The sequence below is a fragment of the Nicotiana tabacum genome, chromosome 15 (genome assembly GCF_000715075.1).
Source record: "Nicotiana tabacum cultivar K326 chromosome 15, ASM71507v2, whole genome shotgun sequence".
Lineage (NCBI taxonomy): Eukaryota > Viridiplantae > Streptophyta > Magnoliopsida > Solanales > Solanaceae > Nicotiana > Nicotiana tabacum.
Window position 1 is genome coordinate 128,065,952 of NC_134094.1, and position 144,179 is coordinate 128,210,130.

Consider the following 144,179-nt stretch of genomic DNA (forward strand, 5'->3'; position numbering starts at 1 on the left):
CGAATTCGGTCGGAAATGGCATGGTCAAACGGTCAAATGTCACTTAATATTTTCGACCGAATTTTCCGACCGATTTTAGTCGAAAATTTCCAATTTAGATCTGCCAGGGACGGGCTTCTTCCCTATTTCCCCATTTTCTCTATTTCTCTTCCATTTCTCATCTTCTCCTCTCAAAACCACATCCAAAATCAATTCTTGTCTCCCTCCTCACCCAAAATCAAAGCCTCCATTGCTTCCTCCGTCGGGCACCACTGCTTCCTCCGTCGGCTGCCACCACTGCTTCCTCCGCCGGCCACCATCACCCACTGCTTCCTCCGTCGGCCACCATCACCCACTGCTTTTACCACCCAAAATCAAACCCCTTCTTTTCTATTTCAAGGTTAGTTATCTACATTTTTTAATTTAAGTAATTTATATTCTTCTATTGTATAAACTAGGGTTTAGTTAATGATTAATTAGATTTAGGGTTTATCCGAAACAATGGTACTGTTTTTAGTTTTATTTTCCATTAGATTTGTGGAATGGTTGGTGTTTCTCTGCAAGACTCTTTGTTTCAGAGAATTGATGGTTCATGTAAATGAAGAGCACTTAATAAAAGGGTTATCATAGGTTGCAATTGTTTTTCTGTTACTCTGCAAAGTTCAATTCTTTTAATGGTGGTAATTACTAGCTAGATTAACTAGAGACAGACTTTGGTTATTCTGCTTGTTACTTGCACTCTCTGCGTATCAAAATTTTGATAGATTTAACTATGATCTTTTATGATTTTCATTCCAATATAATAAACCACTCAATTGTTTGCCTAAGTGAGTGCTCTCATATCTCTGGTTGGGTTCTTGTTTTTCCTTAACTATTATGTTGTAAATTGAGATAATAACGATCCAATTAACAAGATTCAAGGTTCAAAGTAATTGCTAATTATTGGATTTAGATAGTTGGCATTTGTGGATTAAGCATTTGTGGATTATTCCTGTTTTGGTTATCAAGTCTTGGGAAAAATTATTGCAAAGTGACAATACAGATGAAGATTCCTTTTCTGCTTGGGAAAAATTAACAAGACTCAAGTTTTGGTTTTATCTGAAACAGTGGTACTGTTTTTAGTTTTATTTTCCATTGGAAATTGATTACTGCTGATTTTATTTTACACATTGGTTGAGAATGTTTGTGCAGCTAACTCGCATGTGAATATACATACTTGTAAATATACTTGCTCACTTGTGATTTATTTACCCCTACATGTAGGTTAATAATTCAAACAACGGTGTTAATCAATTTTTGAAAGACATATCTTAGGGACCTGCACCTACGGTTACGACTATGTCTAAGTATTATGTGAATGGTTATAAATTTCACACCGAGGAATGATCCAAGTATAAAAAAAGCAATAACAGTGGGGTGTGTGTCAAAAGTGGTGAAGGCAACCAGGATAGGAAAAATAATTATTATGGTGTGATCAAAGAGATTCTAGAATTGTCATATTCAGGTTGGCCAAATAAGAAGATCATACTTTTTCGATGCAAGTGGTTTGACCCAACACCTAGAAGAGGTACAAATGTACACTCGCAGTACAACATAATTGAGGTTAATAAAAAGAGGGAGTATGATCGCTATGATCCTTTTATAATTACATAAAGAGTTAGGCAAGTGTACTATGCTCCATATCCATTGCAAAGGGATAAGGCTGATTGGTTAGTTGTAATCAAAATGAAGCAAGTTGGTAGGGTGGAAGTTGAGAATGTGCTAGATGTTGTTTACCAAAATGATACCTCAAGTGTTAACCAAATGGTGGATGATCAGTTAAAAAATTACTTGGAGCATCCTCAACGCATATTAGAAGAAGTTGATATGGAGGAAATAACAATCATAGAAAATGAGGATGAAGAATCACCTAATGAAAATGAAATAAGTGAAGAGGAAGGATTTTCAGACGAGGAAGGATACGTCGACGAAGACGGCTAGCATGTTAGTTTTTTCAAGCGCTCTCAACTTATATAGATTTATATTCTCAATTCTAACATTTTCGTTAATTTATGCAGATGGTCGGTAGGGGTCGAGGTAGGTCTAGGAAGGATAAAAGGCCTATTGATCATGATGATGGTGCTACACCCACGCTTCCTTCCACACCACACTTGCATCCCTCTGCTGCTGATGGCCGGCAGCAATCTTCTAGGCACAGATCTATTCTACCATATCCATCTACTCATCATACTACCCACCATTCGCCCGCCCAGCAGTATTATCACCATTTTCCGCCATAGGGATATACCCCGCTTCCTCCTCATGATCCTACCAGTACTAACATGGGTGCATCGGGTGACCAGTCACAGAGCTATGTGGTACGCTCGTCATCTGCTCCATTTTCTTCATCTCCAGCTGGATCGCATCCATCTAGATTTTAGCCGGCCGAATCGCAGCAGTGATCTGGATCGCAGCAGGGGTCTAGATCGATGCAGGGATGTGGAATGCAGCCATCTTCATCAGGGACCCCGTCTCTCTCTCCACCGAGTTCGTCTCCTAGCATTTCTAGACTTCGTCTTCGGGATAGTAGCACTGAGCCAGATGCGCCCCCCCTTTCTGCGCACGCTTCAGATTCATCAGAGGATAATGATCCAGATGATGTGCGTTATGATCGTTATCATAGGATCATCATCAGGCCCGAGGGTAATGGGTAAGATTTATTTATTACTTCTTTATTTTTGCTGAATTATCATAGCTACTCTTGTTTATTTAATGTAATTGTTATGTTGCTGGTTCATTCCTAATCATCAGGTTACAAAGATAATCACTGATATTCTTGGAGGGTTGTATAATGCACCCTATCTGACTTGGAGTGACTTTCCAGAGGATCTCGTGCAACAGATTTTCAACCAATTTAAGGTTTTAACATAATTCTTATATATTTAAGTATTATATTAACAATATTTTCATCTAACGTTACATAGTTTATTTGCAAACTAAGTGTGCCTGGGAGGACCGGTATAACCGTAAAATTTGTAAAAATTGGGAGTACAAATGCCGTAAGAGACTCTCTGATTCCTTCAGCTCTACTCGAAAGGTTAAAAAGAAGCCTTCATGGGTTCTACCGGATGTATGGGTGGATCTGCAGAGGTATTGGGCCACCGAGAAATTTGAGAAGCATAGTGAACTGGGAAAGAAGGCCCGAGCATCTGAGAATGGTGGCTCCTTGCACTATCTGGGTTCAAGGAGCATGGGGGATACGAGGAGACAACTGGTAATTCCTTAAAATATTTCGGTCTATTTTTATCGAACTATATTTATATATGTTAATTTCGTTAACACATTTTATTATATTTGTGGGAAAAAAAATATGGGAGGAAGATGAGTCATGATGAGTTCTTCATGGAGACTCACGTCCGGAAGAAGAAGGCACCGACAGATCCAACTAGATGTGTCACGACCCAAAATTTCACTAGTCGTGATGGCACCTAACCCAACCCGTTAGGTAAGCCAATTTTCAACTATCCAATTCCAATAAAATTAATTAAAAGAAAATATCTAAAATTAATACATCTCCCCAAGAACTGGTAGTACAAATTATGAGCTTCTAAGAATAGAGCGTACAAAGCGGAAATAAAATAAATACATAGTCTGTTTGAATAATACATAAATAGAGCTTTTATAAATTTAAGTCTACCCTGAACAAGAGGCAGCTACAACATGAAAGCGGGTACATCTTCAGATCCCGCAACCATCGAGCATAGCAACAATAGCAGTCAACATCTACACAAAATGTGCAGATGTGTAGTATCAGTACAACCGACCCCATGTACTGAGTAAGTAACAAACCTATCCGTAGGTTGAAAGTAGTGACGAGCTTCCACCAAGGTCGGGTCCAACTTCCATAACCAACAATACTTCATAACAATATTAAACAAGTAATACCAGAAGTAACTCAAGAATAAATGCTCAGCTAAATCATGACTTCTGAAAATAGTTCTGCCTTTCAAGTACATCAATGAAAACCTGAATCGTATACCGAAGTTACCAAAAATATGAATAAGTTTGAAAACAGTAATTATTCCAAAATCCTTTCAATAAAAAATAAGATATCTCATTTTCTTTCCCAGATAACCAGTGTAAAACAAATGCACCACTATGCACATCTGTCAATATGTGAGAGAAATCATGAATAATGTGATACTGTACAGCATGAGCAAAACACATCTCTATGCATACATGTCATGTGTGCATGTCAATGCAATGTATCTCACAGATTGCACTCATGTACTCGCACTCTCAGAGTACTCAATCTCATTATCTCACATTCTCTCTCACTGTGCTCAACACACTCAATCACTCAGCGCTATACAATACCTACTGCGGCGTGCAGCCCGATCCCTGTTTATAGTCGACTGCGCTCACTGGGGGTGTACAGACTCATGAGGGGCTCCTACAGCCCAAGCGCTATAAGCACGGACAAATTACGTGCTGCACGGACAACTCACGTTCCATAATATAAATATCTGGATCCGCACGGCCAGCTCATGTGCAATAATAATATCTGGATCTTCACGTAAGGATCTGCACTGCCAACTCACGTGCTGCACGGCCAACTCACATGCAATAGTAATATAAGGATCCGCATGGCCAACTCACGTGCAATAATAATATAATATAATATATATAAAGCCAACATGGCCTGCTGCGGCGTGCAGCCCGATCCCAAAAAAATCCTCACAATCAGGCCCTCGACCTCCCTCAGTCATCAATCTCTCCAGTCTCTCTTTCATGGGCTCACAATGTCATGAGAATAGCCCAAAATGATGATATGATGTATCAATAAATAACAACAGAGACTGAGATATGATATGCAATGAAATAAATATGACTGAGTATGAATTTTTAATTTAAACAAATAATCCACAGCAATATGACCTCTGTGGGTCCCAATAATACTGACACATAGCCTCAACATGATTTTTAATATGCTTTGCAGCTCAATTTCTTTAACTCATAAAATCGCATGAAAAATGCCAAGATCATTTAACTACAAAATTCCACAGAAACAATTATGTCACAATTTCTATAGTGCACGCCCACACGCACGTCACCTAGTATGTGCGTCACCTCCCAAAAATTTATGAAATACATATATTCAGGTTTCATACCCTCAACTCCAAGATTAGAAGAGTTACTTACCTCGAACAAGTCAAATCCAATGTCGAGCAAGCTAAGCAATGCTCCAAAAATTCTATTATGCGGTATCAACTTCCAAATGGCTCGAATTTAGTCACAATAATTTGACTCAGTCCACAAAATTTATAAGAATTAATTCCATATCAAAACGCTAAAATTTTCCATAAAATCCGAAATTATGCCCCAAATATCACCTGTGGGGCCCATATCTCGAAATCCGATGAAACTAACAAAATACGATAACCCATCCAATTACAAGTTCAACCATACTAATTTCACTCAAATCCGACTCCAAGTCGGTATTCAAACTTGAAAAATTCGTTTTGTGACATGATAGAAATTTTCTTCTATTTCTCTTGAAGATTCAATAATCTTACACCAAAAATGAAGATTAATTCATAGAATATAATCACAAGGGAGTTAAGAACACTTACCCCAAGTTGTGTGGAAAATTTTCTCTCGAAAATCGCCCAACCCGAGATCCAAAATCCGAAAATGGGAAAAAATCTTGAAACCCTCGTTTTAATCACTGCCCAGGCATTTCCGCACCTGCGGTGCCTGGGCTCGCACCTGCGCATCCGCATTTGCGGATAAAAATACGCGCCTATAAAAAACAGTCGGCCCTCTGAAATCTCGCATCTGCGGCGCTATTCTCGCATCTGCAGGCTTTGCAGATGCGCATTCCCCTTCGCACCCGCGGTCGCCTCACGCCAGCCCCAATCCGCATCTGCGCCAATGCCTTCGCACCTGCGGCAAATTCCTTGCACCTACGAGCACTGCCTAGTCCCACTCTTGACCGCTTCTGCGTCTTATTTCACGCACATGCGGCTTCGCACGTGCGATCAAAATCTTCGCAGGTGCGATCACACCAGCAGGCAGCAGTTCCAGCATTTCCTTAAGTCCAAATTTGATCTATTAACCGTCCGAAACTCACCCGAGGTCCCCGGGACCTCAACCAATTGTATCAACAAGTCCCATAGCATAACACGGACCTACTCGAGGCCTCAAATCATACCTAACAACCTCAAAAATATGAACTACACACGGATTCAAGCCTAATAAATTTCAAAATTTTTGAATTCTACAAACGACGCTGAAACCTATCAAATCACGTCTGATTGACCTCACATTTTGCATACAAGTAACATTTCACATTACAGGCCTATTCAAATTTCCAGAATCGGATTCCGACCCCGATATCAAAAAGTCAAACCCCCGGTCAAACTTCTCAAAAAATTTAACTTTCGGCAATTCAAGCCAAATTCCACTACGGACCTCCAAATAATTTTTCGTACACGCTCCTAAGTCCAAAATCAACATACGGAGCTATTGGAATCATAAAAATTTGAATTCGAGGTCATTTACACATAAGTCCGCATCCGTTCACTATTTTAACTTAAGCTTTAAACTTTGGAACTAAGTGTTCCAATTCATTCCAAAGCCTCACTGAACCCGAACCAATTACTCCGGCAATTCACACAACAACTGTAAAGTATAATTTGAGAAGTAAATGGGAAATGGGGTTGTAATACTCAAAACGACTGGTCGGGTCGTTACAAGATGGGTCGAGGACCGGGCGGAGACTACACATGTAAATTTCATAACTACTATAAATATTTATAATATTATATAGTTAGTAATTTTCTATCTTTTAAATAAAGGGTCGCTACAAGATTAATTTGGAAAAGTACACTCAGAGCTTGCCACCGAATGAGCAAGGCGAGTGACCGCCCATTTTAGACGAAGAAGTGCAGAGGATATGGTTGGATGTTGTCGATGGTCCTAAAAAGGGGATAGCATACGGCCTTCCAGATAAATCATTTCGGCGCTACAGGGCTGGATTGCAAGGTATAGGGACTTCCGCCCAAGGCGAGGCGATTGATAGGTCGACTATATCGTCTATGGAACAGAAGATCGCAAAGCTGACAGCAGAGCTTGAAGAGACAAAGGCTAGGAAAAAAAAAAGCGAGATGAACAATTTGGTAACCTTCAAGTTCAGCTAGAAAGGAGGGACGGACAATTTAATCTTCTTCAAAGTCAGCTGGCCAATCTTCTTGCTAGTGGTGCTTTTCCCATTATCCGGTCTCGTGAGCCTTCCCCATGTGCCGACGATGAAGGTTCTAGGAGTGAAAATGGAGATGATGCTAGATAAAAAACTCATTGAATGGTGGGTATTGCTAAACAAAGTATTGAACTTGTCAATATTTAGTTGAGACTAGTTTTGAATGATGATTATATTGTTATTTTGTTATTGAATATTTTAGTAGTTGTTGTTGTGGTTGTTATTAGTTGTTGTTGTTGTTAGATAATGGTTGTTAGTGTTAGTTAATAGTTTTTGTTAGTTAATTATTGTTGTTGTTGTTAGTATATTCATTGTTGTTGATTAATTATGGTTGAATGGCAGCAATGTAATGCTGCCATTATAGGATGGATATTGGTTATAATTAGCAGGTGGTGTAGCTCAAAAATAGGCATTTTCTGCCCAATTTTTACCCAGATTTCCGACCGAATTCGGTCGGAAATTATGAATTTATATTTATTTTTAAAAATAAATTAACAATTTATTACAATTTATAACTAATTATTTAATTAAATAAAATTATTTTTAAAAAAAAATTTCGACTGAATTCGACCGGAAAATGAAAATTTAAAAAATAATTAATAGTTTCCGACCGATTTCGGTCGGAAATTTGAAAATTAAAAAAATATATATTTATTTATTTCCTACCGATTTCGGTCGGAAATTAAAGTTTGACAGTCAGTGAACGCTTTGAAGTTTTCGACCGATTTCGGTCGGTATACGTTTGCGATCATCCTTTTCCCGACCAATTAAAATCGGTCGGAAATTATCAATTTTTGACCGATTTCGGTCGGAAATAGTGGACGGAATTATATTATTTTTTAATAGTGGGACTAAAAAGAAAATAGGTTCACATAAATCGAAATAGAGGGAGTAGTAAAAATAAGAAAATTCAAACTTACTTTAATAATTCTAGTGAGGATATGACATGAAGACAACTTTGAATAATGGAATAGCAACTTTGGATCGATGTTTTACTTTTCAAGTGCTTGTACTAAAACCAAAACTTGTTTAATTGATGATGTGATATAAATTTCGGAAAGGGAGATTTACATGTGCAGTACCCACACCTAAAAGAAAATTTTAGAGAAAGATATAAGACGGAGGGGAAAATTGAAACGACATCACGTACGTGTGATTTTGTTCCTCCACATATACGATAATAATCTTATGTAACGAAACAAAAAATAGAGAAAAGTCCACTGATTCAGGCGACATATATATTCTTGTAGTAATAATTATGAGGGTTATAATAATGTCTAGACAAATGCAAATTATTAGATGAATAAAAGAATTCAAATGAAAGACTTCCGGTTAAATATTTGCTGGGATTAACGTTTGGTAATGGAGGGAAGAAATGAGGGGGAAGTGAGCACTCTTATGCTTTGGAAAGAGCAATTGCCCTTCATCGGTGGTGGAAAGAAAATGGAATGTGTTTATATTTAGAAAACATTTTCCTTGGTGTTAAATGGTTGGAAAGAAGGTAAGTCTCGCGCCGACGTCATCGCTCGCTTGACTTTGACTTCGGTCAAAGATTGATTGATTAATCTTTTTGGATAAAAATTCTTTCAATTATTTAATTAACTAGTGCAATTGACCGCGCTTCGCGCGATCTAATAATGAATGTGGAATGATCTTTTATAAATTAAGGAGAGATAGAAAGATGATTTTTTCTTCGCTTAGTGAATCGTACAACTAAAAAAAAGAAGTCCCTGAAAAGAACCAATTAAACTCAAGTATAGGTTATAGCATAAGATGTCACTCATCCATGAAAATAAGCTCATTATTATTCAAAAATTAATTGGAGAACTGAATAAATGATATGAAAGTATTCATGGATTTTAATTAAATTCCATATATATGTAATTACAAATAATGTAACTCTGATACCCATATTATACAAAAAATTTATAGTCAAAAACTATAACTCTTAGGAGGAAGATCATAGTTTTCCAAGAGTATCCATAATAATTCTTGAGTAACTTTACTTCTTATAATTTCAAGTGGCTACCATTGTCATCGGAAAAAATAAATTTATTTGTGGTGGTCTTCCAACTCTATTAAAGCTTGATCCTTTATCGGAAAAAAATGAGAAGGGAAAAGAAACAAAAACGCAAGAGAAAGAAGTTACTCTTCTTAGAAGGTAATGATCACTGCAACAATTACCACAAAACTGCAAAAATGAAAGGAAGCCAACCTGCAGAAAACAACAGACCTAAAATCAATAAAATATGGAAAATTATAAACAAATAAAAAGGTAGAAAGAAACACCACGAACTAACTGAAAGCCTCAAATAAAGATCAAAAGCACAATATTTCCAACTAACATCAATAAAAATAGGACGAAGGGAGTAATAACAATTGACACTCCAATTTTAAGCAATTGTAATTGAAAAACACGAGCAACAAAGAAGAAGCTTTTAGAAGATCTCTTCCTGGAGAGGATATGTAACCGCTACATAGATATGGAAAGGTCATAATGCTTAAGAATTTAAAGTGCCGTTTCAGTTTTTTTTAAATGTAACAGATAACTGGTAGGGAAAAAGCCAAAATTCTGAGAAAAAAGAGAAATATAAATCCTAGACTATAAGAGTTGCCATGTCACTTCCTTGTTTCCCTCATTTATATATATAGATGATTAACGTAAAGTCATGTAACGACCCGGCCGGTCGTTTTGAGAGTAGTAGGCCTGATCCCTTGTTTACAGTTTTCCCCGTATTTTTTTCTGATTATGTGACCTATCGGGAGGTTTTGATCGTGGTTTTAGAGTGTTGTGAGATACTTAGTCCCTAAACGGAAGCCTAAGTCTTAGGATTTTGACCGTAATTGGAACAGTGTGAAGACGACTCCGGAATGGAGTTTCGTCGGTTCTTTAGCTCCGTTGGGTGATTTTGGACTTAGGAGCGTGTCCGGATGGTGTTTTGGAGGCTTGAAGCTAAATTAGGCGTGAAATGGCGAAAGTTGAATTTTTAGGAAGTTTGCCTGGAAGTGGACTTTTTAATATCGGGGTTGGATTCCGATTCCGGAAGTTGGAGTAGGTCCGTAATATTAAATATAACTTTTGTGCAAAATTTGAGGTCAATCAGACGTGATTTGATAGGTTTCGGCATCAGTTGTAGAAATTTAAAATTTCTAGTTCATTAAGTTTGAATCGGAGAGTGGTTTGTATTTTTAGCATTGTTGATGTGATTCGAGGGCTCGACTAAGTTAGTATGGTATTTTAGGACTGGTTGTTATGTTTGGTTGAGGTCCCGGGGGCTTCGGGTGTGTTTCGGATGCTTAACGGATTGATTTTGGACTTAGGCTAGTTGCTAAAGACTTTTTGGTTTTGGTGTAATCGCATCTGCGCAAGGTTAACCGCAGGTGTGAGCAATATGGCGCAGAAGCGGAATTGGGAGGCTTGTTCAGGGGTCGCAGGTGCGTGGAAAATGCCGCATCTGCTATGTCCGCAGATGCGCTAGAGGAAATGCATGCGCGGAGGGAGACCGCAAAAGCGGACCATTGTCCGCAGGTGCGACCACCTGATCGCAGAAGCGGTCCCAGTCACCTTAAGTCATTTTCGCACCTGCGATGGAATTTTCGCAGGTGCGGCATCACAAGTGCGACTAGAGGTCAGCAAGTGCAAAATTGCTGGGTAGAAAAGGCCAAGTTCGAGGGTTTTATCCCATTTTCAATTTTGGGTCTTTACGAGTTCGGATTGAGGCGATAATTCAAGGATTTTTCAGAGAGAACTTTGGGGTAATGATTCTTAACTCGTTTATGATTATATTCCACTAATCTATAGTTGTTTTCATCATTTAATTAAGGAATTTAGTTGAGAAATTTGGGAAAAAAGGTTGGAAGTTCTTCAACTAAGTTTTGAGTTTTGATTCGGATTTTGATATCAGATTTAGAAATTTTTGGTACGAGTGAACTCGTGGTTGATTGGGTGTTCATATTTTGTGACTTTTACCCGATTCTGAGACGTGGGTCCGGATCGACTTTTTAGGATGGATTTCGGAATTTTTGTTAAAATCTTGATTTCATTAATTAGATTAGTCTATTATAGTTGTATTTATGATATGTAATTGTTTTTGGCTAGATTTGGGCCATTCGGAGTCGGAAATTCGAGGAAAGGGCATTCTTACTAATTGATTGATCTTGGTTCGAGGTAAGTGGCTTGCGTAACCTTGTGTGGGGGAAATCCCCTTAGGACTTGGTACTGTTGTGATGTGTGAGCGTCGTGTACTCGAGGTGACGAGTACGTGCATGTCACGACCCGAAATTCCTACCTTCGGAACGTGATGGCGCCTAACATTTCACTTGCTAGGCATTCCAACGTTAGAATAATATTAACCAAATTTTAAACAATCTTTAAACTTGTTAATAACAAAGAACAAATGCGGAAGTAAAGTCTAAAATATAGTGAATAATCCATAAAAATAACGGTATCTAAAAACCATCTCAGAATTGGTGTCACAAGTGTACGAGCTTCTAGAATAAATATAAATAAAGGTCTGAATAAAATAAAGTTGTCTGAAAATAAACACACAGCCAAAGTAAAGTTGATGGGGACTTCAGAACTGTGAACGCCGTGCAGTTATACCTCAAGTCTCCTCTGAGTAGCTGAAATCCGAGCAAGTCTATGGTACGCTGATGGGACCAACTCCAAAATTTGCACAAGAATTGCAGAGTATAATATCAGTACAACCGACCCTATGTACTGGTAAGTGTTGAGCCTAACCTCGACGAAGTAGTGACGAGGCTAAGGCGGGTCACTTACATTACCTGTACGCAATATTAGTAACAATAATAATAGTAGAAATAAATCAGGTAACTCGTTTATAATAATTGAAGCCAACTCATCAGTCATAACCAATTATCATTTCTATCAATTCTGTTGCAGCGTGCAACCCGCTCTCACAATATATTCACATTCAGTTCTGTTGCAGCGTGCAACCCGCTCCCACAATATATTCACATTCAGTTCTGTTGCAGCGTGCAACCCGCTCCTCCAATATATTCATTTTAATCAAGTCTGTTGCGGCGTGCAATCTGATTTCCCAATATATATATATATATATGTATGTCGACTTTTAAATAAGTCTATTGCGGCGTGCAATCCGATCCTCCAATATGGACTTTTAATAAGTCTGTTGCGGCGTGCAACCCGATCCTTCAATATGGACTGTTAATAAATTTGTTGCGGCGTGCAACCCGATCCTCAAATATATTCATTATAATTAATTTTGTTGTGGCGTGCCACCCGCTCCTCCAACATATTCATTTACCAATTCTTATAGAAGAATTTCATCAAAAAATGCAACAATTAATATAAAATTATAAGACAACAAGCATACAATAATTATGATTGAATTACGAAACAAACAAAGGCAAATAGCAAATTATTATAGAAATCAGAGAGAAAATATGCAGTTTAATATTTAATATGCCAAATGTCAAATAACAATTAAGGCACATAATTCAAATAGCATGTAACAATTAATGCAGGAATTCAAGAATTAATATTTGACGAAGAATAGGAGAGAAACAATTATTATAACAATTAATTCATAATTTAAAACAATTTATGATTTTTCAAGTAAATACGCAAAAAAATTAATTTGACGACGTATAGACACTCGTCACCTCACCTATACGTCGTTCACATGCATTTCACATAACAAATAATTTAAGGGTTCTATTCCCTCAAGTCAAGGTTAACCACGACACTTACCTCGCTTTGCAAATTCCAATCAATTACTCAACCACAGCTTTTCCTTTTAAATTTGTCTCTAAAAGCTTCAAATCTATTCACAAATAATTCAATATACTCAATACGAATCATAGGAATTAATTCCACATGAATTTACTAATTTTCCGGATAAAATCCAAAATTCATTAAAATATTTGATAATGGGACCCATGTCTCAAATCTCAAAAAATATTACGAAATCCGAACACCCATTCTGAGACGAGTCCAACCATACAAAAATTATCCAATTCCGATATCAAATGGACCTTCAAATCTTAAATTTTCGTTTTTGGAAGAATTTATAAAAATCTGATTTTTCTTCCATAAATTCACGGATTCATGATATAAATGAGTATGAAATCATGAAATATAATCAATATAGGATAAGGAACACTTACCCCAATATTTTCCCGTGAAAATCGCCCAAAAATCGCCTCTTGAGGTTTAGGGTTCGAAAAATTGAAGAATGAATGAAAAATCCCGTCTAAGCCCCCTTTTACTCAGCTGTAGGTGTCGCAATTGCGACCTGAGCTTCGAAAATGCGAAGCTCGCAATTGTGATGCCCTTCACAATCCTGTTGCCTTCGCAAATGCGAGGAAAGTGTCACATTTGCGACCACTGAACCTCGCAAATGCGAGTAGATGTTCGCATTTGTGAACCTGCCCTTCCCAGACTCCCATCGCAATTGCGAAGAAATTCTCACAATTGCGAGAACATGCTGGCCCAGGCCTTCTTCGCAATTGCGATAGATACCTCGCAATTGCCAGGCCTGCTTATTTCGCATTTGTGTAGCCTGATCGTGCAATTGCGAGATCAGAGGCCTGCAACAGGTTCAGTTATACCAGCAAAATTTTCTAAGTTCAAAACATCCCGTGGCCTATCTGAAACTCACCCGAGCCCTCGGGGGCCCAAACCGAACATGCCCACAAGTCTAAAAATATCATACGGACTTGCTCACGCGATCAAATTGCCAAAATAATACCTAGAACTACGAATTTAGCACCAAATCAAATGAAATTCTCAAGAATACTTAAAATTCATATCTTATCAACTAGACGTCCGAATCACGTCAAATCAACTCTGTTTCTCACCAAATTTTAGAGACAAGTCTTATATATTATATTAAACCTGTACCGGGCTCCGGAACCAAAATACGGGCCTGATACCAACGAGATCAAACATTACTCAATTTCTTTAAATCCATAGAATTTCAGTTTTACAATTTTTATCAAAAATTCATTTCTCGAGCTAGGGACCTTGGAATTTGATTCCGGGCATACGCCCAAGTCCCATATTTTACTACGGACCTTCCGGGAACGTCGGAACACGGATCCGGGTCCTTTTACTCAAAACGTTGACCAAAGTCAACTAAATATTAATTTTAAATCCCAAAAATTAGTACTTCATAAATTTCCACATAAAGGCTTTCCGGATTTACGCCCGGACAGCGCACGCAAATCGAGATGAGTGAAAATAAGGTATTTAAGGCTAACGGGCCCGGAATAGAGTCTTAATTCACAAGATGACCCTTTGGATCATCACAATCTCCACCTCTAAAACAAACGTTCGTCCTCGAACGGACATAGAAAAGTACCTGAACTGGCGAACAAGTGGAGATATTTACTCCGCATTGTCCGACTCGGACTCCCAAGTAGCTACCTCAACAGGCTGACCTCTCTACTGCACTCGAACTGAAGGGTAACTCTTTGACCTCAACTGACGAACCTGCCGGTTTAGAATAGATACCTGCTCCTCCTCATAAGTCAAATCCTTGTCCAATTGGACAGAGGTGAAATCTAACACGTGGGACAGGTCACCATGATATTTTCGGAGCATAGACACATGGAATACAGGATGAACTGAGGATAACCCTGGAGGCAACGCATGTCTATAAGCTACCTCTCTCACTCTCTCGAGGATCTCAAATGGCCCGATATACCTAGGGCTCAACTTGCCCTTGTTCCCAAATCTCATAACACCCTTCATGGGCGATACCTAAAGTAATACCCTCTCTCCGACCATGAATGCCACATCACGAACTCTACAGTCGGCATAACTCTTTTGCTTGGACTGAGATGTACGAAGTCGATCCTGTATAATCTTGACCTTGTCCAAGGCCTCCTGAACTAAATTTGTACCCAATAACCGAGCCTCCCCCGGCTCAAACCACCCAACTGGCAACCTACACTGCCTACCATATAATGCCTCATAGGGAGCCATCTGAATGCTCGATTGGTAGCTGTTATTGTAGGCAAACTCCGCTAACGGCAAAAACTGATCCCAAGAACCTCCAAAGTCAATAACACAAGCGCAGAGCATATCCTCCAAGATCTGAATAGTGCGCTCTGACTGTCCGTCTGTCTGTGGATGAAATATTGTACTCAACTCCACCCGCATGCCTAACTCACGCTGTACAGCCCTCCAGAAATATAAGGTAAACTGCGTACCTCGATCTGAAATAATATACACGGGCACCCCGTAAAAGCGGACAATCTCACGAATGTAAATTTCAGCTAACCTCTCTGAAGAATAGGTAACTGCCACTAGAATGAAATGTGGTGACTTGGTCAACCTGTCCACAATGACCCAAACTGCGTCAAATTTTCTCTGAGTCCGTGGGAGCCCAACAACAAAATCCATAGTGATACGCTCCCACTTCCACTCAGGAATTTTAACTTCTGAAGCAAACCACCAGGTCTCTGATGCTCGTACTTAACTTACTGACAATTCAGACACCAAGCTACATATGAAACTATATCCTTTTTCATTCTCCTCCACCAATAATGTTGCCGCAAATCTTGATACATTTTGGCGGTACCTGGATGAATAGAATACCCGGAACTGTGTGCTTCTTCAAGAATTAATTCACGAAGCCCATCCACATTAGGCACACAAATACGACCCTACATTAGCAGAACCTCATCTTCCCCCACAGCAACCTGTTTGGCATCACCGTGCTACAAAGTGTCCTTAAGGACAAGTAAATGAGGATTATCATACTGCCTCTCTCTGATGCGCTCATATAAAGAAGATCGAGCGACTGTGTAAGCTAGAACCCGACTGGATTCTAAAACATCTAACCTCACGAACTGATTAGCCAAAGTATGAACATCTGAAGCTAATGGCCTTTCACCAACCGGAATATACGCAAGACTGCCCATACTCACAGCCTTTCTACTCAAAGCATCGGCCACCACATTGGCCTTTCCGGGGTGATACAAAATGGTGATATAGTAGTCTTTCAACAACTCCAACCATCTTCTCTGCCTCAAATTAAGATCCTTTTGTTTGAACAGATACTGAAGGCTACGATGATCAGTAAATACCTCACACGAGACACCATAAAGGTAATGCCTCCAAATCTTTAGCGCATGAACAATGGCTGCGAATTCTAAGTCATGAACAGGATAATTCTTCTCGTGAACTTTCAACTATCGTGACGCATATGCAATTACCTTGCCCTCTTGCATTAATACTGCACCAAGCCCAAAGTGAGATGCGTCACAATATACCGTATACGATCCTGAACCTGTGGGTAATACCAACACTGGCGTCATAGTCAAAGCGATTTTGAGCTTCTGAAATCTCAACTCACACTCGTCTGACCATCTGAATGGGATACCTTTCTAGGTCAATCTGGTCAATGGGCTTGCTATAGATGAAAACCCTTTCACGAACCGACGATAATAACCTGCTAAACCCAGGAAACTCGATCTCTATAACTGAAGTAGGTCTAGGCCAATTCTGAACAGCCTCAATCTTCTTAGGATCCAGCTTTATGCCTTCTGCCGATACAACATGCCCCAAAAAGGCAACTGAGTCTAACCAAAACTCACATTTTGAAAACTTGGCATATAATTGATTATTCTTCAAGGTGTGAAGCACACTTCGAAGATGCTGCTTATGTTCCTCTCGACTGCTGGAGTAAATCAAGATATCATCAATGAATACAACCACAAAAGAATCCAAATAAGGCTTGAACACCTGATTCATCAAATCCATAAATGTTGCTGGGGCATTTGTCAACCCAAATGACATCACTAGGAATTTGTAATGCCCATACCAAGTTCGAAAGGCTGTTTTAGGGACATCAGATGCCCTAATCTTCAACTGATGGTAACCAGACCTCAAATCGATCTTCCAAAATACCTTGGCACCCTGAAGCTGATCAAATAAGTCATCAATTCTTGGCAGCGGATATTTGTTTTTGATAGTGGCTTTGTTCAACTGCCGATAATCTATACACATCCGCATAGAGCCATCTTTCTTCTTTACAAATAATACTTGTTGCACCCCAGGGCGAGACACTGGTCTAATGAATCCCTAATCAAGCAAGTCTTGTAATTGCTCTTTCAATTCTTTCAAATCCAATGGGGCCATACGGTATGGTGGAATAGAAATAGGCTTAGTGACCGGAGCCAAATCAATACAGAAGTCAATATCTCTGTCGGGTGGCATCCCCGGCAAATCTACAGGAAATACTTCATGAAATTCACGAACAACTGGTACTGAGTCCATAGAAGGAGCATCCGCACTGGGATCACGAATATAAGCCAAATAGGCTAGACACCCTTTCTCTACCATACGTCGAACTTTCATATAAGAAATAACCATGCTGGCAGAATGGCCAGGAGTTCCTTTCCACTCTAACTGAGGCAACCCCGGCATAGCTAGGGTCACTGTCTTGGCATGAAAATCCAATGTAGCATGATAAGGGGACAGCCAATCCATACCCAAGATGATATCAAAATCTACCATATCAAGAAGTAGAAGATCCACACTAGTCTCAAGATTACCAATAGTAACCACACACGAACGATAGATATGATCTACTACAACAGAGTCTCCCACCGGTGTAGATACACACACAGAAGCACTCAGAGAATCACAAGAAACAACCAAATATGAAGCAAAATAGGAGGACACATAGGAATAAGTAGATCCTGGATCAAATAGAATAAAAGCATCTCTATGGCAAACTGGAATAATACATTTGATCACAGCATCAGATGAATCGGACTCAAGCCTAGCTGGAAAAGCATAAAATCAGGGCTGCGCCCCACCACTCTGAACTGCGTCTCTGGGATGGCCTCTAACTAACTGGCCTCCACCTCTAACGGTCTGACCTCCACCTCTAATGGCCTAACCTCCACCTTTAGTTGCCCGACCCCTACCTCTAGATGGCTGAGCATGCGGTGAAGCAATCGGTGCCGGTATGATGGCACGAGAATCTTGCCGAGATCTATTACTCACCAATCTAGGGCAATACCTCCTAATGTGACCAATGTTTCCACACTCATAACACCCATCTTGATGTCGTGGCTGCTGAAGCTGAAGCTGACCCAAATGGGCCGGATAACCACTATAGTAACTCTGGAGTGGTGATGCACTGATAGGAGCTGAATGTGCACTTAATACTGGCTGCCCAGAGTAAGGAATAATAGGACCGTGACTCCTTGAAGCACCGAGAGATACATGAAGTGCTGAAAGAAACGGTCTGGGAGGATGACCCCTACCAAAATTATCCCTGCCTCCAGACGAGGCACAACTGAAAGCACTAAACTGACGAGGCCTCTTATCAGACCTCTACCCTCTCTCCTGTGCAAGAACCATATCGATCCTCCTTGCGACATTAGCAGCCGCCTGAAAAGAAATCTCACTTTCGGTCTCCTTGGCCATCTGAAGTCTGATAGCGTGAGTGAGTCCCTCAATAAACCTCCTTACTCTCTCTCCCTCCGTAGGTAGTAAAAGGAGAGCATGACATGCCAAATCCACAAAACGGGACTCATACTGAGTAACAGTCATACTGCCCTGCTGTAGACGCTCAAATTGCTTGCGTAATTCCTCTCTCAGTGTGATAGGGAGGAACTTTTCCAAAAATAGCTGAGAGAACTGCTCCCATGTAAGTGCAGGATATCCGACTAGTCAGGTCAATCTATAATCTCTCCACCACATCTTGGCGGAACCCGTTATCTGAAATACAGCAAAATCAACCCCATTGGTCTCAACTATACACATGTTCCGCAGCACCTCATGGCAGCGTTCAAGATAATCATGTGGGTCCTCAGAAGATGTACCACTGAAGTGAACTGGAAAGATCTAGGTAAACTTATCCAGTCTCAATAAGGCCTCAAAAGACATGGCGAGCCAATCACCGATCTGTGCCGCAACCACTGGCTGAACTACCCCAACTGGCGAGGCCGTTGGAGCCTGATTTTGGGGAGCCATCTGCTCCGGAGTGAGAGTAATGGGAGTTTGTGCTCCTCTCCCAGCCTGTGAGGCAGCTGATGCCACTGGAAATGTACCATTCTAGGCCACGCCCTCCATAAGACTTACCAAACGGACTAGAGCGTCCTGAAGTACTATACTGGCTATGAATCCTTCTGGGACCTGAACTGATCCAACTGGTACATTCTGAACTGGAACCTCCTCCTGAAGGTCCACCTGAGGTTCTACAACAAGTGCAGCTGCTCGAGCTCCGGACTAAGCTCTACCTCGGCCTCTAGCACGACCTCGACCTCTACCCCTGGCCATAGTTGCCATCGGGGGTTCTGGTCCCTGTCCATCGGTAGAGGTATTACGTGTTCTCACCATCTGCGAGATAATAAGAGTAGAATGGTTCAATCATCGATGATAGAATAAAATCGCACGACAAAATAAGAAAGAAGTGATATTGTTCCAAAACTTCATAGCCTATGAGAGATAATTACAAACGTCTCCGGACCGATCCTTCAGACTCTACTAAGCTTGCTCGTGACTCGTGAGATCTATGTAACCTAATGCTCTGATACCAACTGTCACGACCCGAAATTCCCACCTTCGGACCGTGATGGCGCATAACATTTCACTTGCTAAGCAAGCCAACGTTAGAATAATATTAACCAAATTTTAAACAATCTTTAAATTTGTTAATAACAAAGAACAAATGCGGAAGTAAAGTCTAAAATATAGTGAATAATCCATAAAAATAACGGTGTCTAAATACCATCCCAGAATTGGTGTCACAAGTGCACGAGCTTCTAGAATAAATATAAATAAAGGTCTGAATAAAATAAAGCTGTCTGGAAACAAACACACAGCTAAAGTAAAGTTGATGGGGACTTCAGAACTGCGAACGTCGTGCAGTTATACCTCAAGTCTTCTCTGAGTAGCTGAAATCCGAGCAAGTCTATGGTACGTCGCTCGGACCAACTCCAAAATCTGCACAATTTGTGCAGAATGTAGTATCAGTACAACCGACCCCATATACTGGTAAGTGCTAAGCCTAACCTCGACGAAGTAGTGACGAGGCTAAGGCGTGTCACTTACATTACCTGTACGCAATATTAGTAACAACAATAATAGTAGAAATAAATCAGGTAACTCGTTTATAATAATTGAAGCCAACTCAGTAGTCATAACCAATTATCATTTCTATCAATTCTGTTGCAGCGTGCAACCCGCTCTCACAATATATTCACATTCAGTTCTGTTGCAGCGTGCAACCCGCTCTCACAATATATTCATTTTAATCAAGTCTGTTGCGGCGTGCAACCCGATCCCCCAATATATATATATGTATGTCGACTTTTAAATAAGTCTGTTGCGGCATGCAACCCAGTCTATTGCGGCGTGCAATCCGATCCTCCAATATGGACTTTTAATAAGTCTGTTGCGGCGTGCAACCCGATCCTCCAATATGGACTTTTAATAAGTTTGTTGCGGCGTGCAACCCGATCCTCAAATATATTCATTATAATTAATTCTGTTGCGGCGTGCAACCCGCTCCTCCAACCTATTCATTTATCAATTCTTATAGAAGAATTTCCCCAAAAAATGTAACAATTAATATAAAATTATAAGACAACAAGCATACAATAATTATGATTTAATTATGAAACAAACAAAGGCAAATAGCAAATTATTATAGAAATCAGAGAGAAATTATGCAGTTTAATATTTAATATGCCAAATGTCAAATAACAATTAAGGCACATAATTCAAATAGCATGTAACAATTAATGCAGAAATTCAAGAATTAATATTTGACAAAGAATAGGAGAGAAACAATTATTATAATAATTAATTCATAATTTAAAATAATTTATGATTTTTCAAGTAAATACGCAAAAACTTAATTTGACGACGTATAGACACTCGTCACCTCGCATATACGTCGTTCACATGCATTTCACATAACAAATAATTTAAGGGTTCTATTCCCTCAAGTCAAGGTTAACCACGACACTTACCTCGCTTTGCAAATTCCAATCAATTACTCAATCATAGCTTTTCCTTTTAAATTTGTAATCACGTCAAATCAACTCTGTTTCTCACCAAATTTTACAGACAAGTCTTATATATTATATTAAACCTATACCGGGCTCCGAAACCAAAATACGGGTCTGATACCAATGAGATCAAACATTAATCAATTTCCTTAAATCCATAGAATTTCAGTCTTACAATATTTATCAAAAATTCATTTCTCGAGCTAGGGACCTCGGAATTCGATTCTGGGCATACGCCTAAGTCCCATATTTTACTACGGACCTTCCGGGAATGTCGGAGCATGGATCCGGGTCCGTTTACTTAAAACATTGACCAATGTCAACTAAACATTAATTTTAAATCCCAAAAATTATTACTTCATAAATTTCCACATAAAGGCTTTTCGGATTTATGCCGGACTGCGCACGTAAATCGAGGTGAGTGAAAATAAGGTTTTTAAGGCTAACGGGCCCGGAATAGAGTCTTAATTCACAAGATGAGCCTTTGGGTCATCACAGTACACGGGCTATTTGTTGTAAAACCCGATTTTACTGAGTAGCAACCTATTTTCCTTATAATTTGGATTATACCATTTTTTCTAAGTAGTAATCTATTTTTCATTCTTAATTGTGTTATACCAACCTGTGTAGTTATCCTGTTTAGTCTAATATCGCATGTCTACGTGCTTTAACTGCTTATTTGAACTCTATGAAGTATGCCTTGTTGATTTCCTATTTTTCCTTGTTCTGTATCAGTATCAACTGTAGAAATCTTGCTGTTAACTGTTGTATTTATCGGTTTGAGCCGTGTGTTTACTTTTGAGACTACGAGGTGGTACCTCGGGTGTTCTCCATGTACATTTATTTTTGAGACTACGAGGCGGTTCCTCGGAAGTTCTCCCTGTATATTTACTTTTGAGACTACGAGGTGGTTCCTCGGGAGTTCTTCCTGCACATTTACTTTTGAGACTAATAGGTGGTACCTCGGGAGTTCTCCCTGTATATTTACTTTTGAGACTTCGAGGTGGTACCTCGGTAGTTCTCCCTGCATATTTATTTTGGGACTGTGAGACGGTATCTCGGGAGATCCCCTGTTGTTTACCCATGTGTGTTGTACTGTTGCTTTGATGTGTTTCCTTTTTGCTAAATTCTAGTCTTTTATTATACTGTATATTCTTCTGCCTTATTTATTATTTACCAATGGGCCTGACTTGACCTCGTCACTACTCGACCGAGGTTAGGCTTGGCACTTACTAGGTACCGTTGTGGTGTACTCACGCTACTCTTCTGCATATGTTTTGTGTGCAGATCCAGGTACTTCTTATCAGTCCCACTATTAGATGAGAGTGCTTGTTGTTGTACGGAGACTTCAAGGTACATTTGCCGCGTCTACAGACCTCGAAGTCCCCTTCTATTCTCTCATGTGTCATTTACCTTCCATACTCTTTTTATTAGACTCTGGTGTATAGAGATACTAGTTTCCTTCTGTAGCTTGTGACTTATGTTGTTCCGGGTTTTGGGAATACTGTGTATTACTAGAGTGTTGGTTATTTTAAATGTCGAGCTGCATTGTTACCAGTTATTTTGTTATCTGTTGTAGTTAGTTGATAAGTTTTGCTTTCATTTTTGTTATTTTCGTTTTTGTTAGTCTTACCTAGTCGTAGAGACTAGGTGCCGTCACGACATCTTACGGAGGGAGAATTGGGTCGTGACAAATTAGTATCAGAGCTCTAGGTTCATATGTGTCATGAGTCACAAGCCGATTTATTAGAGTGTCGCGGATCGGTACGGAGACGCCTGTACTTATCTTCAGGAGGCTATGGAACTGTTAGAAAAGAATTCCACTACTTCGATTCCTTATAGTGCGAAAATTGTTGACTTCAAAAAAAATCTAAACTTCTGTATTTTATTCTCTCACAGATGGTGAGGGCACGTACAGGAGGATTTGATGGCAGGCACCCGAGCCCCCTGCTAGATCCACGAGAGGCCGGGGCAGGGATAGAGGCTGAGGACGTCCACGCGGTGCAGCCAAAGCATCCGCACGAGCTGCCACAGAGAAGCTCCCAGTAGCTCCAGCTGGAGGGCAGACACCTGAGATACTTGTTGCTGCACCAGCCCTCCAAGAGACTCTAGCCCAGTTTCTGAGCATGTTCAACACCTTAGCTCAGGCAGGATTGATTCCACTTGCTCCTGCCACATCTCAGGTCGGGGGAGGAGCACAGACTCCCGTCGCCGGTACTCCAGAGCAGTGGGTTTAGGTCGACCAGGTTCTAGAGATTTTACCGATGCAGCGATAGCTCCATCTCAGCTCGAGGTTAGGGCAGCAGTTTTTGAGGCGGAGCAGCACAGACTTGAGAGGTACAATAAGTACCACCCTCCTACCTTCAGTGGAATGGCGTCAGAGGATGCCTAGGTTTTCTAGAGGATTGTCACCGTATTCTTCGTACTACATTCCAGCTTAGAGGAGCACCATATCAGTGGTTGCGTGTTTATGAGTTGAGTAGTCCGGCAGAGGTAGCTTCACTTACATGGACTCAGATCTCGGACATGTTTTTTAGAGAGTATGTCCCTCAAAGCCTTAGGGACTCATGGCGCACGGAGTTGGAGCAGTTACGCCAGGATGCTATAACTGTATCAGAGTATGCAGTTCGCTTCAGTGATTTGGCCCGACATGCACCAACCTTGGTTGCCACAGTTCGAGAGAGGGTTCGTCAGTTTATTGAGGTACTCCACCCCAGTATCAGGCTTAGCATGGCCCGGGAGTTGGAGATGGACATCTAGCGTAGTTTGAGAGAATACGTCTAGTAAATTCTGGTATTTGCTCGAGAGAGAGAGAGAGAGAGAGAGAGAGAGAGAGAGAGAGAGAGAGAGAGAGAGAGAGAGAGAGAGAGAGAGAGAGAGAGAGAGAGAGAGAGAGAGAGAGGAGAGGGAGGCCAAGAGGCCTCGAGATTCTGGCACATATAGCGGTACCCATACCCCAGCTGCAGTTCGCCATGGTAGGTTCTTTGGGAGTTGCCCCGTTTATTCAGCTCTTCCATTCGCCAGTGGTATTCTGGTCCCTTCTAGGCCCCAGGAGCCTTATTATGCATCGCTAGTATCTAACGAGCCTCCTGTATGGGGTGCTTTTAGCGGCCAGTCCAACAGACTTGGCCCGAACCAGTCACTGTAGCCACGCCCTCCGAGAGCTTGTTTGGTGAGAGATTACCCTAGAGTTAGGAGGGGTGCACCTCCACAGACTTCTCAGCCACCGCGTTCTCCACCGGGTCCTCAGGCTATGATTCCAGCACCAGCTACTGCCCTACCTACTCAGCGAGCTTAAGTTGGAGGTCGGGAAGGTCGAGGTCGCCCTAGAGGGGGAGGCTAGGCTAGATATTATGCTCTTCCAGCTCGTATAGAGGCAGTTGTTTCTGACTCTATCATTGTAGGTATTGTTCTGGTCTATCATAGAGATGCATCGGTCTTATTTTATCCAGGCTCTACTTATTCCTATGTGTCCTCTTATTTTGCCCCGTACTTGGGCGTATCTCGGGATTCTTTGAGTTCCTTGTTGTGGATCACATGTATCGGTCGTGTTGGGTTGCTCTTAGTAGTTTTGAGACAAGAGCCGATTTACTATTGCTCAGTATGGTAGACTTTGATGTTATCTTGGGCATGGACTGGTTGTCGCCCCATTATGTTATTCTTGATTGTCATGCTAAGACCGTGATGCTGGCTATGCTAGGATTACCGCGATTAGAGTGGAGAGGTACCTTAGAGTATACTCCCAGTAGAGTTATTTCATTTCTTAAAGCTCAACGAATGGTTGAGAAGGGGTGTGACGTGTATCTAGCTTATGTGAGAGATGTCGGTATTGATACCCCTATAGTTGAGTCAGTCCCAGTAGTGAGGGACTTTCCAGATGTGTTTCCAGCTGATCTATAGGGCATGCCACCCGACAGAGATATTGACATTGGCATTGATTTGTTGCCAGGCACTCAGCCCATCTTTATTCCTATATATTATATGGCTCCTCCTGAGTTGAAGGAGTTGAAGGAGAAGTTACAAGAGTTTCTTGATAAGGACTTCATTCGGCTCAGTGTGTCACCTTGGGGTGCTTCTATCTTCTTTGTGAAGAAAAAGGATGGTTCTATGCGTATGTGCATTGATTATCACCAGCTGAACAAAGTTACAGTGAATAACATGTATCCATTGCCTCGTATTGATGACTTATATGATCAGTTACAGGGTGCCAGAGTGTTTTCCAAGATTGACTTACGTTCAGGCTATCATCAGTTGAAGATTCGGGAGCCAGATATCCCAAACACTGTTTTCAGGACTCGGTACGGTCACTACGAATTCCTTGTGATGTCATTTTGGCTAACCAACACCCCAACAACATTTATGCACTTGATGCACAGTGTGTTCCGACCCTATCTTGACTCATTCGTCATTATGTTTATGGACGATATTCCGGTGTACTCCCGGACTCGGGAGGATCATAACCAGTACCTGATGACTGTGCTTCAGACCTTGAGAGAAAAGAAGTTATACGCAAAATTTTCAAAGTGCGACTTTTGGCTAGACTCAGTGGCATTTTTGGGTCATGTAGTATCGAGTGATGGGATGCAGGTGGATCCAAAGAAGGTTGAAGTAGTGCAGAGTTGGCCCAAACTGTCCTCAGCTATGGAGATCCGGAGTTTTCTTGGTTTGGCAGGGTATTACCGTCGATTTGTAGAGGTTGTCTCATCTATTACAGCACCTATGACCAGGATGACCCAGAACGGTGCTCCATTCAGGTGGACAAAGGAGCGTGAGGAGAGCTTTCAGAAGCTCAAGACAGCTTTGACTATAGCCCCAGTATTGGTATTGCCTACAGGTTTGGGATCTTATACAGTATATTGTGATGCGTCGCGGATAGGTCTCGACACGTTTTTGATGCAGGACCATAGAGTGATTGCCTATGCATCTAGACAGCTTAAAGTTCATGAAAAGAACTATCCTGTCCACGACCTTGAGTTAGCAGCTATTGTCCATGCCTTGAAGATTTGGCGGCACTATTTGTATGGTGTCCCTTGTGAGATTTACACCGATCATTGGAGTTTGCAGCATCTGTTCAAACAGAAGGATCTTAACTTGCGTCAGCGGAGGTGGTCGGAGCTGCTTAAGGATTATGATATTACTATTTTGTACCATCCCGAGAAGGCCAATTGTAACCATCCGGTCGTTTCGGGAGTTATAGCCCCATTTTTCCCATTGTTGTTTCAATTATGCTCTTAAGCTATATAATGATATACCGGGTTAGTTGATTCGGGCCCGGAGTAGTTTCGGAGTGGAATGAGGCACTTAATCTCTTAAGTAGAAACTTAACTTGGAAAAGTCAACCGAATGTTTATCTATGTGTAAACGATCTCGGATTTGAATTCTGATGGTTCTGTTAGCTCTGTTAGGTGATTTTGGACTTAGGAGTGCGTCCGGAATATAATTTGGAGGTCCGTGGTAAAATTAGGCTTGAATTGGCGAAATTGAAAATTTGGCGATTTCAGTCGGCAGTGGAAAATTTGATATCAGGGTTGGAATGGAATTCCGAAAGTTGGAGTAGGTTCGTAGTGTCATTTGTGATGTGTGTGCAAAATTTAAGGTCATTCGGACGTGGTTTGGTTAGTTTCGGCATCGGTTGCCGAATTAGAAAATTTAGAAGTTCTTAGGCTTGAATCTGAGGGTAATTTGATGATTTGATGTTGTTTTGAGTGATTCGAAGGTTCGAATAAGTTGGTATGTTGATATATGACTTGTTGGTATTTTTGGTTGAGGTCCCGAGGGCCTCGGGGTGATTCCAGGTGGTTAACGAATTTGTCAAAGTTGGAAAATGCAGCTGAAGCCGCTGCTACTGCTATTTCCGCACCTGCGGAAGAAAGAGTTGCAGATGCGAGGCCGCTGGTGCGCATGGGGAGTCCGCAGGTGCGGGCAATGCTAGGCTAGGCAAAATGCACAGGTGCGAGAAGGATATCGCATCTGCAAACCTGCAGGTGCGAAACCTAGGGCGCAGATGCGGAAAAGGGAATGCTAGGCAGGCTTCGTAGAAGCGGAGGAAACGCGCAGGTGCGCTTTCGCAGGCGTGAGAATTTGCTGCACAGAAGCGAAAAAATGTGAGGCCAAGGCTGGCATGCAGGCGCGAAGGATTTGGCCGCACCTGCGAGCCCGCATGTGCGAGGCCTAGAGCGCAGGTGCGGAAGCTGGGGAATTAATTGATAAGTTTTGCTTTCATTTTTGTTATTTCTGTTTTTGTTAGGCTTACCTAGTCGTAGAGACTAGGTGCCGTCACGACGTCTTACGGAGGGAGAATTGGGTCGTGACAAGTCAACCCAGAATAACCCACGATCCGCGACCGACCTAGTTCGTTTCTTTCTCGGATTATTTTAAATTATTTTTTCGTAATATTTTGAACGTTCCAGCATGTTCCAACAACCATGGTTGTTTCTGAAAGGTTGCAAATATTTCATAAACTGTAATGACTCGGCCGGTCGTTCTGAGTATTACAATCCCGTTCCCCTATTTACTGCTTAATCTATGCCTTACATTTGTTATGTGACTTGCCGGGGGTAATTGGTTCGAGTCCTGTGAGGTTTTGGAATAATTTTGAACACTTAGTTCCAAGGTTTAGAATTTAAGTTAAAAAGGTTGACTAGATGTTTACTTATGTGTAATGACCCCGGAGAATTTTTGCTAAGGAAATTAAGGTTTTGTGATGCCGAGGTAGATCAATTAGTACATTTTGTGACAATGCACTGGGGAGTAAAGGAAAATTTGTGACAGAGAAATGTGTTTCTGCGGTCCATATGCGACCGCAGAGTCACTCTGCGGACCGCATAATGACCGCAAAGTGAGGCAGGTAAGGGGCCATTTTGGATGACATTCTGCGGTCGACTATGCGACCGAAGAACTATTCTACGGTTCATTATGCGATCGCAGAACAGGTCTGCGGGCCGCATAGTGACCGCAAACCCAGGAAGGTTTTTCCCAGTTCTGGAGGCCAATTTTGCGGCCGATATGCGGACAGCATATCCTGTCCGGAGCTTCATTTTTTGGGTTTTTATAATCCGACCCAACTTCGATTTATAGCCCTTGAAGCTCATTTTAGAGCAAAAATCTGACATTTTTAGAGAGAAAGGAGAATGTTCTAGAGAGAGCAAGTAGCTCAAGTGCTTTGTTTATCAAGATCTTGTTCAAGCTTTGAAATCCAACAAGGGAAATATCACAAGATCTTCACCCAAGAGGTAAGGTTCTAACCTCTACTCTTCAATTTCGAGTTTGACTAAAGATGGGTGATTAAGAGTATGATTTTTGGGTGTAAGAGTATTATTTATACGAATCAATAAGGTTTATGGAAAGATTGTTGAGTTCAAATGGGTAAGATTGGGTTGAAAATGGTAGAAATCTTCAAAGAATTTAATTGAAGATTTGAGGGTCGAGTTGATGTCAGAATTTGGTGAGATTTGAATGGTTGGACTCGTGGTTGGATGAGCATTCATATTTTATAACTTTTATCGGATTCCGAGACGTGGACCCCACGAGCGATTTTTGAGTTAATTTTTGATTTTTATTAGAAAATTAGTATTTCATTATGAAATTAATTACAATAATTGGTATTGACTGAATCAAATTAATTGTGGCTAGATACGAGGCTTTCGGAGACCAATTCTCGTGGCAAGGGCATAGCGGAATAAAGAATTACACGGTTTGAGGTAAGTAATAGTTCTAAATTTGATCCTGAGGGTATGAAACCCTGAATTATGTGTTATGTGATTTGTTTTGAGGTGACGCACATGCTAGGTGACGGGCGTGTGGGTGTGCACCGTAGGAATTGTGACTTGGTCAAATTCCATAGAACTATGTAGTTGAATTATCTGTTGATATTCGTACATTCTCTACGTATTAGAGAAAATTGAGTTGAGGCTCGTATTAAAAATCATGCTTAGACATATGATGTTATTATTGGTACCCACTGGGGTCATTTCTGTGGTTGAATTATATGTTCAAATTGTAATTTCATACTCAGTCATGTTCATTCATTTTATATTATATTTCAGTCTCTGTTGCTATTTATTGATACATCATATTATAATTTTGGGGCTGATTTTCATGACATCTTGAGCCCGAGAGACTGGAGAGGTTGATGATTGAGTGAGGCCGAGGGCCTAATTGTGACGATATTTATGGATTGGGCTGCATGCCGCAGCATGTTTCATTGATTTATGCCATGATTGGCTTGATATAGCACTTGGGCTGAAGGAGCCCCTCCGGAGTCTGTACACACCCCTAGTGAGTGCATGTACCTCCTGAGTGCGAGTGCGAGTGCCGAGTGACTGTGAGGAATGAGTGACTGTGAGGAATGATTGACTGTGAGGAAAGAGTTACTGTGAGGTTGGAGTGAATGGGAGGACTGAGTGACTTTTACTCTGAGAGGATGCATTAATTTCATTATTTGCTACATTTCAACTGTCATATATCACTATTTTTGGAAATTTCGAAAAAATATTATTTTATGTTTCAGTCAAATTTGATATGAAACTACTGTGAACTTCTAAATGTTGAACTTGAGAGCATGCCTACCCTTTTATATGGAAAAGTACTGTATTTGGACTTAGCTGTGAAGCTCGTCACTACCTTCAATTCTTATTTATTATTGTTACTTACTGAGTTGGCTGTACTCATACTATACCCTGCACTTCGTTGCAGATCGAGGTGATCCCGAAGATAGTGGGTGTTGATTCTTTCACACAGTTGATTTTTCGGAGATTCAGAGGTAGCTGTCATATTTCGTAGACCTTGTCTCTCTTTCCCTATCTCCTTGTTTACTGTATTTGGTCTTAGACTATTATAGACCACGTTTTCCAGACTTGTAATGTATAGATGCTCATATACTCAGTGACACCAGGTTTTGAGAGTGTTTGTATCGATATTTACGAGATTTTTGGATTGTGTTTAAATATTATATTTTCAAACTTAAAAGAAATTGTGGTTTATCGAGGTTGTCGGCTTGCCTAGTATCGAGATATGCGTCATCACGACAGGTTGAGATTTTGGGTCGTGACATAAACAGTGTCGGAAAATGGCTATAAATATGCCTTGATCCCAGAATCTTTCCTTACGAAACTTTCTGAACTTCTTCTCCTTTCTTCTGCATAAGTAAATTCCAGTGTAATTTATAGTCATTAAGTAGTTCACCGTTCACCGGCGTTTTTTGTACCAATACTCTGGTGAGTTAAATCTTTCTATCATGAGAGGATAATATTCCAACACCTCAGATACTTGAGGAGATTAATTTCTTAACGACATATCGTGCATTCAATGAGCTAGATTTTCATTCCGAAATTTATTTTCAGATTATATTTGATTATTTCGAGATCTCATTATATTATAGCGTTATAGTTTGACTAACAATATTAACTTTTGTTAGGTGCACAGGAAAATATTCACGTGATAATTCGAGGAAATAGAATTCACTAGATTTTCAAACATTTCAAATCCCTTTTAGTCTATGTTCATTATTCTTCTTTTTCGAATTGACCGCTACCAGCAGTTCCCACATCTTTTTCTAATAACATTCACATCATTGAATTTCAAAAGCATATATTCATGAATGATTAATTGCATACTTTTAAGCTATTAAGTAATTAATTAAGTCGACATCTCTACTAAACATATTGGATCTGAGAAATTGTTAAGCGTGCCAATAAAGTCTCGAATTAAAGTAGATTCAAAAAACAATTACATATTAGATTATAAGATGTAGAAATACGGAAACCTTTTAGGAAAAAAGAAACTATAAGAGTTTGACTCAAAGCTCAGAACATTGTACAATATTAAAAGACACATCATCTTTTTCTATTTGTTACTAGATGAGCTGACGCCCGTGCTGAGCACGGCCCAACGTTGTAACTTAGATGTCTCTGTTCATGTGAACTAAATCAAATCTAAATCTCCGACAATTTTGAGAGAAAATGACAAGAATCAAATAGTTTTTTACAATAATGTCAAACTTATGGTCATATTGGAAAATCGATAGCAACAGACACGAAGCATAAGGAAACATAACTAATACTATAAACCAATGATAGCCAATTCAATGTAAGGATGAAAAACACCTAAATCGAGTCTCTAAAATCCAGGTTACCAACAAATAGGAAAATCCAGGTTACCAACATATAGGATACGTCAATTGATTTTGCAGATTATTTTTCTAGTATTTTTCTCTATTGTTTTCCTAGCATTTTCCCCTTTTTTCTTCTTCAAAAGACAACCTTATTGTTGTTTTGACAAATATACAATGGCATGCACATCTATTGCTCTTCAATGTGTATTTTTTTCCCATCTTCAACTGTCCAACATACAATATTCAAATAGAAGAAGCTAATATAAAAAGATTCAGCTATGAGATATTTTAACTCATGGAAACACTTTAATTTTATTCATATAACACATGTGCAGAATCCCACAAGGGAACACTCACCTGTAGAAGAAAAGTTGAGAGCTTTAACTTTCAAAACAAGCGTTAAGAGTAGAAGAAAGAATCAGTTCCATGATAATTGTCACTCTTGAAGAATAAAATAACTTACTAAAATAATTCGCAGAGATTTTCTTTATTGAGAGAATTCAATTCCATATTACTCTAACAAATAGTCACTTAAGTAGGCAGCAATATGGATGAATACATATAAAAGCTCTAATGCAACTTAGGATGAATGAAAAAGATTTTGGACAATGCACAACTTTTAGTCAATATTGCAGAGTAAGTTTTTGAGCCGTCCCATGCTTTGACATCCCCTTCCAACCTTCGCTCATCCTATATGTGCTCCAGCCCGCTGCAAGACATCAATTTCTGGTTTCACGACATTAAAAAATGACGCTGAACTACTTCTTCGAGCTGCAAAATTCGAAGCCTTCCACCTACATATATCAGAAGAGGACCACTTCAATAAACTGGATAACATAATAGAGACAATAAATGAAGATTCAACTCAAATAGTAAGACCAGAAGCAATAGCTTTTCAACCACAAAGCACAATCTACAAGGTTTATTTTGGTCCTATAGCTTTTGTATTGAAAAGAGAAACTACATTCAATCAAAGAATTTAAGAGCATGTCACTTGCATAAGAAACTTTAGATATATTTCCTCGTTTTCCTACAAAAAGTAAAAACTTTAAATGGACCAAAATTAGGATTTAAAATATCTTAGTAATCTTTCAACGCATTAGCGCGCTCAAAGGTAAGACATAAGAGGGAAAAAGACATAAATCAGCAATACGACTCACATATACACATTAAGATGACCCGATAACTCAAAATAACTGCATACTCCTACCACTTTTTACAATAACACTAAACTACAATACACTTCATCAATTTCTAAAGTAGTTCTCAATAACATAGAGTTGTACTACATCTTTATTAACTTCTAGTGCAATTAGAATTAATCAATCAATAGAGAATTCAAATCTTCCATTCTGGAAACTGATAATCAAAGTCAGTTAAAAATGTCCCATACATGCAACTTTGGTTCATATATAACTGCATTTGTAAGAAAAAACATGCCAACTCATACAAATTAAACCTCATTGAATTCATTTTTTCTCAAGCACATTTTTGTTGCGTTTGCAGCTATGGGATGTCAAAGAATGGAATAAAGTACCAACTGCCTTCAATCTTAATAAGAAGGCTATTAAATTCATCTTTCGCAAATTCTTGTTTCCTCGACTGTCACGAACCAAAATTCCAATCTATCGTGATGGCGCTTATCTCGATACTAGGCAAGCTGAGAATCTTAATAAATCAAAACTTCTCTTTAAGGTTGAAAATATAATATTTAAATACCATATAAACACTCCCCAAAACTTGGTGTCACTGAATACATGAGCATCTAATACGAATACAAGTATGAAAAATATAGTCTATAATAGTTTGAGACCAAATACAGTGAACAAAGAGATAGAGAAGGAGAGACAAGGTCTGCGGAATACGGCAGCTACCTCAAAATCTCCTGAAAATCAACCGTGCGAAAGGATCAACACCCGATATGTCTGGGAATACCTGGATATGCACACGAAGTGCAGGGTATAGTATGAGTACAACCAACTCAGCAAGTAACAATAATAAATAAGGAACTGAAGATAGTAACGAGCTACACAGTTATGGTTCATTTCCAGTAATTCCAGCAAAGAATATACATGCTATCAAATCTAAGCAGTTTAATGTCAAATCAATTTTTATACAGTTCCTGTTCATGTAATCCGTACATCAACAATCTTTTAGAGATTTCACAACAATGATAGATAGCAACTAAGTGCAACAATAAATGGAAATCAAGTACAACTTTTTAGGACAACAATCATTCCCTGGGCTCCCAGCCCTCATCACTCACTCTCAATGGGTACCCGCGCTTACTGGGGTTGTACAGACTCCGGAGGGGCTCCTATATCCCAAGCACTATAATCTGCACGGACAACTCACGTGCCATAATATAAATATCTGGATCTGCACGGCCAACTCACGTGCTGCACGACCAACTCACGTGCTATAGTATAATATAAGTATCCGCACGGCCAACTCACGTGCTGTACGGACAACTCACGTGCTGTACGGACAACTCACGTGCTATGATATCAATATCTCACAATCAGGCCCTCAGTCTCTCTCAGTCATAAATCTCTCCAGTCTCTTAGGCTCTCATTAATCATGAAATCAGCCCAAACAATAATGATATGATGTATCAAAAATAATAACAGAGACTGAGATAAAATGTGCAAGTAAAAACTGAGACTGAGTACATATAGCATTTAGCAGGCAATTCAACAAGTACGCGACCTCTATGGGTCCCAACAGTACTATCACATAGCCTAAGCATAATTTCTAACATGATTTACAGTCAAATTTTTATCAACACATGGAGAGCATATAACTAACAACAAATTATTCAACTTTACAGTTTTTCGGGACGGACCAAGTCATAATCCTCTCGGTGCACACCCACACGCCCGTCACCTAGCATGTGCGTCACCTCCAAAATAATCACATGATACCAAAATCCGAGGTTTAATACCCTCAGGACCAGATTTAAAACTGTTACTTACCTCAAAACGTGAACCTCTTTACTTTGATATGCCTTTGCCTCGCAAATCGGCCTCTGAATGCCTCGAATCTAGTCATATATAATTCATTTCAGACAATAAAATTTATTAGAATTAATTCCATAAGAAAATACTAATTTTTCATAAAAATCCGAAATTTAGCTCAAAAATCGTCTGTGGGGACCACGTCTCGGAACCCGACAGAAGTTATAAAATCCGAAAGCCTATTCAACCACGAGTCTAACCATACAAATTTTACCAAAATTCGACCTCAACTCGACCCCCAAAGCTTCAAATCTTATTTTCAAATCCCTAAGTTCCAACCCCCGATTTACACCTCAAAAACATGTAATCTAGTCGGATTATTCGATGATAATTCAATATTAGGGAGTAGAAATGATCACAAGGGACTTACCTCAAGTTTTCCCGTGAAAACCTTGCTCAAAATTGCCCAACCCGAGCTTGAAATGCCCAAAAATGGCAAAAGCTCGGAATCCCTCTCGTTTTGTACTGTCTAGGGATTTTCGCATCTACGGCAACTTGGCCGCTTCTGGGCCAACGGCATGTGCGAAAAGGTCCCGCATATGCGCCTTTGCCCGTATCTGCGCGCTTGTTTGCGCTCCTGTGCAGGCCGCTACTGCGCGCGTCCCTCCGCACTGCACTCACGCAGGTGCGGAATTTTTCTCGCACCTGCGACCACTGTCCCATAGTCCATTTGCGCATCTGTGCTTGCTAGGCTCGCTTCTGCGAGCTCGCACCTGCGATAGAATTTCCGCAGGTGCGATTGCAGCAGAGGGCGGAAACTTCAGTTATTTCTTCTAAGTTTGAATTTGGTCCGTTAACCATTCGAAACTCACCCGAGGCCCCCGGGACCTCAACCAAATGTTTCAACAAGTCCTAAAATATTATACGAACTTAGTCGAGCCTTCAAATCACATCTAACAACAGTAAAACACGAATCACACATAGATTCAAGCCTAATGAACTTTGAAATTTCTAATTTCTACAAATGACTCCGGAACCTATCAAATCACGTCCGATTGACCATAAATTTTGCACACAAGTCATAAATGACATAACGGAGGTATTCAAATTTTTAGAATCGGATTTCGACCCCGATATCAAAAAGTCAACCCCCGGGTCAAACTTTTCAAAAATTCAACTTTCGGTATTTCAAGCCTAATTCTACTACGGACCTCCAAATAATATTTCGGACATTGTCCTAAGACCAAAATCACCATACGGAGCTATTGGAATCATCAAAATTCAAATCCGAGGTCATTTACACATAGGTCCATATCAGGCCCATTTTTCTAACTTAAATTTTTAATTATGAGACTAAGTGTCTCATTTCATTCCGAATTCCTTCCGGACCCGAACCAACTAACCCGGTAAGTCATAAAATAACTATATAGCATAAATTGAGAAGTAAATAGGGGAACGGGGTTATAACACTCAAAACGACTGATCGGGTCATTACATCGGCTCCTGCACAACTGTCTAGTGCAACCTCACTTAATTTACTTATTGTTCATGGATCCTCTATTCTTTCTTTCTTACTCTCTTTGCTTGTTTAGTTGTTGACACAAATTCAACAGTGATTATACAGGTCATCCGCGAACTCTATTTGACACGATTCAGTTAGTTGTATTACTCAATTATTTAATAGAACATTTTATACTCATTAACAGTAAAAACTATTTCTTTAATTTCTTACTATAATGAATTATCTTGTGGTCCGACCCTTCACCGAACCCCGCATATAGAGAGAGTTTAATGCATCGAGCTGTCTTTTTTTACAATGAATTATCTATATTAATTTTTTGTGAATAAGTCATCAACAAATATTAATTAGAAAGAAAAGAAATTACTGATTGCGCAGATTGAGCCATGCCAATTCTGAGAGTAAGGAAAAAGCAATACTATATTAGCTCATGATCTTATGAAACTTCAACCCATCCCTCAAATAAAATTCTTTGTCAACATCTTAGTACTATCTGCAGTTGTTGCAAAAAATAAGCGCCACGTTATGTAAAGGGAAAAAAAAGAATAAAAAGCTTAAACTGAGAAATAAAGAAAACAATTAGACACTTTTTATCCCTCTACTATATATTTAGATTTCTATCTTAAAAATCAGTTTTGTTCAACTAATAGGAAAAGGTAGTTGAGAAAACTAACCTTGGAAATTTTGTCACAACCGAAAATATTTAACAAATAAATGATCTAACCATTTACCAGACTCGATCTTAATGGATGAGATTTCTTGAGATTAAACAAAAGAAGAGGCAGCTCCGATATATCTGCGGCTTTGATACATCCGCAAGCTCCGGCGTACACTCAATCTGTATTGAAGGGGTAGAACGATGGTAGAGTAATAGGTGGCTTTGGGTTGCCTTTGAATTTACACATAAGACATTTCTTTAGGAAGCACAATAAGCAACATCAAGGACAAATAAGTGATTCAGACAAGCAAAAATGGGAGAAGATTAAAGCAAAAATTAAGTGAAAAAGTTACCAGAAATAGAGAGACCTGTCTAGAAGATAAATGTAACTCATTGAGGAGGAGTAGTTCAAAGTGTGGAGGTGAAAATAGGTTTATGAAAGCAGATGAGAGTTCTAGAATTATGACAGAGTGCTTTGGCAGCACTTATACGTGTAGATAGAAAATTAAATTAAATGGCAGAGTAAAATAGCAATTTTGCTCTTGGTCGACCATTCTTGCCTCTTCTATATAATAGAAACTTCATCACCTTCATCCTTTGGATACACTTTCAAAAATAGATCATCTTGTGGGCGGCCTAGTGTTATGTAAGTGATTTTCTTTTGGATTTGAGGGGTTAATCTCAGTAATGGTCATTGAACTATCTTTCAATTTCACTAAAGTCATATAACTATTTTTATCACTTAAAAGTAACTAAACTTTATCATTATCACTTAAAAGTCATTTTGCCTCAAACCCCTACCATAAATATGACATGGCATTATATTTTATGATAAAAATCCAAAAATAAATACCACATAAGCTAATATGGGTCATACCCATTTTAGATCCATTTATTCTTTAATGTGATTTGATCCATAATCCAAATGAGTTTCGATAAAAAAATATATTAATTCCACATTAATTTAAAATGATTATCCTATACTACAAAGTTTTGCCTTTTCTGTCACAACACATTCATAATTATTCTATATTAAAATAATCTATGCTAGAAATTTTTTATCTTATTTGTATGCCTCATCTGAGTCATTTTATAACTCTACTGAAGCTAAAATATTATTGTATACAATAGTATTTTAAAATGACTCGGATGGGGCATACAAACAAAATAAGAATTTTCTTGCATAGACTATTTTCGTATAAAATAATTATGAATGACTCGGATAGGGCATACAAACAAGATAAAAAATTTCTAGTATAGATTATTTTAGTATAGAATAATTATGAATGTGTTGTGACAGAAAAGATAAAACTTTGTAGTATAGGATAATTATTTTAAACTTCTGTTTTAAAAAGCGTTTCTGGAGCGATCCCCGGGGCGAGCCTGTGATGACCCAAAATGTTATCTTTAAATTTAATAAGTAATTCTGTATTCTAAGACCTCGAAAAGCACTATTTATCATTCCTCGACTTGCGTGCGCAGTCCGTAAAATTTTTCGGAAAGTTTTCATGTGAAAATAGATTAAAATGGGAAATAGAGCTTTAAAACTCAACTAAGTTGACTTTGGTCAATGTTTTGAGCAAACGGATCCAGACCAGTATTTTGAAAATTCGGGTAGCTCCGTATCGTGATTTGGGGCTTGGGCGTATGTCCGGAATTTAATTTGGAGGTCCCTAACTCAAGTTATGACCATTTAACGGAACTAGCAATTTAAAGTTTAAATATTTTAAGTTTGACCACGGGGTTGACTTTTTGATATCGGAGCCGGAATCCAATTCTAAAAATTTGAACAGCTCTGTTATGTCATTTATGACTTGTGTGCGAAATTTGAAGTCATTCCGGATTCATTTAATATGTTTTGGCACGAGATTTGCAAATTAAAAGTTTAAAACTCAAAGTTCGAATCGGGGTGTGAATTATAATTTCAGTGTTGTTTGATGTGATTTTAGACCTCGAGTCAGTCCGTATTATGTTACGGGACTTGTTGGTATATTCGAGCGGGGTCCCGAGTACCCCGAGAGTGAAACGGATTGAAATCGGAATAAGAATTGGACTTAAGTAAAAATCTGAAATTTGGGTTCTGGTATAATCGCACCTGCGGAATTTTGACCGCAGGTGCGAGCTCGCAGAAGCGAGACTTCATTCGCAAATGCGGCCTTCGCAGGTGCGGCCCTTTTGCGCAGAAGCGGACGTCACAGGTGCGACATTTTGTCCGCAGATGCGGAACCTCGCCTGGCAGCCCCTTTTCGCAGATGCAATATATTTCTCGCAGATGCGAGCTCGCATGTGCGAGCCCAGGCACCGCAGATGCGAAAATGCTAGGCAGAATACATAAAATCGGGTCTTAGCCATTTTTACTTATTTTTTAGTTTGAGTCTCGGATTTGGGCGATTTCAAGGGGGATTTTCACGACTTTGAACTGGGTAAGTGTTTTTTATCATAAAGTGATTATATTTCACAAATCCATGTCTAAATTCATCATTTATTTCGGATTTAGTTGGAAGAAATTGAAATTTTTGTAAAACTTTCCAAAAACGAAAAATTTAAATTTGAAGGTCTATTTGATATCGGAATCGGACAAATTTGGTATGGTTGAACTCGTATCGGAACGTTTGTTCGGATTTCATGAGTTTTTTCGGGATTTGAGACGTGGGTCCCACTACCGAATATTTTAATAAATTTCGGATTTTTATCCGAAAAATTTATAAATTCATATGGAATTAATTCCTATGATTAGTATTGAATATATTGAATTGTTTGTGAATAGATTTGAAGCTTTCGGAGGCAAATTTAAAAGGAAAAGCTATGGTTGAATAATTGATTGGAATTTGCAAAGCGAGGTAAGTGTCGGGGTTAACCTTGACTTGAGGGAATAGAACCCTTAAATTATTTGTTATGTGAATTGCATGTAAACGACGTATAGGTGAGGTGACGAGTGTCTATACGTCGTCAAATTAATTATTTGCCTACTTACTTAAAAAAATCATAAATTGTTTTAAATCATGAATTAATTATTATAATAATTATTTCTCTCCTATTCTTTGTCAAATATTAATTCTTGAATTCTTGCATTAATTGTAACATGCTATGTGAATTATATGTCTTAATTGTTATTTGACATTTAGCATATTATACATTAAACTGTCTATTTTCTCTCTGATTGCCATAATAACTTGCTATTTGTCATTGTTTGTTTCATAATTAAATCATAATTATTGTATGCTTGTTGTCTTATAATTTTATATTAATTGTTGCATTTATTGGAGAAATTTCTTTTAGAAGAATTAGTAAATGAATAAATTAGAGGATCGGGTTGCACGCCGCAACATACTTATTAAAAAATCTATATTGGAGGATCGGGTTGCACGCCGCAACAGACTTACTAAAAGTCAATATTTGGGGGATCAGATTGCAGGCCGCAATAGACTTATTGAAAAGTCAATATTGGGGGATCGGATTGCACGCCGCAATAGACTTATTGAAAAGTCAATATTGGGGATCGGATTGCACGCCGCAACAGACTTATTTAAAAGTCTATATATATATACTTGATTGAAATAAATATATGACAGACTTGATTAAAGAAAAATATTGGGAGAGCGGGTTGCACGCTGCAACAAAATTGAATGTGAATATATTGTGAGAGCGAGTTGCACGCTGCAACAGAATTGTTTGAAATAATAATAGATTATGACTGTTGAGTTGGCTTCAATTCTTATAAATGAGTTACCTGATTTATTTCTATTATTTGTTGTTGTTATTAATATTGCATACAGGTTAATATAAGTGAACCGCCTTAGCCTCGTCACTACTTCGTCGAGGTTAGGCTCAGCACTTACCAGTACATGGGGTCGGTTGTACTAATACTACACTCTGCACTTCTTGTGCAGATTTTGGAGTTGGTCCCAGCGGCGTACCATAGTTTTGCTCGGATTTCAGCTACTCGGAGGAGACTTGAGGTATAACTGCATGGCGTCCGCAGTTCTGAAGTCCCTGTCTATTGTACTTTAGCTGTGTGTTTATTTTCAGACAGGTTTATATTATTCAGACCTTTATTTGTATTTATTCTAGAAGCTCATGCACTTGTGACACCAATTCTGGGATGGTATTTAGACACCGTTGTTTTTATGGATTATTCACTATATTTCAAACTTTGTTTCCGCATTTGCTTCCTTGTTATTCATAAACTTAAAATTGTTTTAAAAATGGATAATGTTATTATAACGTTGGCTTGCCTAGCAAGTGAAATGTTAGGTGCCATCACGGTCTGAAGGTGGAAATTTCGGGTCATGACAGTTGGTGTTAAAGAACTAGGTTACATAGGTCTCACGAGCAAGCTTAGTAGAGTTTGAAGGATCGGTACGGAGACGTCTGTACTTATCTCTCAGAGGCTACAAAGTTTAGGAACAATATCATTTCTTTCTTATTCTGTCGTGCGATTTTATTCTATCATCGATGATTGAACCATTCTACTCTTATTCTCTCGCATATGGTGAGAACACGTAATACCTCTACTGATGGACAGGGACCAGAACCCCCGGTGGCAACTATGGCCAGGGGTAGAGGTCGAGGCCGAGGTCGTGCCAGAGGCCGAGGTAGAGCTCAGTCTAGAGCTCGAGTAGCTGCACCTATTGTAGAACCTCGGGTAGACCTTCAGGATGAGGTCCCAGTTAAGAATGTATCAGTTGGACCAGTTCAGGTCCCGGAAGGATTCATAGCCACTCCAGTACTTTAGGACGCTCTAGTTCGTTTGGTAAGTCTTATGAAGGGCGTGGCTCAGAATGGTACATTTCCAGTGGCACCAGCCGTATCACAGGCTGGGGGGAGCACAAACTCCCACTACTCCTACTCCGGAGCAGATGGCTCCCCAGAATCAGGCTCCACCAGCCCCGCCAGTTGGGGTAGTTCAGCTAGTTGTTGCAGCACAGACCGGTGATAGGCCCGCCATGTCTTTTGAGGCCTTATTGAGACTGGATAAGTTCACTAAGCTCTTTCTAGTTCACTTCAGTGGTACACCTTCTGAGGACCCACAGGATTATCTTGAACGCTGCCATGAGGTGCTGCGGGACATGGGTATAGTTAAGACCAATGGGGTTGATTTTGCTGTATTCCAGATGACGGGTTTCGCCAAGAGGTGGTGGAGGGATTACACATTGACCCGACCAGTCGGATCACCTGCTCTTACCTAGGAGCAGTTCTCTCAGCTATTTCTGGAGAAGTTCCTCCCTATCTTACTGAGAGAGGAATTTCGCAAGCAATTTGAGCGTCTACAACAGGGCAGTATGACTGTTACTCAGTATGAGTCCCGTTTTGTGGATTTATCCCGTCATGATATCCTTTTACTACCTACGGAGGGAGAGAGAGTGATGAGGTTCATTGAGGGACTCACTCACCCTATCAGACTTCAGATGGCCAAGGAGACCGGAAGTGAGATTTCTTTTCAGGCGGCTGCTAATGTCGCAAGGAGGATCGAGATGGTTCTTGCACAGGAAAGAGGGCAGAGGTCCGATAAGAGGCCTCGTCAGTTCGGTGGTTACAGTGGTGCCTCGTCTGGAGTCAGGGGTAATTTTGGTAGGGGTCATCCTGCCAGACCGTTTCATTCAGCACTTTATGTATCTCCCGGTGCTTCAGGGATTCACGATCCTATTATGCCTTACTCTGGGCAGCCAGTATTCAGTGCACATTCAGCTCCTATCAATGCACCACCACTCCAGAGTTACTACAGTGGTTATCCGGATCACCTGGGTCAGCTTCAGCTTCAGCAGCCACGGCATCAGGATGGGTGTTATAAGTGTGGGAACATTGGTCACATCAGGAGGTATTGCCCTAGATTGGCGAGTAACAGATCTCGGCAAGATTCTCGTGCCATCATACCGGCACCGGTTGCTTCACCGCCTGTTCATCCAGCTAGAGGTAGGGGTCAGGCAGTTAGAGGTGGAGGTTAGTCCATTAGAGGTAGAGGTCAGACCGTTAGAGGTGGAGGCCAGCCAGTTAGAGGCCGTCCCAGAGATGCAGTTCAGAGTGGTGTGGCCCAGCCCTGATTTTATACTTTTTCAGATAGGCCTGAGGCCGAGTCATCTGATGCTGTGATCACAGGTATTATTCCAGTTTGCCATAGAGATGCTTCAGTTCTATTTGATCCAGGATCTACTTATTCCTATGTGTCTTCCTATTTTGCTTCATATTTGGTTGTGCCTTGTGATTCTCTGAGTGCTTCTGTGTGTGTATCTACATCGGTGGGAGACTCTGTTGTAGTAGATCATGTCTATCATTCGTGTGTGGTTACTATTGGTAATCTTGAGACCAGTGTGGATCTTCTACTTCTTGATATGGTAGATTTTGATGTCATCTTGGGTATGGATTGGCTGTCTCCTTACCATGCTATATTGGACTGTCATGCCAAGATAGTGACCCTAGCTATGCCGGGGTTACCTCGGTTAGAGTGGAAAGGAACTTTTGGCCATTCTGCCAGTAGGGTTATTTCTTATATGAAAGCTCCGTGTATGGTAGAGAAAGGGTGTCTAGACTATTTGGCTTATATTCGCGATCCCAGTGCGGATGTCCCTTCTATGGACTTAGTACCAGTTGTTCGTGAATTTTCAGAAGTATTTCCTGCAGATTTGCCGGGGATGCCACCCGACAGAGATATTGACTGCTGTATTGATTTGGCTCCGGGCACTCAGCCCATTTCTATTCCACCATACCGTATGGCCCCGCCAGAGTTGAAAGAATTGAAAGAGCAGATACAAGACTTGCTTGATAAGGGATTCATTAGATCCAGTGTCTCGCCCTGGGGTGCACCAGTATTATTTGTAAAGAAGAAAGATGGCTCTATGCGGTTGTGTATAGATTATCGGCAGTTGAACAAGGTCACTATCAAAAATAAATATCTGCTGCCAAGAATTGATGACTTATTTGATCAGCTTCAAGGTGCCAAGGTATTTTCAAAAATTGATTTGAGATCTGGTTACCATCAGTTGAAGATTAGGGCATCTGATGTCCCTAAGACAGCTTTTCGGACTCGGTATGGGCATTACGAGTTCCTAGTGATGTCATTTGGGTTGATAAATGCTCCAGCAGCATTTATGAATTTGATGAATCGGGTGTTCAAGCCTTATTTGGATTCTTTTGTGGTTGTATTCATTGATGATATCTTGATTTACTCCAGCAGTCGAGAGGAGCATGAGCAGCATCTTCAAAGTGTGCTTCACATCTTGATGAATAATCAGTTATATGCCAAATTTTCAAAATGTGAGTTTTGGTTAGACTCATTGCCTTTTTGGGACATGTTGTATCGGCAGAAGGCATAAAGGTGGATTCTAAGAAGATTGAGGCTGTTTAGAATTGGCCTACACCTACTTCAGTTACAGAGATCCGGAGTTTCCTTGGTTTGGCAGGTTATTATCGTCAGTTCGTGGAAGGATTTTCATCTATAGCAAGCACATTGACCAGACTAACCCAGAAGGGATTCCATTCAGATGGTCAGACGAGTGTGAGTTGAGCTTTCAGAAGCTCAAGATCGCTTTGACTACGGCGCAAGTATTGGTATTACCCACAGGTTCAGGATCGTATACGGTATATTGTGACGCATCTCACATTGGGCTTGGTGCAGTATTAATGCAAAATGGAAAGGTAATTGCATATGCGTCGCGGCAGTTGAAAGTTCACGAGAAGAATTATCCTGTTCATGAATTAGAATTGGAAGCCATTGTTCATGCGCTGAAGATTTGGAGGTATTACCTATATGGTGTCTCGTATGAGGTATTTACTGATCATCGTAGCCTTCAGTATCTGTTCAAACAAAAAGATCTTAATTTGAGGCAGAGAAGATGGTTGGAGTTGTTGAAAGACTATGATATCACCATTTTGTATCACCCCAGAAAGACCAATGTGGTGGCCGATATTTTGAGTAGAAAGGCTGTGAGTATGGGCAGTCTTGTGTATATTCCGGTTGGTGAGAGGCCATTAGTTACAGATGTTCATACTTTGGCTAATCAGTTCGTGAGGTTAGATATTTCAGAACCCAGTCGGGTTCTAGCTTGTACAGTTGCTCGGTCTTCTTTATATGAGCGCATCAGAGAGAGGCAGTATGATGATCCTCATTTACTTGTCCTTAAGGACACGGTGCGGCACGGTGATGCTAAACAGGTTGCTGTGGGGGAAGCTGGAGTTTTGCCAATGCAGGGCCGTATTTGTGTGCCTAATGTGGATGGGCTTCGTGAATTAATTCTCGAAGAGGCACACAGTTTTAGGTATTCTATTCATCCAGGTACCACTAAAATGTATCAAGATTTACGGCAACATTATTAGTGGAGGAGATTGAAAAAGATATAGTTGCATATGTAGCTCGGTGTCTGAACTGTCAGCAAGTTAAGTACGAGCATCAGATACCTGGTGGTTTGCTTCAGAAGTTAGAAATTCTTGAGTGGAAGTGGGAGCGTATCACTATGGATTTTGTTGTTGGGCTCCCATGGACTCAGAGAAAATTTGACGCAGTTTGGGTCATTGTGACAGGTTGACCAAGTCAGCCCATTTCATTCCAGTGGCAGTTACCTATTCTTCAGAAAGGTTAGCTGAAATTTATATTCGTGAGATTGTCCGCCTTCACGGTGTGCCCGTGTCTATTATTTTAGATCGAGGTACGCAGTTTACCTCACATTTCTGGAGGGATGTACAGCGTAAGTTAGGCACGCAGGTGGAGTTGAGTACAACATTTCATCCACAGACAGATGGACAGTTAGAGCGCCCTATTCAGATATTGGAAGATATGCTCCGCGCTTGTGTTATAGACTTTGGAGGTTCTTGGGATCAATTCTTGCCACTTGCGGAGTTTGCTTATAATAATAGCTATCAGTCGAGTATTCAGATGGCTCCATATGAGGCATTATACGGAAGGCGATGCAGATCACCAGTTGGTTGGTTTGAACCGGGAGAGGCTCGGTTGTTGCGTACCGATTTGGTACAGGATGCCTTGGATAAGGTCAAGATTATTCAGGATCGACTTCGCACAGCTCAGTCTAGGCAAAAGAGTTATGCCGACCGTAAAGTTCGTGATATTGCATTCATGGTTGGAGAACGAATATTGCTTTGGGTTTCACCTATGAAAGGTGTAATGAGGTTCGGAAAGAAGGGCAAGTTGAGCCCTAGGTATATCGGACCCTTTGAAATTCTTGAAAGGGTGGGTGAAGTAGCCTACGGGCTTGCATTACCACCTAGTTTATCAGTGGTTCATCCGGTGTTCTATGTGTCTATGCTTCGCAAATATCATGGTGATCCGCCCCATGTGTTAGATTTCAGCTCAATCCAATTGGACAAAGATTTGACTTACGAGGAGGAGCCGGTGGCTATTCTAGCCCAGCGGGTCCGGTAGTTGAGGTCAAAGAGTTATCCTTCAGTTCGGGTGCAATGGAGAGGTCAGCCGGTAGAAGCATCTACCTGGGAGTCCGAGTCAGACATGCGGAGTAAATATCCACACCTTTTCTCCAGCTCATGTACTTTTTCTAACTCCGTTCGAGGACGAACGTTTGTTTTAGAGGTGGAGAATGTGATGACCCAAAATGTCATCTTTAAATTAAATAAGTAATTCTGTATTCGAAGACCTCGAAAAGTACCATTTATCATTCCTCGACTTGCGTGAGCAGTCCGTAAAATTGTCCGAAAAGTTTTCATGTGAAAAATGGATTAAAATGGGAAATAGAGCTTTAAAACTCAACTAAGTTGACTTTGGTCAACATTTTGAGCAAACGGATCCAGATCAGTATTTTGAAAATTCGGGTAGCTCCGTATCGTGATTTGGGGCTTGGGCGTATGTCCGGAATTTAATTTGGAGGTCCCTAACTCAAGTTATGACCATTTAACGGAATTAGCAATTTAAAGTTTAAATATTTTAAGTTTGACCACGGGGTTGACTTTTTGATATCAGAGCCGGAATCCAATTCTAAAAATTTGAACAGCTCTGTTATGTCATTTATGACTTGTGTGCGAAATTTGAAGTCATTCCGGATTCATTTAATATGTTTTGGCACGAGATTTGCAAATTAAAAGTTTAAAACTCAAAGTTCGAATCGGGGTGTGAATTGTAATTTCAGTGTTGTTTGATGTGATTTTAGACCCCGAGTCAGTCCGTATTATGTTACGGGACTTGTTGGTATATTCGAGCGGGGTCCCGAGTACCCCGAGAGTGAAACAGATTGAAATCGGAACAAGAATTGGACTTAAGTAAAAATCTGAAATTTGGGTTCTGGTATAATCGCACCTGCAGAAATTTGACCGCAGGTGCGAGCTCGCAGAAGCGAGACTTCATTCGCAAATGCGGCCATCGCAGGTGCGGCCATTTTGCGCAGAAGCGGACGTCACAGGTGCGACATTTTGTCTGCAGATGCGGAACCTCGCCTGGCAGCCCCTTTTCGCAGATGCAATATATTTCTCGCAGATGCGAGCTCGCATGTGCGAGCCCAGGCACCGCAGATGCGAAAATGCTAGGCAGAATACATAAAATCGGGTCTTAGCCATTTTTACTCATTTTTTAGTTTGAGTCTCGGATTTGGGCGATTTCAAGGGGGATTTTCACGACTTTGAACTGGGTAAGTGTTCTTTATCATAAAGTGATTATATTTCACAAATCTATGTCTAAATTCATCATTTATTTCGGATTTAGTTGGAAGAAATTGGAATTTTTGTAAAACTTTCCAAAAATGAAAAATTTAAATTTGAAGGTCTATTTGATATCGGAATTGGACAAATTTGGTATGGTTGAACTCGTATCGGAACGATTGTTCGGATTTCATGAGTTTTTCCGGGATTTGAGAGGTGGGTCCCACTGCCGAATATTTTAATAAATTTTGGATTTTTATCCGAAAAATTTATAAATTCATATGGAATTAATTCCTATGATTAGTATTGAATATATTGAATTGTTTGTGAATAGATTTGAAACTTTCGGAGGCAAATTTAAAAGGAAAAGTTGTGGTTGAATAATTGATTGGAATTTGCAAAGCGAGGTAAGTGTCGGGGTTAACCTTGACTTGAGGAAATAGAACCCTTAAATTATTTGTTATGTGAATTGCATGTAAACGACGTATAGGTGAGGTGACGAGTGTCTATACGTCGTCAAATTAATTGTTTGCCTACTTACTTAAAAAAATCATAAATTATTTTAAATCATGAATTAATTGTTATAATAATTGTTTCTCTCCTATTCTTTGTCAAATATTAATTCTTGAATTCTTGCATTAATTGTTACATGCTATGTGAATTATATGTCTTAATTGTTATTTGACATTTAGTATATTATACATTAAACTGTCTATTTTCTCTCTGATTGCCATAATAACTTGCTATTTGTCATTGTTTGTTTCATAATTATTGTATGCTTGTTGTCTTATAATTTTATATTAATTGTTGCATTTATTGGGGAAATTTCTTCTAGAAGAATTAGTAAATGAATAAATTGGAGGATCGGGTTGCACGCCGCAACAGACTTATTAAAAAATTCATATTGGAGGATCGGGTTGCACGTCGCAACAGATTTATTAAAAATCGGGTTGTACGCCGCAACAGACTTACTAAAAGTCAATATTTGGGGGATCGGATTGCACGCCGCAATAGACTTATTGAAAAGTCAATATTGGGGGATCGGATTGCATGCCGCAATAGACTTATTGAAAAGTCAATCTTGGGGGATCGGATTGCACGCCGCAATAGACTTATTGAAAAGTCAATATTGGGGATCGGATTGCACGCCGCAACAGACTTATTTAAAAGTCTAAATATATACTTGATTGAAATAAATATATGACAGACTTGATTAAAAGGAAAATATTGGGAGAGCGGGTTGCACGCTGCAACATAATTGAATGTGAATATATTGTGAGAGCGAGTTGCACGCTGCAACAGAATTGGTTGAAATAATAATAGATTATGACTGTTGAGTTGGCTTGAATTATTATAAATAAGTTATCTGATTTATTTCTATTATTTGTTGTTGTTATTAATATTGCGTACAGGTTAATGTAAGTGAACCGCCTTAGCCTCGTCACTACTTTGTCGAGGTTAGGCTCAGCACTTACCAGTACATGGGGTCGGTTGTACTGATACTACACTCTACACTTCTTGTGCAGATTTTGGAGTTGGTCCTAGCGGCGTACCATAGTTTTGCTCGGATTTCAGCTACTCGGAGGAGACTTGAGGTATAACTACATGGCGTCCGCAGTTCTGAAGTCCCCGTCTATTATACTTTAGCTGTGTGTTTATTTCCAGACAGCTTTATATTATTCAGACCTTTATTTGTATTTATTCTAGAAGCTCGTGCACTTGTAATACTAATTCTGGGATGGTATTTAGACACCGTTATTTTTATGAATTATTCACTATAATTCAAACTTTGCTTCCGTATTTGCTTCCTTGTTATTAATAAACTTAAAATTATTTTTAAAATGGATAATGTTATTCTAACGTTGGCTTGCCTAGCAAGTGAAATGTTAGGCTCCATCACGGTCCGAATGTGGGAATTTCGGGTCGTGACAGAGCCCCGGTGCGAGGCGTACCAAAAATGCCTCGGGGCGGTGGTGTGGGGCGAAAGTCTCAAGAGATGTACGCCCCGCAATTTGGGGCGTATGCCCGGGCGTTCGGGGCGCGTTTGTTTTAGTAAGGATTAAGCCCTAGAGACTTTTTCAAATTAAAATAAAATTTGTTGAATTAGTCCTTCATATAATACCCAAATTCTCAAAAGTCGGTTTGGTAATTACTCAAAAGGTTTAAAAAGGAACTCAAAAGTATTAAATTTAAAAGTAAAGAGCTTTTTTATTGATTTAAGCCATAATTCATGATTTTCTCAATTTTTTATCTTGTCCGCTAGTGTGCTAATATCTCCCAAAAGCAACGAATATTTAATTTTTATTACAAATACAAAGAGAACTACATTTTTCTTCATAGCAGCAAATTCAAAGTTCAAATTGCAGGTTAACCATCCTTTTTGTTCCTCCATGTAGAAAACTTTATTCTTTTAGACTCAAATTAATTGTGCTTGTAAGTAACGTATGATAGATTATTTTGATTAGTTTTTTGTGGGGATGGAGCACACATATATATAGTTTTCTTCAATTTGTATGCAATTTTACCTGTTTATAAATATTAACTGTCATTATATTATTTTATAAAATATTAAAAATTAAATACCTATGGGGCTTACGCCCCGCTGAGGCATATGTAAAATGCCCCACCTTACGCCCACGCCTTTTAAAATACTGTTTTAAACTAATGTGGAATTAATATTTTTTTTATCGAAACTCATTTGGATTATGGATCAAATCACATTAAAGAATAAATGGATCTAAAATGGGTATGACCCATATTAGCTTGTGTGGTATTTATTTTTGGATTTTTATCATAAAATTTAATTCCATGTCATATTTATGGTAGGGGTTTGAGGCAAAATGACTTTTAAGTGACCATGATAAAGTTTAGTTACTTTTAAGTGACAAAAAGTAGTTATATGACTTTAGTGAAATTGAAAGATAGTTCAATGACCATCAGTGAAATTAACCCTGAATTTGAGTCATATAAATTAGAAATTTAATATCTTTTACACGGTAAATGCAATTATAATCGTGATGAAAGATAACAATTATTTATTATTATCAATTACAAGTAACCTGATTCGGTAAATAGTATAACTTCGAGCTGTCAGTATTGCTTAGAACTTATTAAACTCTTTATTTAAAGATTGCATTCGAAAACATTATAAAAATATTGGAAAAGGATTATTTTTATTTTTATTTTTAAAAAAAGAAAGAGAAAAGAGCTCTCTCAATTGATCACTCATACCAACCGATATGCCTTTATCATAAAAATACTCCTAGGTGCTTAGAACATAGAAAGTTTTTCTCCCTTTTTTTTTTTTTTTTTGTTTTCTATGTTTTCTTTTTCGACTTCTCTTTTACTATATTAAGTTATTATATACACGTGCAACCAATGCCCAAATGACTAGATTTTATTTGTGAAAATTTCACATGTGAAAAGATTTTCGTCTATAACTAAAGGTCCACGATTATTGACTAGAAGAAAACATTTAGAGAATTACAAATCATCCAAATGTGTTGATAGCCTTACGGTCAAAAAAAGACTTTGAATTTCAATTACTTCTTTTGTATTAGTTTTTTTCTTTAATGTTCTCTCGAGAGATCACCTTCCTCTCCTTCTCCAATTTCCCTACTCGGGGTCTCCTTCCACGTTAATGCAAAACTTTTCCCTCGTCGTCCCATCAACGACGGGCGACGAGCGGAAATTCTTTATTTCATTATTAACCACCACTACCACCATCAGTATTCAAAATGCCTCCCAAAATGGGAGTTTTGAAACCATTTCAATTATTGGAAGTAAACATTATTTCTGCCCAAGATTTGGAACCTGTGTCCAAAAAAATGAAAACCTACGCTACCGCGTGGGTCCACCCTACCCGAAAACTTACCACCGGGGTTGATACCGAAGGAAGTAACAACCCCACGTGGAACGACAAGTTTGTTTTTCGGGTAGATGAGGAATTTCTTCGGCAGGACACATCTGCCGTTCAGATTGACATTTATTCCGTCCATTGGTTTCGGGATTCGCTCGTCGGCTCCGTTCGTGTCCTCGTCGGAAATCTCATCCCTCCTCCTACTAGGCTTCAACACCAACACCATATTGGTATGCGTTTTGTTGCACTTCAGGTTTGTTTCTTTCTATTTAATCTCTTTTGATTTAGTCTTTTTTTGTTTACGTCCACGTAGAAAGTTGCATGCATGTATATATTTGATTTTCCTCTTTTTAATCTCCTTTCTCAGTTTCTAAATATAATTTTATAGAGAGGAAATTATGAAATGTAAATTGTCCTCTATTTTTCCTTTTCTGCTATTTGATGTTGCTTATTTCATAGACGAATTCAGAATTTAAAGCTTATGGGTTATGACGACCATTATTTGTCACCGAATTCATAACCCATTTATACTGGGTTCGTAGTTTATTATATGTACATATTTAGTATATTTCTCAACGCATTTCTGCAAACCCGATTTAATAAGTGTGCAATTAGATCTAAAGGTGGATTTTTTTTGGTATAGATACGTCGTCCATCAGGTCGTCCTCAAGGAATATTAAACATTGGTGTGACATTATTGGGTGGCACTATGAGAAGCATGCCATTGTATAGACAATTGAGTATGTCAGCAGTTGGATATCGCGATTTGATGGAAGAAGATGCACATCTTCCCAACTATAACGAAAAAATAGAAACTCAAAATAACAAGGTCGATAACAACAACAACAACAACAATGCCACCACGATAAAACCTATACTACGTCGTACAAAGAGTGAACGTAGCGAACGTGTCACGTTCGATAGTGCCTCAATGGCTAACAGTTCATTAGTTGCAGTTCCTCCAAAAAAGAAGGCTGTGGCTGTAGAAAAAGAGAGTTCAATACTTAGCATTTCCTTTGAACCTCCAAAGCATATGATGAAGAAGAAAGGGAAAGCAAGTTCTGTAATAAGTGGTGCTGAGCTAAGGGAAAAACCAAAAACAAAAGATAAGAAAGGTAAGTCTGGCTCAGTCCTAAGTGATTCAATTGTGAGTAAAGAGTCATCTAGTCTTATAAACAGGCCCAAAGATGATAAGCCCAAGCCCAAAGATAACAATAGGCCCAAAGATGACAAGCCCAAACTCAAACTTATAGAGTTAGAACTTGGGGACAAAGACAAGCCCATAAATGAAAAGAAGACTGGAACTGACTCACCAACAACTAAAGCAGTTGATGAAAAATCTGTTACAAAGTCTAAAGGCTTAGGAGTTGGTGAAATGCCCAAAGAGAAACAAACCACAGTAATAGGAAAACTCATGCCAAGGAATGGTGGATATGATTATGGAGGCCCAAAAGGGTTAGGCCCAGGGAAAAATGGGAAGTTTGTATTTGGAGGCCCATATAAGGCCCATTCAATGTGGTCTGATTCAGAAGTTGGGCCTTCACCCTCTGAAGTGGCTGCAATTATGGCTGAAAAGAAATACCCATTGGAAGAGGAAAAGAGCTCAGTTTTGGATGGTTGGAGTTTGGATGAGAGTGTCGAAGGACTCAGGTCGAAGCTCGAGAGGTGGCGAACCGAGCTACCGCCACTCTACGACCGTGGGATGGCTTCGAGTAGCTACCATTCGACCGGTCGTCACACGAGAAGGCATACTGATGGTGGAAGTGGCTTGTTTTCTTGCTTTGGTAACTTTTATGGTTATGAATGTCAATGCATTTGTGGTAAGCCCAAAAGGAAAAGTTTGAACCCAAAGTTTCAAAGCCCATCAGTTGGAAGCCGGTCATGGGTGTGAAAAGCCCAAGCCCAAGTAAGCGTTCAAGGCCCAACTGCAATAAGGGAAAGGAAAATGAAGGAAAACACATTCAACTTTGCAATTGTATTTTGAAGGAGAACATCCATATACTACAAGATGCTATTAGGGGATTTATGTTGGTTAGGCCACTTTTCCAAAGAAAATATTAATTATTATTGTTTATAAGATGTTGTATTAATTTTTTTTAATTTTGGTTTCTGAAGATAAACTTATCCAGACTATAAATCATTTATTGTCTTATGCATGGTTGATTGCTAATCTTCTTTTCTTATTGTTTCGCAAAAAAGCACTTCGCTCAAACGCTTATAACTATATATATTGGGATCTTTAAGCAAATAATCGATTAATTTCACTGTTTATTTTCTCACACAAATATACATGATTATACAATAATTATACATGATTATATTTATATTATATATATATATATATATATATATATATATATATATATATATATTCGCCTGCTATTTTCTAAAGAATTGTTGTTTAGAAAATTCTAAAGAACACACAAGGAACGTACATTATATTTGGAGGATGTCAGATGCTAGAAAAAATAAGTCAAATAATTTAATCTTAGGGGTCGTTTGGTTCGCGGACAGAATTATCTTGGGATTAATAATCCCTTGGGTTACTTAGTGCTATTACTTTGTTTGGTTCATTGGATTAAAAATGGGATATACCATATATAATCCAAAACATGTATTTGATTTAAAGTTGGATAAACTTGGATAAAATTTTATTTCCTATTTTAACCTTAGATATTTCATGACTTATACAAACGATATTTTTCTTAATAGAAAACTCCACCCAACAATATTTTCTTATTATACTAAATTCAAATACTCAAAGACATTACTTCATTCATCCAAGATGCATGACAATTATATTGTTGCTGCACTGTTGCAAAAGAAGTACACAAACTGAAGCTAAAATAGTGTAGATTTAATGAAAAGAGTGCAGAATCAATGCAGAAAACTGCTGAAACTATGCAAAAAAAGTGCAGAAATAATGTAAAAACATAGCAGAAAAACGCAGGAATCATGCAGAAACTGTGCACCAAGAATGCAGAAAGTGCAGGAACTATGCAAAAATTACTCAAATACAGTGCAAAAAATACAAGAATTGTGCAAAAACTCCAGCAAAAAGAGTACAGAAGCTTATGCAGAAACTGAAACTAAAATCTGCTAAACTGAAACTTAAAAACTACAAACTGAAATTAAAATATGCAGAAATCGAAACTAAAATAAGTGCAGATACCTACAATAAGAAAAAGTGTAGAAACTGCAGTCAAAATCTGCAGAAATTGAAACTAAAAAAGTGCAGCGGCAAACATACACATTGCTCTGGAATACCAATAGTGCCATAAAATCACCGCGAAATTGTTCAAGCATGTCGCAAATATTAAAACAATATCACACAATCATAAAAAGCTATAAATAGACAAAAGGTATGATCCCCATACCAATTAGCATTCATGCATTACATTTACATATGCATCCTCATGCTCATACTAGTCACATATCAAGTTTATGGAGCTAAGGCATCAAAAATATAATACATCTATTAAACATTTTGAAGGTCGTCAATTTAGCAAAAACCATCAAACTCATGCCCAACCTTTACAATTATATCTTATATACTTGGAAATGTATCATTGATAATCATCCAGACCATATTCTGACGTTCAAGTTCACCCATCCGTAAGAACATATCCATTCTTCTAACCTCAGAAGTAAGCCCCATTGCTGCCTTGATTTGTTGTTCTGAAGTGTACAACTAAAAAGCAGGGGACGAGAGGATATCTAGAACTTTTCCACGAATTTCAGACTCATCACGCCCCCCAAACCTTTCAACTAAAGCACCCATCCTTTTGTCATGGTTTTCCATAAATTGCTTCATAACATCGACTAAACTCTTTAAAATCGTCTCGTCATCATTTGTCTATAGATCTTTTTTCTTTTTCTGCTTTTCTCCTTATCATTGATATTAGAAGAGGAGCTTCTAGTATTTTTAGCTTGTTGTTGACTTTGACGGTGTCCATGATCTGCACTATAAGAAGCTCCACTATGTCCATGAGTATTTTATAAATTAGTTACAAAAGAACATAATTAATAAATTAAAAATAAATTCTAAGGAACTAACATATTCGATTACTTGAAAATAAAACTTTCATTACCTTAACAAACTCATCCCATTTTGTTAGATCATCAACTATAATTCTTCCTTCACCATATTGAAAGCCCAATCCACTTAGACTTTTTAATGAAACTATAGTACTATAGTCCCTCTTCCATGCTTTCAATTTAGAATTAATATGTGGTGCAGATTTTAATCCACAGTTAGGAAGAACTTTCTATAAATGATGCTATAATTCCATCAAGTATCCATTCTTAAATGGTTCCATTATCAGCTTTCCAACCTATAGTACTTAAATCTTTTAAACCAACAACAAGAGTGCGTTCTTCTTCTAGTGTCCATGTCCTTCGACACTGAGGTGTTGATCTCCTTGACCTTTTCGACGCTTGATTAGGAGGTGCTGCGTGATTACTCATTTATGATCTTGTGGGAAAGCTAATCAAGTAAAGAAATAGAAAGGGATGAACTTTATTTTTCACAATCCATTTAGGAAGCTAGCAAAACAGAGAAAATAAAATTTTATAATAATAAACTCCATCATATAAATCTCATAAAAGCACACAATGAAGATGCAATCAACTCCTTTTTGTACTGGTAACTACCACATTTCTTTTTGTATTCTTACATTCACAAATTCAATCCACTCCAACTTCAACTTTAATCTAGAAAGACTTGCGGGAGACAAAATATCTCAAAGTAGAGATGCTGAGCCTTGTTTTTACATATTGATTTGTTTTTAAATCTGGAAGGAATTAAAATGCTAATCTACTGCGATATTTTCACCTGACATCACTTGTTTTATTCACTTATATTAGTGCAGCATAGGGCGACTTGGGCGCAATGAGGTTGAGAATGGTAAAAATCATTAATATTTCACTAAAACTACATTTACTATGTAAAATAATGCTGAAAATTTCTGGGTTTCAGCAAACAAAACAAGTACAAACCAACATCAAAACCCCAACAGTTGTTACTCAACAAACAGAAAATAGATACCTTGGACAAAGAGAAGTAACAAAAAAGGGAAGGAAAAAAAGAAAAAAAAAAGTTTTTTAGAGAAAGACTTTCGTGTAATAATAGAGAATGAGGTTAATAAGGGGAAGTAACAAGATAAGGGAAGAAAAGAAATAAAAACTTACTGAGAAGGAGAAGTAGATTTTCCCTCGTGATATCAGGGAGCCATGGTTGAGATGTGAAGCTCGGTTTGTGGAGAACTGACAAAACAAACGTAGAGATGCAGTGAAAAGGACTTTTGGAGGGGTAATCCGGTTTTCACGAAATCTTTATCCAAGGGATTATAATATCGGTATTGTTATTTCACCTCTGTGGGTTAAGTTTATACCAATATTTGTTATAAAATTATACCAGTATTATTTAATATGACTAATCAAATATGGAATAAATGTAATCTCAATTTTTATACTGGGATATCCCACTTAATACCTGTAACCAAATGACTCCTTAACATATAAAAATTAAAGTGAAAAATTAGTTGAACTTCTCTAATATTTTGACTAGTTGTTATTAAATATATATATATATATATATATATATATATATATATATATATATATATATATATATATATATATGTCTTTATTTGTTGCAAAAATATTTGTCTTGCCAAAAAGTCTTTTTGTTATCCTGAAGCAATTAGTCGTATTTTGGAAGAATTGGTTCTGAATTTAACTATATTAAATACAAAAAGAAAAAAGAATTAAAGTGAAAATATACTTCCCTGGTCAGCCGCTTGACCTGTCGGATTACCTGGCATTTGACATTCTACGAATTACGTGAATTGTGTCTGCTTGTTTCTTTGATGCGACATGCTTTTATCTTCTCGTCTCGAGCTTTTAGCGGTCGTTCGATAATATTTGAGTGGAATTTATTAAATAAAATACTTAAAATTGAAGTTTGGAAACACATCGTGAAAGTTGTTTTAACAATTAATTTTTATACAATTAATTGTTAATATATTTATTCTGCTAATTATACAAGTTAGTTTTTTGGTAAATTTTGTGTTTTTTTGAGTTATGCTTTTCGAGTGATTATAGTATTTCTTACCGTGTGGATGCACAGAGGTCTCGAATTCGGGAATAGAGAAATTCCTCATAGGAATAGCTTACCTTTTATGGGCCTAAGGTGACACAAATTTAGATTAATCGAACCAGTGAAAATACCAGTAATAAAGTGATTATTTTCTTACTCTAATGTTCTTTATCTTATTACTTATCTCTTTGTATAAATTTCGGCACATACAAAAAGTTGAGGATGTAACTTGTCAGCCTTAAACAGGTTACTTTTATTATAAAAGTATATCATTAAATGTTAGAGAAAAATTCAATCAAAATTAAGGAGTTTTCAAATACTCCTACAGAAAAGTATCAATTGCCTTTAGAACAGAATAAAATGAAACAGGATTTATGGCAAGAACAAGAAGATACTCGTAAAAGATAGTGTGTGCTGAAAATTACAGACTTTGGCGGGATATCTCTTTCTTTAATCTTATACTATCTGCTAAAGAATCTCTTTTGTTAGTTATTCTAATATAAAGATAATCTACCGTTATATTTCCTCCATGCCATAATACTTGGGGGAATTTTACAAAAATAGGCCAAAAGTTTTGTACTTTATGCATAGTTTCATTTCTGTCACTTTGCAATTATTTTTATTGGTCCATTCTTCCTTTAAGGCTAGCTGCCTACTCTATATTCACCTTCTACTTTCATATTTTTATTTTTAATTATTTTTCTCCTTTTCTTGATTTGATGTGTGGGTGGTGGGGAATATTGTGGTTGCTAGGGACATTTTTAGGTTGTTTAAGTAGATTTAGACTAAGGTTTGTTGAGCTTCTGTCACCTCTTGACAAAGTAAGTTGATAGGCCAACTTGAAGTCCACACTTTGACACCTAGAATTCCCATATATAACGAGTAAATATACTTCCGTAACAATATATTTTATTTTTTGATTAAACACATTACGAGATATTTTTTATATATAAATTAATTTGGTAAATAAGTTGAATATCTTGTCTCTCTTTCCCCTTTTTTGACATGTTACGTTGCAATTAACACCCTCGTCAAAAAATTATACGGCATAGATAGATTAAATTATTATTTTTATGTATATATATTATATGTTGATTCCTCTTGATTTCTTTGCATGCTTATTTATTTATATTTTGATTCTCCTTACTAAAAATTTTGGGTCCGCCGCTATGGATTATAATTGACACATTTGCATTTCTAAAGCAGTCAGGTTGTGGGATGGCCACCAATAAGGACTTACAGGATGAACAGTTTGGTTAACCAATCAAAGGTTACAAAAGTTGAACTAGAAAAGTTAGTTGGGGGGAACGAAAAGGAGGAGAATTCCAAGAAGAAAATAAATCATGAAAATACCAAGAATGATGTTGCTACTATCAAAGAAAAAGGGCAACTAGGGTTTGTGAAGGTGAATATGAATGGATTGCCAATTACAAGAATGGTGGATTTGAATGCTCATTCTTGCTATGAAACCTTAACCAAAACCTTGGAGGAAATGTTCTTCAAATCAACGATGAGTATGAATTCTACTTAGTAAATTATGTTTCCACTAGTTAAAATACTATATTTAAATGGGAGACTTAGAACAATGGTAAAGTTGTCTACGTCACTACGTGTCCTATAGATTACGGCTTCGAGCCGCGGAAACAGCCACTATTGCTTGCATTAGGGTAGGCTATATATCTACATCGTACCCCTTGGGGTGCGGCCCTTCTCCAGATTTTGCCTGAACGAGGGATGCTTTGTGCACCGGACTGCCCTTTGTTAAATTAATATATTCGCTTTAAAATCATGTTGCATTAATTAGTTTGGGATTACGAGGGTTTGTATTACAAAATTATTATACACTATAAGCTCATCTAAAATATAATTAAAATATATTACTTGAAGGTGGATATAATTATTAGGTGCTCTTTAGTTGTATTTTTAAACTGTTAATATTAAGTTATTAACAAAAAAATCTATTACTTGATAGATAGTGCGAGTGCATGTATATAATTAATTAGTTAAATCCCTATCGACAAGTTGATTGTATGTTAGAGTGTGATTGTTCTTGTTAGTGATTGTATAATGCTCAATTGCATTGTGCTATTTGAAATAGGTCATGAAAAAAAGGAAGAATTGACAAAGTCCTATAAGCTCTTGATGGATCATCAGAGTTTGTTCTAACATACTAGGATAAAGATGGAGATTCGATGCTTGTGGGAGATGTTCCATGGGGGTAAGAAATTCTTTATAGTACTCTCGAGGGGAGTTTTGGAATAACGATAAAATTATTTTTGTGTAACCTAATCACTAATGTTTATATTAGTGTAGGCTGCCTATATTACAGTCTTAAGAGTTCGGTCTTTTTTTCTAGTCCCTGTGTAAACGTAGGATGGTTTGTGAGCATAGCTGTCCTTAGTGCTCTATAGTTAGCTAAAACCTTGGCATACAAAAGCATGGAAGTATTCATAATCAAAGTACTTACAAAATGGAGAAGAAATATATAGGAGTAATTGAAATTTCATTCTCCTCATTGGTTCTTACATATTTTTCTGCATTATCTTCTATAGGATGTTTCTCAGCACTGTGGAAAGGCTAAAAATCATGAGGACTTCTGAGGCCAGTGGAGTTGGTATGTAGAAGAAGAATCGCATAAAACAATGGAGAGACACAAAACAAAAGCAATCTATTCATTGTCTAGTCATTTTTTATACTTTTCTATGGTTGCAAATTTTGTTTTGTACCAATTCTTCTGTCTAAATTAGCTCTACTTCTTCTTTTTCTTCTTTTTTTTCCAATGTAAGTCTCGTTTAGGGTAACGTCAGACCCCTATATAACAGCATAGTTATATAATAACCATTTAATGTCTGGTTTCTTTGGAATCAATTTTCATGCTACTAGTTTTAGTGCACATGGACATTGCGTCAATTAATAAAAAATAGAAAAATATATAAATAACGAACAAATGTTTGAAAAATAACAATTTTGGTTAAAATAAATACAAATAATTATTTAAATGATAAAAAAAAACTATTTTATTAACATATGTAGCAGGCTAGCAGCTAAACTCAATATATATCTTCTGAACATGATGATGAATTAAATTAAATTAGTTGTATTAGTAATATGACATATAAAATCTTTTGAAATTACCGTAAAAGAAATCAATAGATAACTTTCAACTTAATTCTAATTTATGAAGATAAGGTTTCCATTTTTTTAGAATAAAAATAGATAAGATATTAATATGTCATGATTCTGAACTATATGTTTTATTTTTAAAAAATGAAGTTAAGATATTTTTCACAAGTTATTTGATTTTTTCAAGTATTACAAAAGAGATTGATAAAAATTAGAAACATGCTCTACTTTTTTAATCCTTCTTTTTTCAATTGTGATTCTTAGTTTTTCTTTAATTTTTGGTATTTATAGATCTTTTTTCTATATGGTGATGCATATTTCTTTTTGGTAACTTAAGAACATAAAAATCTTATATGCCATCCCTAGTTTATCAAAATTATAGGTAAGCTAAATGAACCTATTCTTGTGTAAAACAATTAATAGATTTATTTTCGCGGAGTATATATTGTCTTATTATTACTTGCTATCGGTACCTCTTTCATAATTCTCTATTGCTATCTTCGATTTAGTTTTCGAATTATATTGTCTTGCTATTACTTGCTATCAGGGCTTCTTCCATCTTCTTTAGCCGAGAGTCTGTCGAAAACAGTCTTTCTGCCCTTCCAGGGTAGGGATAAGGCTGCGTACATCCTACCCTCCCTAGACCACCCTTGTAATATTACACTGGGTTGTTGTTGTTGTTGTTGTTGTTGTTGTTGTTGTTATAGTATTATCACGGAGTCTAAAACTTCTTCTTTACTATGTTTGTCCAAAGGTCAAATAAAATTAATGACTATTCTAAATTCATTTCAGTCCTTGATGGAACTACCAATTAGCTTTAAAATTTCAAGATTTTACAATGATGAGGATAACTTTCAAGATTTTGACAAGAGTGAGTTGCTCTAGTGGTGAGTACCCTCCACTTCCAACTAAGAGGTTGTGAGTTCGAGTCACCCCAAGAGCAAGGTGTGGAGTTCTTGGAATGAGGGAGCCGAGAGTCTATCGGAAACAACCTTTCTACCCCAAGGTAGGGGTAAGGTCTCCGTACACACTACCCTCCCCAGACTTCATTAATGGGATTATACTGGGTTATTGTTGTTGTTGAGGATAACGTTTCAAAATTATAGGGGAAAAAATTATAACTTATCATTATTTTAAAGATTCAACTATATTGATTTAGCAACAATTTAAAATATTATTGTAGTCACAAGTTTAAGATGCTTCTAGCTTATTTTATTTTTTAAAGTAATATAAATCAAATATAATATCAACAATCAAGCCTTGTATTATGTAAATTAAGGCCTTGTATTTATGTAAACTAAGTACCTTAAAATTGTTGACAAATGACATGGTTGAATAAAAAATGAGATGTTTATATGTCATCATTATTATCTTCATAGTTTCTAATAAACGTCAAATTTTTAATATTAGAGAGTTTAAAAAAAATTATTAAAAACAATTCAATCAACTAATGAAGTGTTAATTCTCAATTAGCAGATGTTGATTATATAAATCATGTGTATAGTCAAATGTTGACTATATAAATCATGTGTATAGTAATTTTTTAATTAGACTATTTTTCTAATTGACATAGTTTTCCACAAGATTTTTAATAAAATAAATAGTCGTGAAAATTTTGAAAACAAATGTTATATCAAATTAACTTTTGTATCTCTTATTGAACTTAGATGATGAAAACCGTCCATAAATCTAAACACAAGATTTGTTTATATGTAAGTAGAGGCGTTAATCTTGCTTAAATAGTTACTTGGCTTAAATTATTCGAAAAAAGATAAATAATAGATTCCTAAATATTTGAACTTCCTACCTAGTTCAATAAGGAAAGATTTAACGGCAAAGAGCCAAATATACCCCTCTACTTTCGAAAATGGTCTAAAAATACCCCCTCGTTATACTATTAGGTTATCTATACCCCTACAGTCATACTTTGGATTCAAATATACCCCTCATTTAAACGGAGGAACACGTATCCTCGTCATGTTGGTCAATTCTAAATACCTTCTAATTAATTAAAAAGACCCATTAATCATACCCGAAAAGTAATTTTTTGTAAAAACTGGAAAAAACTGAAATTATTTTTTACTAAAAACTGAAAAAAATGAAAATATTTTTTTTTCAGTTTTTACAAAAAAACTACTTTAGAAAAAAGTGAAAAATATTTTCTAAAACAATGTTTTTGAAAAAACTGAAAAATAAAAAGCTAAAAATCAATTTTCTAAAGAAATGCTTTTTGTAAAAACTGAATTTATTTTTACTAAAAACTGGAAAAAAAAACGAAAATATTTTCTTTTCCAGTTTTTACAAAAAAGAATGCTTTAAAAAAAGCTGAAAATTATTTTCTAAAATAATATTTTTGTAAATACTGGAAAGAAAAAACTAAAAAGCAAATTTCTAAAGCAGTGTTTTTGTAAAAACTGAAAAAATAAATATATTTTTTTTTCAGTTTTTAGTTAAAAATATTTCAGTTTTTTTTAGTTTTTAATTGCTTTAGAAAATTGCTTTTCAGTTTTTTTTTTCAGGTTTTACAAAAATATTGTTTTAGAAAATATTTTTCAGTTTTATAAAGCAATTTTTTGTAAAAATTGGAAAAACAAATATTTTCGTTTTTTTCAGTTTTTAGTAAAAATGTTTTTTGTTTAGTTTTTTCCAGTTTTTAGAAAAAAAATATTATTTTTCGGGTATGGATAATGAGTCTTTTTAATTAATTAGGAGATATTTAGAATTGACCAACAGGACGATGATACGTGTTCCTCCGTTTAAATGAGGGGTATATTTGAACTCAAAGTATGACTGCAGGGGTATAGATAACCCAATAGTATAACGAGGAGTATTCTTAGACCATTTTCAAAAGTAGAGGGGTATATTTGGCCCTTTGCCGAAGATTTAATAACCAATATTTTAGTTGATTTTTAAGTCCTAAATATTAGGAAAATAATTTAATCACAATTACAATTACAATTTTGTCCAATAAAACATTTATTTTTAAGGGCCAAAAAAGCGAACGACATTTCGTTAAGGGCTTTCGTGCTTTTAATATAGTATAGATGCTATAATATATGTTCTTTATAACATTACTTTGCTATAACAAAAAATAAATTTGGAACAGATGAGGCTATTACAGTGAGGTTTGACTGTAGATCTTAAAACCCCTCTTATAGTAATATAGTTGATACACAAATCCGTTCTTATTTGACCTTTTTGTCTCATAATGTAAATATGGAAATGCTCTTTTATCTTTTATACAGGTTGATTCAGAATTTAAATTTGATGAGTTCAATCTTTATGTTGTTACTCTTGACACATCGCACTTTTATCTCTATGAGTTCAAAATTTAAAATTTATTCAAATTTTAATGATTTTTCTTTTAAACAAAAAATTATTTGGATCTATATGACATAAGAATGGTTGAAGAAGGCGCAATTGGTTGTTAATTGATAAAATAATAATTGTAATCTCAATTCCACATAAGGTAGAAAAAACTCAAAGAGGATATACGTACTTTTTCGCTACACATATAGCGCAGAATAAGTGTGTCACTGAAACTTGATGCAATCTACTACGTAGTCCAATTAAACAAAGAATAAATGAAGTCCATTTGTTCCTTGCCCACTATTTCTCCTGGTGTCCCTTATAAATGTATAAATCTTGATAAGACTTATAAATGTTCGCGAATCGTGATAACTTCATTGAATGAGTTACTCTTGATTTTTCTCCTACGAGAGAATTAGATTCGAACTTCAATAACTTTTTCGAATTTTATCTGTAACTCACTAGAGGTTTGGGAAACAAAGAAAAGATATAACGAACGAGATATCTAGCAACAATAAGGAAAAGGATTGAATAGAAGAACTCTTGTACACTGAAGGTTAACAATGCAAAGATTGGGAACCCAAATCAACAAATACATATTTTGAGAATTTAACAACTTGAAAGTATATTCTAGCAGATTGCATTGAAGTACAGAATATCATTAGCAAAATATATATAATAAGAAATAACCTCTGTTATCACCAAGTGGTCGTGCCGGAGTGGTTATCGGGCATGACTAGAAATCATGTGGGCTTTGCCCGCGCAGGTTCGAATCCTGCCGACCACGTTTGGCTGCTTTATTACATATTTTTTTTACTTGGTATATTGGGGAAGTTTTAATTAGTACATTTTTCTATTTCAAACATTTTTGGTTAATATATTTTCCAAAATTTTTAGCACATAATTTATGCTACATCTAAGTATATTAACAGAACTTTTGTAAGCTTATTTGGGGAGTTAACAGTTTATTGAATATTTGGTTAATGATCTTATGCCATTTGGACTTGCTGAACAAAATAAGTTGAAAGATATGTGATATAGGATTTTAAGACTAGTAGTTGGTTTTGCCGGACAATTTAAAACATGTTTCTTTTTGTGTTTGTGTGTCAGAAAATCAAAAAGTATTTTTTATTTAGATTGGTGAAATAATGATGGAATATTTTCACAATCTGTTAATATTGTACTTAAGACAACTTATCCAATAGAAGCAAATTTACAGATATAAAAAGAGTAAACATCATTCCAATTATTAACTTGCCCTTCTCCTGTTAACTAAAATATGATATCCAATGCATCAGATAAGAATATGTTTCTTGTATAATCAAAAAATTTGAAAATTGACACCATCTTGGTAGTAAGTTTGTTCAGTGTACTTCCAATCTGATAAAACAATGAAAATGAAACTCTGGTATCAAATACTCATCCATTGTTATCTCTTACAATTTGTCATATTCAGAAGGGAAAAACTGAATATACAATCCTCAAATTTGGTTTCTCTTCAATCCTTGCAAATCCATGCACTCCAATTTGACACCATCTAGTTCTACTTTCTCTATTATCTAGAAGAAGAAAAAGCATTTGATCTGGATTACAACTATCCATGACACAGGATCGATACAAATTTCTTTACATAATCATATGAAGTCCGGTCTTCATATCTACAAGCTACTACCTTTTCTTGAATGAAAGACACAAACAAGAAGTAGCTAATACTATAACCCAAAAATTCTTACAATAGCGAACAATATTACTCCCACCCCACTTGTGTAATTTTACTAGGTTCTGTTGTTGTTGTTGTTGCGAACAATATTACTACCAGGTTAGTTTTACTAATGAGATACATTGGTGAAAGAGGTTCCTACTCCTGCAAGAAGCTTTCTTCTATCTTCTCAGCTAGTCATTAACCACACCTTGATATCTACAAGATAGGGTCTGCGAACTGATGCTAGAACAAAACCATGAGCGACATGTTCTTCGTTAAGTGGACTACTACTAGATTCTATCATCAAGACTGCAAGTATTGTAGAGCAAAGGGAACAGGGAAACAGTTTGCCCTTCATCTGCATGAGAAATAATCTAATATCAGTAGACATTTAAACAAAAGGCTGTTATAAGTGACAACCACAACCCAACCGCTTCCTGCAGAATCACATGCTAGGTGTTCTCCAACAAATAATCGTATCATCGACGCTACTGATGTCAAAAACCAGGATTGTAGAAGTTGTAATAAAGGTTAAACAAGATCCTATGAAGTTCACTTTACTCTGATAAAAAGAAAATTATTAAAATTGCTCGCACCATATTTGCAAGAGAATAAAATCAACAAAGAAGAGAACAAGGTATAGGACAAGTGGCATTAAACAAGATTCATAACATCAGGAAAGCATACATTAGCCAGGTGAGTATACAATTATCAAAAAAAGGTGACTCGCTTTTTGACTTGCGATATAGAACACATAAAGGGCTTCAGAGACGGGTCTCAGTCTTTAAGGTGCTTCAACTGAAACACTGGAGCAGTCTTCAGATGAGAACATAGATAGTCTTCAAAGCAAGCAAGTACTCCATAATGTGTGGCAGATAATGCTTATAGGTGCTAAAGCAGAAATAAACTAATAAAAGATGACATTGGCCACAATCTTCTTTTGTCCAGTTGGTGCAGTTAATATTTCAAAAGTTTTAACTCTTTTACTGTATTTAATTCTTCAAGAATAAATTGGAAGCTTCTTAGACATAGAAAGCAAAGAGTACAATGTACTTCTTAGAGCACAGGCAGCTTCAGTAAGATGACCAATTTACAGAATCTAATTGAAAAATTAGCAATTCAGGAAAATGTTATGATGACTTCCATAAATTTAAATTCTCAGGATTTATTGACTGTTAATGTTTGCTTACCTCAGTATGTGTCAAAAATGGCTATGCTGTATCCCATTCAAAACTGCATCAATTTCTACGAGGTAGTGACTAATTGCAGATGGCAAGCTTCCCTGTCGAATCATCAGCCACTCCATAATCAATGCTGAGCTCCCTTAGAGGAGGGATATTCTCCATTGCAAAGAGCATAAGGTGAGGGAAAGATACACTATTATGATCATACAGCACAGGTTGTACTAGAACATTGGGGCTTGAACTGTGACTCATGTAACAGGCTAAATTCCTCATCTTAGATACATCCGTTGCAAAATCCAAAGGAGGAATGGAGGGATATGCCGGTCGGACATAATTAGAATCTATTTGGGACAAATCTCCCCGTTCTGCCCATCTCTCGGCAAATCGACTTGGATAGATTAAACTATCACCATTCATTGTAAAGATTTGAGCTTGCTCTTGTGTGAGTACAACACCAGTATATTCACAAATAAAAGACCCTGCTTGGATGAGGTCCAAAGACCTAACCCCCCAACCAGTCTCCCTAGACCGAAACACTTCAAACCGGTTCCTCACACCTTTCTGACTAACTCGATTCCGACAAGTTGAAGGACATGGACAATGTGGTCCACATTCAAAAACAACCGGCTTTCCTCTCAACAAGATCCCATTTATATCATATGCAAAATGTCCACCATTTTTCATCATGCAAAAGCAATTATTCCCACACCCGTCTGTGCACTCACAACCTGAACCATTTCCCACATGCTGATAGACATATGGAGGAAATACAGTCTTCAACAGATAATCATAACAAACTGGATCACGTTCATTATCAATATCATTGAACAAAAATACGGGCACATTTTCCTTTTTCCTTGATATATCAAGAGTAATGTATCCCATGGGCCTTACCTCCAGCGGTCTGATCCTAAGACTCTCTGCAAATCTAAGAACAGCACTTCCCATATCTGGTTGATTCTCAATCCTAACAAGCTTATACTTGTACACTCCAAATCCAGACTTACCCACATCAAACCAGGATTCCAAGATTCTATACAATCCATCATACACATACACTTTACCACTAGAACTACCTGCATATTTAAAACCACGAATTACCCTCACCTCAATTCCATAGTGCATGCTCCTCTCCAATGCCAAATTCCCACCTTCCAATTTTTGATGCACAACTTGCCGCGAGTTCTTATCTTGTCCACCTTGCCCTGTATATATAATCACATCCCCCGCATCTTCGTCATCCTCGTAACCCCCCGAAGCAATTACACTTGTGGCAATTGGCTCCCCGTTTGAGCTCTGATTAGCAGGAAGATAATCAATCCCAGCTTGAGGCGTCCCATGTAATCCTACCACACAAAGCTCCATTCGATACAAGAACAAGTCACCGACGATAATTCCGGGGATTGCACCAACAGTGCGCTTATCCCGACTCAGCCAAAGTCCATGCTCTCTCATAATTTGTGACGCCTTCAAGTCCCCTCTTGATCTGGTCTGTCTAGGACCCAAATGTTGGTTGTTTTCATCCTCTAAAATTGCAAGAACTCGTAGAGAATCATAAAGCATTCGTGTTTTGCGAACCAAATCCCGAAAATATCGTTGATCCTCCGGCTTAAGATCTGTCACTCTGACCAACTCCGATGACCGCTTCTCATACTTCCTTCTTGCAACGACGATATCAGAAACCTGAGAATAAGCATGTCAAATGGGCGGGGGTTGAATCAAAGTTGACGGGTTAAAATGGGTTGATCCACGCCACCCAAAACATAGCTTGGGGCAAGATGCATTAGATTAATTTTGGCTAAACAATTGATCCACCTCACCAAACTATGATGAGCACTTCTCATAAATGATTTTGCAAGAACTCAACTCAAAATCATTGCTTTTCAGCTAATAATTTATATCCTTTGAAGCAAAAAAAAACAAAAAAAACACCGCTTTTCTTCATTTATTTTTATTTTATATGTACCGGCAATGTCCGGCCAACTTGAACACACCTTGACTATTCCACAGGGTACCTACATCCTCCCACCAACATAGAAACTGGATAACTCTAAGCTTAGATGAGAAGGAATCACTTAACTTTTCCTGGTAGCACCCGAACCTTGTCCTTTAATTCCAATTTCATTAACCGCTAGGTCACACCATTGGGTGCCAACCAAAAAAGAAAAACACTGCCTTTCAATGATCTATTTAGTTACCACACCTAATTAGAAACAACATTTTTTCAATAGAGAAACTAGATGAACAACAACTAAACTAACAAACAAATTCCTTTTTATTTTTTAACAAAATTTCATGCAAGTTAATTTATATTGACCCAAACTTTTCCATGAGTTAATTTAGATTAGGAGTTTAAGTTATAAGCACAGATTTACACAATCATGTCAATCAAAAGGTAATTGTTGGTAACTCTATTTAATAGGTAACCTAAAATAAATGGTAAGTAACTTGTAACAAGTTAAATTACATGGATGGTGTGAAAAAAGCATTTTACTATCAATGTATATAACTTAAATCCTTTAGATTATGACCAAATATTTTTTCAAATTTTTTAGATGGACCCAAACTTTTTCATGAGTTAATTTAGATTAGAGATTAAGTTATGTGCACTATCAATGTAAAAATTATTTACAGTCAAGTCAAATAAAAGAGAATTGCAAATAACTTTATTTCATAGCATCAATTTTGGTATCCTAAAATAAATAGTAAGTCACCTCCTATAACAATTAAATTACATTGATGGTGTAAAAGATGTATTACACTTTTAGTGTATATAACTTTAATCCTTTAGCCCCCAAATAAAAGAGAATTGCAAATAACTTTATTTCATAGCATCAATTTTGGTATCCTAAAATAAATAGTAAGTCACCTCCTATAACAATTAAATTACATTGATGGTGTAAAAGATGTATTACACTTTTAGTGTATATAACTTTAATCCTTTAGCCCCCAAATAAAAGAGAATTGCAAATAACTTTATTTCATAGCATCAAATTGTATAGTCGCTCTCAAAATAATATCCGAAAATGTGTCTATATATATATATACACACACATTTTGTATGTGATATACAAATTTTATACACTTTTTCTTCTGAGGCGGGCTAAAAGTGTAAAAAGCCCTACTTTTTTCACATGGACAAATACACTTAAATGGACTAAATTTGAAAACCCAACCTGGGAATCATTGCTGACGGGAACAATTGCTCGACAATTCGGGTCCGGGTTCGGGTCCTGCAAAACTTCAACATCTCCATTACGCTGTGCAAAAGCAGCTCGAAACAGCTCAGATATTCGATTATATTCAGAGTACACACCTCCCTCGTCACACCCACGTGCATTTTGAGAACTAGTAGCATTAAACTGTGGATTAATGTTGTTGAAATTTGGACTAGGGTTTGTAAATTGAGGGGTGAATTCATCAAGCGGTTCAGGTTTTGGCTCAATTTTAGGGAAAATCTTGGAAGTTGTAGGGATTTCAGGTTGTAAATTAAGGTCTTGAAATGGGACAATTGAACCCATTTCTATACAGGGAAAGGAAAAAAAAACAAATTTTGGAGAATAAATTTTACCCAAAAATTCAGTAGTTTAGGGTTTTGAAGAACAAAGTGATGACTGGAAATGATAAAAGGACAGAGGATTTGTTGTCTTAAAGACAGAGAAAATACAATCTATAGAAAATGAAGGAATCTTTATTGTGTTTTGTACTAGTATCATTCTAAATTTTAAATGAAAAATAGGTGTCGTTTTAAAAAAAATAAAAAAGACATTAATTTCTTATTCAAATATACTCTTGCTCTAATAGATAATTTAAAATCTTCGGATAGATATAAAAGTTAAATTAGTCAAATAATATTTTTAATTTAATGCAATTAAATAATTTTCTTAATATGGGTGTGAGATCTTAAACGACATTTAAAATGGATCGGAGGCAATAATAACTGATAAATTACAAGACAAATATTTTAGTTGACAAAAATGCACTTATGATTTTGCCTTTTTACCTGTTCATTTTTTTAAATCTTTTTTGTTATATATGATTTCAAAGGTACCGTTTTTTATATTCTATTATTGAAAAATAACGATCTTTTATAAATAATAAGTTTTGATGATTGATGAAGCTAAATTAAACTTGTATATAAATGAAATAGTCAAGAAATTAATAAAGGGATGTAAAGGAACTTGCAAATAAATTAAAAAAATTGTGAATTGAAAGGACATAATCAAATTGATACCAAGAGATACCATACATTAGATGTGTACGATGACAGACTATATATAAGTTTATAATTTAGTATATATATGTAAAAGTTCCTAGTTATTGGAGGGTTCGTTTAGTTGGAACAACTAATTTAATTAGCCCAAAAGTTTAATAAGTTGATTTTGATGATAAAAATCAACGTAGTCAGTGATTCATTAGTCATTTAATAAATATTTAATTAAAGAAAAAATTACACGTTCGTGATGATGTGAAAAATCACACATTCCTTGTAATGGAGCAAAACAAGAGGGAACTTGATATAGATTATAGGTTTCGTAAAATTAAACTTATTTTTTAAAATCTATTTAACTAAAATATATATATTTAAAATGAACCGAAGATAGTAATTAACTTTTAAATAAAAAATACTCGAATTTGACACTCGTAATTTCATGCTATCCACCCCTAAAGATTGTAGTGAGATGGATATAAGTCACATACCTTTTGCTATAGATCTCGACTTCAAGCTTCACAAATAATTAAAATCTGATAGGAAAAACCTTATGCAACATAAATCTAAATTAATCGGAAACATTGAATAAGAAATCAACAAACAAAATTTGTGCCACCCACTATGCACATATAACAAGCAAGCAACCTCAAAGCATAATTCTAGCTGTTGATTCTCATTGTGACATGTGCATAGTAAGCCAAAACAAAATTGTTTTGCTTATATATCGTGCCAATTGATTTGAATCAAATATATATATATATATATATATATATATATATATATATATATATATATATATATATATATTATATTTGTTAATTAGAAAACAATCTTTTGGATTATCAAGTATGATGGTATAGTTGCAATTCCTTCGCCTCCAAATAAAAGGAACAAATTCAAGTCTTAAAAATAAAGGTTGGAGATGAGTAAACCAACAATAAGAAGAAATAGAAAACAATCTACCTCCTAGTTGTAAGGATAAAAACAATATAATGGAGTATATACTTTTTATAAGAAAAGAACAACAAAAATATACAATGGTTTTGGAAAGAAAAGAACAACACAAGGACGCGGCAAGGGACCAACTGCCGCCGAAGCCGGGAACTTCAAAAGTTACTATACTATTTTAGGAAATTTTAGTTGTCATCCAATTGGATTTGAATTTCAGCTTTTTGGCGCTACATTTTGAATATATTTTCAAAAATTTAACAAAATTTAAATTAACTAATTGGAGTATTCATTTTTTTAACTTTCATTCACTTTTACTTGTTCACTATAATAAAAATATATTTTTATTTTACTTGTCTATTTTAGCAAATTAAAAAAAAATCATTTGTTTTTCATGTTTTACTCTTATCATTAACTACTCAATACTCATTTCATTTCCCAACACTTCTTAAAATGTTATTACCATTATCAGTATTATAGTAAAAATATTTTATTTATTTATTATTTCTTAATGGGCGTGCAAAATTTATTGTGGGACAAGTAAAATTGAATGGAAGAAGTAATTTATTTCTTTTACTTTTCGTCTATTTTTTTTTAATTCCACCAAAAATTGACAATGGAAAAGAGTAGAGTCAATAAAGTTCTTATGAAATTTGAAACTAAACTCATCCTTCACCTTAAAGAAAAACGAGACAATGAAATTTCATAAACCAATTTAGTATTCATGCATTACACATGCACTTTCTTCTTCTTATGTCGTTCTTTTCCTCTTGTCAAGCAAATGAAAATATAAAACCAATATCTATGGTGCACCACTCAGAGTTTTTTTGAACCATTAATATGTACTAAAACCAAAAGTAAAAAAATCTGGAAAAAATTGTTGTATGCTTGGTTAAAAAAATCCGATCTTCAAATTCGCACACATATTGAACAGAAGCAATATAATCACAATCTCATAACCATTGGCAAGTCCAGATTCCACCTTAGTGAATTAGAGAATCAAAGGCTTGAGCAATCTGGAAAAGAGGGGGAAAAAATCAAACCATAAAAATCAGAGTGAAAATAAGTTCCCTACCAAAGCTTCAAAAAAAAAAAAAAATTCATTCTTGCTAAAACCTGAATGGACAATTGACATTAAGTGTTCATGTTTTTTGAAGATTGTATGATTTTGTGAAGTCTTGATATATATGACACCTTTTTGACTGATCCAAAGTCCATACTCAATTTCTTTTAATAAGAACAAATTAAATAGTGGTCTGGCCGTTCTCAGGATCCCGCACATAGCGAGAACTTAATGTACCGGACTGTCCTTTTTAAAAACAAATTAATGACTGGACAGCTGCAAGCACAACAACTGTTGGTTCTACCTAAATCTTGTTTTATTAACATAATGGACCGATAAATCTGTTTAGAGTGCATAGAAGTGTTATTAGTTTAATTTGCTCAAATATGGAAGGAGAATGTGGAAAGAGTATTACAGTATCAGCTGTCAATGTAACATAAACAGGAAAATAAACTAGGACATGACTAACCAGAAGTAAACCTCAACCAGTTGGCAAGAATGCACGCCCCAGTCTTTGTTCACGCTCAATCAGTATCACCAGCATTTTAGGAACATGCAGGGGCGGCCCGACGTATTTTGGGACTTAAAGCCAAATTTTAATAAGGGGCCTTAATGTTTTAATTTTTTTATTATTATTTGAAGTCAATTTTTCTAGTTTTTTTAGATGCAAAGTTACTAATAATTTTCTTATAATCAATTTCTCCTAATAAGTCTTTCTCAATTGACAATATAGCTAACTCATTTAATCTGTCTTGAGACATTATTGATCTTAGATAAGATTTTATCAATTTTAATTTTGAAAAGTTTCTTTCCGTTGAAGCAACGGTAACTAGAATTGTTAACATTATTCTATAAGCAATATAAACATTTGGAAAAGAATCAAGTCTCTTTATTTGATTGAGTATATCGATTAAACTATTATCTTCTACTTGTACTATTTACCTTAATACTTTCAACTCAGAAAATAAATCGAAACCATCAATATCGGATTGATTATTATGCTTTAAGAAAAATTCAAGATTAAGGCAATGTGTTTTTAAATTTCCATCATTTAGTGATCTTAGTTTTTTTACCACTAAATAGAAAACCAAAAATATTTTCACATGCTTCAAATTGTTCAAATCTACTTTGAAGTGAAAAAATAGCCTTGTCTACTATGTATAAAAAGTAATCAACTCTAAAGGACTCTTCAAGAGACTTTGAGATTTCATTATCAACATTCTCATCAAATTTTTTCTTCCTAGATATCACACGTTTCTTATGAAATTCAGGTTCGATATTTATTTCAAATACAATTTCCTTGGCAGAAATCATAGCAGTTACAAATCTTTCTTCTCTATATTTGTTAAAAAAAAGAAATCAAACCTTTTAATTGATCTATGGCAACATCAATATGCATGTCTTTTGACTGCATACTTTTGCTAACTGAATTAACAACAAATAATATATCATACCAAATAGTCATACCTAATAAAAATTCAAAATTTTCGAGTTCATATGTTACTAAGGAATTAACTTCACTTTTAGTTTTTGGATCATCACTAATTTCTACTAATTTCAATAAAGCATCTCTTATTTGTGGAGTTTGAAATCTTATTGCTTTAATACTTTCAATACGACTTTCCCAACGAGTTTGTGACAATGATTTAAGAGTTAGACTAGGTACACTATCCTTTAATACTTTCCATCGCTTAGTAGAAGATGAAAATAGTGAATATATATGTTGTACCACTCCAAAAAATGATATAGCTTTTGTACAAGAATTAGCCATATCACAAAGTAACAAATTTAGATTATGACAACCACATGGTCTATAAAATGATCTAGGATTTATATCAAGAAGTCTTTTTTGCACTCCTTGATATTTTCCCTTCATATTTGACCCATTATCATATCCTTGCCCTCTTAAATTATCAATATCAAGTCCAATATTTTTTATTTCATCTATAATAACTTCAAAAAGACCTTTTCCGCTTGTATCATCTACTTTTAAAAATTCTAAAAAATATTCATTAATTTTTATTGGAGTTGCCGAAATATCTACACTCCGCAGTATAAAAGATATTTGTTCTTGATAATTTGTATCTGGAGTGCAATCAATTATGATAGAGAAATATTTTGCTTCTATAAATTTATTCTTAATTTCACTTGTCAATAAGTTTATCAATTCATTTTGTATTCTATGCCCAAGGTAATGACTATGAATTTCATCATGCTTAATTCGTCGAATATGTTCTTGCATGACGGGGTCAAATTCTGCAATCATTTCAATTAAGCTTAAAAAAATTCCATTATTCTCTTGATATATCTTTTTATTTTTTTCTCTAAATGTTAAATTATTTTTTCCAAGAGTTTTGATCACGGCAATAATTCTTGACAATACATTTTTCCAATGCTCTCTATCTCTATTGATTTGTTCTTAAACATCTTTATCGATTGTTTTATCTTTTTGCAGTCTTATTTCTAAATCAATCCATGCAGCCATGTTATTAATATGTTCATTTGTTGTTTCATGAGTTTTGAGCTTAGTACTAATATTTCTCCAATCATTACTACTTTCACTAGTTAGTTTACTAATACAAGTTCCGGAACTCAAACTAAATAACTTACAACAAAAACAAAATACTTTATCTAAGTCTTTAGAATAAACTAACCATCTTCTATCATGTCTTTCACCATTCGCCAATTTTTGAATATAATGTGTAGTAGAAAAATGTCTTGAAAATGTATCATTCGGAAAATTTGTGTCAGTTATTCTAATCGGCCCCTTTTCTACTAATAGATCTCTCAACTTTGTATCTACGTTAGTCCATTGACTAGGATCATATATATTTATAGGAGTTGAATTATTTATTTCATTCATAAGCATCAATGTATTATTTTGAGGATCTATTTTCGACTTGTCACTTACTTGTTCTTTTTCTACTTGAATATTATTAATTTTAGAATTATCTAACTTAACCGAATTACTAACTTGCTCATCTAGAGAACACTCTCCCAAATTTTCTGATTCAAGATTTTTATTATTCAATAAAAATTTGTCAAGAGCACCTTTTTGAGATTGTATTAGATTTTGAATTCTTCTTCTTTTCTTGAGTTTTTCATAACCAGATTCACACTTTCTATTTGACATACTTATCTTCTAATAAGTAATAAATAATCTAAAAATGCACTAAATAGCAAAATATTAAATTTTAAATGAGAAAATAATAAAAAGATAGAATAAATAGCAAAATATTAAATTTTAGATGAGAAAATAATAAAAAGATAGAATGATAGAACCTGATTCAAGAACGGATAGCTTGATATGAAATTAAATTTTCTGTTCGGGTATGCTTGTTGTAAGACTTGAATTATGAAAATAGAACAAACAAAAACACTCCACTATTTCTTGAATCAATACACTGAACTCTGAAGATCCACAATAAAGCTTTGATCTTTGGCTATTGAAGAATGAAGTGGGCTATTGAAGAATGAGGTGTGATTAATTGAAGAACAAAGTATAAAATATAATATAGTGGTATAGTGTTCTTCACTTTGCTCGACAAAGTCAGTTAGTCACGTTGTCCTCACTTCAGCAGCTCCACGATAATGTTGGCTATTGAAGTTGAACTGTTGAAGAATGGAGTAAGAACAAAGTATAAAATATAATATAGTGGCATAGCTATTAGTGCACAACGCACACGTTGTCTACTTGTCTTCACTTTGCTCAACAAAGTTTTGTTTGAGAAAGTTGTGGACTTGTGGTCCACTATCTCAAATTTGTGTTCAAACTTCCCGTTTCATTTTGTAATATTTTTTAAATTATATATATATATATATATATATATATATATATATAATTTAGATATAATCAAAAAATGGGGTCCTCATAAATGTGGGGTCTAAAGCAATTGCTTTACCCGCTTTATGGACGGGCCGCCCCTGAAAACATGAATCCCTTTATAAGGCAGAACACGAGTTGGAAACTATGGAACCTGGCGTGAACAAGATCCCTTCTAGTCAATGGAAAAGCTGGTTGTCGTCCAACAGATAATGTCTGCAAATACATGAAAAAATCATTAAAGAAGGAATCGAAAAAAATTAAAATACTTCTATCAAGGTGGACTATATTCACAAGTTGCACTTGAATCGTTTTTTTGTTCATCAAAGAAACGCAAAAGAGAAGTCTGACTTCATCCACTTCCCTTCAAAACATCCCATCTTTTTTAGGTATTCACGTGAAGGCATCCGTTCACTCGATAAAATTTACCAATTAAATAAGTATTGTCTCTGTTTTCGTTGGGTATATATGAAGCATCCATGAATGCCAGATCTTGAGGAAAATGTAAAGTTCTTTGTAGCGCTTCTTTTAACACACAATATCAAGAATCTGATCAGTATCTTAATTACAAGAAGCAATAAGCATAACAAAACACGACCAACCACAATACACCATACAGCTATGATCCATGAGGAAGGATTAGAAGGAACAAATCGAATTCTATTTTGGAGAAACGACAAGGATCAGGCCACTGCAATATACCAGAAAATATCTCGTTTTTTTTGTGATCATCAATTGATATATGCATGAGTCCATCCTGATAGATAAAGAAGTATATAGATAACAAATTTACAACAAAATGACTTGTATTCCAAAATGTGTAAGATGCTCTGGTTCCTCCGTCCACCTTGAATCCCAACTTCTCTCAGATACCTTCTTTATTGCTTTATCCACTTATTCCAATCAGCCAAACCATCAATTATCTTTTTCCATTCAAAACTAGAGAGACTGAGGCATAGTTGTTGCTGTTGTAATTGAAACTAGAGGGATTGAAGAGGAAGGGAGCAAAGAGCTATGTCCCTACATGAACCATATTGACACAATGATCAACATATATGCAACTTTGGAAGTCATCTAACATAAAGCAATTTTGCAGCATATCAATTTTGGATGACACAGTTCTCATGTCTAGAGCTTTATACAATAGTGGAGTGACTGAAACAAGATCTTACCAGAGCGCTTGCCAACAGTCTCTAATCAATTATTACAAAACTTATGTACTGATTCAACGTAAACCATGTAAGAGAAGAAACACTGCATCAAACAAGTAGTATTCCAATAAAGTAATAATATAGATAAAACATCTTGAAAGCATATCAATCTCGAGAGTAAAATACATACGACAAGTTTCTACAACTCTTGAAGCAAACTCATCATTTTAAAGCTTCCATTACGTAGTTACCCTTGAAATGGATATTAACATAAAAGGTAGAGAGAATGAATCCAATATCATTTATATTGTAATGATTTACCTGATTCTCTCTAAATGATATAATAGTATCTGGAGTGTAAGTTCAGCAGCGTGACAGGGGAAACAGACATGGTGGTGAGGCTCGATTCACAAGTCATCCCCAAGAGAGAAAGTTTCAAGTACCTAAGGTCAATTATCTAGGGAGATGGGGGATCGACGAGGATGTATGTAACGACCCAATCAATCGTTTTGCCTTCTAGAACCTTGTTCCCCTAAATAAGACTTCCCGTATGTGCTTTTACTGTTTTATAACTTGCGGGGATAGTTAGTTCAGGAATTGTAAGGGTTTGGGTTAAAATCGGAACACTTGGTTCGTTAGTTGGCTTTAAAAAAGCTAAGTTTGACTTCGGCCAACATTTTTAGAAAACGACCTCGGAATTGGGATTTGACGGTTTCAATAGGTTCGTATGATGATTTTGGATTTGGGCGTATATTCGAATCAGGTTTCGGACAAACCGGGAATGTTTCAGCGCTTAATAGTGAAAGTTATCTATTTGAAGATTTTAAGGCTCTTTAAATTTGGTTTGGAGTAGATTTTTGTGTAAACGAGGTCCGTTTGGAATTCCGAGCCTGCGAGTAGTTCCGTATGATGATTTAAGACTTGCACGCAAAATTTGGTGTCATTCTAAGTAGTTTAAGTATGTTTGAAGAATTTAAAATTTCTAAGTTGAATAAATTTGGTTTGAGATGTGATTCTTAGTTTTGATGTTGTTTTACGCGTTCCGAGGGTTCGAGCGAGTCCCTTTTATGATTTCAAACTTGTTGGTATATTCGGACGGGGCCCCGGGGGCCTCAACCGGATGAGGCTTAAACCAAGTTTGGACTTAGAGCAATGACTGAAGCTTCTGGTATAACCACACCTGCGCATGGACAGCCGCAGGTGCGAGCTCGCAGAAGCGAACCCTTCGGAGCGGGCAAGTGGTCTGCAGGTGCGGATTTTGGCTCAACTAGAGGAGACCGCATATGCGAGGATTTTCCCATAGATGCGGGACCGCAAAACGACCGTACCTCCGCAGGTGCGAAAATTGCAGAAGGCATAACCTTCATTTAAGTCGGATTTTGAGTATTTTTAGCCTAATTTTCTTCATTCTTGGGCGATTTTAGAGCTTCTTGAGAGGGGTATTCACCTAGCAATTTGGAGGTAAGTTAATTCTACCTATTATGAGTTAAATACATAGATTATGGGTAGATTATAATATATAAATTGTGAAAATCAAGGGTTTAGATGAAAAACCTAGGTTTTTATAAAAATGAGATTTTAACCACGAAAATGGTTATGGAGTGGGATGCAAATTGTGTATTTGAGTTCTTAAGGTTATGGGTAACGATTTCTTCCGAATATTTTTGGAATCTGGGCACCTGGGCCCGGTGTGAATTTTAAGAATTTTATCAATTTGGGTTGGTTAATTAATCTAATGATTTAATTTCGAATTATTGAGCATGTATTGATTAAATTATATAACATTTGGCTAGTTTCGGATTTTTCGACACCAAATTGAGGCTTTAACATGAAATTGTAATCGGGAAGTGAGCTTTGAGACGAGGTAAGTCTCTTGTCTAAATTTGTAAGAGGGAATTTACCCCATAAGTATTTTAAATAAATATTTGTTCCTAATTGTGGGGGCTACGCACGTATGAGGTGACGCGAGTCCGTGCGTAACTACTATTATACAATTGTTCGGGTAGTTTTAGGACCCAATTCATGAACTACTTGGAATTTTGCACTATACTTGTTAAATTAAAATACCTAAATTATATTAGAACTTGTTAGAGAAATTTTGAAAGGTAGTTAATGAGATTTGTATTACCTTGGATATAAATCATTAATAATGATTAAGTCAAATGCTTAAAATATCCTTCTCTTCCTGTGGAGTGGGCCGAACGCCTCGGCAGTAGATAGATGCATCTATGAAATCGTGTTGCACGTCCCTCGGCAGTGGACATGACACTCTGGATCGGACCGTACAACCTCGGTATAAATCGTGCTTAATAATAACAATTACACGATGCTTTGACATTTTATTGCAGCTTGTGAAGATAAATAATTTATTGGGAATTATTAAATTATGAAAGAATTATTTATTTCTGCTTGTTAAGGAGATTATTGTTAATCACACAAACCATGTTTATTTAAATATATTTATCTTTATATTATTGACCCATAGTGAGTGTCGAAGTCGACCTCTCATCACTACTTCTTCGAGATTAGACTAGATACTTACTGGGTACACGTTGTTTACGTACTCATGCTACGCTTGCTGCACTTTTTGTGCAGGGTCTGAGATAGGTGCATCAGTCGGTCCTACCGGTGCGCATCCCTGATATCCCGAGGCCTAGTGGTGAGCTGCTTCCTGAGTCGTTCTGCAGCCCTAGAATCTCTCTCTTTTGTATTTCATATTCTGTCTATTTCATATTCAGATAGTGGTTAGAAGTTTGTATAATCTACTAGATGCTCATACACTTGTGACACCAGGTCTTGGCACATACACTAGTAGAATTGTGGTCTTGAAATTATTATTTTGGTTTTTTTAATTTATGTAGAATTTCTATTTTTCTTAAATCTTGCAAGTAAGGAAAGTTTAATTACTCGAAAACTTATTAAAAGAGAAAATATATGTTTAATTCACTAGTTGGCTTGCCTAGCGGTGATGTTGGACGCCATCACGACCTATAGGTAAAATTAGGTTGTGACAATGTAACATATCGTATTGGGGTGGGGTGGATGAAATGACGGTTAGCGTCTGGAGTCTTGTGTGACAAGAAGGTGCCACCGAAACTCAAAGGTAAGTTCTACAGAGTGGTGGTTAGACCGGCTATATTGTATGGGGTTGAGTGTTGACCAATAAAGAATTCACATATCTAGAAGAGGAAAGTAGCCGAGATGTGGATATTTAGATCGATGTGCGAGCATACTAAACTGGATAAGATAAGTAATGGAGATATTCGGGAGAGGGTGGACGTTGCTCCCGTGGACGACAAGATGCGGGAAGCGAGACTTATATGGTTCGGGCACATGCGGAGGAGAATCATAAATGCCCCGGTTAGGAGGTGTAAGCGGCTGGTTTTGGAAGGTACGAGAAGAGGTAGAGGGCGGCCTGAGATATGCATTTAGATTACAACTCTGTTGTATTATTCATGAGTTCATATTCACATATATTTTTCTGCAAGTGCAACTTCCTTATGCTTCTAAGACCATGCCCGAATATGTCATTAGCAAGTATGACTCCCTTAGGCCTCTGAGCTGAAGCTCAACCATTTTGAACAAGTAAGACTGCTTTACGATAAAAATCCATATGTCATAACTTTAAGTAGTTTTTCATAATAAACCTTGTTTTTTTTCTCTCTTTTCTTTTTTGATCATACCCTTACTACCCATGAATTTTAACAAGTGTTTAAACAATGAGAATCTCCATATCTAATATGATATCCTTAGCCTTATTTCCGCGCAACATCTTTAGGATACACAAGACATTAATACATATCTTTGAAACACTTATAATTCGTTGACTTTCAAAATGTAATATTACTGTTCTCCAGCCTTTTAGCCTTAATTCGTTCATGTAATATTTTACAACTCCTCAAAAGTATTACCTAGCCCCGTACTTCATTCAACACGTTCAACCCCTTTACAATGTAAGCGTTTTAATCAATCCACACTCAGTTGCTCTATTGGCATAAAGCTTTTTGGAGTATAATCTCGAAACTTCTCCTTTCACAAATTTATCATCACCAAATAAGACATACCCCGTCTATACAAGTTTAATATCGTCCTTTCATGACGACTTGCCTTATAAACAATTTATGTTACCCCTTTAACCTCTGAGGTCATGCCTTTTGTACACTTCGTACCTTGGCATGTCTTCTACTTATCCATTCCAGTGTCTTTATATTTAAGCCATGTATATCCTCATTTGTTATTAGCTATTAATGCCATTCATATTGCCTTGATCACTCAGAAAAGTGCTTTGATACTCTAGACATGTGGTTGTTAGCTCATGTGACATGATAATGACTACAACCTGTCATACTAAGTGTCCATCTGGCCCACATCAACTTTCAATATCCATCTATAAAATCTCGGGATACGAACTCCTTTAGTCGATTCACTCGACTAAACTTTACCTATTCTTGTTCTACTTGCCTTTCACAACTGCTAGTTGACATATTATATTCATGTCCTTTTTCCCGAGAAATCCCAATCATATACTAGGGCACTAGGGTCATGTCCTCTCAAGATGCGATTATAATTTTTGGTAGCACAAACTTCCTATAATTCGTGATGTATCATGACAACCGTCAACGAAATTCCCATCTTATCTTCCTTCAAGCAGTCATTAGCTCTTGGCAAAAAATATGATTCGTTATTGTATCATTCGATTTGAATCCATTTTATTTTATTTCTTATCTTTGCCCACATATTCATATGCAAAGGCACCGACTCTTTCTTGCCAACTCATTTACATATTCATATGCAGAGGCACCGACTCTTTCTTGCCAGCTCATTTAGTAGCTAGTATCGTTACTTATGCTCAGCACTCTCCTTCATAAACCCCGTCTGGATGTCAATACATACAGACAATTTTCTCCTCACTTCAAGCTTTAACGCACGATCTAGAGTGAGAAGAAAGGAATGAGACAATCCTACAATGTCCATGTAGCCTTCCCGTTATGGGTGTGGTGCACAACACACCAATAAGGAGAACTCTACTAGACACGATTCCATACACTTCCTAGAACTCGAATTAAAACTTAGTGCTCTGATACCAAGTTTGTCACGACCCAAAATCACGTGACCGGCACCCGACACACTATCCAACTTGGGCGAACCAAACCGTACAAGAATGCTATCTATATGCAAAGTAAATACATACGGAAACCTTTTTGAAAACACAATCATTTTAAATGATTAAAACCATATATGAAACAAGATGTTTAAATCCATTGATTTTCAATAATTGAAAAATACAAAAGAATAACAATATTTCTTTCATGTATGACTTACGAATAACTCTCAATTACAACTCCAAAGAATAATAATTGTCTATGGAATCTCTAAGGCACAATGATGAAGTGAATACTTGGGACAAACCCAACCAAACGTAAGTAAGATCAACATGAAGACTACCACGGAATAGAAGTGGTGCCTTGCTATATGCTCAGGAAAGAGAGTCATCCTATTGCCCTATCAGCTCATCATGTACCACGTTTTATCCTGAAAACATGTAAAGTAAGTGAGACCCTGGAGAGGGGCCCTGAGGGCTGAGTACACCACGTCTTATTTCTCTAACTCAAGTTCCTGGGACAAGGCTTTACAAAAATAATGCAACCAACATTGATATAAAACGATAATAATTATATCAATTCATGCTCTTTATCATTTTAAATGAAAAGACTAGAAAAATGTAAATCGTGATACAAACTTTTAAAATATTTATACCAACCCATGATTCTAATAAAAATCATGTAAAATCATTTCAACTTCATTAAGTCATTGAAATCACTTCCGGCTCCTTAGGCCTAAACATAACAAAATTAGCTTTTACCTTTTCACAAGGATTACTATACCGACACCGACATAAACAACTACTAGGTGATCGACCTAGCAACAAGTATTTGACCGTACTTGTCTGGGCGGCTTCCCGTAGTGTCGTACGAGTCGACTTAACCTCATTACTTTAAGTAATAATCATTTGCCCTCTCAATGGGGGACTTTATCCGACAAACCTCGGCTTAGCCTTGGAATGTTTCCCTACACCGGCACGTGTATTTCCATGGTAACGAACTCAACATTTGAACCAATCTCGGTGGTCTCCACTAGTAACTCCCAAAATATTTGATATTTCAAAAATAGATTCATAGCATATTAGCCTCAAAGGATCTATTTTTATCAAATCATTGCTCATGGCCAAACTAAACCATTTGAATAAAACAATCAAACATATGATATTTTTCATGTTAAAGCCTTTAGCAAATTAACATCCATATTTCAAAGATACAACGAGTGCTATCCATTAATCAAGTTTCAGAAGGAAATACTTTTCATAAAAATAAATCTTTAGCACTCAAATATTTTATATTCTTTCCAATACTCAAGTTTGAATAAAACTTATAACATTTTCCTCAAGCATCATTTGACATAAAATCTTTAGCAACAAGATTTTCCAATTGTAAAACAACAAAACTTTCTTTATGCAATACAACTCAAAATACATGGTGACATCCTTTCCCGCTTGTCCCCACAAGTATGGATGCACATTTACAAACAAACTCACGTAATAACTCAAATATGATTTTAGAGAAAATCCCTCAAGAAGAGTAAGTATTAATCAACTTACCTCAAGTCCAAGCTTCAAAATAATAGTACGATGCTCCAATTCATTTAGAATTACGCTCCTCCAGCCGTGTGGAAGGAATTTTCTGAGGCCTTTCTTCGTCACTACTTGCCAGTTGAGATACAATGAGCTAGAGCTGATAAGTTCTTGAACCTTCGACAGGGTAATATGAGTGTACGAGAGTATAGTATACAGTTTGATTCTTTAGCAAGGTATGCTCCCCATATGGTGTCCGAGATGAGTGATAGGGTGCATCTGTTCGTGAACGGGTTGGGACCACATCTGATAAATGAGTGCACAACAGCCTCCTTGGTAGAGGGCATGGATATTTCTCGTATTCAGGCTTATGCCCAGAGCCTTCAGGATCATAAGTTATATTCTAAGCTCTCTAAATATGAATTCTTGCTGAACTCAGTAGCATTCCTTGGCCATGTGATATCTGATGAGGGTATTAGTGTCGACACTCAGAAGATCGATGCAGTGAAGAATTGGCCGAGACCTACAACACCGTCAGAAGTCCGCAGCTTCCTGGGGCTAGCAGGATATTATATGAGGTTTGTAGAAGGGTTTTCCTCTATATCAGCACCATTGACTAAGTTAACACAGAAAACTACCAAGTTCCAGTGGTCTGATGCTTGTGAACATAGTTTTCAGGAGCTAAAGAATCGATTAACATCCGCGCCAGTGCTCACTCTCCCAGAAGGAACAAAAGGTTATGTGGTATATTGTGATGCCTCAGGTATAGGTTTGGGGTGCGTATTGATGCAACGTGGGAAGGTGATTGCTTATGCATCAAGACAATTAAAGAAGCATGAAAAGAATTACCCGACTCATGATTTGGAATTGGCTGCAGTAATATATGCTTTGAAGATATGGCGACACTACTTATACGACGTCCATGTTGACATCTACACAGATCACAAGAGTTTACAATACATCTTCAAGCAGAAGGAGTTGAATTTGAGGCAGCGTAGGTGTCTTGAATTACTGAAAAACTACGACGTCGAGATATTGTACCATCCCGGTAAAGCCAATGTTGTGGCAGACGCTCTTAGCCGAAAGTCAATGGGAAGCTTAATACATATTGAGGCAGGTAGACAAGGGTTGACCAAAGAGCTTTACCAGCTGGCCAATATGAGAATCAGATTGTTGGACTCTGATGACAGAGGTGTTACTGTACAAAATACAGCAGAATCATCTTTGGTAGCCGAGGTAAAAGAACGGCAATATGAAGATCCTACCTTAGTAAGATTGAGAGAGGGAATTCAGCAGTGTAAGATTACAGCTTTCAAGATCGGAGGAGATGGGACACTGAGATACCAGGGCCGATTATGTGTGCCTAGTGTGGTAGGGTTGCGAGAGAAGATTATGATTGAGATTCATCAGTCCCGATATTCTATCCATCCTGGCTCAACAAAGATGTATCATGACGTTAAGGAGCAGTATTGGTGGGATAACATGAAGAAGTCTATTGCAGAATTTGTAGCCCAGTGTCCTAATTGTCAACAAGTAAAGATCGAGCATCAGAAACCCAGTGGATTGATTCAGAATATAGAGATTCCGACCTGGAAATGGGAGGTGATTAATATGGACTTCATTATTGGATTACCTCGCTCTTATCATAAGTTTGACTCCATCTAGGTGATAGTTGATCGACTTACAAAATCTGCCCATTTTATACCAGTTAAGGCAACTTACACGGCTGAAGATTATGCGAAGTTGTATATCAAGGAGATTGTTAGGCTTCATGGTGTGCCGGTATCTATTATATCAGACCGAGAAGCTCAATTTACGGCTAACTTTTGGAGGTCTTTTCAGAAGGGTTTAGGCACACAAGTAAATCTCAGCACTGCATTTCATCCGCAGACTGACAGACAGGCTGAACGTACCATCCAGACGCTTGAAGATATGCTACGAGCATGTGTTCTAGATTTCAAGGGGAATTGGGATGACCATCTGGCACTTATAGAATTTGCCTACAATAATAGCTACCATTCCAGTATTAAAATGGCCCCGTATGAGGCACTGTATGGGAGGAGATGTAGATCACCAGTTGGATGGTTCGAAGTCGGTGAGACAGAATTATATGGGCCAGATTTGATTCACCAAGCCATTGAGAAGGTGAAAGTGATACAAGAGCGACTGAGGACGGCACAAAGAAGGCAAAAGTCTTATTCCGATGTCCGACGTCATGATCTGGAATTTGAGGTTGGTGATTGGGTTTTCCTGAAGATCTCGCCGATGAAGGGTGTTATGCGTTTTGGGAAGAAGGATAAGTTGAGTCTGCGGTATATTGGACCGTACAAAATTCTTCGACGAATTGGACAGGTTGCTTACGAGTTAGAATTGCCATCTGAATTGGAATTTGTCCACCGGGTATTCCATGTATCTATGTTGAGGAAATGTATTGGAGACCCTTCTCGGGTCGTCCCTATCAAAGATGTACAAGTTACAAAGGATCTATCATATGATGAAGTGCCAGTGGCTATATTAGATCGACAAGTCCGCAAGCTGAGAACAAAGGATGTAGCTTCCGTGAAAGTATTATGGAGGAACAAGAATATAGAAGAAATGACATGGGAAGCAGAAGAGGAGATGAAGTCTAAATACCCTTACCTATTCTAGAGTGAAGATAACGAGGATGCCGGGGGAAAGAAGGACGCATTATAAGGTGAAACGGCTCTATGAGGTAAGCAATAGCTTGTGAATACTCTTTTTTTAATACAAAATGGTGATATGCAGATAATGTACATATCCATAATGCTTTGTATAGTCTTGTAAGGCCATAGGTTGGGTTTAACTACTTGCAAGTTTGGCTAGTGTCCATTTTATAGGGGAAACTCAGCCAGAAATCTCCGTCGGAATCCACGATGAGTCAGACACCCCATAAACCCTTACATTCAAGGACGAATGTTCCTAAGGGGGAGAGGGTGTTACAACCCAAATTCGCATACCATAGATCACGCCGTAAGTTAGTCGACATAAATCCAAGAAGATATTATCTTTGAGATGATAAGAAGTTAATCCTATTGGTCTTAAACGATACAAGGGTGTATAAGAGTGGTTAACAAGTATTAGAAGTTAAACGAATCAAGGATGTTGTAACCCGTATTTTCGGGTAACACTAGAGGTGATTAACTGTCCCAAGAGGTCTTGTTTTAATGTATTTGAATCATATAATATCCGTATCATAAGTCTTGAAGTCAAGCGAGTTTAACTTAGGTTTATAATTTTACTTAAACTTTAGGTCAAATGTTACTGCATTTTTCTCCCAATGTGCTTAGAATTATGGGGTGATCTACCTATCAAATTGAAGATCTATGAGTCTAGTTTCCAACGCAATAAACCGTTCATCGATACGATCTCGAAATATAGAGATATTCACGTGTTTGCAAGAGTGCGCCAAGCTGCTCTCTATGGGGCCCACAAAGGCGGTTTAAGACATATGGACATATATAAGATACCTCAACCCCATTTTAAGTCATTATTTTTCAGTATATTCAGACCTTATAACCCTAAAAACGGTCTCTCAAGGTTCTCTCATGATCCAAAACCCAAACAAAGGGCAAACAACACAAATCAAATGTCGGGAATCCCGTGGCGCTAGTAAGTTTCTTGTTCTTCTTGTTGTTGCGGATTTTTGTGTTGTTCCAGCTCGTGTGGGAGGTTGTTTTAAGTGTTTTATGTTCTGTAAATACTCCATCAAGTTTTTAATATCAACCCTAGGTGATTTCAAGTCTTCTAAAGTAATTCTAGTGCCAAAAAACCCGAATTGATTGCTAGTTTCGCTTCCTTGTTCTTGTGGCAGAATTGGAGAGATATTTCGGGGAAAATTAAGGTCAAATTGGATTTGTTATTTCTGTTTAAAGGTAAGGAACCTCTTACTCTCTATATATATATTTAAGATTATCCAAGTTGCGGCTAAGTCGTTGAAGCTAGAACTTATGAAATATATATCGAAAGGCTTGGTAGTAATATTGTTGGTTGGTGGACTGTTTTGGGAAGCTCAATATGATTATTAATGATGTTGTTTGGGCTGTTTGGTGATTTTATTGACTTGTGTGAAGTCATATAAATAGGGGAGGTGCTGTCCGTTTTATCGTAAAATAGGTTGCGGTCGATACATAATAGTTACGACGCTTAAACGATAATGATAGTGTCATTTCTCTTATTGTAGACTAAGGAGTCGTGACATTTGCATAGCTTGAGGTTGGGCAGTATATACAAGGTATGTGAGGATATCCCCTTCATTCTTTTGCACGACTCCGATTGTACATAATGTAATGAACGAGCTCCCAAAGATACTCTACTCTTAGAAGCTAGCAGTACTTACATTGCTGCCCTTCTTATGAAACGATTGATATTGATGTTACTTCTCTTATTCTTATATTATCAATGTTGTTGGTAGTTCATGATTCTTATAAGATTCTTGATGAAGAGTTAATCCTAATAACGTGTACGAAGGATACTGACCTTACGTCACTCCGAAAGGTTCAAAATGTGATTCCAATGAGTCCAGCATGCATCATATATATGTATCTATTTTACTCTACCGAGCCGCGCTATAGTCGGCCGGGTATGGCACCTATTGTTCAACCACTGATCAGTTGGGTTTTACCGAGCTCCACGTGGCTGGGTATGATTCTACCGAGCCCTATGATGGCCGAGTACGTTTTACCGAGCCTATTACGGTCGGGTACGATATGATGATGGTGATGCCCACAAAGGCATATGTTTTAAAATTTTATGTATATATATGTATGTATCATGTGTTTCATGTCAGTAGCCCTCAGAGGTACCCAGATGTCACAGGTTGTATATTCCCTATCCCTGTTTACATTACTGTTCTTACTTATGCTTTCCTGCCTTACATACATAGTACTTTATTCGTACTGACGTCCCTTTTATTTGTGGACGCTGCAGGTCCTGATAGACGGGTAGACGCAGCTCCCCCACAACAGTAGGCTGTCCAGTTCAGCGGTTATTGGCGAGATCCCTTCTCCGGACTTGCCGTGGTCTTGGTATGCATTTTTGTTATAGATATTATGGGTATGTCGGGGCCCTGTTCCGGCAATGTTGTAGAACTTATGTTCCTTTAGAGGCTCATAGATAGGTGTCGACTCATGGTAGCTCGTACCTTATATATAGTTTCTTGACAGTCTTGTCGTCCCATGTTATGTATGTTCATGACATTATCTTTCATTGTTGGATGTTCATGATCCATGTCTACCATTTATATTGATCTTGTCGGCCCTTAAAGATAATAAGGAAGGTTAGATAAAATGTACGTTGGTGCTCGGCAAGTATGGCCCGGGTGCTAGTCATGACCCTCCAGTTGGGTCATGACAGTGTATGTATAATTAATACTCACACCCAAGAATCATACTCTTAATCACCCATCTTTTACTCCAAATCCAAAATTGAAGAATTGGGGAAAGCAATTCTTACCTCTTTGAAGCCCTAGCAAGATTCTTGTAAAATCTTCAAACCTTGAACAAGAATTGATGGATAAATGATTAAGTCTTCACTTTCTCTTTCTAAAATGCTTTCACATCCCTCTAAAATGTTAGATGAAACCCTTCAAAATGACCCAATAGTGTTTTATAGGAATGGGGTCGGGTTTATAAAACCAGAAAAATTAAGCCCCGAAACACATTATGCGGTCGCATATGTGACCGCATAACGCTTCTGCGGCTCATGAAATGGCCGCGAAATGTGGCCTCCGGAACTGGGCAAGGATGCCTTAGTATGCGGTCATTATGCGGTCCGTAGACCTATTCTGCAATCGCATAATGCACCGCATAACTGATCCATGGTCGCATAATTCACCGCATAACTGATATGCGGTCGCATAATGCGCCGCAAACTTTCCTCCACACTTGCCCCACTTCTGATTCACTCTGCGGCCATTATTCAGTCCGTAGAGTGATTCTGCGACTGCATAGTGGGCCGCAGAAATGACTCTTTTCCGGCAAACAATTTTCTTTATACATCGGTGCATTGTTAAACCCAAAAGATCCGAGCCGCGACCTTTGTACTAATTGATCTACCTCGGCACCACAAAACCTTAATTTCCTTAGCAGAAATTCTTCGGGTTCGTTACACATAAGTCAACATCCGGTCAACCTTTTCAACTTAAATTCTAAACCTTGGAACTAAGTATTCTAAATCATTCCAAAATCTCACCGGACCCAAACCAATTACCCCCGGCAAGCCAAATAACAATCGTAAATCACAATTTGAGCAGTTTATGGGGGAACGAGGCTGTAATACTCAAAACGACCGGCCAGGTCATTACAAAAAGTCTTTCCTTCCCCATTAACATCCACTGAAAGTCCAGCCATACATTCCAAACTCAAAGTCAGGTTGCACCCGAAAATGATAATCAAGCATTTCACACCCCTCTTTCTTTCAAGCAAACTCCTCTCTGTCATTTTCAATCTTCCTCAGTACAGTAGCCACCGTCCCAAATGAAATTTATAGACTTAGTCATTGACCACCATGATCCCCAAATCGGTCTAAACTTCCTCAAAGCATGTGGCTATCCTACCACTAAATTCATATGCTGCTCTGCCACTCCCACTTCGATAAACCCATCTCCTTAAGCAAACTTCTTAGCCTCTGTTGTTCATACTTGGCCTGCTAGCAATTCAACCACTGCGAGACACCTCCCACCATGTCTTTCCTCATCCTTCACTACCCAAATACTGACTCAAATTAAAATCTATCTCTGTAGCACCTAAACTAATAAATTGTTACCAACTTTAAGACTCCTCGAAGATCATCTTTCTCGAGCCATCAATATCAGAAACACCGATTCGATTCTGAAAACACTACACACCGCCATCTCTGACAATCGCTTCTCAGGCATAATTTCACAACACCCTGTCCCGAAGGCAAATCAAAGAAGATCATTACACCGACGAGCCTTAATGCGTTCAAACAAGGGCGACGACACCATATCAAAAATGAGAATTTCCACCAAGTTCAAAAATATCCGATCTCGCTACTCCGTCAACCGAGGTCTGAACATCCATAGTCCAATTGCCTCTCCTCCGCTGGAATTAAATGCCGAACCTCTAAACCATGAATCGAGTAGTCCTCATTTCGAGTCATTCCTTGCCACTGCACATAAATAAGTACCTTACCATTTACACCAACAATGTGCGATAACCATTCATGAACATCATAATGCACCGTGCATAGCCGCAAAACAGTAGGCAACACTAACATTGCACTAAAATTACAGAACATCCCTCCACGAGGCGACACCAATAGCCCAATCAAATACGCATGGAGAAATATCCTGCACCACATCTGCAGTACCATTATAACTCCTCGATGCCTAATTGATAACAAGTTCTCCACGTTGCATAAGATTGAGCAGGAAAGAAATGAAGGCATAAGCTTTAATGGAATCAAATCGCACGATGAAGAATCAAGAAGAAAAGTGCTCCTAACAGCCCTGTAGCCTTTCGAAGATAAGTACAGATGTCTCTGTGCCGATCCGCAAGACTCTAGTAGACTCGCTTATGACTCGTAAGACTCAAGTAAACCTAGAGCTCTGATATCAAGCTGTCACAACCCAATTTCCTACTATAGGTCGTGATGGCGCCCAACATCGCCGTTAGGCAAGCCAATGGTGAACTATCAATTCAATTATTTATTTTATTATTTTTAAAATCATAAGTCTTACTAAGTAAAGGATTCAATGCGTTTAAAAATTATGAATACTTAAAATATTAGTAAGATATAAAATAAAAAATGACAATATCAAGTCGAACCATAAACAACCACTAGAGTATCCAAAAACCTTGTGTCACAAGTTCATGAGCATTTACTAAGGAGTACAATAATAATAAAATATCTTTCTGGAATGTAAATAAGACACGATAATGTAAATGATACGATGTAGACTCTATGGCCAGTGATACGTAGCCTGGAATGCAGCTCACTATAAATTCTCTTCAGCAGCTGCGCCTACGCGCCAAGATGACCACCAATTGAACATGTCTGATTCTGCATATTTAGTGTAGAAGTGTAGCATGAGTACGTAAATCAGCGCGTACCCAGTAAGTATCTAGCCTAACCCGGGAGAAGTAGTCACGAGGGATCGACATCGATACTTACTAGAGATCCAATAAAGCAGTATGATAAATCATAAACAAATATGAAGCACAATAGTAGTAGTGAGGTAAAAATTATAACTAACATAATCTTTCAAAAAACAAAATAATGATATATATTTCTCAATCTCGTATCCTATCACAACCACTCGAAAAATGTCAAGTGTCGATCTCAAAATGATAAGGAATACCATATAAAACGCCAGGTATCAGTGGAAGGATAATCTCGTGAATATTCGGACTGCTAGAGATATAATGCACAATTATGCCGAGGTCGTACGACCCGATCCAGAGTGGTATGTACACTGCCGAGGGTAGGCCAGCATGAACCAGAGATGCATATCAATATACTGTCGAGGCGTTCAGCTCGCTCCACAAGAAAAGAAGGAACTTATCGAATTACGAGTTACGTGCTTGCAACACAGATACAGGTGTATAATAGTGAATATAACCTTTACCGTTTATCAAATTTCTTGGCAACATTATATGTATTTCTAAATCAATTTCAATTATAAATTCAATTATTTAAGCTAGAAAATGGGGTCCAAATAATTCAAATATTACATGATAGAGTCCTGAGTCTACCCGAACATAAATATGCTTTAGCTACGTATGGACTCTCGTCACCTCGTGCGTACGTAGCACCCGCAACTAGTAGCACATAACAATTACATCACCTAGGAGATAATTTTCCCCTCACAAGGTTAGACATGAGACTTACCTTGCTCCAAAGTTTCATAATCGGCTCAAATGCCTCTCTAACTCCTCGACTCAAAGCCAACAATCCGAAACTAGTCAAACAACATGATCAATCAAAATATACTCCAATGAATACAATTTAACAATTTATAATAATTCTCAAATTTGTTGAAAAGGTCAACAAAGTCAACCCTCGGGCCCACGTGCCCGGATTTCGAAAATTCTTGAAGATAATCATTATCCATAACACCACGAAATCAAATATATAATTTATTCCTAATTTCATGTCTAATTTCGTGGTAAAAATCCAAAAATACCAAAATTCTAGGTTTTTTTCAAAGTCTCACAATTTCGAGTAATTTCCATGTTCAAATCCATGTATAATTCATGTATTTAATAGAACAAAAGGCCCCAACTCAAATTCCTTATTCACAAACACGTGAAACCCTTCGCGTTCGCGAAGAATAAAACTAGCACATTCGAACCAACAACATCAACTCATCATAACTTGGTCCGAAACCATCCCAAAACACACCCGAGGCCCTCAGGATCCCATCCAACCATACCAACGCATTCTAAAACATGATACAAACTTAGTCGAAGCCTCAAATCATGCCAAACAATATCAAAACTACGAATCGACGATCGAAACCTTTCCTTAAACTTTCAAACATTCAAACTTGCGTCAGATTCATACTTAAACATTCCAGAATGATGGAACCTCAAACAGACATCGATAACACCAAAGTCCACTTCAAACCAACAAACAACAACAACAACAACAACAATAACAACCCAGTAAAATCCCACTAATGGAATCTGGGGAGGATAGTGTGTACGCAGACCTTACCCCTACCCCAAAGGAGTAGAAAGGATGTTTCCGAAAGACTCTCGGCTCAAGAAAACAAAAAGACAAAAGGACAAAACTTAGGAAATTCAAACCAAGTCTGAAATTCTAAACCAAACTTAGGAAATTCTAAAGCCTTCAAAATTCCAACTTTCCATAATAAGCGCCGAAATGATCCCGGACCACCCGATACTCAACCTGAACATACGCCAAGTTTGAAATCCTCATACGAACCTATTTGAACCTTCAAATCCCGATTCTGAGGCCGTTTACTCAAAAGTCAAATCTTAGTCAACTCTTCCAACTTAAAGCTTCCAAATTTAGAATTTTCTATCCGAATCAACTCTGAACTTCCCAAAATTCGATTATGACTACGCGTACAAGTCATAAATAGATGAAGTAAAACTACTCAAAGCCTCAAAACGTCGAACGACCCGCTAACGAACGATCATATCGTTACATAGGAAGAGGGGAATAGAGATAGTACGAGAAAATATAATTTAAATTGATTTAAAAATTTATTCTCTATATATGTTGCTCAATTGGCCTTTTAGGTTGAGAATCAAAATGTGTAATGTATGTAGTTTGGATTCTAACAATTTCAAGCGATTTTCAAAAAGACAAAGGTCATGGGGCATGCGGTTTGATTCTATCAATTTTAGTGCAACTCTAGTAATGTTATAAGGGAGTTAAATCATTCATGAATGTACAAAAAAAGGAGGAACCGATGTCAAGATATACAACAATAAATTTTGTGGGGATAATATTTTTTAAGTATGAACCTACTTAGACATCATCTGAATTAAATGATACCGTACATGAAACTAATTATCCAACATTTTATTGCTTATCTTATATCTCAGTTGTTTGAAAGCAATACGTCGAGTTTTAAATATTTTTTATTAATACTAAAATGTCTATTCTAAATTAGATAGGAATGGGGAGCATGAATTTTTCTCTAAAAGCTCAGGTATGGACTATGACTTTTTAGTTTGTTGTTTATATTTATATTCTCACAAATTCTTTAAACTAATTGATTGAGCAGTTGTTGCAGTTGATATATACATGCATGTAAATTAGAATAAAATAGATTTGAACAGAGTGAAAATATAAAGAAATATAATTACAGTATTTGGAATTGCTACTTACCACAAAGTAAAGAGATTACAAAAGTCAAAGGTAAGTTAATTTAAATAAAAATTACTAGTCAAGCTGTAAGAACTCATATTCTTTTAGGACATATGCATGGTAAAATAGAAATACTGAAAGTAGGATAAAAGTTTATTTAATGAAAAATGTTAATGGTTACAAAATAAATTGCTAAATAATATTCAAATTCATAACGTTGAAGAGTTTTATTGAATATTCTTACTTACAAATAGTGATCCGAATAGACCACTATGTCCCAAAGACGCCATTTAAAATTTTAAAAGCAAACTGACTTTAATTGTGTGGTTAAAGTTGAAGTAGATGGTGTGAACGCCGACAGATCTACCTTGAGTCTCCGGACAGCGGACCAATAGCAAATCTCGATCAACCTAAGCCGGTATCAAAATCTGCACAGAAAGTGCAGAGTGCAGCATCAGTACAACTGACCCCATGTACTGGTAAGTGTCGAGCCTAACCTTGACGAAGTAGTGACGAGGCTAAGGCAAGGCACCTACAAATCAACCTGTACAATTTAATACTGTATATGCAAATAACAGGAATGAAGAACTAAACATGAAATGTCGGGAGGAGAAACATACTGAGGGGAATACAAGATAAAGAACTACAACAGAATGATCACCGGAGCAGTCAATATACCATGAATCAACAGGAATGGTGAATACAGTAAAGGAAAAATGCACGGCATCACCCTTCGTGCTTTTACTCTCAATCTCATCATCAAATTAATAGAAACGGCACGACATCACCCTTCGTGCATTAACTCTCATATCATGGCACGGCATCACCCTTCGTGCATTAACACTCACAATATGGCACGGCATCACCCTTCATGTATTAACACTCACAATATGGCACGGCATCACCCTTCGTGCATTAATACTCACAATATGGCACGACATCACCCTTCGTGCATTAACACTCTCCCTTACCATAATGCAATGCATAAATAACAATAGGGAGATAGAATAACAATTACAAACCTTACTTCAACATTTGGTTTCATAATATCAACCTCAACTTTGAAATAAAAACTCAGTTATCACCAGAAAAATCCGTAAATATGATAAGAACGATAATTTGAACAACACTAGTATAACATGTAGCAATTTGGAATAGGAATGAGACAATATCAGAAAATAGAGAAACATGGAAAAATAAGTAAATTGGCGGCGCATAGGTACTCGTCACTTCACATATACGCCGCTCACATGAATTTCACTTAGCAAATAATCTAAGGTTCCTAATTCTCTCAAGTCAGGGTTAGACACAACACTTACCTCGCTCCGAATGCCACTTTATTCTCAATCACAGCTTTTCCTTTGAAATTCACCTCCAAACTACTCGTATCTATTCAAAAATGACTCAATAATATCAAATATTGCGAAAGGAATCAATTATATTTCATAAATTAATTTTTCCAAATTTTACCTCTAAAAAGTCAAAAAATCGACCCCGGGTCCGCTTGGTCAAAACCCGAGGTTCGGACCAAAATTTTTTTAGCCATTCACCCTCGAGCCCGAATATGTAATTAGTTTTGGAATCCGACCTCAAATTGAGGTCTAAATCCCCAAATTCCTGAAATCTCTAGTTTATACGCTAACCCCTAATTCTACCATGAAAACTTTAGATTTTAGGTTGAAAATTCAAGAAATGTAATGGATAATTGAAAGACAATGATTTAGAATCACTTACCAACAATTTGGGGAAGAAATAATTCTTGAAAAATCGCCTCTCACCGTTTGGTTTTTGAGAAAAATGAGTTTTTGGCTAAAATCCCGTTTTTGGGTTCTGTTAAGTGCTAGGTGACAATGTTCATCGCGTTCGCGAGAGCACTGTCGCGTTCGCGAAGTGTATGGGCTGCCAAGCCTTCCCGTTCGCTAGGCAGTGCTCACATTCGCGTAGGCTACCCTTCCCAGGTCTTCGCGTTTGCGAGACATTGCTCGCATTCGCGATGAAAAAAGGGCTGACTCCCCCTCCCCGGTGCCTAACACTACGCGTTCGCGAAGGGTAACGCCCCCCATCGCTTCGCGTTCGCGACCAAGCCTTCGCATTCGCGAAGAAGAAATCCTCAACTGTCCAGCTTACTCTTTGCGTTCGCGAAAGTACCTTCGCGAACGCGAAGAAGGACATGCCAGAACACAGACTCTGCTGACAAACCAGATTTCCAAAGTCCAAAACATCCCGTGGCCTATCAGAAACCCACCCGAGCCCTCGGGGCTCCAAACCAAATATGCACACAAGTCTAAAAAATTATACGAACTTGCTCGCGCGATCAAGTCGCCAAAATAACACCTAGAACTCTAAATTTAGCACCAAATTAAATGAAATTCTCAAGAACACTTTAAAATTTTTATTTTCTCAACTAGACGTCTGAATCACGTCAAATCAACTCCGTTTCTCACCAAATTTCACAGACATGTCTTAAATATCATAATGAACCTGTACCGGACTCCGGAACTAAAATACAGACCCGATACTAATAATGCCAAATATCAATAAATTCGTAAAAACAAATAATTTCCAACTTTTAATTTTCATCAAAAATTTATAACTCAAGCTAGGGACCTCCGAATTTGATTCCGGGCATACGCCCAGGTCCCATAATTCGATACAGACCTACCGAGACTGACAAAGCACAGATCCGGGACCGTTTACCAAAACTTTTGACCGAAGTCAACTAAAATTAACTTTTAAGGCAAAAATTCTTATTTTCATTAGTTTTCAACATAAAAGCTTTTCGAAAAACTGCCCGGACTGTGCACGCAAATCGAAGAGGGTAAAAATAAGATTTTTAAGGCTTAAGAGTGCCGATTTGAATTCAAAAACATAAGATGACCTTTTGGGTCATCACATTCTCCACCTCTAAAACAACCGTTCGTCCTCGAACGGACATAGAAAAGTACCTGGGCTGGTGAAAAGGTGGGGATATCTACTCCGCATATTGGACTCGGACTCCCAAGTAGATGCCTCAATAGGCTGACCTCTCCACTGTACTCGAACTGAAGGGTAACTCTTTGATCTCAACTGGCGAACTTGCCGGGCTAGAATTGCCACGGCTCCTCCTCGTAAGTCAAATCCTTGTCCAACTGGACAGAACTAAAATCTAACACATGGGACGGATCACCGTGATACTTTCAAAGCATGAACACATGTAATACCGGATGAACAAATGATAAACTAGGTGGCAACGCAAGCCTATAAGCCATCTCTCCCACTCTCTCCAGAATCTCAAAAGGTCCGATATACCTAGGGCTCAACTTGCTCTTCTTTCTAAATCTCATTACACCCTTCATGGGTGATACCCGAAATAACACTCTCTCTCCGACCATGAGTGGAACATCACGAACTCTACGGTCGGCATAACTCTTCTGCCTGGACTGAGCTGTGTGAAGTCGATCCTGAATAATCTTGACCTTATCCAAGGCATCCTGTACTAAATCTGAACCTAATAACCGAGCCTCTCCCGGCTCGAACCACCCAACTGGCGAACGACACCGCCTACCATATAATGCCTCATAGGGAGCCATCTGAATGCTCGACTGGTAGCTGTTGTTGTAGGCGAACTCTGCAAGGGGCAAGAACTGATACCACGATCCTCCGAAGTCTATAACACAAGCGCGGAGCATATCCTCCAAGATCTGAATAGTACGCTCGAACTGCCCGGCCGTCTAAGGATGAAATACTGTGCTCAACTCAACCCGTGTACGCAACTTATGCTGAACTGCCCTCCAAAAGTGCAAGGTAAACTACGTGCCTCAATCAGAAATGATAGACACGGGCACACCGTGAAGACGGACGATCTCCCGAATATAAATCTCTGCCAACCGCTCCGAGGAATAGGTAACTGCCACAGGAATGAAATGCGCTGACTTAGTCAGCCTGTCCACAATAACCCAAACTGCATTGAACTTCCTCAGAGTCCGTGGGAGTCCAACAACAAAATCCATAGTGATACGCTCCCACTTCCACTCAGGAATATCTAACCTCTAGAGTAAACCACCAGGTCTCTGATGCTCACACTTTACCCGCTGGCAATGTAGGCACCGAGCTACATAGGCAACCATGTCCTTCTTCATTCGCCTCCACCAATAATGCTGCCTCAAGTCCTGATACATCTTGGCGGTGCCCATATGAATAGAATACCGGGAACTTTGGGACTCCTCAAGGATCAACTCACGAAGTCCATCCACATTAGGCATACAAATACGACCCTGCATCCTCAAATCTCCGTCATCTCCAACAGTAACCTGCTTGGCACCACCATGCCGCACTGTGTCTCTAAGGACAAGTAAATGAGGATTGTCATCCTGCCGATCTCTGATGCGCTCAAATAAAGAAGAACGGAGCAACTGTACAAGCTAGAACACGGCTGGGCTCAGAAACATCTAACCTCACGAACTGGTTGGCCAAGGCCTGAACATCCAATGCAAGCGGTCTCTCACCAACTAGAATATATGCAAGGCTACCCATACTGACTGGCTTTCTACTCAAAGCATCGGCCATCACATTGTCCTTCCCGAGATGATACAATATGGTGATATCATAGTCTTTCAAAAGCTCCAGCCACCTCATCTGCCTTAAATTGAGTTGCTTCTGCTTGAACAAATACTACAAGCTCCGATGATCAGTGAATACCTCACATGGCACGCTGTAAAGATAGTACCTCCAAATCTTCAGCGCGTGAACAATGGCTGCCAGCTCTAGATCATGAACATGGTAATTCTTCTCGTGAACCTTCAGTTGCCGTAAAGCATATGCAATAACCTTGCCACCCATTATCAATACAGCACCCAGACCAATACGAGATGCGTCATAATATACTGTATAAGATCCTGAACCTGTGGGTAACACCAATACTGGTGCCGTAGTCAAAGCAGTTGTGAGCTTTTGAAAGCTCGCTTCACACTCGTCTGGCCACCTGAATGGGGCACCCTTTTGGGTCAATCTGGTCAACGGGGCTGCTATGGATGAAAACCCTCCACAAATCGACGGTAATAGCCCGCCAAACCCAGGAAACTACAGATCTCTGTAGTTGATGTAGGTCTAGGCCAATTCTGGATTGCCTTAATCTTTTTAGGATCCACCAGAATACCCTATGCTGATACAACGTGACCCAATAAAGCAACTGAACTCAACCAAAACTCACATTTTGACAACTTAGCATATAACTGGATGTCTTTCAGAGTCTGAAGAACGATCCGAATGTGCTGCTCATGCTCCTCTCGACTGTGGGAGTAGATCAAGATATCATCAATAAACACAACCACAAAGGAATCCAAGTAGGGTTTGAACACCCGGTTCATCAAATCCATGAATGCTGCTGGGGCATTTGTCAGCCCAAATGACATCACTAGAAACTCATAATGTCCATACCGAGTTCGAAAAGTTGTCTTAGGAACATCGGATGCCCTAATCCTCAACTGATGGTAGCCAGATCTCAAATCAATCTTTGAAAACACCTTGGCACCATGAAGCTGATCAAATAAATCATCAATCCTTGGCAATGGATATTTGTTCTTGATGGTGACTCTGCTCAACTGCCGATAATCTATACACATCCTCATCGATCCATCTTTCTTCTTCACAAACAACACAAGTGCACCCCAGAGCGAGACACTAGGTCTAATGAAGCCCTTATTAAGCAAATCTTGCAACTGCTCTTTCAATTCTTTCAACTCTGGCGGGGCCATACGATATGGCAGAATGGAAATAGGCTGAGTGCCCGGAGCCAAATCAATGCAGAAATCAATATCCCTATCGGGTGGCATCCCCAACAGGTCTGCATGAAACACCTCTGGAAACTCACGAACAACCGGCACCGAATCTATGGAAGGAACCTCCGCACTAGAATCGCGGACATAAGCCAAATAAGCTAGACACCCCTTCTCGACCATATGCCGAGCCTTCATATAAGAGATAACCCTGCTGGAAGAATGGCCAAGATTTCCTCTCCACTCTAATCGAGGTAACCCTTGCAAGGCTAAGGTCACTGTCTTGGCGTGACAATCTAATATAGCATGATAAGGTGACAACCAATTCATACCCAGTATGACATCAAAATCAACCATGTCAAGATGTAGGAGATCTACACGAGTCTCAAGACTCCCAATGGTGACCACACACGAACTATAAACACGATCTACAATAATAGCATCTCCCACTGGTATGGACACATGCACAGGAGCACCCAAAGAATCACGGGGCACAACCAAATAGGAAGCAAAATAGGATGACACATAGGAGTAAGTAGATCCCGAATCAAATAGAACTGAAGCATCTCTACTGCAAACTGAAACAGTACCTGTGATAACAGTGTCAGATGACTCAGCCTCAGGCCTGGCTGGGAAAGCATAACACCGGGGCTGGGCCCCACCACCCTGAACTACGTCCCTGGGACGACCTCTAGCTGGCTGGTCTCCACCTCTAACGGCCTGACCTCCACCTCTAACTGTCTGGCCCCTACCTCTGGCTACCTGACCCATGCCTCTCGCTGGCTGAGTAGGTAGTGCAGCAACTGGTGCCGGAACCATGGCACGAGAACTCTGATGCTGTGAGCTGCCCGTTGCCCGAGGGCAAAATCTGGCAATGTGCCTCGGATCACCACAAGTATAACATAACCTCGGCTGTTGTGACTGCTGACCCTGAAACTAACCTTGTCGACCTGAATAACCACCCTGATAATTATGGAGTGGAGGTGCACTAGGTAGGAAGCAGAAGAATGGCATGACGGGCCAAATCCATAAAACGGGTCTCATACTGAGTAACAGTTATACTACCCTACTGGAGATGCTCAAACTGACGGTGACGCTCCTCTCTCAATGTGATAGGCAGAAATTTCTCTATGAAGAGCTGAGAGAACTGGTCCCAAGTAAGAGCAGGCGACCCAGCTGGTCTGGTCAGCAAGTAATCTATCCACCATTTCTTGGCGGAACCAGTCAACTGAAATGCAGCAAAATCGACCCCATTGGTCTCCACTATACCCATGTTCCGTAGAACCTCGTGACAGATGTCAAGATACTCCCGGGGGTCCTCTAAAGGAGCACCACTGAGCTGAACAGGGAAGAGCTTGGTAAACCTGTCCAATCTCCACAAAGCCTCAGAAGACATAGCTGGCCTATCTCCGACCTGTGCCGCATAAACCAGCTGAATTAATCCGATTGGCTGAGCTGCTGGAGCCTGATACTGGGGAGCTATCTGCTCCGGAGCGGGAGTGGTAGGAGTCTGGGCTCCTCCTCCAGCCTGAGAGACTGGTGGTTCCATGGGAAATGCGCCAGTCTGGGCCACACTATCTCTAGGGGCCCACCAAATAGACCAAAGCGTCCTGAAGTACTGGGTAGCAATGAACCCCTCCGGAACTTGAGCTGGTCCGACAGGAACAGTCTGGGATGGAACCTCCTCGCCAGGCTCTATCTGAGGCTCCACTGCTGGGGCTGCTGCTCGGGCCCTAGGCTAAGCCCTGCCCCTGCCTCGGCCTCTGGCACGGCCTCGGCCTCGACCTCTGCCCCGCGTAGGAGCTGTCACTGGAGGCTCTGGCTACTGCTCAGCTGAGGAGGCGGTACATGTTCTCGCCAGCTGAGAAAGCAAAATCGCACGACAGAGAAGAAAGAAGTGAAACTTGTTCCTAAACTTCATAGTTTCTGGAAGATAAGCACAGACGTCTCCGTATCGATCCTCCAGACTCTACTAAGCTTGCTCGTGAATCGTGAGACCTAAGCAACCTAGTGCTCTGATACCAACTGTCACGAACCGAAATTTCCCACCGACGGGACCGTGATGGCACCTAACATTTCGCTTGCTAGGCAAGCCAACGTTAGGAAATCGTTAAACCAATTCCTTGTTTTCATTCAGTAAATAACAATAACTAACTAAGATGAAATATAATAAGTGCGGAATATAATAACACTGTATTAATTAATACCACCCGGATCTGGAGTCACAATTCATGAGCATTCTAGAATTTACCACAAGTAATAGTCTGAAAGAAATATACCTATCTGAATAAAAAGAAAAGCAGTAGGACATAAAAAGATAGACGGGGACTTCAAGGTCTATGAACGCTGACAGATCTACCTTGAGTCTCCGGACAGCGGACCAATAGCAAATCTCGATCAACCTGGGCCGATATTAAAATCTACACAGAAAGTGCAGAGTGCAACATCGGTACAAATGACCCCATGTACTAGTAAGTGTCGAGCCTAACCTCGACGGAGTAGTGACGAGACTAAGGCAAAGCACCTATAAATCAACCTGTATAATTTAACAGTGTATACGCAAATAACAGGAATGAAGAACTAAACATGAAATGTCGGGAGGGGAAACATACTGAGGGGAATACAAGATAAAGAACTACAACAGAATGATCATCAGAGCAGTCAATATACCATGAATCATCAGGAATAGTGAATACAGTAAGGAAAAATGCACGACATCACCCTTCGTGCTTTTACTCTCAATCTCACCATAAAATTAATAAAAATGGCACGGCATCACCCTTCGTGCTTTACTCTCATATCATGGCACGACATCACCCTTCGCGCATTAACACTCACAATATGGCTCGGCATTACCCTTCATTCATTAACACTCACAATATGGCACAGCATCACCCTTCGTGCATTAATACTCACAATATGGCACGACATTACCCTTCGTGCATTAACACTCTCCCTTACCATAATGCAATGCACAAATAACAATAGGGAGATAGAATAACAAGTACAAACCTTACTTCAACATTTGGTTCCATAATATCAACCTCAACTTTGAAATAAAAACTCAGTTATCTCCAGAAAAATCCGTAAACATGATAAGAATGATAATTTGAACAACACTAGTATAACACGTAGCAATTTGGAATAGGAATGAGACAATATCAGAAAAATAGAGAAACATGGAAAAACAGGTAAATTGGCGGTGCATAGGTACTCGTCACCTCACATATACGCCGCTCACATGAATTTCACTTAGCAAATAATCTAAGGTTCCTAATTCTCTCAAGTCAGGGTTAGACACAACACTTACCTCGCTCCGAATGCCACTTTATTCTCAATCACAGCTTTTCCTTTGGAATTCACCTCCAAAACACTCGTATCTATTCAAAAATAACTCAATAATATCAAATATAGCGAAAGGAATCAATTATATTTCATAAATTAATTTTTCCAAATTTTACCTCCAAAAAGTCAAAAAATCGACCCCGGGCCCGCTTGGTCAAAACCCGAGGTTCGTACCAAAATCTTTTTAGCCATTCACCCCCGAGCCCGAATATGTAATTAATTTTGGAATCCGACCTCAAATTGAGGTCTAAATCCCCAAATTCCCGAAATCTCTAGTTTCTACCCTAACCCCTAATTCTACCATGAAAACTCTAGATTTTAGGTTGAAAATTCAAGAAATGTAATGGGTAATTAAAAAAAAATGGTTTAGAATCACTTACCAACAATTTGGGGAAAAAATAACTCTTGAAAAATTGCCTCTCACCGTTTGGTTTTTGAGAAAAATGAATTTTTGGCTAAAATCCCATTTTTGGGTTCTGTTAAGTGCTGGACGACAGTGTTCATCGCGTTCGCGAGAGTACTGTCGCACTCGCGAAGTGTATGGGATGCCGAGCCTTCGCGTTCGCGAGGCAGTGCTCGCGTTCGCGTAGGCTACCCTTCCCTGGTCTTCGCGTTCGCGAGACATTGCTCGCGTTCGCGATGAAGAAAAGGTTGACTTCCCCTCCTAGTGCCTAAAACTACGCGTTCGAGATGGGCTTGTCGCGTTCACACCCCCATCGCTTCGCGTTCGTGACCAAGCCTTCACATTCACGAAGAGGAAATCCTCAGCTGCTCAGCTTACTCTTCGCGTTCGAGAGAGTACCTTCGCGAACGCAAAGAAGGACATGCCAGAACTCAGACTGTGCAGAAAAACCAGATTTTCAAAGTCCAAAACATCCTATGGCCTATCCGAAACCCACCCGAGCCCTCGGGGCTCCAAACCAAACATGCACATAAGTCTAAAAATATCATACGAACTTGCTCGCACTATCAAATCGCCAAAATAACACCTATAACTCTAAATTTAGCTCCAAATCAAATGAAAATCTCAAGAATACTTTAAAATTTCTAATTTCTCAACTGGACGTCCGAATTACGTCAAATCAACTCCGTTTCTCACCAAATTTGACAAACATGTCTTAAATATCATAATGAACCTCCACCAGGCTCCGAAACTAAAATACGGACCTGATACTAACAATGCCAAATATCAATAAATTCTTAAAAGCAAATAATTTCCAACTTTTAATTTATTATCAAAAATTTATAACTCAAGCTAGAGACCTTCGAATTCGATTCCGGGAATACGCCCAGGTCCCATAATTTGATACGGACCTAGCGGCACTGTCAAAGCACGAATTCCGGCCCGTTTACCAAATATTTTGACCGAAATCAACTAAAATCAACTTTTAAGGTAAAAATTCTTATTTTTATTAGTTTTTAACATAAAAGCTTTCCGCAAACCTGCCCGGACTGGAGACTCAATTCCCTAATCTTGTCGCTGGTACGTATTATGAGTTGGTAGTTGGAAGAGGAGCGTACAAGAATGAAAGCTTCTCGTTTAATCCAATTGATGAAACCGATAAGGGTTCCATAACTTATGATTTTAAACTTACTTTTTAATTTTTGGGGTATTAATTTTGTATGGCTCTAAACTTACAATTTTATTTCCAGGGTCATGAAATATGTTAAGAAGACATTGGTAGGTTTTACATATTCACTCTTTTAATTCTCCCCACCACATTATGCTCACACTAATTGATTTTCTTGCAACAGGATTATATTGTGTAGATTGACTACACAAAGTCTTTTTTTGGAATTGCCATAGCAGATCCGGCCCAAGGTGTGGACAAGTTTGAGGTATATTCCAACTTCCATGATGGTTGAGCTAAGTTGTTCGTAGAATTTTAATATGTGCCTCTAAGTTGTACTAGCTTTCCTTTTATTTCCCGTCTATTTATGTGATTGTTTCTCTTGTGTTCATAGACCATTTCGCTCGTCAAAGCCATAATAACTTGATTTTTGCCCTCCAAGATGCTACTTAAACTTTACAGTATCTTTTGGCTCATGTAAGAAAATTTTGTTAACAGCTGAATCCTTCTCATTCCATGCCCTTGTCTCTCTTTCTCTATCCATAATCCAAATCCTCGAGGCAAGATTGTAGTTTCTTTTCTTCCAATTTGCCAAGTACCTTGACATTCCATTCCTTGATGCCATTCTTAAGAAGTTTCACTTCTTAGCTATTCTGACATCTTGGCATGTCATTTAGTTGGTAAGATTCCACATTTGTCAATCAAATCTATAAAGCTCTTAAAATTCCAGCCGCACATTCTCAATTTTAAATAAAAGGGGCAGTTTGGTGCACTAAGATCCCTCTATGTGCGGGGTCCGGAGAAGGACTGGACCACAAGGGTCTATTGTACGCAGCCTTACTCTGCATTAAATAATTATTTGAATTTCTTTATTCACCACGTTCAAATAGGATGGGACAGATCTGAAACAGTACTTGGTAGTAACCTTTGTTTTAAGTACTACAGCAACCCATTCTTGTCCCTGTATATTATTCAAGCAGCAGTTGATTCAGCCAAATATGCAGGAACTATGGGAAAAAGGTATGGAACAAATACTAAATGCTAAATCATTCATCTTTCATCAGGGTATTGTGTGCTTAATCCTTAGACACAAAAACATGATATATCATAATATAGCATAAGTGTGTCAAACAACAGAGTGAAGTAGTGTGAGATCTTCAAATACCAAATTTAGTTCTATGTTGGTGTGGGAGAAACTAAGCCTTTGGCCTGATGAATGGGAGGAGAGTAACATTTAAGGAGGAATTTCCTGACCTGTTCAACTTTGCCATGAATACTGATGAAGAAGTTGCATCTCATAAATCATAATATGGTTGAGAACTAGCAATTTGAATAATTATTAAGAATGAAAGGTAGAAATAATGTCACAACTATTGAATAGATTGGAAGGGCCACAGATAACACAAGAGATGCCTGTTTCTATTAAGCGGAATGAAAAATTGTTAGTTAAAATCAGCCTATGCTATACTTCTATGTTGATGTACTGTCACTTCCCTGGCCTTGGAAATCTAATAGGACGAAAAGCTTTAACTGGATTGCAGCCCATGGTGCTTTCTTAACTTAGTGTAATTTGCAAAAGAGGGGTTTCAATATTAACAATAGGTGGTTTTTGCCTTAGAATGAAGCAGAAGATGTAGATCACTGTCTCCTGCATTTTTAGGCGACCAAACAAATGTAAGACATGTTTATCAAGTTATTTAGCAGAAGCATGTGGTCTACCACCTTATCTTGCCCTTTTTCTTTGGGTAACTTGGGCGAAAGGAATAAGAGGTACTTTGAAGGAAAGAAGAAACCCACACACAAGTGAAACTAAAGTGCTTGTTTTTTTGGTTTTGTCTAGGAAATGTTGAGTGTACATGTTATGGATAATTTGTCAGATTCCCTCAGTTTCTTGCATCTATGAAGGTACTGAGTTTTTGCTTGTTCATGTTTGCACCCGTCTGGTGCAGCTTCTCATCAATCACTGTTATAAAAAAAATACTACTGTAGAATATTTCAAGGAAGAAACAAGAGAGAAACGAAAAAACATACTATTTTGGTAGGATATATATAAATTTCTAAATACTTTCACCAAATATGAAAAAAATCATGGACAAATGGAATATCAATTGCAGCTCAAGTATACTAGTATTTGCAAAGAATAAGTAGAATTGCCCTTGCTATGAAGGTGTGAGCTTAGTTGTTACGACCCAAAAACCACTAGTCGTGATGGCACCTAAATCGATCCGCTAGGTAAGCCAACTAACAGAAAATACAATCTAAAAGAGATTATAGGAAAGTAGTAAAGAATCATCTGAACATTTACAAATTGACCCAAGAACTGGTAGTACGAATCACGAGCTTCTAAGACTTGAAATTTCAAAACTGATACAAATAATTACACGTTCTGTTTGAAAGTTACATAAACAAATTAGCAAAACCTAAGCTACCAAGGACAAGTGACAGCTATATCCGGAATGCACGAACATCTTCAGAGTCAGCACCCGATATCACCAGCAGCTCTGCTCCAAAAATCTGCACGCAATGTACAAAAGTGTAGTATTAGTACAACCGACCCCATCTACTGGTAAGTATCTTGTCTAACCTAGTCGAAGTAGCGACGAGGCTTTTTAGTTAAAAGATACTTACTGATAAAACCTGCACTTTGAATCAACGATAGAACTATACCAGAATATAATTGAGAAGAATACATGAAACATATACGCAAAACAATAACCGAGTGTTAACAAAGATCACAATTTGGCATCTTCAAATACCTCGACCAATCCTTTCATTAGAATGAAACCAATAAACCACAACAGTCAATTCTTAAATTTCATAGCATGAGGAATGTACTCAGATATCAAGTCAATTGCACAGCAATACCCTTCGTGCTTTTATCTCATCCTCACCCAATATGCGTATAACAAAACCAACCAGATGGTAGAAATACCGATAACATGAAATCACAAGGTAGGAAATATGCAAGTAGCAATAATGAGCAAGGATAACTATATGGGCAACAGTAAAAGACTAGGCGACAACAATTGGAAACAAGGAATATCAACTTCAACTATCTAGCATGATGAAGGCTTAAATACAGGTATAACAAATAAGAAGGAAACACATGATCTTTACAAGTTAACAAGTAGAGGCATGAATGACTAACTTAGAAAAAGGGCTTGTACTAAGGTGTGACCGAATAGTTACGACATGGGTGTGATTATAGCAGCAGGAAGTAGACATGGTATTTGCAAGTTATACAAGTAGAAGACATGGGCATCACAACAATAATTGAGATAGAGATCAAGGACAGGACAATAACAACAAGTCACACAAGATCTATAAGTATGACAATAACAACTCAAGGTAAAGGTACAAACGTATACACGGGAAACATATATCACATCATAATGCATGTCCCTCGTCCTCACCTGCACGGAAACATCCATCGTGCATGATCTCACGATAATAAAAGCATAACAATATAAATGAAATGGTACGGCATCACCCTTCGTGCTTTTACTCTCAATAATATGGCACGGCATCACCCTTCGTGCTTTTACTCTCAATAATATGGCACGACATCACCCTTCATGCTTTTACTCTCAATAATATGGCACGGCATCACCCTTCGTGCTTTACACTCTCCCTCACATGATAATGTATATACAATGGCATGACATCATCCTTCGTGCTTTACACTCTTCCTTACGAAGCATATGTATATCGACGACAAACAAGGCAGGAAGCATAAATAACATAAAGGAGAGTGTTTTAACGGATATTCCAAACAAATCCCAAATCATAACTTTCCAAGCCAACAATGATTCAATAAACCCTCAAGAATCGTCTTATTCAAATACTTCCAAAAATCTCACAAATGATCCACAACACAAGTATAGAGTCTAGTATCTCAAGAACATCAGCCGTAGTAATGATTACGCATAGTGATGACCGAATTAGACACGTCAATGTATACTCAGAACTTCGTCAAATTTGATCAAGTTATAATAAGCTAAGTCTTGATTTCTAACATTTAATACTATGTTCTTAGTAGCTAAGAGTCAAGTAAGGCATGAAGCAGGAAGGTCACGTAACTCTACAAACACAAATATAACATAATCCACCCCCGAACATGATTAACCCTGGCACTTACATATACGCTCGTCATCTCATATATGTATCACCCCCGGATGTAGCAAACAATATCAAATAGGAGGAAAAATTCTCTCAACAAAGTTAGGCAAGACACTTACCTCAATTCGGCTAACTCAACACTCAATTTAGCCTTTTTTTTCCTTTACAAATGTTGATACCCAATTTTGCCCTCATATTTTCTCAAAAATATATATACTTTCAAAACATCATTTTTACATCATTATTTAGTTTACAAATCTATACAATTATTTTTTCTATAATGTTCTATAATATTTAGAGCTTTAAAATTGATTTTTCTGTATTTAAATTGCTTGAAAATTTATTAATTATTCCTTCAAATTATTTTATGATGACTTAACTACTTAAAGTTGTTATTTTTGCACCTATAATACATGTTTCAAATATTTTACTTCATTTTATGTAATTACATTAATATTTTTAAGCTATTTGCGTAATTTTGCAGTAATAGCCTATATCTGTACAGAAATGCTCTTTATTTATATTATTTGTGTCAAAATAGAATTTTATATTTTTATAATACAAAGTTATTATTTTGAAGCATTTAAGTCTATAAATAATATTTTTACTTATTTGTCAGGCATTTTTATAAATTGAGTTAATTTCAGATATTTTTTGAAAAATGTAGTATTTTCTTATGAAATTGATTCATATAATTTTTATTGACTGTATCGAATTATTTTGGCTAGATTCGAGCCATTCAGAGTTGGATAATCGAGGAAAAGGCCTACTGGTGGATTAAATTGGAGCAAGTCGAGGTAAGTGACTTGTCTAACCTTATGTGGGGGAAATTCCCCCTAGGATTGGTATTGATGTGACAATTGTAATGTGTTGAAAGTCGTGTACATGAGGTGACGAGTGTGTACACGGACTAAATGTGGAATATTATGTCTTTAAATTGTGTAGAGAACTGTTGAATATTAATTAAATTATTTTATTCTATTTTATTCATTATCATTAATATATTTTCGTATTTTAAATTTTTCTGACTTGTTCCTGCTAAGTGTTTTACCTGTTTATCACCATGATATTTCCGTAGCATAGACACATGGAACACCGGATGAACCGTTGATAAACTAGGTGATAATGCAAGCCTGTAGGCTACTTTACCCACCCTTTCAAGAATTTTATAGGGTCCAATATACCTAGGGCTCAACTTGCCCTTCTTTCCGAACCTCATTACACCTTTCATAGGTGAAACCCGGAGCAATATCTTTCTCCAACCATGAATGCAAGTTCACGAACTTTACGGTCGGTATAACTCTTTTGCCTAGACTGAGCTGTGCGAAGTCGATCTTGAATAACCTTGACCTTATTCAAGGCATACTATACCAAATAGGTACCCAACAATCGAGCCTCTCCCGGTTCGAACCAGCTAACTGGCGAACGGCATTGCCTTCCGTACAATGCCTCATATGGAGCCATCCGAATCTTTGAATGGTAGCTATTATTATAAGCAAACTCCGCAAGTGGTAAGAATTGATCCCAAGAACCTCCAAAGTCTATAACACAAGCGCGAAGCATATCTTCCAATATCTGAATGGTGCGCTCCGACTGTCCGTCTATCTGTGGATGAAATGTTGTACTTAACTCAACCCGTGTGCCTAACTCATGTTGTACAGCCCTCCAGAAGTGTGAGGTAAACTGTGTACATCGATCTGAAATAATAGACACGGGAAGACGGACAATCTCACAAATATAAATTTTAGCTAACCGCTCTGAGGAATAGGTAACTGCCACTGGAATGAAATGTGACGACTTGGTCAACCTGTCCATAATAACCCATACTGCGTCAAATTTTCTCTGAGTCCGTGGAAGTCCAACAACAAAATCCATAGTGATACGCTCCCGCTTCCACTCGAAAATTTCTAACTTCGGAAGCAAACCACCAGGTCTCTGATGCTCGTACTTAACTTGCTGACAATTCAGACACCGAGCTACATATGCAACTATATCCTTCTTTATTCTCCTCCACCAATAATGTTGCTGCAAATCTTGATACATTTTGGCAGCACCTGGATGAATAGAATACCTGGAACTATGTGCCTCTTCAAGAATTAATTCACGAAGTCCATCCACATTAGGCACACAAATACGACCCTGCATTCGCAGAACTCCATCTTTCTCCACAGCAACCTGTTTGGTATCACAGTTCCACACCGTGTCCTTGAGGATAAGTAAATGAGGATCATCATACTGCCGCCCTCTGATGCGCTCATATAAAGAAGACCGAACGAATGTGCAAGCTAAAACCCGACTGGGCTCTGAAACATCTAACTTCATGAACTGATTAGCCAAAGTCTGATCATCTGCAGCTAACGGCCTCTCACCAACCGGAATATATGCAAGACTGTCTATACTCATAGCTTTTCTACTCAAAACATCGGCCACCACATTGGCCTTTCCAGGGTAATACAAAATGGTGATATCATAGTCTTTTAACAATTCCAACCATCTTCTCTGCCTCAAATTAAGATCTTTTTGTTTGAACAGATACTGAAGGCTACGATGATTAGTAAATACCTCACATGAGACACCATAGAGGTAATGCCTCTAAAGTTTCAGTGCATGAACAATGGCTGCCAATTCTAAGTCATGAACAAGATAAACCTTCTCGTGAACTTTCAACTACCGCGACACATATGCAATCACCCCGCCATCTTACATTAATACTGCACCAAGCCCAATGTGAGATGCGTCACAATATACCATATACGATCCTGAACCTGTGGGTAATACCAACACTGGCGTCATAGTCAAAGCAGTCTTGAGCTTCTGAAAGCTCAACTCACACTCATCTGACCATCTGAATGGGACACCTTTTTGGGTCAGTCTGGTCAATGGGCTTGCTATGGATGAAAACCCTTCCACGAACTGACGATAGTAACCTGCTAAACCCAGGAAACTCCGGATCTCTGTAACTGAAATAGGTCTAGGCCAATTCTGAACAGCCTCTATCTTCTTAGGATCCACCTTTATGCCTTCTGCCGATACAACATGCCCCAAAAAGGCAACTGAGTCTAACCAAAACTCACATTTTGAAAATTTGGCATATAACTGATTATTCTTCAAAGTATGAAGCACACTCCGAAGATGTTGCTCATGCTCCTCTCCACTGCTGGAGTAAATCAAGATATCATTAATGAATACAACTACAAAAGAATCCAAATAGGGCTTGAACACCCGATTCATCAAATCCATAAATGCTGCTGGGGCATTTGTCAACCCAAATGATATCACTAGGAATTTGTAATGCCCATACCGAGTCCGAAAAGCTATTTTAGGGACATCAGATGCCCTAATCTTCAACTGATAGTAACCCGACCTCAAATCAATCTTCGAAAATACCTTGGTACCCTGAAGATGATCAATTAAGTCATCAATTCTTGGCAACGGATATTTATTTTTGATAGTGGCCTTATTCAACTGCCGATAATCTATACACATTCACATAGAACCATCTTTCTTCTTTACAAATAATACTGGTGCACCCAGGGCGAGATACTGGGTCTAATGAATCCCTGATCAAGTAAGTCTTGTAACTGCTTCTTTAATTCTTTCAACTCCGGCGGGGCCATACGGTATGGTTGGATAGAAATGGGCTGAGTGCCTGGAGCTAAATCAATACAGAAGTCAATATCTCTATCGGGTGGCATTCCCGACAAATCTGCAGGAAATATTTCTAGAAATTCACGAACCACTGGTACTGAGTCCATAAAAGGAACATCCGCGCTAGGATCGCGAATATAAGCCAAATAGGCTAGACACCCTTTCTCGACCATACGCCGAACTTTCATATAAGAAATAACCCTGCTGGCAGAATGGACAGAAGTTCCTTTCCACTCTAACCGAGGTAACCCCGGTATGGCTAAGGTCACTATCTTGGCATGACAATCCAATATAGCATGATAAGGTGACATTCAATCCATACCCAAGATGACATCAAAATCTACCGTATCAAGAAGTAGAAGATCCACACTAGTCTCAAAACTATCAATAGTAACCACACATGAACGATAGACATGATCTACTACAACAGAGTCTCCCACCGGTGTAGATACACATACAGAAGCACTCAGAGAATCACAAGGCACAACAAAATATGAAGCAAAATAGGAGGACACATAGGAATAAGTAGATCCTGGATCAAATAGAATTGAAGCATCTCTATAGTAAACTGGAATAATACCTGTGATCATAGAATCAGATGACTCGGCCTCAGGCCTAGCTGGAAAAGCATAAAATCGGGGCTGAGCCCCACCACCCTGAACTGCGTCCCTAGGACGTCCTCTAGCTAGCTGGCCTCCACCTCTAACGGTCTGACCTCCACCTCTAATGGCCTGAGCTCCACCTTTAATGGCCTGACCTCTACCTCTAGCTGCCTGACCCTTACCTCTAGCTGGTTGAGCAGGCGGTGAAGCAACCGGTGCCGGTATGATGGCACGAGAATCCTGCCGAGATCTGTTACTCGCTAACCTATGGCAATAAGTCTTTATGTGACCAATATTCCCACACTCATAACACCCATCCTGATGCCGTGGCTGCTGAAGCTGAAACTAACCCGAATGGGCTGGATAACCGCTCTAGTGACTCTGGAGTGGTGGTGCACTGATAGGAGCTAAATGTGCACTAAGTGTTGGCTGCCCAGAGTAAGGCATAATAGGACTGTGACTCCCTGAAGCACTGGGAGATGCCTGAAGTGCTGAATGAAATGGTCTGGGAGGATGACCCTTACCAAAATTACCCCTGCCTCCAGACGAGGCACCACTGAAACCACTAACCTGACGAGGCCTCTTATCAGACCTCTTCCCTCTCTCCTGTGCAAGAACCATCTTGATCCTCCTCGCGACATTAGCAGCCGCCTGAAAGGAAATCTCACTTCCGGTCTCCTTGGCCATCTGAAGCCTGGTAGGGTGAGTGAGTGCCTCAATAAACCTCATGACTCTCGTTCCCTTAGTAGGTAGTAAAAGGAGAGCATGACGGGCTAAATCCACAAAACGGGACTCATACTGAGTAACAATCATACTGCCCTGCCGTAGATGCTCAAATTACTTGCGGTAATCCTCTCTCAGTGTGATAGGAGGGAACTTCTCCAGAAATAGCTGAGAGAACTGCTCCTAGGTAAGTGCAGGCGATCCGACTGGTCTGGTCAATGTGTAATCTCTCCACCACCTCTTGGTGGAACCCGTCATCTGAAATATAGCAAAATCGACCCCATTGGTCTCAACTATACCCATGTTCCGCAGCACCTCATGGCAGCGGTCAAGATAATCCTGTGGGTCCTCAGAAGGGGTACCATTGAAGTGAACTGGAAAGAGCTTAGTAAACTTATCTAGTCTTAATAAGGCTTCAAAAGACATGGCGGGCCTATCACCGATCTATGCCGCAACAACTGGCTGAACTACCCCAACTGGCGGGGCTGCTGGAGCCTGATTCTAGGGAGCCATCTGCTCCGGAGCGGGAGTAGTGGGAGTTTGTGATCCTCCCCCAGCCTGTGAAATGGCTGGTGCCACTAGAAATGTACCATTCTGGGCCACGCCCTCCATAAGACTCACCAAATGGACTAGAGCGTCCTGAAGCACTGGAGTAGCTATGAATCCTTCCGGGACCTGAACTGGTCCAACCGGTACAATTTGAACTGGAACCTCCTCCTGAAGGTCCACCCGAGGTTCTACAACAGGTGCTGCTACTCGAGATCTAGACTGAGCTCTACCTCTACCTTTGCCTCGGCCTCTAGCATGACCTCGGCCTCGACCTCTACCCCTGGCCATAGTTGCCACCGGGGGCTCTGGTCCCTGTCCATCGGTAGATGTATTACGTGTTCTCACCATCTGCGAGAGAATAAGAGTAGATTGGTTCAATCATCGATGATAGAAATAAATCGCACGACAGAATAAGAAAGAAGTGATATTGTTCCTAAACTTCATAGCCTCTGAGAGATCAGTACATACGTCTCCGTACCGATCCTTCAGACTCTACTAAGCTTGCTCGTGACTCGTGAGACCTATGTAACCTAATGCTCTGATACCAACTTGTCACGACACCGTGATGGCGCCTAACATTTCACTTGCTAGGCAAGCCAATGTTAGAATAACATTAGTCATTTTAAAACAATTTTAAATGTAATTAATAACAAAGAAACAAATGCGGAAGTAAAGTCTGAATTATAGTGAATAATCCATAATAATAGCGATGTCTAAATACCATCTCAGAACTGGAGTCAAAAGTGCATGAGCTTCTAGAATAATATAAATAAAGGTCTGAATAAAATAAAGCTGTCTGAAAGTAAACACACAGCTAAAATACGATAGACGGGGACTTCAGAACTGCGGACGCTGTGCAGTTATATCTCAAGTCTCCTCTGAGTAGCTGAAATCCGAGCAAGTCTATGGTACGCCGCTGGGACCAACTCCGAAATCTGCACAAGAAGTGCAGAGTGTTGTATTAGTACAACCGACCCCATGTACTAGTAAGTGTCGAGCCTAACCTCGACGAAGTAGTGACAAGGCTAAGGCAAGTCACTTACATTAACCTGTACGCAATAATAGTAATAGCCACAATAATAGAATTAAATCAGATAACTCATTTTTAATAGTTGAAGCCAACTCAACAGTCATAACCAATTATTATTTCAACCAATTTCCGTTGCAACGTGCAACCCGCTCACACAATATATTCATTTTCAACCCTCTAATATATTTATTTTAATCAAGTATATATATAGACTTTTAAATAAGTCTATTGCGGCGTGCAACCTGGTCCCTCAATATGGACTTTTAAACAAGTCTTTTGCGGCGTGCAACCCGATCCCCCAATATGGACTTTTAATACAAGTCTGTTGCGGCGTGTAACCCGATCCCCCAATATGTTTATTTCAATCAATTTTGTTGCGGCGTGCAACCCGCTCCTCCAATATATCCATTTACCAATTCTTATAGAAGAAATTGCCCCAACAAATGCAACAATTAATATAAATTTTTTAAGACAACAAGCATACAATAATTATGATTTAATTATGAAAAAAACAATGACAAATAGCAATTTATTATGAAACTCTGGGAGAAAATATGCAGTTTACTATTTAATATGCTAAATGCCAAGTAGTAATTAATGCACATAAATCAAATCAACATGTAGCAATTATTTCAGGAATTCAAGAATTAATATTTGACAGAATAGGAGAGAAATATTTATCATAACAATTAATTCGTGTATTAAAACAAATTTAGGATTTTCAAATAATTATGCAAATAATTAATTTGACGACGTATAGACACTCGTCACCTCGCCTATACGTCGTTCACATGCATTTCACATAACAAATAATTTAAGGGTTCTATTCCCTCAAGTCATGGTTAACCACGACACTTACCTCGCTTTGCAATTTCAATCAATTACTCGACCACAACTTTTTCTTTTGAATTTGTCTCCAAAAGCGTCAAATCTATTCACAAACAATTCGATATACTCAATACGAATCATAGGAATTAATTTCATGTGAATTTACTAATTTTCTGGATAAAATCCCAAATTCACTTTAAAAATTGACAGTATGGCCCACGTCTCAAATCTCAAAAAAACTTATGAAATCCGAACACCCATTCGGAGAAGAGTCCAACCATATAAAAATTTTCAAATTCTGATGTCAAATGAACCTTCAAATCTTATATATTCGTTTTTGAAATATTTTATAAAAATCTGATTTTTCTACCAAATTTTCACGAATTCATGATATAAATGAGTATAAAATCATGAAATATAATCAATATAGGATAAGAAACACTTACCCAATATTTTTCCGTGAAAATCGCCCAAGAATCGCCTTACCCGAGCTCAAAAATAAAAAATGGTTCCAGAATTTAAGTTCTGTTTTTCGGATTTTTATCCTTCGCGAACGCGCTCGTGTTCGCGAAGCACATTTTTGTGCTGCCAAAACTTTGCTCTTCGCGAACGCAAAGGCAACCTCGCGAACACGAAGCCTTGCCAAATTTGGCCTTCGCGAACGCGAAGCTTTAACGCTTGGTGTCCGGCCAGGTCTCGCCTTCTACGCGGACGCGAACGCTTCCGCGCGTTCGCGATGGACACTGCACTTTACCCTTCGCGAACGCGGCCCCCTCTTCGCGAATGAGAAGAGTAAACTTCTCCTGCCTCAAGTTCCTCTTCGCGAACGCATTTCCTCTATCGCGAACGAGAAGAAAGAAATTAGACAGTGTATCCGAAAATTTTCCAACAGAGTTCCAAGTCCAAAATTCAACCCGTTAACCATCCGAAACTCACCCGAGCCCTCGGGGCTCCAAACTAAATATGCACCCAAGTCTTAAAACATCACACAAACTTGCTCGCATGATCAAATCGCCAAAATAACACTTAGAACTACGAATCGAGCACCAAATCAAAGGAAAATTTCAAGAAAACTTTAAAACTTATATTTTCGCAACCGGACGTCCGAATCACGTCAAATCAACTCTGTTTCTCACCAAATTCGGCAGAAAAGTCATAACTATTATAGTGGACCTATACCGGGATCCGGAACCAAAATAGAGACCCGATGTCAGTAAATCCAACATCAGCAAATTCTTAAAAATCATTAAGCTTTCAAACTTTTAAATTTTTATCAAAATTCCATATCTCGGGCTAGGGACTTCAGAATTCGATTTCGGGCATACACCCAAGTCTCAAATCACGTTACGGACCTACCGGACTTGTCAAAATACTGATCCGAGTCTGTTTGCTCAAAATGTTGAACAAAGTCAACTCAGTTGAGTTTTAAAGCTCTATTTCATATTTTAATTCATTTTTCACATAAAAACTTTTCGGAAAATTATATGGACTGCCCATGCAAGTCGAGAAATGATGAATAGTTCTTTTCGAGTTATTAGAACACAAAATTAATTATCAAATTTAAAGATGACCTTTTGGGTCTTCACATTACTACCTTCACTAGCTAGTTTACTACTACAAGTTTCGAAACTCGAACTAAACAACTTACAACAAAAACAAAATATTTTATCCGAGTCTTTAGAATAAACTAACCATCTTCTATCATGTCTTTCACCATTCGCCAATTTTTGAATATAATGTGTAGTAGAAAAATATCTTGAAATATTATCATTCGGAAAATTTGTGTCAATGATTCTAATCGGTCCCTTTTTTACTAATAGATATCTCAACTTTGATCTACATTAGTCCATTGACTAGGATCATATATATTTTTAGGAGTTGAATTATCTATTTCATTCATAAGCTCTTGATTTTTTTGAGGATCTATTTCTGACTTGTCACTTACTTGTTCTTTTTCTACTTGAATATTATTAATTTTAGAATTATCTAACTCAACCAAATTACTAACTTGCTCATCTAGAGAACACACTCTCCCAAATTTTCTGATTCAAGATTTTTATTATTCAATAAAAATTTATCAAGAGCACCTTTTTGAGATTGTATTAGATTTTGAATTCTTCTTCTTTTCTTGAGTTCTTCATAACCAGATTCACACTTTCTATTTGACATACTTATCTTCTAATAAATAATCTAAAAATGCACTAAATAGCAAAATATTAAATTTTAGATGAGAAAATAATAAAAAGATAGAATGATAGAACCTGGTGCAAGAACGGATAACTTGATATCAAATTAAATTTTCTGCTCGAGTATGCTTGTCGTAAGACTTGAATTATGAAAATAGAATGAACAAAAAATACTCCATTCTTTCTTGAATCAATACACTGAACTCTGAAGTCTGAAGCTCCACAATAATGCTTGATCTTTGGCTATTGCAGAATGGAGTCATGAATTGATTAATTGAGCAACAAACCATAAAAATATAATATAGTGGCATAGTGCTATTAGTGCACACGTCTGTATTACCATGAGTAATAGAAGTGGGCCCCTCCCAGTATTCACTATCTCAAATTTGTGTTCTCTTTTTATGCAAACTTCCCACGTATTGTTTCACTTTATATATATATAACTTAGGTATAATCAAATAATGGGGCCCCCATAAATACGGGACCTAAAGCTGTTGTTTTACCTACTTTATGGACGGGCCACCCCTGATTGAATCTAGGAAATGAATTGTTCTAAATCTTTTTATTTTTTCCTCTAAGAGTTTTGATCACGACAATAATTCTTGACAATACATTTTTCCAATGCTCTCTATCTCTATTGATTTGTTCTTGAACATCTTTATAGATTGTTTTATCTTTTTGTAGTCTTATTTCTAAGTCAATCCATGCAGCCATTTTAATAATATGTTCATTTGTTGTTTCATGAGTTTTGAGCTTAGTACTAATATTGCTCCAATCATTACTTGTCACGACCCAAATTCTAACCTGTCGTGATGGCGCCTATCTCGAAACTAGGCAAGCCGAAAATCTCAGTAAATCACAATTTCTTTTAAGTTTGAAAATATAATATTTAAATAAAATCCACAAATCCTACAAATACTGATACAACCACTCCCAAAATCTGGTGTCACTGAGTACATGAGCATCTAATATGAATACAAGTCTGGAAAATACTGTCTATAATAGTCTGAGACCAAATACAGTGAACAAGAGATAAGGAATGAGAGACAAGATCTGCGAAACACGACAGCTACCTCTGAATCTCCGGAAAAAATCAACTGTGCGAAAGAATCAATATCCGCTATGCCCGGGAACACCTGGATCTGCACACCAAGTGCAGGGTGTAGTATGAGTACAACCAACTCAGCAAGTAACAATAATAAATAAAGAATTGAAGATAGTGACGAGCTACACAGCTACAGTTCATATTCAGTAATTCCATCAAAGAATAGACATGCTTTCAAATCCAGCAGTTTAAGTCAAATCAATTTATACAGTTCATGTTCAAGTAATCCGGATATAAAATCTTTCAGATATTTCACAACAATGACAGATAGCAACTAAGTGCATCAACAAATGGAAAGCAAGTACAGCTTCTCAGGACAAAAATCACTCACTGGGCTCCCAGCCCTTGTCACTCACACTCAATGGGTACCCGTGCTCACTAGGGGTGTACAGACTCCGGAGGGGCTCCTACAGCCCAAGCACTATGATCTGCACGGCCAACTCACGTGCTGCACGGACAACTCATGTGCCATAGTATCAATATCTGGATCCGCACGGCCAACTCACGTACTGCACAGACAACTCACGTGCTGTACGGATAACTCACGTGCTATAGTATCAATATCTGGATCTGCACTAAGGGTGGCATGTGGGCCGGTTAGGACCGGGACCGGCCCAGGACCGCAAGCCCATATGGGCGGTGGGCTTAAACGGTCCTAACCGGATAGGACTAGGACTATGGGGTGGTAGGCCGGGTAGTGGGCCGGTCTCATAGGGGAGGCCCGTGTGACCGGGACCGTTTAGGACCGGGACCGGCTGAGAAGTGGGCCGGTTCAAGCGGTCCTAAACGGGCCCAACGGATAATTTTTTTTAAAAAAAATTGACTGTTTGGCCATTTAAAAACTAGCCGTTTGGTCTGCCAAAATAGCCGTTGGCTATTTGCAACATAGCCATTTAACCCTCCAAATTTTGTTTTAACCCCAAACTTTTTATAATTACACTTTTTCCCTATTTTCAACTATAAATACCTCCTAATTCTTTCATTTTTCTCACAAAATCATCAATCTCTCTCAATCTCTCTCTAATATTCTTCTATAATTGCTTACTTATTTGTTACAATTTGTGCAAAATTGTGAAGTTGGTGAATTGAAGTCTTCAACGATAATTATTTTTCAACAAGTTGTTCGTCAATTCGGTAAACTCGTTCCAACTCTTAAGTTTTAATATTATAGTTTTGTTTGTTTTATTTACTTAGCTTGATTAATTAAGATAGCTTATTCCCTAAAATAATATTTAGTAAAAATAAGGGAAAATCCAAGAGTGGTGAATCTAGTGGCCAATCTGTTCCTCCTCCACTTCTCCCGGCTCCCCGGCCGAAACCTGTTACCCGTCCTACACCTCCTATTGTTGATAGCGATAATAGTTTATTAAAATTTATCGAGATTCAATTTTGCCATAATATTGCACCCGGTGAACAATTAAACCATGAATATATGAATGCTCTTTATGGTAATCCAACTATTGATGAAAATGATGATGAAGAAATAGATTTTAATGAAATGCAACCGGATGACGATACACCCACTAGTCCTGCTCCTGAAGTTAACCCAACTAATAATAATCCAAATGATCCCCCGTCTGACCCTCCTGTTACTGCCCTTACTTTTTCTAGACAACCTTCTAAACGGGCAGAAACATCTCTTGTTTGGCCATTTTTTATTCAACTAAGAGAAAAAAATAGGGCTAAGTGTAAAACTTGTGCAAAAAGTTAGTTTTTAAATATGTTGGAAGTCGGGGGAGGGGTTTGACTAGACACATATTGCTACACCCTCAAGATAAAGCTAGATAAAGCTAGATATTTTCGTATGAAAGCTTTGGCCGATGGGACAAGTGCACCTAGTCAGGCTGACCTTAGTACCGGATCAAATCAATTTCAACCGGAAATTAACACTGTTACCGGTGGTATTTTATATTATGATCCAAAAAAAGATCGGGAAGAATTGACAGAAATGGTTACTGTTATGTGCTTATCCTATAGTTTTCCTTCTAACCCTCACTTTGTGCATTATATTAGAAAAGTTTATAATCCTACTTATAAAGGTTTTCCTCGCACAACCGTAAAGAGTGATATTTATAAATATAAACATGAATATGAACAATATTTACACTATTTATTTACTCATATAAATTATCGTGTTGCTATTACAACTGATATTGGTAGAAGTGGTAATAACTGTGATTACCTTACTGTTACTAGTCATTGGATTGATGAGGATTGGATAATGCAAAAGCGCATTATTACTTATAGAATAATTAATTCACGTCACACAAGGCAGTTTATTTCTAGCACGATTACGGATATTTGTAGATATTTTTGCATTAGTGATAAAATAATATCAGTTTCAATGGATAATGCTACTAGTAACACAAATGCTGTAGCCTTGCTTACCACTACACTAAGTCCTGCATTTAGTAATATTTTTTATGTTAGATGTATTTGTCATATTTTTTATTTAATTGTGGGTGATGGTATGTGAATTTTAAATATTGAAATTGAAAAGGTTAAAATGGCTCTTAATTGGCTTTTTTATTCAAACCGTAGAAGTAGACTTAGAGAATATTTTAAAAGATGCAATGAATTTGGCCTAAGAGAAAGAAAGGTTCCTAAACCTTGTCCAACTAGATGGAATTACATGTATGAAAGTTTAGTTGTTGCATATAAATATAGAAACCCCATAAACTCAACGTTTAATGCTCATGTAAGTGATGATGATGAGCACCTTACAAATGCGGATTGGGCTAATGTTAAAATGCTTGTAGATTTTTTAGAAAAAATTTTATATTGCTTCAAATGAATTTTCTGGGAAATATTATCTTACTATTTCTAACTGTTTAGTTTATATTGCAGAACTTGCAAATTTATTTGATCATATTTCAGAGGGTGGGGAAATTTATCAACTTGCTATTGATTCCATGAGAAAAAAATTTAAAAAATATTTTTTCCCTATTTCCCCTATTTATGGTGTTGCTGCATTGTTAAATCCTACTATGAAATTAGGAGATCCTCAATTTTGGTATGAAACTGTTTATAATGGTTTAGCACTTGAAGATGAGGAATTGTCTAAACTTGCGGATGCAATAGCCTCAATTAAAATAAATGTTCAAACTATTTATAATGCTTATCAAGTTGCATTAGATCATGCTAGACCAAATGTTCCAACTCTTTCTTCTTCTAGTTCTCAATCATATAAAAGAACTGCGGGAGTAAGAGCACTTAGTGCTTGGGCAGGGTTCAGGGGGTTCTCAAGGTTCTAGTACTAGTGATTCTTCACAACTAAATGGGCTTGAAGTTTATTTGTCACAGGGAATTGAGGAAGTGAATCCCGACGACTCCTTTAATATTTTGGAATGGTGGATGGACAAAGAAAAATACTTTTCGATTCTTTCAAGGATGGCCCGAGACATTTTTACTATTCAAGCTTCAATAGTGGCATCAGAGAGCGCTTTCAGTCAAGCAAAACTTCAACTCGGTGATTATAGAGCGTCTATGAGGGAGAGCTTGGAAAAATCAGTACTTTTCAGAGATTGGATCCGTTCGGAAAGAAAAAATTTTGGACTTGCTGAATCACAACGAGAGGTAGACGAAGCTTATGAAGAAATGCTAGCTGAACTTGCGTAGGATGATGCTTCGCCTGGAAGCGGCGATGACCAAGCTTCATTTCCGCCACCACCAACGAAAATTCCTCCGGACCTTGAAGGATTTATGAAATTTGTAAGAGATACCATATAAATTAATATGTAACTTGTATTTTGGCACATCTTGATTAGTTTCTTTTTCTTCTCAATGGTGGTATTAGCACCTTGTTGTGCTCAATCCATAGGGGGGAGGAAGACTAAGAAAGATATTGCCATAATTTTTTAATGCTATAATAAAAATATAACGCATTGCTTTGAATATCTCTTTACAATATTTTTATCTTTTTATATACCTTAAGCTATACATATAGTATAATATATATATATATATATATATATATATATATATATATATATATATATATATATATATATATAGAGAGAGAGAGAGAGAGAGAGAGAGAGAGAGAGAGAGATATCTTAAGCCATATTCGATAGTATATAAATATATATATCGAATATAGCTTATATATATACTATACTATATATACATCTTAAGATATATATATATATATATATATATATATATATATATCTTAAGCCATATTCGATAGTATATAAATATATATATCGAATATAGCTTATATATATACTATACTATATATACATCTTAAGATATATATATATATATATATATATATATATATATATATATATATATATATTACATCTTACTATATACATAGTATATAAGCCATATTTGATAGTATACATCTTACGATATACTATATATACATCTTAATATAGTAAGATGTATATATATATATATATATATATATATATATATATATATATATATATATATATGAGAGAGAGAGAGAGAGAGAGAGAGAGAGAGAGAGAGAGAGAGAGAGAGCTGATATATCTTAAGATATATATATATAGTATAGTATAGTATATATATTATAACGCATTGCTTTGAATATCTCTTTACAATATTTTTGTCTTTAAATTTGAATTAAAAGATTTAGGTGACAATTCTATAATATAATTCACTATTAATTGCCTTAGATATTTTTATTACCATTTTTTTTCTCTAACTTGTATAAAAATAATTTAAAAAATAGAAAGTATCCGTTGGGCCCACTTGGGCCCGCTTAGGACCGTTTGGGCCCGGGACCGGGCCACTTAATACGGAACCGTTAGTTCGTGGTCCCGGTCCCGGACCGGTTCCAACAAGAAGCCCGCGAAACCCGAGACCGCTTAGGACCGGCCCGCCTAGGACCGGCCCACTTAGGACCGGTCCACTTAGGACCGGGCCCGAAGCCCACTTAGGACCGGGCCTAGCCCACATGCCACCCATAATCTGCACGGACAATTCATGTGCTATAGTATCAATATCTCACAATCAGGCCCTCGGCCTCACTTAGTCATAAATCTCTCCAGTCTCTCGGGCTTTCAATAATCATGAAATCAACCCAAACAACAATGATATAATGCATCAATAATGAACAATAGAGACTAAGATAAAATAAACAAGTAAACTGTGACTGAGTACCAAACAATAATTTAGCAGATAATTCAACATGTACATGACCTCTGTGGGTCCCAGCAGTACCAACATATAGCCTAAACATGGTTTCTAACATGACTTATAGTCAAATTTCCACAACACATAGAGAGCACATAGCTAACAACAAGTTATTCAACTTTACAGTTTTCACGGGACGAACCAAGTCACAATCCCCTCGGTGCACGCCCACACGCCCGTCACCAAGCATGTGCGTCACCTCCAAAATAATCACATGATACAAAGTCCGGGGTTTCATACCCTCAGGACCAGATTTAAAACTGTTACTTACCTCAAACCCTGTAATTCTTTATTCCGCTATGCCCTTGCCACGAGAATTTCTCTCCGAAAGCCTCGTATCTAGCCACAATTAATTTGATTCAGTCAATACCAATTATTGTAATTAATTCCATAAGGAGATACCAATTTTTCCAATAAAATCCGAAATTAACTCAAAAATTACCCGTGGGACCCACATCTCGGAACCCAACAAAATTTACAAAATCCGAAAGCCCATTCAACCACGAGTCTAACCATACCAATTTTACCAAAATTCGATCTCAACTCGACATCCAAATCTTCAAATCTTATTTTCAAATCCCTAAGTTCAAATCCCCAATTTACACCTTAAAAACATGTAATCTAGTCGGATTATTCGATGATAATTCAATATTATGGAGTAGAAAGGATTACAAGGGACTTACCTCAATTTTTTCGTGATTTCTCGCTCAAAAATCGCCGCACCCGCTTTTGGAAATGTCAAAAATGACAAAAATCTCGGACACCTCTATTTTTAACATTCTGACCAGGAGTTTCGCACCTGCGGCTCCATTTCCGCTTCTGCGGAAAAATCACTTAAGCCTGCCTCCGCTTCTACGATCAAGGGACCGCATCTGCGCTCATCACAGGTGCGGAATTTCCCTCGCACCTGCGACCATTGCTCACAGCCCTCTGCCTGCATCTGCGCTTGCCAGGCTCGCTTCTGTAAGCTCATACCTGCGATGGAATTTCCGCATGCGCGATTGCATCAGATGGCAGAAACTTCAGCTTATTCTTCTAAGTCCGAATTTGATCCGTTAACCATCCGAAACTCACCCGAGGCCCCCGGGACCTCCACCAATATACCAAAAAGTTCTAAAATATCATACGAACTTAGTCGAACCTTCAAATCACCTCAAACAATGCTAAAACCATGAATAATACCCAAATTCAAGCCTAATGAACTTTGAAATTTCGCAATTTCTACAAACGACGCCGAAACCTATCAAATCACGTCCGATTGACCTCAAATTTTTCACACAAGTCATAAATGACATAACAGACCTCTTAAAATTTTCAGAATCGGATTTTGTACCCTATATCAAAAAGTCAACCCCCGGTCAAATTTCTCAAAATTTTGACTTTCGCCATTTTAAGCCTAATTCCACTACGGACCTCCAAATAATTTTTCGGACATGCTCCTAAGTCCAAAATTATCATACGGAGCTATTGGAATCATCAGAATTAAATTCCGAGGTCTTTTACACATAAGTCAATATCCGGTCAACTATTTCAACTTAAGCTTATGACATGAAAATTCATTCTTCCAAGCAAACTCTGAAATAACTTTAAACCAAAATCGATAATTCACACAATTCATAATACCTCATAGGAAGTTACTCAAGACTTTAAATAGTTGAAAGGAGTGTAAATGCTCAAAACGACCGATCGAGTCGTTACATTACTACCTTCACTAGCTAGTTTACTACTACAAGTTCCAGAACTCGAACTAAACAACTTACAACAAAAACAAAATACTTTATCTAATTCTTTAGAATAAACTAACCATCTTCTATCATATCTTTCACCATTCGCCAATTTTTGAATATAATGTGTAGTAGAAAAATGTCTTGAAACATTATCATTCAGAAAATTTGTGTCAATTATTCTAATCGGTCCCTTTTTTACTAATAGATCTCTCAACTTTGTATCTATATTAGTCCATTGACTAGGATCATATATATTTATAGGAGTTGAATTATCGATTTCATTCATAAGCTCTTGATTTTTTTGAGGATCTATTTCCGACTTGTCACTTACTTGTTCTTTTTCTACTTGAATATTATTAATTTTAGAATTATCTAACTCAACCGAATTACTAACTTGCTCATCTAGAGAACACTCTCCCAAATTTTCTGATTCAAGATTTTTATTATTTAATAAAAATTTATCAAGAGCAACCTTTTGAGATTGTATTAGATTTTGAATTCTTTTTCTTTTCTTGAGTTTTTCATAACCAGATTTACACTTTCTATTTGACATACTTATCTTCTAATAAATAATCTAAAAATGCACTTGTGATGACCCAAAAGGTCATCTTTAAATTTGATAATAAATTATGTGTTCTAAGACTTCGAAAAGCACTATTTTTCATTTCTCGACTTGTGTGCGCAGTCCGTATAATTTTCCAAAAATTTTGTTATGTGAAAAATGGATTAAAAATGTGAAATAGAGCCTTAAAACTCAACTTAGTTGACTTTGGTCAACATTTTGAGAAACCAGACCCGAATCAGTGTTTTAACAGTTCCGGTAGGTCCATATCGTTATTTGGGACTTGGACGTATGCCCGGTATTTAATTTGGAGGTCCCTAGCTCAAGTTATGGCCATTTAACGGAAACTGAAAATTTAAAGGCTAAAGATTTCAAAAGTTGACCATGGATTTGACTTTTTGATATCGGGGTCGGATTTCGATTCCGAAAGTTGGAGTAGGTCCGTAATATTGAATATGCCTTGTGTGCAAAATTTGGGGTCAATCGGATGTGGTTTGGTCTGTTTCGGCATCGGTTGTCGAATTTGGAAGTTTCAAGTTCTTTAAGTTTGAATCGGAGGATGATTCGTGATTTTAGCGTTGTTTGATGTGATTTGAGTACTCGACTAAGTTCGTATGGTATTTTAGGATTGGTTGGTATGTTTGGTTGAGAGATTAGTAAAGTTAAAAAATTTGGGAGTTTGGCCATGGTCAATATCGGGTTAAGACGACCTCTTTTCAGTGTTTTGAGTGCGCGAGCAGGTCCGTAGCGTGTTTTATGATTGAAATTCATATATGGTTTGTGTCCGGGAGGTTCCGGATGAGTTTTGGGAGTGCTGAGGCAAAAAGGGAAGTGCAGACCTCAGGGAAGTTGTGCGGACCGCACAATTTTGGTGCGGCCACACTCATGTCCGCAAAGGAGTGTGCGGACCGCACAATTTTGTGTGCGGCTGCACTCAGGAACTCTCAGATTCGATGATCCAACTTCGGAAGCTTATATCTTTTGATCTATAAGGAATTGTGAGATGATTTAAAAACGAAAGTTGTAGCCCTTCGTGTCTAGTTTCCAGAAAGGTAAAGAATTCATAATTTGAACATCTTTAGAGAAAGTTATGTCCAAAATACTAAAGCCTAGAAGTGCAGTTCCAAGAGAGTGCGGCCGCACCATTTTTGTGCGACTGCAGGAGCTGGGGATGTGCGGCCGCACCATTTTTGTGCGGACCGCACATTGGAAGTTTAGAGGATGTACTATATATCCGAGGTTTAGGTTATTATTTCATTTTTGGACTTTGAGAGCTCGGTTTGAGACGATTTTTCATGAGGTTTTCAAGGAATTCATCGGGGTAAGTGATTCTAACTAAGATTTAGTTAATATACATGAATATATCACTTATTTTATCATTTAATTAGTACTTTGAGATGGAAATTTGGGAAAATTATAGAAACTTCATAAACCATAAATTGAGGATTTGAAGGTCGAGTTGTGATCGGTATTGGCTAATTTTGGTATAGTTGGACTCGTGAGTGAATGGGTGTTCATATTTTGTGACTTTTACCCGATTCCGAGACGTGGGCCCGGGTCGACTTTTTAGGACAGATTTCGGAATTTTTAATAAAATTTTGATTTCATTAATTAGATTAGTTAATTATAGTTGTATTTATGATATGTAATTATTTTTGGCTAGATATGGGCCATTCGGAGTTGGATATTCATGGAAAAGACATTATTACCGATTGATTGAGTTTGGTTCGAGGTAAGTGGCTTGTCTAACTTTGTGTGGGGGAAATTCCCTAAAGATTTGGAACTATTGCGATATGTGAGCGCCGTGTACGTGAGGTGACGAGTACGTACACGGTCTAGTTGTGGTAAAACCTAATTTTGTTTACCGAGCAACAACCTGTTTTCCTTTTATTTTTGCGTTACACCATTTTAATGTGTATCAATCTACTTTTTTCATTCTTAATTGTGTTATTCCAATATGTGTAGCTATCCTGTTTAGTCTAATATCAAATGTCTACGTGCTTTAACTGCTTACTTGAACTTTGTGAAGCATGCCTAGTTGTTTTCCTGCTTTTTCCTTGTTCTTTATTAGTATAGCCGCATAAATCTTACTGTTAATTGTTGTATTTGTCGTTTGATCTGTGTATTTACTTTTGAGACTGCGAGGCGGTTCCTCGGGAGTTCTCCTTGCATATTTACTTTGGGACTACGGAACGGTATTCCGCGAGATCCCCCTGTCTTGTATATTTACTTTGGGACTACGGAACGGTATTTCGAGAGATCTCCCTCTGTTGCATATTTACTTTGGGACTACGGAACGGTATTCCAGGAGATCTCCATGTCTTGCATATTTACTTTGGGACTACGGAACGGTATTCCGGGAGATCTCCTATCTTGCATATTTACTTTGGGACTACAGAACGATATTCCAGGAGATTCCCCCTGCACATTTACGTTTGGTACTACGAGATGGTATCTTGGGAGATCCCCTGTTGTATTTCTGTGTATTGAGCTGTTACCTTCTATGAATTCTTTCTTGTTAAATTTCAGTCTTTATTTTACTGCAATATTTCATTCTTGCCTTGCTTTATTATCGTATTCCAGTAGAGCCCGGACATGACCTCGTCACTACTCTACCGAGGTTAGGCTTGGCACTTACTGGGTACCGATTGTGGTCATGCTATTCTTCTGCACATGTTTTTTGTGTGCAGAGCTAGGTGCTCCTTATCAGCCACATTATCAGTGAGCCGGGATAGCTTTGGAGACTTCAAGGTATATCTGCCGCGTCTGCAGACCTCGGAGTCCCCTTCTACTCTTCCCCATGTCTATTATCTTCTGTATTTTCTTTTGATAGACCTTAATGTATAGAGGCACTAGATTTCCTCCTGTAGTTTGTGATTCACGATGTTCCGGGTTTTTGGATTGTTGTGTATTTTTGAATAGTTGGTTAAATTTATATTTTTATTTCATTATTTCGCAAAATGTTAGGCTTACCTAGTTGTAGAGACTAGGTGCCGTCACGACATCACGCGGAGGGGAAATTGGGTTGTGACAAGTTGGTATCAGAGCTCTAGGTTCGTAGGTGTCGTTAGTCACAAGCCGGTTTATTAGAGTCTTGGAAATCGGTATGGAGACGTCTGTACTTATCTTCGGGAGGCTATGGAACTGTTAGGAAAATGTTCACTTCTTTCAATCCTTATCGTGCGACATTGATTTAGCTTGAAACGTATATCTCATATTCCTTTGCATCCACTAGTGTATGACATTGCGCACTCGGTATCTGTTGTGTGTCGACGGTTCGTGATGCCGCGGATGGACTACGAGGGAGCCAGATATACTCAAGCATTGCCTCGACGTGTGGTTCCGATTGAAGATGCCGGACGTATTGATAGATCACCCAGTGAATTATGTGGGGGTGCAATGGATCTTGACATCTGGTTGATTTATACGAGCTGGGAGGGTTAATATTATGGATCATTGGACGTTGTGACCTATAACTTCACGCCGGATGGGGTAGTCCACTATCAATGGATGGATTGTAGGGTCATGTGTTATATCAGTTTCGGTCTGAAATGTATATATGTGGTACTGAAAGTTTCCCAAATTTACACATGTTTAAGCCCTGAGATTTTGTAGAGGATAAGGTTGGGACTTGCGGTATGTTTACCTCCTTAATAATCCTATACTTCAGTACCAAAGGAGTTAGAGACACTACTTTAAATTTACAGAAGGTCTACTGAGCGTGGACGTCACGATTGCGGATTTTGGGGTGCTTCGGAGGAAGTACATTGGTTGACGAGATTCTAGACTATGTGGTTCGTGCCAAGATTTGTCTGTGTGGGGCTCTACTTTTGTGATCATTCGGTATAAATAGGGGTAATGGTTACCTCAAAGAAGAATCGAAGGGTTTGTTTCGTGGACTCTCCGTAATATGTGGCGCATAGGGTTTGAACGGTTGCATCAGGTCACCATGACGGTGTCAGAATATGCCATCGGGTTCAATAAGTTAGCCTGTCATACTCCTACTATGGTTCCCGCAGCTAGAGAGAGAGTCTACAGAATCATTAAAGGACTCAATTATGATTGTAAAAGTTTATACGACTCGGGAGCTATAGGCTGATACTTCATTTTCGCTAGTGGTAGAAATTGCTAAGATATTAGAACGTGTTCGGGGTAAACTAAGGAGACCAAGAGATCTCGAGGTTCTAGAGGATTCAGTGGATTCTACTCTGCAAGTATGAATCATTATGGCGGGGCTCGGGCAGTCGGCCAGCCCAGTCCGCACATCGGATTACTCGGGGTGCTCCGGGAAGTTCTTTTAATGCACCACTGACATGAGTTTCCTACAATGGTTATTTCGGTTATTTGGCACAGACTCAGTATGAGTAGCCAAACCCGCAAATGGGTTGTTATGAATGAGGTGATACTAGGCACATCATGAGAAAATTGTTCCAGACTTGGGAGAGACATATTTCATCAAAGCACTCAGGCTACGTGCCCCATTGCAGTTACTACACCACCTACATGACCAGTTAGGGGTAGAGGACAGACGGGTAGAAGGGGTCCTAGAGGTGGAGGCCCACCCGTTGATATATTTGTTTTATGGTATGGCGGAGATCTCTACATCAGATGGTGTCGTTACAGGTATGACCTCGATTTAATATAAAGGAATAATTTTCTTAACTTGATTAGGTTCTGAGTATCGAGACGAGTCATCCTATTGTGCTACACTTATGAGTGAGCTTCATGATTCTATAATCTACTTATGTTTTTACTCCTGTTGGGAGGTTCTATGGAGATAACTATGCCTATCATTCCAGGTTGGACTCTAATAAGAGCTATGAGGCTAAAAATGACTTTTTGGTACTCATTTCGGTACGTTTTGATGTAATTTCCGGATAATTAATTTCAAATTGTGAATTATATGCCCGACCGGTGTGGAGTTCATTATGTGTTGTGATTTTGTTTAACGAAAATTATTTAAAAGGAGAAAATGAAAAGTTTCAATTGGCACAATGTGCATATTACTTCTGATTCAGAACTAAGGACGAGGTCCTCGCATTTTAAAATAAATTGATATGTTTAAACCGGGCTACGAGCTATGGTGGAAGTTATATAAGGACGAGATCCTTGTGATAAAAAAAATTTGTGTTTAAATTCTCCCTTGTGAAATTAAATTTGTACTATAGTACTAATAGGGAGTCGTGCCTGTTAGGCTTATTTGAAAACTTTTGTATGAAATTCTCTGTGCATACTTGCCAAATTTGTTTGGTAATATTGAGTTTTAACCTACGAGGTGGGTTCCCGCCCAGGTGGCGTTAAATGTGACTCGTTAATTCGGGTAAATAATTATGAGGTCTCCATGCCTCGTATCTCGTTATCAGTATTGTGAAGGTTTGAAACGAGATTTTTATTGTTAATTGACGATTCTGTAATTGATTATGAACAACTATTGAGACCAGATTGACCTAGAAGGGGTGCCCCATTTAGATGGTCAGACGAGTGTGAATTGAGATTTCAGAAGCTCAAAACTGCTTTGACTACATTGCCAATGTTAGTATTATCACAGGTTCAGGGTCTTATACGATTTATTGTGATGCATCTCGCATTGGGCTTGGTGTAGTATTGATGCAAGATGGCATGGTGATTGCATATGCATCACGGAAATTGAAAGTTCACGAGAAGAATTATCATGTTCATGACTTAGAATTGGGCAGCCATTGTTCATGCGCTAAAAATATGGAGGCATTACCTTTATGGTTTCTCGTGTGAGGTATTTACTGATCATCGTAGCATACAGTATCTGTTCAAATAAAAAGATCTCAATTTGAGGCAGAGAAGATGGTTGGAGTTGTTGAGAGAATATGATATCACCATTTTGTATCACCCCGGAAAGGCCAATATGGTGGCTGATGCTTTGAGTAGAAAGGTTGTGAGTATGGGCAGCCTTGCGTATATTCCGGTTGGTGAGAGGCCGTTAGCTACAGATGTTCAGAGTTTAGCCAATCAGTTCGTGAGGTTAGATGTTTTAGAATCCAGTTGGGTTCTAACCTGCACAGTCGCTCGATCTTCTTTATATGAGCACATCAGAGAACGATAGTATGATGATCCTCATTTGTTTGTCCTTAAGGACACGGTGCGACACGGTGGTGCCAAGCACTTTGATGTGGGAGATGATGGAGTTCTGCAGATGCAGGTCGTATTTGTGTTCCTAATGTGGATGGGCTTCGTGGATTAATTTTTGAAGAGACCCACAGTTCCCGACATTCTATTCATCCGGGCGTCGCCAAAATGTATCAAGATTTGCGGCAACATTATTGGTGGAGGAAAATGAAAAAGGATATAATTGCATATGTAGCGCGGTGTCTGATTTGTCAGCAAGTTAAGTACGAGCATTAGAGACCTGGTGGTTTGCTTAAGAAGTTAGAATTTCTTGAGTGGAAGTGGGAGCGTATCACTATGAATTTTGTTGTTGGGCTCCCACGGGCTTAGAGAAAATTTGACGTAGTTTGGGTTATTGTGGACAGGTTGACCAAGTCAGCACATTTCATTCCAATGGCAGTTACCTATTCTTCATAGAGGTTAGCTGAAATTTACATTCGTGAGATTGTCCGCCTTTACAGTATGCCCGTGTCTATTATTACAGATCGAGGTAGGCAGTTTACCTCACACTTCTGTAGGACTGTACAACGTGATTTAGGCATGCGGGTTGAGTTAAGTACAACATTTCATCCGCAGACAGACAGTCAGACAGTCAGAGCGCATTATTTAGCTATTGGAAGATATGCTTCGCGCTTGTGTTATAGACTTTGGAGGTTCTTGGGATCAGTTCTTGCCACTTGCGGAGTTTGCTTATAATAATAGATACCAGTCGAGCATTCAGATGGCTCCATATGAGGTATTATATAGAAGACGATGTCGTTCTCCAGTTGGCTGGTTTGAACCGGGAGAGGCTCGGTTGTTGGGTACCGATTTGGTACAGGATGCCTTAGATAAGGTCAAAATTATTCAGGATCGACTTCGCACAGCTCAGTCTAGGCAAAAGAGTTATGCTTACCGTAAAGTTCGTGATATTGCATTTATGGTTGGAGAAAGAGTATTGCTCTGGGTCTCACCTATGAAAGGTGTAATGAGATTCGGAAAGAAGGGAAAGTTGAGTCCTAGGTATATAAGACCCTTCGAAATTCTTGAAAGGGTGGGCGAAGTAGCCTATAGGCTTGCATTACCACCTAGTTTATCAGCGGTTCATTCGGTGTTCCATGTGTCTATGCTCCAAAAATATCATGGTGATCCGTCCCATGTGTTAGATTTCAGCTCGGTCTAATTGGACAAGGATTTGACTTATGAGGAGGAGCCGATAGCTATTCTAGGCCGGCAGGTCCGACAGTTGAGGTCTAAATGTTATCCTTCAGTTCAGGTGCAATGGAGAGATCAACCAATTGAGACAACTACCTGGGAGTCCGAGTCGGACATGCGGAGTAAATATCCACACCTTTTCACCAGCTCAGGTACTTTTCTAACTCCGTTCGAGGACGAACATTTATTTTAGATGTGGAGAATGTGATGACCCAAATGTCATCTTTAAATTTGATAATAAATTATGTGTTCTAAGACCTCAAAAAGAACTATTTATCATTCCTCGACTTGCGTGCACAGTCCGTACAATATTTCGGAAAGTTTTTTTTGTGAAAAATGGATTAAAAATGTGAAATAGAGCCTTAAAACTCAACTGAGTTGACTTTGGTTAATATTTTGAGCAAACGGATCCAGATCAGTGTTTTGACAGTTCCGGTAGGTCCGTCATGATATGGGACTTGGGCGTATGCCCGAAATTTAATTTGGAGGTCCCTATCTCAAGTTATGGCTATTTAACGGAAACTGAAAATTTAAAGGCTAAAGATTTTCAAAGTTGACCATGGATTTGACTTTTTGATATCGGGGTTGGATTCCGATTCCGGAAGTTGAAGTAGGTCCGTAATGTTGAATATGACTTGTGTGCAAAATTTGGGGTCAATTATTTGTGGTTTGATCGGTTTCAGCATCGGTTGTCGTATTTGGAAGTTTCAAGTTCTTTAAGCTTGAATCGGAGGATGATTCATGATTTTAGTGTTGTTTGATGTGATTTGAGTGCTCGACTAAGTTCGTATGGTGTTTTAGGATTGGTTGGTATATTTGGTTGAGAGATTAGTAAAGTTAAGAAATTTGGGAGTTTGGCCATGGTCAATATCGGGTCAAGACGACCTCTTTTTAGTGTTTTGAGTGTGCGAGCAGGTCCGTAGCGTGTTATATGATTGAAATTCATATATGGTTTGTGTCCGGGAGGTTCCGGATAAGTTCCGGGAGTGCTGAGGCAAAAAGGGAAGTGCGGACCTCAGGGGAGTTATGCGGACCGCACAATTTTGGTGCGGCCGCACTCATGTCCGCAGAGGAGCGTGCGGACCGCACAATTTTGTGTGTGGCCACCCTCAGGAACTCTCAAATTTGATGACCCGACTTCGGAAACTTATATCTTTTGATACATACGGAATATTGAGATACTTTAAAAATGAAAGTTGTAGCCCTTTGTGTCTAGTTTCTAGAAAGATAATGAAGTCATAATTTGGACATCTGTAGAGAAAGTTATGACCAAAATACTAAAGCCTGGCAGTGCATTTCCAAGAGAGTGCGGCCGCACAATTTTTGTGTGATCGCAGGAGCTGGGGATAAACGGCCGCACCATTTTTGTGCGGACCGCACATTGGAAGTTTAGAGGATGTACTATATATCCGAGGTTTAGGTTATTATTTCATTTTTGGACTTTGGGAGCTCGGTTTGAGACGATTTTTCAAGGAATTCATCGGGGTAAGTGATTCTAACTCGGATTTGGTTAATATGCATGAATATATCACTTATTTTATCATTTAATTAGTACTTTGAGATGGAAATTTGGGAAAATTATAGAAACTTCATAAACCATAAATTGAGGATTTGAAGGTCAAGTTGTGATCGGTATTGGCTAATTTTGGTATGGTTGGACTCGTGAGTGAATGGGTGTTCATATTTTGTGACCTTTACCCGATTCCGAGAAGTGGGCCCGGGTCGACCTTTTGGGATGGATTTCGGAATTTTTATTAAAATGTTGATTTCATTAATTAGATTATTTTATTATAGTTGTTTTTATGATATGTAATTGTTTTTGTCTAGATATGGGCCATTCGGAGTCGGATATTCATGGAAATGACATTATTACCGATTGATTGAGCTTGGTTCGAGGTAAGTGGCTTGCCTAACTTTGTGTAGGGGAAATCCCCTTAAGATTTGGAACTATTGTGATATGTGAGCACCGTGTACGGGAGGTGACGAGTACGTACACGGGCTAATTGTGGTAAAATCCGATTTTTCTTACTGAGCAACAACTTGTTTTCCTTTTAGTTTTGAGTTATACCATTTTAATGAGTATCAATCTACTTTTTTCATTCTTAATTGAGTTATTCCAATATGTGTAGCTATCCTGTTTAGTCTAATATCGCATGTCTACGTGCTTTAACTGCTTACTTGAACTCTGTGAAGCATGCCTAGTTGTTTTCCTGTTTTTTCCTTGTTCTTTATCAGTATAGCTGTTGATATATTACTATTAACTATTGTATTTGTCGTTTGATCTGTGTATTTACTTTCAAGACTACGATGCGGTTCCTCGGGAGTTCTCCCTGCGTATTTACTTTGGGACTACGGAACGGTATTCCGCGATATCTCCCTGTCTTGTATATTTACTTTGGGACTACGGAACGATATTCTGGGAGATCCCCCTGTCTTGCATATTTACTTTGGGACTACTTTGCATATTTACTTTGGGACTACAGAACGGTATTACGGGAGATCCCCCTGTCTTGCATATTTACTTTGGGACTACAGAACGGTATTCCAGGAGACCACCCTGTCTTGCATATTTACTTTGGGACTACGGAACGATATTCTGGGAGATCCCTCTGTCTTGCATATTTACTTTGGGACTACGGAACTGTATTCCGGGAGATTCCTCCTTCACATTACGTTTGGGACTACGAGACGGTATCTCGGGAGATCCCCTATTGTATTTATGTGTATTGAGCTGTTACCTTCTATCAATTCTTTCTTGTTAAATTTTAGGCTTTATTTTACTGCGATATTTTATTCTTGCCTTGCTTTATTATCTTATTCCAGTAGAACCCGGACCTGACCTCGTCACTACTCTACTTGGCACTTACTGAGTACCGATTGTGGTGTACTCATGCTACTCTTCTGCACATATTTTTCATGTGCAGATCTAGGTGCTCCTTATCAGCCGCACTATCAGTGAGCCGGGACATCTTTGGAGACTTCAAGGTATATCTGCCGCGTCCGCAGACCTCAGAGTCCCCTTCTACTCTTCCTCATGTCCATTATCTTATATATTTTCTTTTGATAGACTCTAATGTATAGAGGCACTAGATTTCCTCCTGTAGTTTGTGATTCACGATGTTCCGGGTTTTTGGATTGTTGTGTATTTTTTGAATAGTTGGTTAAATTTATATTTTTATTTTATTATTCCGCAAAATATTAGGCTTACCTAGTTGTAGAGACTAGGTGTCGTCACAACGTCACACGGAGGGAAAATTGGGTCGTGACAGCACTGAATAGCAAAATATTAAATTTTAGATGAGAAAATAATAAAATGATAGAATGATAGAACCTGGTTCAAGAATGGATAACTTGATATCAAATTAAATTTTTTGCTCGAGTATGCTTGTCGTAAGACTTGAATTATGAAAATAGAACGAACAAAAAATACTCAACTATTTTTTGAATCAATACACTGAACTCTGAAATCTGAAGCTCCACAATAATGCTTGATCTTTGGCTATTGCATAATGGACTATGAATTGATTAATTGAAGAAAAAACTATAAAAATATAATATAGTGGCATAGTGCTATTAGTGCACACGTCTGTTTTCACTTTCCTTGAGAAAGTTGTGGTCCACTATCTCAAATTTGTGTTCTGTGCAAACTTCCCACGTATTGTTTCACTTTATAGTTTTTTTTAAAATTTTTTATTTTATTTTATTTTATATATATATATATATATATATATATATATATATATATATATATAGATTTTCTTGTATAACCAATAAATGGGGCCCCCATAAATGTGGTGCCTAAAGCAATTACTTTATCTGCTTTATGGACGGGCCGCCCCTGACTTACACTTTGGTTGTCCTCAAGCAAATCAAGATTCAGACCTAGGAATCATTTCATTGAAGCTACTAAACAATTAAGCTCACAAGCTAAAGCTAGCATATAGTTGTTTAACAGGCCGGGTTGACCCGGTTTCGGACCGGCCAAGACCAGTATTAACCCGGACCGGCCCGGACAGATGATAGGGGGCCGAGTAGGGCTGGGTTTGGGAGGTTAGGGTGTTGGTCCATATTTATTCTTTTTACCAATTAATCGGACCGACCAAAATCGATAAAGGAAAATAAATGTTGAACCAGTTAACCGGACCGGTTCAACGGCTATTTTTTGAATTTTATTTTTTAAAATTCATTTGACCATTGGCAACTGTCAGCTTCCAATTTGACTGTTGCCCAACGGATATTTTGCGAGAATAGCCCTTTTTTGGGCAATTCTTTTTAAAAAATAAAACTTTTAGTAATTACTAATTTAGCCCTTTAAAAACTATAAATACACCCCCCCTCTTCTTCATTTCTTCACTCATCTCTCATTTCTCAATTGTCATTTTCTCATTCTTCACCTAAATTGCAATCAACTATTTGGCTCTCATTTTTTTTGAAATTTAATTTATTGTATTATTTGAAGTTTGAACTTTGAACATTTGACGTTTCTTCGTGTTAACATTGGAGTTGCGAAAATTATCAAGTGTTCAATTTATTGCGGAATTTGGTGCACTCCTTCCAAATCTTTCTCTTATTTACTATTTTATTTGCATATTTAATTTTTGTTAGTAGTTAAATTTTCATAATATGTTTAATGCTACAAAAAGAGTTTGTAATAAGGTTGCTAATCGGGGTAATCGGAGAAATAGAAAAAGAGGCACTACTTCAACATCTAATAGTAATATAAATGACTCTACACATGTTTCTGAAACATCACTTGATAATAATATAGATTATGAACAATTACAGGAAGATTTCGGTATGGAAGATAATGAATTAGAAATTAAAGATGAGACACCACTTACACCTAGTCGTGTTGGAGTTGGTAGCAGGGGAGGTGGTCGTGGCGGTAGTAGTAGACCACCTGTGGCCCCGACTACTAATCGGAGAAAAAGAAGTAAGATTTGGAAATTTTTTGACGAAATAGAGAATTATGAGAGAGTTATATACAAAATTTGTAAAGATGATTTTAAACATATGACTAAAGGAAGTTTAGGGGGGACTGGAACACTTAGTAGACATATGAAAATTACTCATCCAATAGAATGAGGCTCTGATTTAGATGAAAATCAAGGAACTCTAAACCTTAGTACTGGAGGACTTATGAAATATGATAAAATGAGGGATCGTGAGGAGTTAACAAAAATGATTGCTTTGGGTTGTCTACCTTTTTCTTTTGCTTCTTCATCATATCTGACTATGTATATTCAAAGGATTTATAATCCCTTATTTAAAGGTATCCCTAGAAGTACTTGTAGATATGATATCTTTAGACTTCATGGACAATATCAGACATACATAAGTTATTTGTTTGACCACCTTCCTTGTAGAGTTTCTCTAACTTCTGATATTGGCCATGCTGTAAATGGAAATGATTATTTGACAATTACATGTCATTGGATAGATAATAATTATTATATGCAGAAACTTATTATCGCTTTTAAATATGATGAAGATCAAAGCCATACTTCTATTTTTATAAGTACTACTATTTGCGAAGTTGTTGAATTTTAAAATCTTAATAAAAAAGTATTGTGTATGTCTTTTGATAATGCTTCTAACAATAATGCCGCAATTTCAATATTAATACTGCATTTGAAACTATCACTAGACGAAAATTTTCATGTTAGGTGTGCATGCCATATTTATAATTTAATTATTAAAAGTGGTCTTGATTTACTTTCGACTGAGATTACTCATGTTAGAAGAGCAGTTGGTGTTATTCAAGAAAATAATAGACAATCTAGAATTAGGGAATTTAAGACTAAGTGTACGGAGCATAAACTTAATCCCAGATTCATGCCAGATGAAATTGTCACTATATGGAATTATGCGTACTTATTTTTAAAATGTTTCTACAAATATAGATTGCCGATAACTGAAGTTGCTAATGCGCATTGTACTGATCCAAACCGTATGTTAACAAGTAATACTTGGGAGGCCATTAATGATGTTCAATTTTTATATAAATTTTATATAGCTACTGTTGAGTTTTATGGAGCATATTACCATACTGTTACTATGGCTATAGTACATATAGCTGAAATTTCTTTTCTACTCTCTGAATTTAAGAAGAAAGAAAAATATAAGGATGCTGTTGAAAAAATGCAAGCCAAATTCAAAAAATATTTCTTTCCAATTCCTCCGATTTACTTAATTAGTGTTGTTTTAAATCCTTCTATAAAGATGTCTAATTGTCACCAATTAATCAATGCTTTATAAAATTAGATGGAGATTGGACCAACTGAAATTCTAAATATATATTGTTGTATGAACAAGCTAAATGATTATTTATAATAATTATATAATTATTATGCAAATATAATTGATGATGATGCTATTAATGTAGGCAATGTTAATCCCACTATGCATTGTACTACTTATACTGCATCTGCTGCTATGGATGAAGATGAAGGCCTTGATGGTTATAATATTTGGGCTACATTCTCCTCCACTCAAACCAGTAACAGAAACATTGATGAACTTCAATTCTACTTGCAAAAGCAATCTGAGCCTCACACAAAGTAATTTTCACCGTTGGGATGGTGGCATGAGAATGAAACGCAATTTTTCGTTCTTTCCGCTATGGCTCGGGACGTGCTGAATGTGCCAATTTCAACTGTTGCATCAGAGAGTACATTTAGTCAAGCAAGACAATAACTAGGAGACACCTGTCACTCATTGGGAAGCAATGCTTTGGAAGTTTTAGTATGTTTCAGAGATTGGATAGATCAGAACAAAGAAATCAGGGACGTGAAGATGTTGATAAACCAGAAGACGAGGAACTTGGAGATATATTAACACATGGTCACCCATTTGAATTTAACTGTCACGATCCAAAAATCACACCTGTCGTGATGGCGCCTATCCCGATACTAGGCAAGCTGACAACATCAATAACCCACAATTTCTTTTAAATAATGGAAACATAATAATTAATTTAAGGGGAAAAATTCCACCAATACTGAATATAATTTACTCCCAAAATCTGGTGTCACTGAGTACATGAGCATCTATACATTACAAGTCTGGATAACACGATCTATAATAGTCTAAGACCAAATACAGTAAACAAGAGGATAGGGTAGGAGAGACAAGGTCTGCGAAACATGACAGCTACCTCTGAATCTTCGAAAAATCGACTGTGTGAAATAATCAACACCCACTATATTGGGGATCACCTGGATCTGCACACGAAGTGCAGGGTATAGTATGAGTACAACCAACTCGGTAAGTAACAATAATAAATAAAGAACTGAAAGTAGTGACGAGCTTCTCAGCTAAGTCCAATTACAGTACTTTCCAATATAAAAGGGTAGACATGCTTTCAAGTTCAACATCTAAAACTCCACAGTAATTTCATATCAACTTCGAATGAAACAAAAGAGAATGTATTTTAGAAAATTTTCCAAATCAGTGATATATGACAGCTGAAACGCAGCAATAATGAAATCAATGCATCCTCTCAGAGCAACAGTCACACAGTCCTCCCATTCACTCCAACCTCACAGTCACTCTTTCCTCACAGTCACTCATCACTCGGCTCTCGCACTCAGTAGGTACCTGTGCTTACTGGGGGTGTGTACATACTCCATAGGGGCTCCTTCAGCCCAAGTGCTATATCAATCCAATCATGGCATAAATCAATAAAATATGCTACGGTGTGCAGTCTGATCCATAAATATTCTCACAATTAGGCCCTCGGCCTCACTCAGTCATCAACCTCTCTAGTCTTTCGGGCTCTCAGAAATCATGATAAGCAGCCCAACAATAATGATATGATGCATCAATAATGAATAAGAGAGACTGAGGTAAAATAATGTGCAAATAGAACTATGACTGAGTGCAAAATAGCAATTTAGCAAATAATTTCACAATTACACGACCTATGTGGGTCCCAACAGTGTAAACATATGATTTACACATGATTCATAGATCAATTTTTCTAATACGAGGAAAAATATACGAATATCAACAGATTTTTCAACTACTCCTACGGTGCACGCCCACACGCCCGTCACCTAGCATGTGCGTTGTCGCACCCCATTTTCTCGCGAAAGCGGGCTTCGACATGTGACAACTCTTTTAAATGGGTATTAAAAGAGAAGAGTCGCCACCTAACGATTTTAAGGTGCGTTAGGACACCTATTTGCAAGTAACTCCGGTTAAACTAGTTTGCATCATCAAAGATCGGGTAAGGGTTCAAATTACCTCGAAGAGAAGGTGTTAGGCACTCTACGAGATCCACAACTGTGGTTCCTGGCCGAATTTAAACTAAGTGGGATTATAAGGGTTAAACTAAGTTGTAGGTTGCTGAGTTGTGAATTAATCCTAAGTTGTCAAAGCAATTAATTAAAACTAGTAACGAAAAAATGTAAGAATTGTAAATCGTAAAAAGCCTACTTAATTACATAAAAAGGGGACCTAAATTTTTAAGCCTGATGGATCAACTCCCGTGCAAAGTCTGCTAAGACTTTTATAGCCAAAAGTGCAATGGCTATTGTGATGACCCAAAAGTTCATCTTATGTTTTAGAACTCGTATCTGCGCTCTTAAGCCTTAAAAATCTCATTTTTTCCTCCTCGATTTGCGTGCGCAGTCCGGGCAGGTTTCCTTCTCGAATTTATTCCTTAAAAGTTAATTTTAGTTGACTTCGATCAATATTTTTGGTAAACAAGACCGGATCCGTGTTTTGACGGTCGCGGTGGGTCCGTATCAAATTATGGTACCTGGGCGTATGCCCAGAATCGAATTCGGAGGTCCCTAGCTCAAGTTATGAATTTTTGATGAAAATTAAAAGTGTGGAAATTATTTATTTTTTAGGAATTGATTGATGTTTGGCATTGTTAGTACCGGGTCTTTATTTTGGTTCCGGAGCCCGGTATAGGT

General features: G+C 37.9%; 2 protein-coding genes, 3 long non-coding RNA genes, 1 other non-coding gene and 1 pseudogene across 7 annotated transcripts; 4 read left to right on the forward strand and 3 right to left on the reverse strand.

Moving 5' to 3' along the window:
* The first annotated feature begins 2,044 nt into the window (after positions 1-2,044).
* Positions 2,045-7,418, forward strand: LOC107812245 (uncharacterized). The gene is made up of 3 exons (XR_012699560.1): positions 2,045-2,668; positions 2,770-3,232; positions 6,819-7,418. It is a non-coding gene; the product is annotated as an uncharacterized LOC107812245 (long non-coding RNA).
* A 24,364-nt stretch (positions 7,419-31,782) lies between these two features.
* On the reverse strand, positions 31,783-36,657 carry LOC142169930 (uncharacterized). The gene is made up of 3 exons (XR_012699561.1): positions 34,324-36,657; positions 33,227-33,287; positions 31,783-32,146 (listed from the first exon to the last, which is right to left on the reverse strand). It is a non-coding gene; the product is annotated as an uncharacterized LOC142169930 (long non-coding RNA).
* Positions 36,658-50,644: 13,987 nt separating this feature from the next.
* Positions 50,645-53,121, forward strand: LOC107832024 (uncharacterized). The gene is made up of 2 exons (XM_016659824.2): positions 50,645-51,191; positions 51,582-53,121. Exons 1-2 carry the CDS (start codon positions 50,817-50,819, stop codon positions 52,827-52,829), a joined length of 1,623 nt encoding a protein of 540 aa, XP_016515310.1. The 5' UTR covers positions 50,645-50,816; the 3' UTR covers positions 52,830-53,121.
* A 1,124-nt stretch (positions 53,122-54,245) lies between these two features.
* Positions 54,246-56,118, reverse strand: LOC107832025 (uncharacterized). 2 transcript variants are annotated; one of them, XR_001658475.2, is made up of 2 exons: positions 55,030-56,118; positions 54,246-54,897 (listed from the first exon to the last, which is right to left on the reverse strand). It is a non-coding gene; the product is annotated as an uncharacterized LOC107832025 (long non-coding RNA). The 2 variants fall into 2 exon arrangements; XR_012699562.1 differs by having other exon boundaries at positions 54,246-54,902.
* A 1,196-nt stretch (positions 56,119-57,314) lies between these two features.
* On the forward strand, positions 57,315-59,772 carry LOC107832022 (auxin-responsive protein IAA13-like; annotated as a pseudogene).
* A 4,403-nt stretch (positions 59,773-64,175) lies between these two features.
* On the forward strand, positions 64,176-64,257 carry TRNAS-AGA (transfer RNA serine (anticodon AGA)). Its single transcript has one exon. It is a non-coding gene; the product is annotated as a tRNA-Ser (tRNA).
* A 561-nt stretch (positions 64,258-64,818) lies between these two features.
* Positions 64,819-70,031, reverse strand: LOC107832023 (histone-lysine N-methyltransferase family member SUVH9-like). The gene is made up of 3 exons (XM_016659823.2): positions 69,533-70,031; positions 66,363-68,039; positions 64,819-65,530 (listed from the first exon to the last, which is right to left on the reverse strand). Exons 1-2 carry the CDS (start codon positions 69,875-69,877, stop codon positions 66,432-66,434), a joined length of 1,953 nt encoding a protein of 650 aa, XP_016515309.2. The 5' UTR covers positions 69,878-70,031; the 3' UTR covers positions 64,819-65,530; positions 66,363-66,431.
* Positions 70,032-144,179: the final 74,148 nt, after the last annotated feature.

What these genes read in the sequence shown, in the direction of transcription:
- LOC107832024 (XM_016659824.2), top strand. Translation starts at nt 50,817, where the DNA reads ATGCCTCCCAAAATGGGAGTTTTGAAACCATTTCAATTATTGGAAGTA. An exon ending in TGCGTTTTGTTGCACTTCAG is followed by an intron (nt 51,192 to 51,581) that starts GTTTGTTTCTTT and finishes TTTTTGGTATAG; the next exon opens with ATACGTCGTCCATCAGGTCG.
- LOC107832023 (XM_016659823.2), bottom strand. Translation starts at nt 69,877, where the DNA reads ATGGGTTCAATTGTCCCATTTCAAGACCTTAATTTACAACCTGAAATC. An exon ending in CCGTCAGCAATGATTCCCAG is followed by an intron (nt 68,040 to 69,532) that starts GTTGGGTTTTCA and finishes GCTTATTCTCAG; the next exon opens with GTTTCTGATATCGTCGTTGC.